Source organism: Halichoerus grypus, chromosome 13 (genome assembly GCF_964656455.1).
Source record: "Halichoerus grypus chromosome 13, mHalGry1.hap1.1, whole genome shotgun sequence".
In the NCBI taxonomy this organism is placed as follows: domain Eukaryota; kingdom Metazoa; phylum Chordata; class Mammalia; order Carnivora; family Phocidae; genus Halichoerus; species Halichoerus grypus.
Window position 1 is genome coordinate 10552895 of NC_135724.1, and position 144179 is coordinate 10697073.

A 144179-nucleotide genomic window follows, 5' to 3' on the forward strand; every position below is an offset into this window, starting at 1 on the left:
ATTAAAATAATTACATGGAAGAAACACATAAGAGCAGTTGAGGTAAAATAAATATTAATTTATATCCTCCCTGTCTATAAGCTCATATCATTTAGTGTTAGTATATAAATACAGGCAAATCTCAAGTGCCAGGCTTCTAGTAATTTAATCCAAGATTAAATGGTTGGGCAAAATCTCCTGCAAATAACAACTATTAATTCTAAAATTAGAATAAGTATATAGAAAATCGAATAAGAGATGTGAATCCAAAAATAAGTGACTATAAAATATAAAAGTATAATATAGCATTAAATGTTCATATTGAAAAAGAATGAAGGTCTAAAATTAATGGTGTAAGTGACCTATTTATGAAACCTCTCAAGGGGCTCCTGGGTTTCTGAGTCAGTTAAACTTCCAACTCCTGATTTCAGCTCAGGTCATGATCTCAGGGTTGTGAGATTGAGACCTGCCTCAGGCTCCCCACTGGGCATGAAGCCTGCTTAAGATTCCCTCTCTCCTTCCTCTCTCTCCCACTCAAATAAAAAAAAAAAAGAAAGAAAGAAAAATAACATTAAATAATCTATTTTGGTTTGTTTGTTTGTACCTACTTAGAGCACAGTGCATCATACATAGTAACACTCAATAAACATTCTTTCAATGAATAAATTTTGTCTATTCAGTTTCACTCATAAATATAAGACAGTGTGATAGAGTAGCAACTATCATTTCTGGCATCAGATATACAGAAGTTTGAAATCTGGTTGCAAATCATTCTAACTGCATGGCATTCTCTGAGTTTTAATTTCCTCGTGCCTTATATGAGGATAAAAAGAAGAACAGCCAGCATATATCATGATGCCTGACAGTTCCATGTCACCTGAAAGTGTCATAGCATCCTTTAACCTACTGCTGCTGGAAGAGGATGCTCTGAGATTTACCATTCATTTCATACAACACCATCTGTTGATTTTACCACAGAAAATCGGACAAGAGATATGAGTCCAAAGATAAGTGACTATAGGATCTGTGATGATGTACATAGAATACTTTATCCCCATAAAAATTTTAGAATTCAAATATTATGTTTTCTTCAGTAAAGAGAGATTGTGTTACAGTAAGGACGACATAGACTTTGTTATAAAAAATCTCTGACTTTCCAAGACCTGGCTCATGGTTTCTCAAATGTAAAGAAGGGCCTACAACTACCTAGCAGAAATGTTGTAAGAATTAAGTAAGATTATATATGTATTTCTACCACAGTACAACTATCCCAAATGTACTAAAAATGGAATAACTGGAGCTTTCCATTTCTTTTGCAAAATGGAACACTCTGAACCTGACACAACACCCTCTAGTTCATGAGCATATTTTTGCTCTTAACCACACAAAGGGCCAGCTACATTTATTTGCAAAACTATTTGTTCTGGGGTTTCTTATTATCAAAAATATAGATCTACAAGGGGCGCCTGGGTGGCTCAGTTGGTTAAGCGACTGCCTTCGGCTCAGGTCATGATCCTGGAGTCCCAGGATCGAGTCCCACATCAGGCTCCCTGCTCAGCAGGGAGTCTGCTTCTCCCTCTGACCCTCCCCCTTCTCATGTGCTCTCTCTCTCCTCTCATCATCTCTCTCAAATAAATAAATAAAATCTTAAAAAAAAAAATATATAGATTTACAAAATATAACAAATGAAATATGTCTGAAAAGTACAAGCCATTATTTTTTCTATTAAATCTAAGAAAATTTTGCAGAAATGTTTATTAAAAGCAAAGTGTTAAAATGCTGTTGAGGGTATGAATGAAAGCACTTTAAAATAGATATTTAAAAAATTAAAACCAAATAGGAAAAATTTCTGTCCATACAAAAACCTGTACAAGTATGTTTATAGCAGCTATATTCACAATTGCCAAAACTTGAAAACAACCCAGAGGTCCCTTAGAAGGTGAAAGGATAAATTGGGGTGCATCCAGACAATGGAATATTATTTAAGGATAAAATGAAATGAGCTATCAAACCATGAAAAGACATAGAAGAATCTTAAATCCATATTCGTAAGTAAAAGAAGCCAATTGAAAAGGCTTCATACCATATGATTCCAACTATATGACATTCGAGAAAAGGGAAAAATATGGAGACATAAAAAGATCAGTGGTTGGGGCGCCTGGGTGGCTCAGTCGTTAAGTGTCTGCCTTCGGCTCGGGTCGTGATCCCAGGGTCCTGGGATCGAGCCCCGCATCGGGCTCCCTGCTCGGCGGGAGGCCTGCTTCTCCCTCTCCCACTCCCCCTGCTTGTGTTCCCCTCTCTCACTGTGTCTCTCTCTGTCAAATAAATAAATAAAATCTTAAAAAAAAAAAAAAAAAAAAAAAAAGATCAGTGGTTGCCAGGGGTCAAGAGGGAGGGAGGGATGAAAAGGAGACTATAGCGGATTTGGGGGGCACTGAAACTACTCCATATGATACTGTAATGGTGGATACATGTCAATGTGTATTTGTCCAAACCCACAGAATGTACAACACCAAGAGTGAAACCTAATATAAACTATGGACTCTGGATGATTATGATGTGTCCGTGTAATTTCATTGATTATAACACATGTACCACTCTGGCGGGTGATGAATAATGGGAAAGACTGTGCATGTGTGGGGGTCAGAGGAATATGGAAACTCTCTCTACTTTATGTTCAATTTTGCTTTGAACCAAAAACAGCTCTAAAAAAATAAGTCTACTGTAAAAAGGATTTTGCACCTATATGCCTCCACATTTTCTTTAAATTCTCTCTTCATTCTTAAGATACAAACTGGAAAACAGATACATGATGAGTGTGTTTTATGGAAAAATATGCAGAGACCCATTCTGAGGATAATATCTCAAAGAAAATGCCTTGACACCCTACACTGCAATATATATATATATACACACATACATACATATACATATATTTTAACTATATAGAATATAGTTAAGGTATTAAAAAATACTGTTTTATTTCACTGTATTAATTCATTAACTCAGTGACAGACAAGATAATATAGAATAAGGTGATTTCTTCTGTATAGATTTTTATATATTTATGTGTGTTTATACATACATTTATTTATTGATGAAGTATATATAATTTAATTTTCAAGTAAACTACAGTATAAATATTTGAAGTCAATGTATCACATGAATATAAAGCAGGAGTTGGTAAACTTTTCCTGTAAATGACTACATAGTAAATATTTTAGGTTTTGTAGGTCAAGAGTCTCTGTTGCAAATACTCAACTCTGCCATTATAGAATGAAAGAAGCCACAGACAGTTTGAACAATTTGTAAACAAATGGGAATGGCTCTGTTCCAATAAAATGATTTTTGTGTTTGTTTTAATGAAAACAGAAGGCTGGGTAGACTTGGCACATGGGCTTCTTAGTTTTCAGATTCTGATGTGAAGAAAGTTTGTTGTTTAATTAATATTAAAACATTATTAATTTCCAATGAGTATGTTACATTAATTAATTATTTAAAGATTTATTTATTTAGAGAGAGAGAGCAGGGACAGTGGACGCTTATGCAAGGGCAAGCAGGCGAAGGGGCAGAGGGAAAGGGAGAGAGAATCCTCAAGCAGATTCCCGCAGATCCAGAGCCTGCGCTGGATCCCAGGACCCTGAGATCATGACCTGAGCCAAAATCAAGAGTTGGCCACTTAACCAACTGAGCTAACCATGCACCTCTAATTTAAATATATATCATTTAAGCAGGATTTTTATTTTCATAGATATATGCAAAATCTTTCATAAAATGCAGAAATGTCTTAGAGATACTATTATATTTCAGGGAACTTAAGCAATACAACGACATCTAGTTGTACAGTAAAACCCAGTCTGCAAACAAGCTGTTATGTTCTAAAATTCTCCATGATCAGCTCTTGACAAAATAACACATATTTCACATTTCATCACATATTCTGTGAAGGTTGACGTTCCTATTTTCCCATGTGATTCTGTCGGGTTTTCATTTTGGTTTACTCCTGTTGGATGCTTTAAAAATTATTTGTGCTTTTCATTTTCAGGAAATGGTTTGGTCAGAGTCTTATTTGTCTTTGTATAGCTATAACCTTAACACAATGTCTTGCAAAAGTAAAGATGATAGATGATTGTCTAATAGAGAGATCTAGAGCTAGGGGTCAAGGGTGATGATTCTACATTTCTGGGCTTATACTTCTGATTTCCAGTATTTTAAGTTGTTTATGTATTGCCAATTAAATATGTTTTTTATGGAATGGGAACTTTCATTATTTATGTATTTATTAATTTCCTCTATGATGCAGTTTATGTTATAGTTTAATCAAACAAAATTATTCCAGAGCTCCAAAACAAGGTCTGCTCCCAGAAGAAAACAGTAACAAAACAGAAAATAAAAGAAGGAAATATGGTTATTTATGAACAGATAAATTTTAATTATATCAAACTAAGGACTGCTGCAACTATACTTTAAAGGATAAATCTTTTAAGACAACATGTTACCATATTCAATAAAACGTTTCTTTACCAGGATCCAAGTTTTACTGAGCTTGACAAAAAAGAATCTGTTATTGTTTGAAGTATATGGATTAGCTAGTGTTTTTTCTTATTGTTGTTTTAATCATTATTTTAGTTTCTCCTATTTATCATTGTGATATATGTGCACTTATCAAACAAGAAAGACAATACAGCAAATTAGACTATTAGAAAAGAATAACATCTATAAATCATACATAGCAGAAATTATTATTTTTATTTTCAACTTTTTACACACATATCTATAGTGAATACCGTTGGTTGCCAACTACTCCAACCTGATTTGGGGAAATTAATCTGTTTCTCTACCAGGTAGTTCTTACTCCCAAGTGCAGGAGTGACTTAATGGTTCTCAGCATTTCTCTTTGGCATACTTTGTTCAGATAAAATGGGGACAAATAATTATTTTAGTCAATAAGACAAAAGCAAAACATCTTATGGGCTCTTGGGAAAATATTATTTACTCTTAAGCACAAAAAGAGAGCAAATGAACCTGGATAACTAATAGTGTGAAGCCATCAGATCAACTAATCCTTAGTCTACTTTATCTTTCTATGTATGTGTCACATGTCTTTACTATGTAAGCCTTTTTTGGACATTTTCAAATTTTTCTATCTTCACGTATCATGAGTTTTTTTTCCAAAACCGTTCATGAATAAAATTTTAATTTGAGAAGTAGTATGCTCCAAGATTGTGGTGATGAAGACATAGACCTTATATGCTATCATCCTGGCCACAGCTGATTGGACTAAGCCTACATATCTAATTGGAGGTGCCTGAGTAGGTTATGTTGTGAAGTAAGTAGATCTGAAGTTTCTGATTAAAGGTTGATCTTCTAGGGACAAGTCAGAACCTGAATAACATGTGGTTTTCATCTTCTGTCCACTGTTAGATCTGAACTTCATTAGCTGGTCCAGTCTTCAGTTAGTCAATAGGTTTACATTCCTTAATTATTTGGTTTAAAAAAAATCAGAAAAAGGGGCACCTGGGTGGCTCAGTCATTAAGCGTCTGCCTTCGGCTCAGCTCATGATCCCAGGGTCCTGGGATGGAGACCCGCATCGGGCTCCCTGCTCGGCGGGAGGCCTGCTTCTCCCTCTCCCACTCCCCCTGCTTGTGTTCCCCCCTCTCGCTGTGTCTCTCTCTGTCAAATAAATAAGTAAAATCTTTAAAAAGAATTTTAAAAAATCAGAAAAAAATAAATAGGAAGGAAGGGAGGGAGGAAAAAAGAAAAGAAAAGAAAGAAATCAGTGGCTCTTTAGAGTACTGATGAATTATAATATTTTAATTCAAATCTTTATTTAGATTAACTCAATACAGTCCTGGCCAACAGCATCTGGAACACCAGGCTCTGTTGCTAAGCCTGCTGGCAGAAGACAACTGTAGAATCTACCCAGATTGCCTGGAAAAGCTGACAATTGTTAACCAGAATGTTTCTCTATCTATGAAACCACATGAGTGTCTCAGGAATTATCCACCTTCCCTCATGCTTATTCTGTGGTGTGGAGACCACCAGTAATCCCAACGTAATGGCTTAGACACTCATCTGGGTAGCGGTGTACTTAATTCTGAGACTCTCCATTCCTATACAGTCATGTTCCATTCACTATTCACAATTTCTTGCTCTTCCAAAAATGGGAAAGATTTCATGTACTTTTCCTTCTGATATGAGGAAAATGCAGTTCTAGTAATCCCTGAGTTTATGTGATGACTAGTTCCATCAGTCCAGGCCAGTCTACATTTTTGGTTGTGGCATAGATACAAAGACTGCTCGATTCCAGCCAATCTGATGTTAATCCCTTCTTACCCTCCAGGGAGGACAAACATTTCTTAAGTAATTTAAAGAACTTTGTGTTTAATCCTCTCTCTGCCCCTCCTCTCAGCTCATGCTCACGCTCTCTCTCTCTCTCTCTCTCTCAAAAAATAAATTAAAAAAAAAGAAAAGAAAGTACTTTGTGTCTATATTAAAATCAAATCTAGTTGTTCACTTTGCATAGGTGTTTTATAACATATCTTCCATTTAATGAAATCGCAAATTTCTATTAATGGTATTCTACTTGAAATATATTAGTTCCAAACCCTACATTCTTTAGAAAATTTAATCCTGTCTCAATGTAACTTTTGCATTTGTGATCATCCTTTTTCTGATACAATAATCAGCATAGCAAATGCTGACCCGCACCTGTGCCCTTATGCCATAACACAAGCTCTGGAACATGGTGTTGAACATTTACATGCAGGTTGAAAAAGCACAGTTGCAACCCAAAGTGGAACTTTGTGGTTGTGGTATCGAGACAGGAGACAATATCCCGTAAAAAGTTAGATTCTTACGTACACACTAGAACACGGATGAAACTAGAGGACATTATGCAAATGATATGTCATTCACAGAAGGATAAATACTGCATGATCCCACTTATATGAAGTATCTAAAGTCGTCAAACCCATAGAAGCAGAGAGTAGAATGATGGTTGTTGACAAGGCTTGGGCAGGGAGATATGGGGAATCGCTCAATGGGTATAAAGTCTCAACTATGCAAGCTAAATAATTCTAGAGATCGGCTGTACAACATTCTGCCTATCATTTACAATACTGTGTTACGTACTTTAAAATTGAAGAGGGCAGATCTCATATTAAGTGTTAACACAATTTTTAAAAAATGCTTAAAAAAATTTATTTTTGGTTTTGACTCATGTTACAGAGGTATCTAACATTTATTTAGCAAATGGCAACTAATAAAGTTTGTTCTTTATGAATTTAAATATGAAGTAAGCATAAACTAGACATCACATAATCAATTTAGTTATCACTGGCATTACTTGTAATCTCTTTCCTACTATCCTTCCCTTGTTATGGTAAAAAGCAACGAACATGCATACGGTCCCAAAACTGTATCTTTCTGAAATTCGTGGTTGTCTCCTCACAATAATTGCATATGTAAACCTTAAAAATACTAAGTTTTTTAGACATCAATCATAATTTAATTTTAACTAAAAACAGCTTTAGTAATCAGCATATAGCTTAATATTATGTACCTCATAATAAATAACAATAACTATAACAGAATCTAATTATAAATTTAATAAAATAAGTGTATTTAGGTAATAGATAAACCAAGGAGAAGAAAAGGATTTTGATTTAGACATTGCCCTCTCTTTCTGTATTTTACTTGATTCCTGAGCAGAAAAACTGAATTAAGAAGCAGCCAGGAGGCATAGACGCAGAGTGGAAAAGCTCTTCTCTTTTTAGTAACTTTTGTGCCTGTTTTAAATTGATCATTTGTTTCATCAGCTAATCCCCAAGTAGAGGGCATGTCCTTTCCATTTGTAGGATTCTCTTACAGAAGTTGAATTCCCTCCTTATCACCTCAGGCCAGTAAGTATTTTCCTTTTGCTTGTTGTTAGGAAAAAGGAAAAAAAAAATGGCTCATACCACTTGCTGGAGCTGTCTGCATTTTAATCCAAGCCTATGAACGGACATCAGAGTGCCCTTATGATATTTTGCACAAAAGGCTCAGTGTTCATGGCTGTACTCAGAGAACCCAAAATAGCATTCTGCGAGCAGTGACATACGGGTGGTGTTGTACTAAGTGCACAAGCGTCTCCAGCTCAGAGCAGTGTAGCCCATGTCCAGTCTGAGGAGAAGCCCGTGAAGAAAAGTAAGAACCATCTCTCCTCCCTTCCTCATGTGTTTGTCATGAATTTTGAATTTCAATTTTTGCAGAACTCCTAGAACTTGAAGATAACACAGGTAAGGATGTGATAATTAGGCATATTTGAATTATATAAATTGTCTCTTAATGAATATAGGGCCAAAAAGGACTTGAAAAGTGCTTTGCTAGTTTGTGTTTCATAAGGGAAAAAAAAATTTCTAAAAATTTTAAAATCACAATGTGTATATTGGACTTTCTCTAAAACAAATATTTTTAAGAACAATTGGCCATCTCTACAGTTCGGACTGAGAAAAATAAAAGTTGCTCATTCCAGAACATTGAAAACGTTAAATTTCTTGGGAGGAATGTATCCCTACTGTTTCTTTTTCTTCCTCTAGGATTTTGTTTTTTAATTTATCATGTATTTATCTCTGTACTATTGGATGCTATGAACAATAAAGTCACCTTAAAGAAACAAGAAAAATATAAAGTAAATATTTTAATATAATTAATTATTTACTTCTTAGGAAATGATATTCAATATGGAGCTTTCCACGTATCTGAATAAAATTCAATGTTTCTTTGAAGGACAGTCGATTCTCAAAGTTGACCTATAGTTATTTTATTTTCTTCCTCTTTGTCAGTTGTTTTGGCTATCGAACTTTTTGTTGACATTAGAAAAGCCTTAAAGCAAAAAAACTTAAGTAATTAAGACTATGATAATAATAATAATGAAAGTAAACAATTGGACAAATTATCAATACAGATACCTACATATTCAAACATGCACATATTAATTTGCAATAAATTATATCCATCACATGTAATAAAAAAGCTAATTCATCAAATATGAAAGACACACAAAAATATGAAAGACATAAAAGTGTAAATTACAAAAATGCAAATTGTGAAAGGTATTGAATATTGTTTCAGTTTTAATTTAATTACAAGTATTTTTAATAGGGTTACTAATTTTAAAAAAAATATTTCAATGTAAGTTTGCCAACGGGATTTAGTAAATCTGTAACTAGCATATAAAAAACACATGAAGAGGTAGCAACAAAAATATCTAAATAGAATGGCAAATGTTTTCTATATATAAATTTACATTTTAGCTCAAGGAATTCATTTTTTGAACTAATATATCTATAGAGAAGACATTATTTATGTAAAATATTTACAAATTTAGTGGTATATATTTATATTTTGGATACATTTGCAATATCAAGTAATGTAATAAAATAATATACATTTATATAATATCCTTTATTCCAAATTCTAAATACTTCAGATGTTTAAGTAGCACACATATGCAAATATATATACTTATAATTTTTAGTTTGGAAATATTTAAATTTTTATATAATGTGGACATTTCTGTACACCAAATTTTGTAACCAATAAACGTATTCCCAAAAAGGAATAAACATTATAAAATTTAAAAAGTTTAAAATTATTCAATTTTTACAAATAACCAGTTTATAAAATCTAGACGTCATCTCTAAATGACTTATTCCTTTATTCTTTATTTGTGTTTTCTGCTTTACCAAGGCTTTTTAACAATGACTGAAATGTTTCACATCATTATGTAAATTATATCTTCATTTTCCATTCGCAATTTTAGTAATTCTTTACTTGTGCCCTAATAAAATATTGAAATATTTATACTTTTATGCTTAAACCCACTCTCTCTCTACCTCTCTCTCTCTCATACACACACACACACACACAACACACATAAACACATACATACACACAAACTGTAGAAGTCTTAAATGATATTTTATCTATTCATATATTTTGTTTTGTTTTGTTTTCCCCCTTAGAAACTTTCCAATGTACTTATCCCTGGGAACTTTTTAAAAAAATTAATTAAATTATCATAAATTAAGATGCTTTAAAATGATTTGCATAAATGTTTCCCAAGCATTCTTAAGAAATCTGACCCATCTTTCAGGAATTTGTCCTAATAGAGATACATATAATTTGATAAATGTTAATCTATAACTAAATATAAACTGATATTGAATTTTTTGACACTCATGCTCTTAACATGCACCCTTTAAATATTGTTATATTCAAAGTTTTACAGAGTAGTATTTAACATGTTACTGAGTAGTAATAGAATAGAAATAAATGTATCACATGATTTAAAAGGATATATTGGTCTTTTCATATACCTTTTTTTAGACTGAGATTTATTGCTACTGACCTAATGTTTGAGAACCATGATAATAAATATGAGAAAATGGAACTTTTATATTTTGTTGTCATGACAATTCCCTCTAATATTTATGATCTTCCAATACCTGTTTCTTTACTTTGGCATAACAGATTGAGGATGAAAAATAAACAAACATGAAACTTAATAACCCGACATGAATCCTTTCTTTCTAGCATTGTTTTTGACATCTCCCAGATTTGAGAAATGAGTTACTTTTGCCAAAAGTAACCAGAAAGACGACCAGAAAGATGTTTGACACTTTTTAAAAACCCATACTGTTAGAGTTTTCAACTTTCATCACCACTCACTAGAAAGAATCCACCTAAAATGCTCTAAAACCTGCCTTTTTACAACTTACAACAAATCAATTTCTTTTGGAAATGATGCATGCCCTCTTGAAAATTCTGATATGATTCAGTAAGAGCATTTGTGTCTCACTTTAAAAACCACTTTAGAATTAGTAAAACAGAAATGTTTTTGTCAGAAATTCATTGCATTAATTACTCAATAAAAGACATTCAGAATCATCAAAGAATGTTTTAAAATTAAAGCAAAACATATAATTGAGACTTTGCTTTGACATAGCAAGTCAAGTTAGAAATGTTAGTATCGGACAGTGACTTATCAACATACAGGATCAGTACATCTACATTTTATAAGAACTTACATGATAAATGAACTTGTAAATTTGTAGGGTAGTATATTAAAGTGGGAATAATTTTGGCACATCAATTATGGCTCAAAATAACCCAGGTAATTTTCTCTAAGTGCAAAATTTAGAAATGTTATTTCTGTAGAAATGAGCAAATTATACATGCATAAATCATAGAAAAGGAAAATGCCACCATTTTTTCTGTCTCTAAATTGGATTATAGCTAAATTGTTTCCAGGAGTTTGCCACCTATTTTATTTTTTTAATCTCTAGTGGAGACTCTAGTGAAGGTTCTATGACATTTTTTTTGCTAAAGAGATAATACTATGAAAATCAGAGAAACATAAAATGTAACTAGAACATTAAAAAGATAAAGAGAAAAGGGTATAGATGCATCTTTCTATAAACTTTTTAATGGTATTGTTGTTTGTTATTAAGGAAATACTTCATGACAATGCTTGAAATTGCTTTTGAACTAGTAAAGCAAAATATAACCATTTCCTATAATATTGGATGAAAAATAAAGGGGCCATAACATTACTTTTCAGATGGATATAATTCTCCTCCTTCTCCTCCTTCATAATAAGGCTTTTGTCTTTGTGTCCATATAAGACATTGGTTTTTCTTTAGTTATTTTCGCTCTTTTATCCAGTGTCTGTAAAACATACCAATTCTAAAGGCGTATCAGGATTTGACTCCAAATTATTGGTCAATAATAAATGGACATATGTGACAATGGAATATTACTCAGCCATCAAACACAATGAAATCCTGCTATTTAAGATGACGTGGGTGGAGCTAGAGTATATTATGCTAAATGAAGCAAGTCAGTCAGAGAAAGACAAATACCATATGATTTCTCTCACATGTGGCATTTAAGAAACAAAAGAGATGAATGTAGAGGAAGGGGAAAAAGAAAAAGAAAAAGAGAGGGAGGCAAGCCATAAGAGACCCTTCAGTAATAGAGAACAAACAGTGTTGATGGAGGGAGGTGGGCCTGGGATGGGATAAATGGGTGATGGGTATTAAGCAGGGCACTTGTGATGAGCACTGGGTGTTATATGTAAGTGATGAATCACTAAATTCTACTCCTACTCCTGAAACAAACAAACAAACAAAATTAGGGCCAAATTTTTGACCCAGTAAACCTCTTTCCTGAGACTTTATCATACTTAAATAATCTAAAAGTAGATGAAGAAGAGTATCTAGAACAAAAGGATGATAAATGATTGAGTAAAATAATATGCTCTATATCACAATAAAATAATATATAGCCATTAAAAATGACTATCATAAAGACTATTAAAAATGGGTATATGTATTTGCATGCACACACATATGTGTGTGTCTGTATTTGTCTATGGACAGATTTCAAAATATATGTACATATATATATATTCGTTTGATAATTTCAAGACTACATAAATTATTTGTTAAAATTCTATGCCATTTTATTATTTTCTGTCCCTTCTATTTTTTTTAATTTTTTAAAGTTTCTATTTTAATTCCACTTAGTTAACATACAGTGTTATATTAGTTTCAGGTGTATAATACAGTAATTTAACACTTCCATACATCATCCTGTGCTCATCACAACTGCACTCCTTAATCCCCATCACCTATTTAACCCATCTCCACACCCACCTCCCCTTTGGTAACCATCAGTTTGTTCTCTATAGTTAAGAATTTGTTAAAAAAAAAAAAAGAAAAGAATTTGTTTCTTGGTTTGCCTCTTTTTTTCCCCTTTGCTGGTTTGTTTTGTTTCTTAACAAAACCACATATGAGTGAAATCAAATGTTATTTGTCTGTTTCTGACTTATTCTGCTTAGCATAATATTCTCTAGCTCCATCCACATCATTGCAAATGGCAAAATTTCATTCTTTTTTTAAAGCTCAGTAATATTTCAGTGTGCATGTGTGTGTATCACATCTTCTTTATCCATCCAGTAAATGGACATGGGCTATTTCCATAGTTTGGTTATTGTAGATAATCTGCTATAAACATTGGGATGCATATATACCTTTGAATTGGTGTTTTTGTATTCTTTGGGTAAATATCTAGTAGGGCAATTGATGGATTGTAAGGTTGTTCTATTTTTCATTTTTTGAGGAACCTCCACTGTTCTCCAGAGTGGCTGTACCAGTTTGCATTCCCACAACAGTGCAAGAGGGTTCCCCTTACTCCACATCTTTGCCAACACCTGTTGTTTCTTGTGTTGTATGCCATTTTATATAATGGATGACATATATAAAGTTACTTATATGAAATTTATATTTAAACTATTTTAAATATATGAAGCAATGTTATTCAGTGTATGTGTGTATTAAACCAATGTTTAAAACACACAGCTCTTAAATCATAAGTATAATTTTTATGAGATTATGTGACATTGTATTCTAATTGAGCACTTGCATTGTAGGGAAAACAGGAACAAGCAATACACTTTTAACACTGTATGTATGTAAGTTAAGTGTCCAAATTTTAGTAAATTATTAGCTGCTTTCTACATATTAAGAAACAAAATGATTTTAGGCTTGCTGGATTAAAAAAAATAACATGAGGGATTATTTAACATAAGAACATCATCTCTTCACAGAACATATTAACTCTTCTACACATTGATAAATGGAGTGGCTCATAGTCCACATAATGTAAGTTCTAAGGGGAAAAAAAGACATCTTTTCAGTCAATAATCAACTCATTCATTCATCAGATTATACTGATTGCTTTTACATTTAAGCACTGAAAGGAAACATGTTTGTCTTCTCTGGCATCAATTACAAAGGAATCAAAAACTTAAAGAATCTATCTCATCTTGCTTTTTAAATCCATTTGTACCTCGAATTAATTATACTCATGATGGTTTTCCTTCCTGAAATTTATATATATTTTTAACCCATCCCATCTCTTGGAGGTACACTTTTACTATTTTCTAGATTTACAAATGTATCTCTTTTAATTTTTCCTATATAAGTTTTATTTAGAATTAAAGTGATTTACTCAACTCTCTTATTTTGGGAATTTTAGAGTAGGAGTTTATTTACTCTGTAATCATGCCATTCATGTTAAAGGGATTTAAAAAAATCTCCCTTGTGAGATGTTTCCAATATTATGTTTACTAAAGTACATTACTTGATCATTCTTTGTACATAGCTCATAGAATACAATCATAAAATGATATCCCTAAAATGTAAAATAGTTGTTTTTAAACACTCTGCTAAACTAGTGCATCTGGTTTCAAATTTTGTCTTCAAAATATATTTTCATGGTCACATACTCTAAACAAATTCAACAGGATGAACTTTAAAAAAATGTGGGCTAGTCACTAAGTTATTTTAACTTATATTCAGAAAACAAAAACATAAAACAAATGATATAGAATTTTTGATTTATATGTTTTATGTAAAGAAACTAAGAAAGCATTGAGTTTTTTATTACACAATTTGAAACTAAAATCATTCTTTTTTCACAGAGGTGTTTGTGCAAAAATATTTTGTACCAAAATAATTACATATTCTCATTTATTTTTTTAAAACCTATCCTTTGAGACACACATTCCGTATTAGGATCCAAAATTTATTATAACTTTACTCTAAAATTTTTGTGGATGACTATTGAAAGATTAAATTAAACTCCTTATCAATTCATTTTTTTCAGTTTTGAAATTGATTTGAGTATCATTTTAACGCATGGAATAATCTGAGAGATTAAAATTTCGAATCTCCTGAATTTATTTTTTAACTCTCAAGTCATAGGGAAGTGGTAAGAAAATGATTATAATTATATTATTGTTCTTTACTTATATATAATTATAGTTATTATTAGTATTATTCATAATAAACAGAATTTACAGAGTGGTTACTTTGGTGCTTGGTTTATTTTTTTCTTTGCAACATCTTTGCCTGTTATTGCCCATTTAATTGTCCTACAAACAATCTCAAAAACTGCATTTTCTATCTTAAGACATTCTTCCTTAAATCCAAACTCCCAGTGAAGAGATCTCTGCTTTTCCTCTATTAGCATCGACTTTGAATGACTCATCTACTCTTGGAATTCATCAGTTCTAGACTAATCACTCTTCAATCCACTCTTTTCTGCTTCAATCACTCCTAAAACTTCTCTTTAGCTATTCACCAAGATGTACCATTTTTTGTTTGTTTTCCTTTTAATTGACAAATGGTATAGGAAATCAAATCTGGGCACTAAGGGTGCGTGTTAATTTTGGTGATAGGTGAATTACTGATGATATTGGTGTGGCCTCTTTTGGTGGCAAGTTAAGAAAGATATCGATTTCATGTTCATTTGTTAACATTGATTTTTCTAATTAAATACAATTCACTATGGAACTTTACTTTCCTGAGACCATGAGTGTTGTCAACTACTAAATCTTTCTACTATACAACTTTAATTGTCATAATCCTGTGTAATCTCTTTAAACATTTGAGTATATATGTCAAAAATTAACTAGCTTCAACAATTAGTTTTATATTTTTATGCAATAAATAATACATTGGTAAACAGTGTTTTGGACCAAATTTTCTGAATTCTGATTTGTTTCTTTAGTATAGACTTTCAGACATGAGTTCAGTAGATAAAATGGTGTGAAATCTTTAATGCTCCTGAAACATATTTTCTAATTTAAAAATATCATTTCAATTTATTTTGCTGGTATGAGAAACAGTTCATGACAAGAAGTCATGGATTAAAAACTTGGAGATTATAGGAAATAAGCGTATATATTTGAGAGACTTAAGAGGTAGACCTGACCATAAATGAAGCTTGAATATGTATGGAAGGTAAAGTAAACATTGAAGGGGGATTCCTTATTCAAGTGCCAGTTTTTGAGTGGGTACTGGTTTCATTCAGTAAGAGAAAGAACAATGAAAAGGAATGAGGAATAAAAGATAATGGTTTCTATGTGGGACATGGACTTTGAAATGCCTCTTGGAAAGTAGGTCTATAGATAAAAAAAGAGATAAATATGGACTGCTGAGAATCCTTTGTGATGCTTTGGTATATAGACATTAATTGAAGCCATAAAATCTGCAGATATTACCACACATATAGAATGAGCAAAGCATTTCTGAAGAATGGCACTCTAGTATTTAAGGAAGAGAACAATAAAATGAAATAGAGATTTTGAGGTGAAAGAGGAACTTGAAAGTATGTAGAGCTTTGCAAGCCAAAAAGAGAGAATTTTTAAAAAGGGAATTGCAATTATGATGAAGGCAACAATACGCTATGCCACTGTAAAGTTAATTTCAAAAAAGAAAAAAAAGAATTTATTGAATTTTGTTAAAGAAATAAAGGGTATCCCTCTTGACCTGGATGGATTGGTTGCATTGTAGTATTGGGGGGAAAAGCCAGATTGCATTTTTCTGTAGATTGGATGAGAAAAATGTGGAGAAAGTGAATGGACATTTAATCCATTTCTCTGAGATTTATTTATTTTTTTATGTTGTGCCTTTCAAATTAATCCCCTAATAATCTTTTTTTATCCTATTTTCTATACCCATGCCTTGTTTTCCTACTTTCTTAAAGATTTTTCTTCATTTTTATCTTTCAAAATTTCTTCCTACAAACACCTTTAAAAAATAGCCAGGAATTACAATTCCTATTCTCTAAGTACTCTTGTTAAAAGCTTGCTATACTTCTTTCATTGAGGAAGTATCTTCTTTTATTTATTTAAGGAGCTTTTGGTCTTCTTCCTTTCTTCTGTTGTTGTTGTTCTCTGCCACTCCTGGCATTTGTTTTTGCTTCTTTTAAGTTATATTTTTATGCTTTGTATTTGTTTTGGACTTTTTGTTTCAACTGGCATCTTTCCCCAAGAGGAACCTCATGTATATATAAGAATAAGGAAAATAAAAATTGTTTGGGAAATCTTTTTGTATAAGTGGTGAATGGAGACTGAATACTGTCAGAATTCATTAGATATTTTTCTAGCAATGACAAAGGTGATTGATTTAGAGATCCTGAAATATTACAGTTTTTCTCTTGAGGATATATATTTCCCTATTAAAGAAAATTGATAGGTAGACAGGTAGGTAGAGAAAGAGAGAGAGAGAGAGAGAGAGAGAGAGAGGGAGACTTCAACTTACAAGTTGATAAAAACCAATTTTTCTATATTTAGATGTGACAATGGACCTATACATTAATGATTTTATCCTTCTGATATCTCTGAAGTATCTTAGGTCCTGTGACTACTTATATACATTTCTACTCCTGTCTCCTACTAGATCCTGACATTTCATATAATAGAAACTGTACACATTAGCCTTGGGTGTTTTAACCTGAAATCATTTGTAATCTTTAAGAAATATTTCCCATTCCCAATTGCCTTGAGTTGGAAAGAGCTCTTTTCTGAATGATTTAAACAGTATGCATATTGACAGTTACTTCTTTTATTTTTATTCTTGTAGCAACGGGGACTTACTAGTGATTCTCTTCTGTACTTTAGGAAGAGATTAATTAGAATTTTCCAAAGAAATCTGGGATTAGAAATATTTAAAGAAATTCCATGTCTTTATGATATAATGATAACTACCTTTATTGAATATTTGATATGCTTCAGGTCCAGCTTGTTATTTTTATGTGACTTATCATAGCATACCTAGAAGTTAGGTATATTATCTCATTTTGCAGTTGGAGAAAATCTGAGAGTGTTTAAGTACTTTGACTAGTGTGTTGCAGCTATAATATTATAGAGGCACAAATCTTTACATTTTATACAGATTCTTCTTAATGGGCAGCATTAATTTAATATTAATATTAAATGAAGATTTAACTCAGTAATATAATTACGAAAAAGAACCAGATAGAAATTATACAGTTCATTTGACTTAATTCCTATTCTCAATCTATATTACTTATAAGAACCATCTACTGTAGGTATAATGTGGCAACCAGAAAGTTACTATTGCATGATCAGGACATAAAGTAAAAGTCTATCTGACAACCCATGCAAACTGTTCTCTTAAAGATAGATAAAAGCAGGTTAAGGTGAGAGATACAGACTTGAAATATTCAAAATGACCATGTTGTGCTCCTCCATGTTGCAGAGCATTCTCCAGATAAGTGACTCCCTTGTAGTCTCCTGTAGGTAACACAGACTGTGCCCAAGACCATCAGCTGAGCTGTGGCAAAATATGAAAAATTATATTTTTATTGATGTTTTACCTCATACTCTTGTATTTCAATTTTGAGTATGTTTTTATGAAATATCTTTGTCGACCTCTGAGAGTCGGGGACCTGGGGCGGCGAAGGAACTGAGAAAAAGAGACGACAGTATAGCGAGGCACAGGGGACACCGAGCAAACAGCCCGAGGTGCCGAGGTTTATTTTCCATACTCTTATATACCTTCCACAGCCATATAGATCTATAATGATTTACAGCAGGGGCGTAGTAAGGCACATTCCTCCATGTATACAGGATTAGTCAAGCACATAAGAATCTTTACAACAGACTAAAGGAACAAAGAGGGGAGTGCCCAGTGTGCTGTTTACAGTTGGCTTCCTATCTACAAAACATCTTCTCCTGTGTACTTTAGAAGTGACCACACACGTCCCAAGGGCATTTCACTCTGATCCTTTTGGGTTATTTTTAACCCTGCAATCTCGAGTTTTCTCAGAGATCTTGGAGTCTGAGCGAACATGCACCAGTGGTCATTGTGGCATTCTGTTTCCTACATATCTTTATGGTGGTAAAAGTTGTAGAAGTAAATGATTAGTATATAAATACATATTACAATATTGGAGTTCACCCTAAGCATTTTTTTCATAGGAGAATAAATATGAAAATTTGGAAACCACTGCTCTGGTAATAAACCCTGGCCAGTATCTAACCATATATTTCTTTCCCAAAATGGCATCCATATTCTGGAAAATGGTTCCTGCAAGGTTAAGGGTACCAGCTCTGGAGGAAGTAATCTGCTTGGATTGAATTCCAGCCTGACAAATTATTACACAGCTAATGTAACTTCTGTGTGCTCACTGTCTACATTTATGAAATATCAATAATAATGGAGCATATACCATAGAACTGTTTTAAGATAAATCAGTTAAAGAATGGCATACTCTTTGTATAGTAATAATCATGAAGTAAGCTCCCAATATATGTTACACATAATGGTTGTGGTGGTGGTGTTATCCTTGGACTATTTGCCTTAGAATCACCTTGGAGCTTGTTAAAATCACCTAAATGGTGAATCAAAATCTGTGGAGTATGGAATCTACATTTTACTTAGCTTTTCAGTTAATTCTTTTTTTTAATTTTATTTTCTTATGTTAATCACCATATGTTACATCATTAGTTTTTGATGTAGGGTTCCATGATTCATTGTTTGCGTATAACACCCAGTGCTCCATTCAATACGTCCCCTCTTTAATACCCATCACCAGGCTAACCCATCCCCCCATCCCCCTCCCATCTAGAACCCTCAGTTTGTTTCTCAGAGTCCATAGTCTCTCATGGTTCGTCTCCCCTTCCAATTCTCCCCCTTCATTTTTCCCTTCCTACTATCTTCTTCTATTTTTTAACATATAATGTATTATTTGTTTCAGTGGTACAGGTCTGTGATTCAACAGTCCGACACAATTCACAGCGCTCACCATAGCACATACCCTCCCAAATGTCTATCACCCAGCCACTCCATCCCTCCCACCCCCCACCACTCCAGCAACAATCAGTATGTTTCCTGAGATTAAGATTCCTCATATTGGTGAGATCATATGATACATGTCTTTCTCTGATTGACTTATTTCGCTCAGCATAATACCCTCTAGTTCCATCCATGTTGTTGCAAATGGCAAGATTTCATTCCTTTTGATGGCTGCATAATATTCCATTGTATATATATACCACATCTTCTTTATCCATTCATCTGTCGATGGACATCTTGGCTCTTTCCATAGTTTGGCTATTGTGGACATTGCTGCTATAAACATCGGGGTGCACGTACCCCTTTGGATCACTACATTTGTATCTTTGGGGTAAATACCCAGTAGTGCAATTGCTGGGTCATATGGTAGCTCTATTTTCAACTTTTTGAAGGACCTCCGTACTGTTTTCCAGAGTGGCTGCACCAGCTTGCATTCCCACCAACAGTGTAGGAGGGTTCCCCTTTCTCTGCAAACCCTCCAACATCTGTCATTTCCTGACTTGTTAAATTTAGCCATTCTGACTGGTGTGAGGCGGTATCTCATTGAGGTTTTGATTTGGGTTTCCCTGATACTGAGCGATGCTGAGCACTTTTTCATGTGTCTGCTGGCCATTTGGATGTCTTCTTTGGAAATGTCTGTTCATGTCTTCTGCCCATTTCTTGATTGGATCATTTGTTCTTTGGGTGTTGAGTTTGATAAGTTCTTTGTAGATTTTGGATACTAGCCCTTTATCTGATATGTCATTTACAAATATCTTCTCCCATTCTGTTGGTTGTCTTTTGGTTTTGTTGACTGTTTCTTTGGCTATGCAAAAGCTTTTTATCTTGATGAAGTCCCAATAGTTCATTTTTGCCCTTGCTTCCCTTGCCTTTGGTGATGTTTCTTGGAAGAAGTTGATGCCGGTGGAGGTCGAAGATGTTGCTGCCTGTGCTCTCCTTTAGGATTTTGATGGACTCCTGTCTCACATTTAGGTCTTTCAACCATTTTGAGTCTATTTTTGTGTGTGGTGTAAGGAAGTGGTCCAGTTTCATTCTTCTGCTTGTGGTTGTCCAGTTTTCCCAACACCATTTGTTGAAGAGACTGTCTTTTTTCCATTGGACATTCTTTCCTGCTCTGTCGAAGATTAGTTGACCATAGAGTTGAGGGTCCATTTCTCGGCTCTCTAGTCTGTTTCATTGATCTATGTGTCTGTTTTTGTGCCAGTACCATACTGTCTTGATGATGACAGCTTTGTAATAGAGCTTGAAGTCCGGAATTGTGATGCCGCCAGCTTTGCTTTTCTTTTTCAACGTTCCTCTGGCTATCCGGGGTCTTTTCTGGTCCCATACAAATTTTAGGATTATTTGTTCCATTTCTTTGAAAAAATTTGATGGTATTTTGATAGGGATTGCATTGAATGTGTAGATTGCTCTGGGTAGCATTGACATCTTCACAATATTTGTTCTTCCAATCCATGAGCATGGAACGTTTTCCATTTCTTTGTGTCTTCCTCAATTTCTTTCATGAGTATTTTATAGTTTTCTGAGTACAGATCTTTGCCCCTTTGGTTAGATTTATTCCTATGTATCTGATGGTTTTGGGTGCAATTGTAAATGGGATCAACTCAATTTCTCTTTCTTCTGTTTTGGTGGTGGTATATAGAAATTCCACTGATTTCTGGGCATTGATTTTATATCCTGCCACTTTACTGAATTCCTGTGTGAATTCTAGCAGTTTTGGGTGGAGTCTTTTGGGTTTTCCACATAAAGTATCATATCATCTGCAAAGAGTGAGAGTTTGACTTCTTCTTTGCCGATTAGGATGCCTTTTATTTCTTTTTTTGTCTGATTGCTGTGGCTAAGACTTCTGGTACTATGTGAATAGCAGTGGTGATAGTGGACATCCCTGCCATGTTCCTGACCTTAGGGGGAAAGATCTCAGTTTTTCCCCATTGAGAATGATATTCGCTGTGGGTTTTTCATAGATGGCTTTTATGATATTGAGGTATGTACCCTCTATCCATATACTCTGAAGAGTTTTGATCAAGAAAAGATGCTGTACTTTGTCAAATGCTTTTTCTGCATCTATTGAGAGGATCATATGGTTCTTGTTCTTTCTTTTATTAATGTATTGTATCACATTGATTGATTTGCAGATGTTGAACCACCTTGCAGCCCAAGAATAAATCCCACTTGGTCGTGGTGAACAATCCTTTTAATATACTGTTGGATCCTATTGGCTAGTATTTTGGTGAGAATTTTTGCATCCATGTTCATCAGGGATATTGGTCTGTAATTCTCCTTTTTGATGGGGTCTTTGTCTGGTTTTGGGATCAAGGTAATGGTGGCCTCATAAAACGAGTTTGGAAGTTTTCCTTCCATTTCTATTTTTTGGAACAGTTTCAGAAGAATAGGGATTAATTCTTCTTGAAATGTTTGGTAGAATTCCCCTGGGAAGCCATCTGGCCCTGGGCTCTTGTTGTTGGGAGATTTTTGATGACTGCTTCAATTTCCTTAGTGGTTATAGGTCTGTTCAAGTTTTCTATTTCTTCCTGGTTCAGTTTTGGTAGTTTATACATCTCTAGGAATGCATCCATTTCTTCCAGATTATCTAATTTGCTGGCATATAGTTGCTCATAATATGTTCTTATAATTGTTTGTATTTCTTTGGTGTTGGTTGCGATCTCTCCTCTTTCATTCATGATTTTATTTATTTGGGTCGTTTCTCTTTTCTTTTTGATAAGTCTGGCCAGGGGTTTATCAATCTTGTTAATTCAAAGAACCACCTCCTAGTTTCGTTGATTTGTTCTACTGTTCTTTTGCTTTCTATTTTATTGATTTCTGCCATGATCTTTATTATTTCTCTTCTCCTGCTGGGTTTAGGCTTTATTTGCTGTTCTTTCTCCAGCTCCTTTAGGTGTAGGGTTAGGTTGTGTATTTGAGACTGTTCTTGTTTCTTGAGAAAGGCTTGTATTGCTATATACTTTCCTCTTAGGACTACCTTTGCTGCATTGCAAAGATTTTGAACAGTTGTGTTTTCATTTTCATTGGTTTCCATGAATTTTTTTAATTCTCCTTTAATTTCCTGTTTGACCCATTCATTCTTTAGTAGGATGCTCTTTAGCCTCCATGTATTTGAGTTCTTTCCAACTTTCCTCTTGTGATTGAGTTCTAGTTTCAAAGCATTGTGGTCTGAAAAGATGCAGGGAATGATCCCAAACTTTTGGTACCGGTTGAGACCTGATTTCTGACCTAGGATGTGATCTATTCTGGAGAATGTTCCATGGGCACCAGAGAAGAACATGTATTCTGTTGCTTTTGGATGGAATTTTCTGAATATATCTGTGAAGTACATTTAGTCCAGTGTGTCACTTAAAGTCTTTATTTCTTTGTTGATCTTTTGCTTAGATGATCTGTCCATTCCAGTGAGGGGGCTGTTAAATTTCCCCACTATTATTGTATTGTTGTCGCTATGTTTCTTTGCTTTTGTTATTGATTGGCTTATATAATTGGCTGCTCCCATGTTAAGAGCATAGATATTTACAATTGTTAGATCTTCTTGTTGGATAGACCCTTTGAGTATGATATAGTGTCCTTCCTCATCTCTTATTATAGTCTTTGTTTTAAAATCTAATTTGTCTGATATAAGGATTGCCCCCCCAGCTTTCTTTTGGTGTCCATTAGCATGGTAAATGGTTTTCCACCCCCTAACTTTCAATCTGGAGGTGTCTTTGGGTCTAAAATGAGTCTCTTGAAGACAGCATATTGATGGGTCTTGTTTTTTTTATCCAATCTGATAGCCTGTGTCTTTTGATTGGGGCATTTAGCCCATTTACATTCAGGGTAACTATTGAAAGATGTGAATTTAGTGCCATTGTATTGCCTGTAAGGTGACTGTTACTGTATATTGTCTGTGTTCCTTTCTGGTCTATGTTACTTTTAGGTTCTCTCTTTGCTTAGAGGACCCCTTTCAATATTTCTTGTAGGGCTGGTTTTGTGTTTGCAAATTCCTTTAGTTTTTGTTTGTCCTGGAAGCTTTTTATCTCTCCGTCTATTTTTATGACAGCCTAGCTGGATATAGTATTCTTGGCTGCATATTTGTCTCCTTTAGTGCTCTGAATATATCATGCCAGTCCTTTCTGGCCTGCCAGGTCTCTGTGGATAGGCCTGTTGCCAGTCTAATGTTTCTACCATTGTAGGTTACACATCTCTTGTCCCGAGCTGCTTTCAGGATTTTCTCTTTGTCTCTGAGACTCTTAAGTTTTACTATTAGATGTCGGGGTGTTGACCTATTTTTGATTTTGAGAGGGGTTCTCTGTGCCTCCTAGATTTTGATGCCTGTTTCCTTCCCCAAATTAGGGAAGTTCTCTGCTATAATTTGCTCCAATATACCTTCTGCCTCTCTCTCTCTCTTTCTTCTTCTGGGATCCCAATTTTTCTAATATTGTTTTGTCTTATGGTATCACTTAGCTCTCGAATTCTGCCCTCATGATCCAGTAGTTGTTCATCTCTCTTTTTCTCAGCTTCTTTATTTTCCATCATTTGGTCTTCCATATCACTAATTCTCTCTTCTGCCTCATTTATCCTAGCAGTTAGAGCCTCCATTTTTTATTGCACCTCATTAATAGCCTTTTTGATTTTGACTTGGTTAGATTTTAGTTCTTTTATTTCTCCAGAAAGGGTTTCTCTAATATCTTCCATGCTTTTTTCAAGCCCAGCTAGAATCTTTAAAATCATCATTCTGAACTCTAGTTCTGACATCTTACTAATGTCCATATTGATTGGTCCCTGGCAGTCGATACTGCGTCTTGTTCTTTTTTTTGAGGTGATTTTTTCCATCTTCTCATTTTGTCCAGAGGAGAATAGATGAATGAGAGAACAAAATGCTAACAGGGTAACAACGACCCCAGAAAAATATACACTAAACAAATCAGAAGAGACCTGAAACCGGTGAAAAAGAAATGGAAAGAAAGAAAAAAAAAAAAAAAAGGAATATGATCAAATATGATCAAATATGATCAGGCTGGTGAATAGATCAGTGCCACACACTAGATTTTGGGTGTATTTTGGTCTGTTAGGAGAAAGTGCCTCCCAAAATTTTATTTATTTATTTATTTTTTAAAGATTGTATTTATTTATTTGATAGAGAGAGCGAGAGAGCACAAGCAGGGGGAACAGTAGAGGGAGAGGGAGAAGCAGGCTCCCTGCCAAGCAGAGAGCCCGATGTGGGGCTCGATCCCAGGACCCTGGGATCATGACCTGAGGCGAAGGCAGACGCCTAACCATCTGAGCCACCCAGGCGCCCTCCAAAATTTTAAAGAAAGAAAAACTTATATATGTACAAAAATAAGGGTAAATACAATGAAGGGATGGAATATGACTGTAATGATGAAAATTATATAAGATTTTATAAAAGGAATTGATAAGAAGTTGGTTGAAAAAAGAAAGAAGAGGATTTAAAAAAAGGGGGGGGAGAGAATGTGATCAGACAGGAGACTAGAACAAAGCCATATACTAGAGATTTAGGGTATATTTTGGTCTGTTAGAAGAAACTGTACCCCAAAATTTCAAAGAGATAACAACTTATATATATACCAAAAATAAGGTTAACTACTATGAAGGGATAGAATATGACTCTAAAAATGAAAAATAAAAAGGATTTTTAAAAAAGGGATTGATAAGATATTTGTTGAGTAAGGTTAAAAGAAAAATTCAAAAAAAAAGAAAAAATGAAAAAAAAGAAAATTAAAAAAATAACTTTGAAAGACTAAAGAATCAGGGGGAAAAAGCCATGGATTCTATGTGCAGTATTCCCCTAGCGCTGGCGTTCTGCCGCTCTCATTGATCGGTAAACTTGGTCTTGGCTGGCTGTTCTTGCTGATCTTCTGGGGGAGGGGCCTGTTGCCGTGGTTCCCAAATGTCTTTGCCAGAGGTGGAATTGCCCTATCCTTGCCGGGTCCAGGCTAAGTAATCTGCTTGGGTTTGCTCTCCGGAGCTTTTGTTCCCTGCAAGCTTTTTGTACAGCTTTGCAGGAGAAGAGTGAAAATGGCAGCCTCCCAGTCTCGCCACAGAGGAGCCAAGAACTCGGGGCCCCACTCCTTAGTGAGCCCCAGAGAAAAGCAGTCAATCACTCCCGTCTTCCTGGTCTCCGGTGCACTCCGTGCTCACCCGGCTTGTGACCCTGCGTTTCTATCTCTGGCACCCGACCCCGTATGCAGTTTCCAAACCCAGCAGATCCCTGCGGTGGCTCCCACGCCGCTCCTCCCTGGGGAGGAAGTGGAGTCTCCCTGGATCTGCTGCTTGTTGGGTCCCTGCTGGAGGAGCAATGGCCCAAATGTACCCCGGATCACGGTTTATGGCAACCCCGAGCTGAGAGCCTGCACCTCAGCTCCGTCTCTGCAGCCAGCTTCCCCACTCCAATACCTGGGAGCTCTGCCACACTCAGGCAGCCTCGGTCTTTCTGTGACCCCGAGGGTCCTGAGACCACACTGTCCCGCGAGGGTTCCACCCCCCCCCCCCCCGCTTAGCCACTGGAGCGACGTCCCTCAGCGGAGCAGACTTCTAAAAGTCTCGATTTTGTGCTCCGCAGCTCTATCACTTGCCAGTAGTGGCTGATGGAGGCCCCCTCCCCCACCGTCTATCCTCCCAAATATCGCCTCGGATTCACTTCTCCGCACGTCCTACCTTCCAGAAAGTAGTTGCTTTTCTGTTCAGAGAGTTGTTGCTATTCTTTTCTTCACTCTCCTGTTGAGTTTGTAGGTGTTCAGAATGGTTTCATCCCTATCTAGCTGAATTCCTGGGACCAGATGAAATTTAGGTCTCCTACTCCTCTGCCATCTTGCCGGCAGTGCCCTTTTCAGTTAATTCTAATTTGAATAAGGTGAGTAAGTCATTTCCTAGAAATTAAGGGACTGAATCACCCAAGTTATTGTTTACTTTACACTTAGGTAAAGAACAAGGGATTCTCGGGTCACCTGGGTGGCTCAGTTGGTTAAGCGACTGCCTTCAGCTCAGGTCATGATCCTGGAGTCCCAGGATCAAGTCCCGCATCAGGCTCCCTGCTCAGCAGGGAGTCTGCTCCTCCCTCTCATGCTCTCTATCTCTCATTCTTTCTATCTCAAATAAATAAATAAAATCTTTAAAAAAAAAAAAAACAAGGGATTCTCTTCATGCATAATAAAAATTTTAAAGTAGAAAAGTATAACCACCTCCAGCATAAAATAATAGTTTTGTCATGTTTGCTCATGTTTTAAAATAATAATTATTACTACAATTGTCAAATAAAGTGTTTTTGCATAGCAGCTGAAATGCTTTAATATTTTAACCAGTTCATATGAATCGAGTACTATGTGATTCTGTGATACTATGTTATAAATGTTTTAAATTTTGCATTGATTCTACACACACACACACACACACACACACAATAGACTGTATGACTTTAAATTTTTTTCCATTCACTAAGATTTAGGTCTTTAAAAAGTCATGTTTATATTATGCCTTTTCAATACAAAATTATATTTTCCACACCATTTAGCAGTGGTGCTTACTAAGTATTGCTTTAGATGGTAGAATACATTTATAGCTATTATAGTTATAAAGAATATGTACTGAAAGCAATTGATAATTGGAGAAAGGAACATTTAGATGATATATTTGACTAGATAGTATGTAGCTACTAATACAATATCAGCAAAAAAAAATGTCAAATAGAGTGCAACTGTCTTTATTTACTGTAGTAAGCAGTAGCTAAAAAGATTTTCAACAAGTGAAAAACAAAACAATATATGCATAATGGAAATTGAAGACCAAATAAATAATTTTGTAATAAGTTTTTGGGACAGTAGAATGCATTGTTGCTAAGAAGAAAAATATTTTTCCTTTTCTTGTTTCTATGGTGATATATAAATTCAATTTATCAGATATCACTTATGTGATGAGAATAATTAACTGATAGGGTTTCATATTTATCCAAACAATGTTTTTGGGGAAAACGCTTCACTTTGCTATGATTGTGGAAATTCTCACTCTTTACCTACATGGTAACTGGTGATTTTGTCAAACTGCCATGATTTATTTCCTGGATCAAGAAATCTCCAAAAGTGGGGTGCCTGGGTGGCTCAGTCAGTGAAGCATCTGACTCTTGATTTTGGCTGAGCTCATGATCTCAGAGTTGTGGGATTGAGCTCCATGTCAGGCTCCATGCTTAGTGGGGAGTCTCCTTGAGATTCTCTCTCCCTCTCCCTCTTCCTTTGCCCCTCCCCCCACTAACACTTTCTCTAAGATAAATAAATAAATCTTTTTTAAAAAAAGAAAGAGAAAGAAATCTCCAAAAGTGTACCTTATTCATCATCCTTTGAAGTTTTTGCTTTCCTAAATTTGTTGTATATTTTTAGGATTGAAAGTCATTACTTATTGGTTCTATACTATCTGAAAGCTATGAATTCATTCGGATTAAACTGATAATAAAGGAAATTTGTGATATATATTATATTTTCTAATTGGTGGATCAGTGGCATATCTACATGAATTATAATTTAGTCATCAAGCTGTATAGAATTCATACACACACACACAGCATGAGCCCTGAAATAAATGAAGTGTTCTTTCTACTTGTTTATTTTTTTAAATTTTATTTATTTATTTAAGAGAGAGCATGAGCAGTGGGGTAGAGGGAGAAGCAGGCTTCCCACTGAGCAGGGAGCCGGACATGGGGCTTGATCACAACCTGAGCCGAAGGCAGACACCCAACAGACTGAGCCACCCAGGTGCCCCTTTCTATTTGTTTAGACACAATTTTTGTTTGTGTGTATAATGCAACTTTGATTACTTCCAGTCATAAAAATTAAAAATGAATCAGATTCAACTAATTATAAAGATAAAATTTACTTAGGATCAATTAAAACCAAATCTACTCTCATAAAACATGATACAGTGATCCAAATCACGATAATTCCTCAACTCAATTTATATAGATCTAATATCCTAATGCCAAAAAAGATAGTGTAGGAATGATTTGTTATTTGGTGTTGTGAAATAAGAGAGCCCTTGGCTATCGCCCACTGCATCCCATGTGCACTTGACTTTTCAAAGTTTCCTCTATGGCACTCAACTCAAACGTGTGGTTATAGGCTCTGGATTTGAAATAGGGAGTAGAAATTTACAGGACTGGACATACAAGTGTCCACCCATAATAATTCAATTCATTTTTCCTGAACTAAATAAGTTGAATTGAATCTATCAGGTAATTATTAGGAGGTTAGGATTTAACCATTGGGTTAGTGGGTAAGAGAAGGAAGAAATATAATTATTAGTACTATTGGAGATTTAGGTATATCTATGTTTTAATATTCGGAATATCAACATTAAAAAAGGTTAATATTTGAAATCACAAGGAAAAATTAAACTCAGTATGAAAGATTTTAAGTATTTGCTTTAAAATTCATGAGGGGGCTGCCTAGGTGGCCCAGGTCAATTAAGTGTCCAACTCTTGATTTCAATTCAGGTCATGATCTCAGGGTTATGAGATGAAGCCCTTTGTGAGCCCTGTGCTCAACCGGGAGTCGGCTTCTCTCTCTCTCTTTCTCTTTCCCTCTGCCACTCTCCCCTGCTCATGCTCTCTCTCTCTCTCTAAAATAAATAAATAAAATCTTAAAAAATAAATAAATAAATAATTAGTGAGCAAATGGCCGAATAATTAATTCAGTACCTAAAACTGTGGATCAAATATCCTAGAAAAATCAAGACTGGGTTGACAGCGAAACCAAAGCTTGACATATACACAGGAAGGAATAGCTGAATTATACAGGTTATGGAGATTTTTACCCTATTTAACTAGCCTTAATATCTTAACTTGGAAATGGCTTAACTTGGACTGTTTTCTGGAATAATGTTTTTGAAATTAATATGCAAATGTACTTGTCCCTGGGCACATCATATTTCTCCCCAACTCTGACCCTATTCAACTTCTTGTATTCTTTCAGGTTAGGTATTTTTATCTCTTTTATTACTGTGACAAGACTTTATTCCAGTTAATATCTATAGCTGGCCTTTGTGACTCCTTTTTTTCATTAGTTTATATAGGCTCACTTTGATCTTTTTCTCTTTTTAAATGGACGTTAATAATTAGTTTTTCACAGAATTACAAAGAAAATTAACAAGAGAAAACATGAAGTACATATTATGGTTCCAGGAATATAGTTGGGAGTTTTATTAGGGTGCTAGGCTATGTAGCCAAGTAACTACCCACTTGTCAGTAACCTCATACCACAAATATTTAATGAGAGTCATGAGGGTACAATATTGAGTTCCATACAATTGCCAGTGCTCTAAGCTTGATTGAGCTTCTACTGTCTCATAGCTAGAATATCTGATTGCCAAAAGAAGGGAGGGATAAAGACAAGGCCTTTCACTGCTCCATTTCTGAAGTGAAAGCCATCAATTACTTATGAATGGTTAGGAAACTAATCACATAACCCTGCAAAATTGTAGGAATGATATTGATAAACAATAGTATGTCTCCCACAGGGATTAAAAGATGTTATTTTTGTTACTCTCTGATGTCTCCTCCCTGCCATTTCAGTTTACTAATCATCCAGAGGTTAGGGATGGATTATGAAATCCTGAAGAATTAAAGGCAAGCTTTTCTTAGAGCAATGGGATGAAAGGGAAGATATCATGATAACAATGACAATTCTGGGTGTGGAATCACCGAGTGCTCACTTAGAACCTTCGCCTGTAAGTTTTGCAGGTAGCTACCTCAGTATTTCTAAACCTACCTTTGACATTCCGTACACAATCTCTCTTGAAATCCTGTTGGCCATTATGTTTTGTTAGTGCTTTTTCTGTGTTATTTATTGATCCTCTTACTTGTACTACCTCACATTAGTCTGAGTGCTGGGATACATCGGCACCTTGAAGTGAGTGATAGTCATGGGCCCAAGGCAGTAGACCCAGAGAAGCAAAATTTCAATGTCTGGAATTGCAGATGTTTTTAAGCACTGATTATAAGATTCAAAATACTTAATTAAAGGCTAAAATAATATTAAGTGATTAAAATAAAACTGACTGAAGTAAAAAAAAATATATATCTATAAAATTAAATATAAAGGCAGACATGAAGTTGGGAATTAATATAACCGACAATAGAGATATCCCAAGATATTTCAGCTGAAACAGTTCAACAACCTAACATTTCCCAGCATTAATATACTTGCTTTTGTGTTTAAGTAGACAAGGTTTTAAATAGGTTTACACAAATATACAGTACCTTTTTTTTGGAATGAATATTGAGGCAGTGTCTGTAATATTAAAAAATTAGACTTAGAGGTGTAGTCTATAACCTGTCACCAACCACCCATGCTGCTGCTCTAACAGTCATTATAAAGGGACTTGATAAAAGAGGAGTGTTAATACACATTTCAAAGCCTCCATTTTTTTCTTTCTATAAATATATAACTCCTTGAATTAAGAGAGAAAAGAATCTCTAAATACTTACCCTGTAATAATTTAACCAATCACAGCCCCAAGAACTGCATTTTACTCTGTTTCACACTGAAGTTTTATAAAATTTGCTTGCTTCACACATTTGGATCTTGATATCAAAAGTTAGACATGCTTATTTAAATGGAGAACAAACTGAGGGTTACTGGAGGGGAGGTGGGTGGGGCACGGACTAGATGGGGGTGGGTATTAAGGAGGGCACTTGTGATGAACACTGGGTGTTACTGTTAAGTGATGAATGATGAATCTCCAAATTCTACTTCTGAAACCAATACTACACTATATGTTAACTAACTAGAATTTAAACAAAAGCTTAAGAAAATAAATTGACAAAGAGAAATGTTTTATCTTATTTTTAAGTAGCATTTTAGAAACCATGATTTTGAGAGTTTTCTTTTTTCCCCTAAGCTTTAGAACTTCCTGACCATTGCAAATTATTAGTCTTTTGATATATCATTTTGACCAAGCCACTCACAGTTTTCTAAAGATGGAGACATTATAATAATTGCCATCTGTTTTTCTCTATGAGAAGCTGACTTAGTTGAGCTTAGTTTTAGCTTTCCACAAGTCTTCCAGAATACATTATATTTTTATAAGTTTTCACAGATGGAATAGTTATCTTTATGTAACCAAGAAGAGGTCATAGAAAAGACAATTCATAATTATATTCAGTTACAAACTGTATAAGTGCATAGATTATAATATTTTTCATCCCTTCAGTCATAATTAGTCTTCTTTGAAACCATAATCATTCTGAGTCACACTGGGATCATTTTCAGCCTATATGTGTCCATGCAATATCACATATTATTTCAAGCATGACAATATTTATTTGTCATAGTCACATAGCCATGCTTAGAAAAAAAAGATGACATTCAAATCATTTGAAAATACATGTAGAACACATGCATTAGGGGCCATATATCCTACACTTTTTGCAGTAGTCATTCATAAAGTCTTTTTAATATGTGTGTGTTGTTTGAAGAAATAACAGTAGCTGAATATTTCAAAGTTTAGAAATAAATCATTAGATTTTTCCCATGCACTTATAGGTAGCTATTTTTGTGTAGTTAAAAACACTTAAACAACACTTAATGTTTCTCAGACAATATCTAGGCATATTAACTCATTTAATTAAGATAACTCCATGGGATAGGCACTAGTGTTAAACTCATTTTGCAAATGAGATGAGTAGGTACCCAGAGGTTAAACCTTTGTCAAGTAATATAGCAGTGGGTGGCAAGGCTGGTATAGTCATTCAGTTCTTCCTTGACCCCGCACTCTACCAAGCTGCCTGTGAAACAAATTTGTGAGACAAATTTGGGAACAAATTCTCAACAAATTTGGGAGAACAATGCCAGAGGCAGTCAGGAGTGATCTCTTGATCTTCACTATAGTACTAAATAAACTTTTCTATTGTAAAATAGTTTAATAATTTATTATATAGTCATGTGTAGACATGTATTAAATATTAACACATGTAACACACATGAGGAAAATTTTAATTCATTTATAATATCTTGATGCAGCACAATTTCTATCTGCATTTGAGGGCATAGTCTTTCAGGCCTTCTTTTCTGCACTTGTCAACATATTTTTTTCCTAAATTAATGGAATCATTTTCTTTGTATGTATTTCTTTCACCTAACAAAGTGTTACAGCCATATTTCTATATCATTAAGTGACTTTAGAGCACCACACTTAATGGCCAAATAACATTATGTTAATATGAATTTTGAAATTTATTTTTATTCACTTGTTTCTTTGTTGACTATGAGACCAATTTTTGGTATCTCTCCAAATGAATAGATTTAAAGTATTCAGGGAATTCCCGGTGTTTTTAAATTATGCAGTAAAACTAAAAGCATGGATAAATATATGTGGGTTTACCTCCAGGAATAATGAAGTGATATTAGGATACTTCTTTAGATATTAGAAATAAAGTATTGCTTTCTTTTTCTTTTTTTTTGTTTTTTGTGGGGTTTTTTTTGCTTTATTTTTCTATGTTATATATTTTCACAAGAACATTAAGAAAAAGAGAATTTGCTAAAGAAAATATTTTACAGGTTTGACTGCAATCACACAAGAAAAATAAGTGTAAGAAATACTGTGCTGACATGCAATGTCCAAATTAAAATCGTTACTAACATGGCAAAGATATAATGAAGTCCTATACAGATTAATTGCATTGGCAACATATAATGAAGGATACAGTCCAAAAAGCGTTTTAGGTGAATCTTCAGTACAGAGGCATGTAGTGATTTCGTTTAGAAATAATGAGAAATCACGTTCTGGTAACTTGTGGAGGGTGGAAAAAAGTGGGATACCAGATTTTTTAAAGTGGTATTTTGCCAGTGGGTATTTCATCAACTGGAATCTGTCTCTTCTTGTTGGGGAATATTTTCATACTCAGGCTCAATATTGTCAATGCTTAGCACTGAATACAGTGCTCATTAATCCACAGTCCTCTGCACCACTGAGAACAGAGTCCACGATAGCCAGTCCAGGGATGAAATGGCACTTGTCCCCATCTTAGGACATCACACAAGTAGTGAATAGGGAAGGACCTGCCAAAGTGGGCTTGAGAAGCTCTTGTACGGGCCCTCTGACTTTATACTGCTTTAGCTGTAGCACAAGGCTTTTAATTCTGCCAGTAAATATGTAAAATATATGTTTAACGAGAGTTTATAAATGGGACAAAGAAATATGTTTTACATTCTACGTCTAGAGAAAGAGTTGGCACATGGTTTATTACAAATTTTGGTCCAGAAATATCGTTTCTTCTCGCTTATGTATGCAAGCTATATCCACACACATTTCTTTCTATATTTCCTATTAGTGGTTCTGAGAAAGCCATTTAGAAGCCTTTATGTATGGTGTCACTCTATGAAGCTGCCAAGTTTCACTTGATTTTTAAAAAGATCACAAATAGGATTAAGTTTCTATATTTATCCCATCCACATTTTCCTAGCTTCAACTTTTCCTCCACACAGACACCAAATCCATCATTCTGACTTATTCTTCCCTGTTTTGACCTCAAGAATCTTTAGAACAGGGAGAAAGAGGTGTTCTAAAAGGAGATAATAGAAAACATTTTATTATGTCTAGTTTCAAGACTGGTCCAGACGTTCAAATGCAATTTCCATATATTTAGTTAATTTAAATAAGGTGAACTATCAGTGACAGATGCCATGCACTTTTTTAGACATCTACATGTTTTCTTTCTTCAGTAAAGCACAGTGAATACTCCATGCCCTTAAGATTAGATTTCCGGGGCACCTGGGTGGCTCAGTCATTAAGCGTCTGCCTTTGGCTCAGGTCATGATCCCAGGGTCCTGGGATTGAGCCCTGCATTGGGCTCCCTGCTCCGCGGGAGGCCTGCTTCCCTCTCCCCTCCCCCTGCTTGTGTTCCCTCTCTTGCTGTGTCTCTCTCTGTCAAATAAATAAATAAAATCTTTAAAAAAAAAAAAAGATTAGATTTCCAATCTTACTTCCACTGGTAAATAACTATTTGCTACTGGACAGGTCACTTAAAATGTCTTAATAGAAATTTCTTCATATGTAAATGTAATGCTTTAGAGAAAATACAATTTTTAATACTAAAATTATATGATCCTATTTGAACACAATATTTTATATTTTATAATACTGTTATTCAAATATTAATATTATTTTGTAATTTTGTGTTAACAGCAATGTCACTTAATTTGTATACATTATATATTTTGAAATATATATTTTCACGATAGGTAATGAAATATAGTTCACTCTACATTTTATTTAATATTTATAAATATGCCTAGTTACTGGCAATGAGATTAAATCTAAACAACATGAGACACAGTATTAGCATTTTTTTCCATATTGAAATCTTATGCAGGTTTTCATCCGTACATTCACCTGACTGGAAAATATCAGCAGAATTGGAGATATAGGGCGGAAATACCACTGCTTGTTTTTCTAGGGCCCATTTCAGACATACTAATTGATAGCATTTTTCCTTATTAGCCCAGACGGTGCCTGAATATTTCTCAGCCTGGCACTGCACACAGCTTGTCAACACTCTTCAATCAGAAGTGGACCATTACTTGAAACATTTTCCCTTCCCTTAAACGTATGACCATTATAGACAATTTGGCATCTAGAAGAGTATAAACAAAGCCATAATATTTCATAATTCAGACATACCTATTGCTACCATTTCATTCTTGTATTTTTATATTAAGAGGTTCAAATAAAAGGGTACTCCTATCTGTTTTGTTATGATTTAGGATTGTAAAATAACAATAGTTTAACTTTTAGTTTTAAATTTAACTGTAAAATATTTCAATCATGTACTATATCTGAAAAAAAAAATCTAACATATGGTAGAAAAATCACCCAGATTTAATGAGCGTTATTATTTGACATATTTACTTGAGATTGTTGAGAGGGAGAAAAAAGAGACATATTTCTAAACCTCAATCTTTAAACCAATTTCTCTTCCTACTAACATGGTAATTACAATAATAAATTTTGTGTATCATTTTTCTTTTCCTAGACTTACTTTACAGAACTTATGTATGACAACAGTCTCATACAGCATCATCTTATAATTTTGAAACACTTTATAATTGGTATCATATAGTTCCCTGATCTGAACTTTTTCTATACATATTTTTCAAATTAACCCAATTTATATTTGCCTCACAGTGGACAAATTTGAAAGTTTCTCTAGATATAAAGCAGTAAAAAAGAATAGCTGTTAGTTTATAGATTCAACTAATTTTTAAATATAGTAGATTTGGCCAAACTATTCCTCAAAATAATTGTCCAAATTTTCAATTTCATCAGCATTGTATAAGGGTTTTGTTTGGTTTTTTTGTGAGTTCTCATGAATAGCTGATATTAAATTATTTAATGATTTTTGTCCACCATATTGATTTTAAAAATACAGAGTAAATTGTATTTTTGTTGTTTTAATTTATAAGTTTTAAACCCAAATGAAGAATAAAATAATAGCTATGCAAATGCTCATGACCTAATTTCAAGAATTAATTATCAAGGCTTTGCCTCAATGGTTTTACCTGAGCTCCTACTGTTTCTGAAATGTTTTTAAAAAAATTCTAGACATCATCTTATTTCCAACACCAACATGTTTCAGTATACATGATCAAAAAAATGTTTTTATATAACCACAAAGAAACTTCTATAACTAACAAAATCCACAATGTTTTTTATCATCTCAAGATATTGAATTATCATATTGGATTTTCACAAATTCATAAAAAATGTAAATATAAAAATAGGTTTGTACAAATTAAGTTCTAGACAATGTCCTTATTTTACACTTGTTCTTTTGTGTTTTAAGTATCTTTTAATCTAAAACAGTATCTTCCCTAAAATCCCTCACTTTTTTCCCTAGATGAATGAAAATATAATCTAAAATTGACACAAATACATTTACCCAACATTATAATTACACTTCACACCACTGTTAGTGATAGTTTTCCGTATTTAAGTTTCAAATATTCAACATAAGAATGAAATTCATCTTTAATTCTCACCTCAGTTGAAGTTCTTCATGGCCTTCATTAAGTAAATATATAACAAAGAAAACATCTACTTGAAGGAACTCAGAGGTACCACAGTATCCCCTTTATAACAACGTGCTTTCTTAATTAGGTGTTTTTTAACGACTCTTTCTAACAAGAGTCAAAGACCTAAAATACCTCTTGGCGGTTGTTCAAAAATTTGTGGAGATTCAAAGTGAGATCATGTAGAAAGCTCCTAACAGAAACAGGGACTCTGGCTTTTCTGTTGATTATGTAGTATTCAGCTACATTGTAGACCTGACAAAATTATTTTTCTTCATGAGTCCCAGATAAACAAATCCAATTTGGTTATATGGAGTGCTGTTTCAGTGTGGTAAATGCAGAGCTATTCAATTTCCTATAAGGGTGAGAATTACTAGTCATTTCAAAGAGAGTTGGTATGATCAGTATCAGTTAAATGGAAAGTTTTACATGTAAAATTCAGTAGTTGAAGTTTCTCTTTTTCTATTTTAGTAATAGAAGATATCTTTTATCTCCGTCTTGTATATTATAAACAGCCATTTTTACCCAGGCACTATATTTTTTGTTATTTATTTTCTAAAAATAGCATCATCTCTTTGTTAAGATGAAAAACATTTATTTTCATCTTTCATAATATAAAATGGTAAATATCTTGCATATTAACAAAATAGCTTTCTGTTCACAGAGTGTTTTATAACATCAATATAACTGATAATTAAATCCCCCAGGTTTCAAACTGAATTGTCATTTTGTCTATTTAATACGAGATAAGATACTATAACTTGGGAAATTGGATTAGGAAACTTATTGCTATTTAGAAAAAGGAGAAAGATCACATTTTTTTCCCCTGGCTTGACTGTTGAGTTTTACCAAGATAGAATGGAAGATGTAAGCAGGTTAAATTAAAGAAAAAATCTATCTCAGTGTCAGCTATCAATCAAGGAGATTGCCAGACCAACTTTTCAACCTTCAGGCAGATTTATGGCTACAGATTAAAATGGACAGTGCTTGAGCAGAAGTTTCTAATTATACCATTCAAATTATTGCTGAGCTACAAAATATAACTAGCTTAATTGGAAGATAAATTAAATGTATATTGTTGTTCCATTTTTATGAATGCAAAAGTTGTACCCTTACGTTAGCAATTATGTGAGAAAATGTTATTTTTAAATGTAAAATTTTGTTTTGTTTCTTGTTCTTTAGGAATATGAAAGATACCTAAGACTTAAAAAGATTATAAAGGAACATACAGTTTTTGTTTGCAACTACTCTTTCCTCTGAAGAATACCAGTTGGAATCAAAAGAGCAGAATGAATTGTTGCTTATTGCTACCTTTCATGTTGGGAATTCCTCTCATATGGCCTTGCTTTACAGCAACAGAAATCTCTACAACAGACGAAGTTAAGCACCCAGTGGGTTCTCATTTCAGAGTGAAGCGTGGTTGGATGTGGAACCAGTTTTTTGTACCAGAGGAAATGAATAAGACTAATTATCACATTGGCCAGGTACTGATTTTATGAAAGTGTTACAGGAAATAACATTATGTAAATCTAAATGGATGGGTTGAGGAAGTTTTAAGGCATTTGATGAATTCTACATTTTCTCAGTGGAACCCTTAGAAAGCTTCAGACATCAGCCTAATTAATTGTTTCAGATTTTCAAGCACCTAAAATATTTGCAAAACTTGAGGAAGAAGAAAAGCTCTGAATTTCAAATTTCACTTTTTTCTCCCATATGAAAATACTGCCCTCATTTATCAACATCTGGAAATTTGATGGTGTTATTTTTGGTAATGGATCAAAGCAACCACACTGAGAATAATAACGTTTACCAACAGTATTTAGCCTGATTTTCTATTATGCTCAGTAGGTGTTGATTTACCCATCATTAATTTTTCATGAAGCAGATTAATACCAAACCCTTTTACAGCTAAGTAGCTTCAAGAGCCTACACACTTCATTTGATTATGAAGGATAAAGAATGATTATTTTTACTTTCTTATAAGAATATATATATATATTTTTTAAATTTCCTTAATGAGATAGAACATTCCTTATTTATGTTTTTGGTTTTTATTACTATTCAATTTTCTTTAAACAGAGGTAATTACAATACCATGTCCTTTTCTGTAAGGATCTTTCTCTAGACGAATGAACTGAAATAAGTTTAACCACCAATTAACTGGCACTAAAATTTAATTGGGCCCAAAGGGTGAAGCACTCAAAATTCATTAACTCCCTTTTCCTAGCTCTTTCAGGAGAGCTGCAGTGTTAGCGTGATGTCCAGATTCCAAAGGAGTTCATCTATCCCATCCAGCAAATGTATATGTGTATATTCAACCAAAGGTTCAGATTAGGATCTTAGGCAAACAGATTTCAAACATTTGTGTATGTATGTGTGCCTGCTTTGAATCACATTTCACATCTTTTTATTCTCTAAGATGACTGCAGGTAAATCAGAGGCAGGATGGCACAAATGAGATCCATAGTTAAGTGTCTGCTAGTTGACTGAGTCTCTGTAGCCACATTTACAGTGAACTCCACAGAGCCCTATAAGCTCTCCCATCAATGAGCGGGGTGACAGACTAACAGAGGCTGGTGACTTTTAGTGAATAAGGCTCTACAGGGAAGTGCATCAGTACAATCAGAGCAGAGACTACCTCCCTGGCTGACTGTCACATTTTCTGGTTTTTGTTTTTGTGCTCCAGGCACATCTCCTGTTGCCTCCTTTCACATTGTGATAGGTTTTCCCTATTTTTTTCATTCTGTAAAAATACTTATGAAAATAATCTAACAGATGTTTCCCCTGAAACAATGTGATTAGTCTTAAATAACATACAGGTAACTGGTTTAAGAGAGAGTAAGAATGAATATTTAGGTGTTGTAGTTAAAGAGCTGGTAAAACTAAAATGTAGTTGATGTGTCCAGATCACTTTCTTTTTGAACTGTTTATTAACAGAGATTAAATTTGGAAAACACAATTAAGTAAAAAATTAAAGGCATATTGATTTGCTGAATCAATAGTAACTGACTAATTGAAAAAATATTTTTGAATAGAAATACAGAAAATATAATAATACAGATTTCATAAAATTACAATGTTTTTAACTTATACATTTTGTGACATTAAGAGGCTGATGTTTAAAAAAATAAGTAAATATATATATATATATATATATATATATATATTTTTTTTTTTTTTTTTTTTACTTAAATCTGAGTCCTTAAAAAGATCAAGCTCACTGATTCATGAAAATTATACTGTGTATATATACTTGGAATACATTTATTCATTACTAAATTTGATTTATCATCATTCTGATATTGAATCACATTTTCAAACTGTATCAAAATGATATTTGAAAAACATAGCCATACCTTACTTTCATTTGATATACTTATTGGAAAGGACATTTGTTTCCCTACATTTCTTATTAGTAAGTCATGGAAACTTCCTTTTTATCTTATGAGTAATGAAGAGCTATCAAATTAAAAGAGCTATAACACTTTTTTATCTCTTTATTATTATTCCCAATCTGTTTCTTTCAATGAATAGCAGTGTTATTCAACACATTATTAAAATTATTAAAATTAATTGCTTTAGATATCTTCAGATATTCTACCCAATCACAGAGAAATGTATTAATTAGTCATTTTACCTTGAACTATCAGAACAGTTATGAATTTGTTTAAGATTGTATTTCTTTGGTTAGCTTTGTAAATTTTCGGAGAAGCTCTTACTTTGAAGAAGGACATATTCATAAATGATGACTCAAGAAAACTATGGATTCACAATATTTAGGGGATTATGGCATACTTCTTCTTTATATGTAAAAATAATTTAGATATGAAAAACCAACCAACCAATGTTACCTATATCATAATAACCCTTGTTTTTATATATAAAATTCACAATTCTATTAACACTATGAATGAACAAATTTGCTTTTGAAAAATAAAAATAATGAGGGCACAAGAAGAAAAGATGTATTTGAGAATTGAGTTGAATATGTTAGAAAGAGTTAGATCTAATTTGGCAAAACTCAGAGCAGTAGAGTCTCTGGGGTCAGACAGACCTGTTGTCTAAATCTATACAAACCTATACAAAAACCATGACTCTTGTGAAAGTTTTAATAATTTTCAGTCTCTCTTTCTCGGTATAAATGATTATATCAATAATATATATTTCACGATGTTATGAGGATTAATTGGGAAATCATATACAAAGCAACTTGTAGATTTTATGGCATGTTACAAATGCCAACAAGGATAGCTGAGGCTCTCATTATCTTCTCAACATGCTCCCTTATTTTCCTGGTAATATTTTCATGTTTCCTATGTGTTTTTAGCCTAGGGATAGAACATCACTGTTTAGATTTATCTAGAATATTATCTTCCTATCTGTCTTTAGATCCCAATCTAATACAAATATTTGAGATTATGGTTTTAGTGACCAAGAATGTAATCATAGAGTAAACATGAACCAACTTTGTTGTGCATAATTTATGAAAGGTACTTTGTTTTTCAATTATTATAGTTTCTAATTAGAATAATCCATTTAGAGTAATAAAATTTATATAGTGATTTACATTGAAATTTCAGAATCCTCTGCCTGATGATAGAATTTAATCTTAAAATTAATATTTCACCTGATTTAATATACTATGGGAATTACATGGAGTTATTAACTTGGGGAAAAATTAACAGACATGAAAATAAAATTGTTAAAATTGATTTGTCCATTTAAACATGTCTGGAAACTAAATTATCCCTCTTTGCACTTTCAGCTAAGATCTGATTTAGACAATGGAAACAACTCTTTCCAGTACAAGCTTTTGGGAGCTGGAGCTGGAAGTATTTTTGTCATTGATGAGAGAACAGGTGACATATATGCCGTCCAGAAGCTTGATAGAGAGGAACGGTCCCTCTACACTCTAAGAGCCCAGGTAATAGACAGCACTACTGGAAGGGCTGTGGAACCTGAGTCTGAGTTTGTCATCAGAGTTTCGGATATCAATGACAATGAACCAAAATTCCTAGATGAACCTTATGAGGCCATTGTACCAGAGATGTCTCCAGAAGGTATTGCATATTAATTTACATCAAAGATATATTAACAATGACAACAGATTTAAAATTTTGAGCATATGTTTTGGAAGTGAATTATTTAAAGTTCAACACTTGTACTTCCTTCTACAAACATGTTAACTAAAATATTTAAAAAATTAGACTATCATTTAAATTTTGTAAACAATGGTACCATATATAAATACATTATTTGTCTTGTTAAAATATCTCGGTCTTCAAGGCAAGAAACAGGGGTTAAACACGTATGTTTTAGGGATGCCTGGGTGGCTCAGTCAGTTAAGCATCTGCCTTCAGCTCAGGTCATGATCCCGGGGTCCTGGGATTGATTCCCTCATTGGGCTCCCTACTCAGCACCGGAGCCTGCTTCTCTCTCTCCCTCTGCCTGCCGCTCCCCCTGCTCGTGCTCTCTCCCTCTCTCCTTCTCTCTCTCTCTCTGATAAATAAATAAATAAATAAATCTTTAAAAAAATTTATGTTTTAGTGATTTATAAAATTCTTCAGCTTATTCACTTACTAGTTTCCCCATTATAAAAACGCATTTTCCAGAACAAGATATAATTTTGTATCTTAAAAAAGCACATAAGGTCATCCTGAAAAATATGCATGTTTAAGTAGTAGAAGCCAATTTATAAGACACAATTACTCTATGCATCAAAATCATAGACCATAAAGACTAAAAACAAAACAAAGTGGTTGAAAAGCTCTGTGCAACTGTATTTATTTTCAAAGTTCCTTTCCATTCCAATGCTATTTTTATAAATATTTTAAATGTAATGCATCTAGAAGCAAGTGCTTTCCATAAGATATAAGAACTGAATGCATTGAAAATCAGAAATGTCTTTCTAATAGAGAGAAAATTATGGTGTGGCTATGCAAAATTTGTTCACTCTTTGAGTCAGAAAGTTTTGATAGCACAATATGTAGTAAAATTAAGTTCATAAAATTTACTTAAGTGTGATAAATTCTATTCCATAATGGTCATTTTAAATTATGCTAACATACTTTAAAATTGCTTTACCTAAACATTTATTAGCCACCAAATCTAAAATTGTATATTCTATTGTATTTTTTCCTGATTCTTGTTTTTTAACATTCCAGGAAACAATTTAAAAACTTCTTTCTACATGTGTTCAGAACATAGGTCTTTACAGCATAAACAAATTTAGCTGTGAATATGTATCAGGACCAATTATCATTAGATGTAAATGACACATTGATATTTTTTCTATTTGGTAGGTAGGCAATGAAACTTTCTTCTTCCCACTCCATACTTCTCCTCCTCATTCACTTCCTCCTCCCACTCCTCCTTCTCTTTCTTAAATAGCATACATTATGGACCTAACATTTACTAGAAGAATTTTTGAAATGTCATTTTGGAGGTAATTGCTAGTATGAAACTTATATTTTAGTTATAACACACAAACAGTAGCTATTTTAAATAAGGTGGTATTTGATGCTCTATGTATGAATGTATTAATTATGGGTGAGGTATGATGATGATTAACTGACTGGAGGAAGGGACATTTTAGGAGATGATATTTGAAGTTGATTACAGAGAATCCAGTCATGTCATGTTCTAAGAAAATATTCCCATATAGTATGATGAAGATTGTATCTATTAATTATTAATATGGGAGTTATTGTCATATAGCAAGCATGTAGGCATGGCAGTGTTTGAGATACCCTTGGCAGAGAATGTAGGTAGAGAAGAGAAAAGCATACAGGGTGAGTTGACTGTTAAGCAAAAGGGGGTTGACTGGTAAATTAGAATGATTGAGATTGGCCAGTGATGTAGGAAAAAGAGAAAGACATGAGCAGAGATGTTGCAAAGGAAGAGGTCCTCCAACTGTATGGAATGCTGCTGTGAGGTGGAATAAAATCAAGAAAGTGTAGTGACTTTTGATTTGGCAAGTCAAAGGCTCCTAGTGATTTTGGTACAAGGAATTCAGTTGAATTTATGCAGCTGCAATATTTTGGAGATTATTCTATTGCATGGATGGATGGAGAAGAGGAGGTTATGGTGAATTTAGCCAACTTTAAAAGATTTTATACTACAGGGAGAAAATAGAGATGTGGGGTACTAGGTAGAGAGAGATAAAGGTAATGAGGATTTTTTACTTGTTATCATTAATCATTTATTAAGATGGGAAATTTAAAAGCACAGTTATATACTATAGGCAATGATCCAAAAGAAGACTATTTTTGAAGAAAATAAGGGGGCTGTAACTGCTGGAAAACTATTCTTGAGAAGGGAAAGACCCATGGAATCTAGAGCAATAGTAAAGGAGACAGATTCAGGTAGGTTAACACTTTGATTGATAATAAACCAGTTAATACCTCATACCTCCATTAGGTATGAGACAAAGGCAATAACTGAGAGCAAAGGGGTGGATTTTTAGATAGAGAAGAGGAGGTACTCTTTTTTTTTTTTTTTTTTTTTTTTTTTTTTTTTTTTTTTTTAAATATTTTATTCATTTATTTGACAGAGAGAGACACAGTGAGAGAGGGAACACAAGCAGGGGGAGTGGGAGAGGGAGAAGCAGGCTTCCCACTGAGCAGGGAGCCTGATGCGGGGCTCGAACCCAGGACCCCGGGATCATGACCTGAGCCGAAGGCAGACGCTTAACGACTGAGCCACCCAGGCGCCCCAAGGAGGTACTCTTTTATGTAGAGTTGGAGAGGTGACCCACAAGGGGATTGCAGTATGTGCAATACAGTCTTTGCATCATGGCATCAAGTGTAGCCACAGACTGTGGTTGATTCAACAGACATCACAAAACATTGGTTTGTTCTGTATTTGGCTAGCACAGATCTCTTTGCTTTGCAATTCAAGGTTCATGTATATATTAACCTAGTTAATCTGTGTAATTCAGTACATCTTGTGGGATTGCCAGTCCGGGTTCAGGTCTTGTATGGAATCATACTAAAATCAATGAGCACTTTTTATTCCTTTCTGGCGGAGGAAGTGGCCAACAAAACAATAGTCAGCTGTTATCAGAAATGTTACCTTATATGGAGATAGAGGAATATCCCCATTATTCTGTCAACTAGGTGTAGATGGTTTCTCTCTGAAGCATTCCTTTAATTATTAACTTTTTTTGAAGAAATCAATTAATATTATATGTGATTTTTCTGTTTTCCTCAATCTCAATATTTAAATAATGAATAATATGAATTATTTTACCTGAATATATACTTACTTCTTCATGTTCTTTTCATATCATTGCCATTTTATAGGTTCTTGAGTGTTTATCTTGCTTCCACATATACTACCCACATATCTTATCCTTTATAAAGCAACAAATGCAAACATTTTATTCTTTGTTGTCTTAAATATTGTGTGTTGTATTGTAGTCAACTACCAATTATTATATTTGAATCTGTACTTTGAATGTAGAATTTGAAAGAGTACTGAAAGTATCTCCATTTAAGGATGTCATCAGAAGAGAAAACCAAGAAAACTACAAACTTCTTGTTGCTTATTAAACACATATTTATTTACAAGTAACAGTGACCTTTTACTGATTGCATTTATGTTTAAAATGCAATTACTTCCAAAACTAGAACTACCAAATAGAATTGAGATAAAACACTGTTTTTCCACTTGTTGGTCTGTAATTACAAAATTATGATCTCTCTTCCACACAAAAATATAAGGTCTAATAGGCTAGGAGTCACGCAGTACCTGAAGTTTGTGATGATTGAGTAAAAGAATGAGTGCATGGATGGGTGAAAAGCTACATAAGTGATTAGATGAGGTTTAGGAGATGAACAGAGGATATTGGTGGATATAAAATCCAGGGAGGCTCTGTGGGTGTGAGTTGAGGCACACAATGACCTAAAGTGCTGCAGGTCTCTGAATAATGATTCTTAAATTGTAAAATTTCCCAGTGCAGAATTTCTAGAAACATTTAAATTTCTAGAAACATACAACCTACTGAGACTGAATCATGAAGAAACAGAAAATCAGAGCAGACAGATTACTAGTGAGATTGAATCAGTAACTAAAAACATCCCAACAAACAAAAGTCCAGGACCAGTTGGCTTCACTAGTAAGTTCTACCAAACATTTAAAAGAAGGATTAATACCAATCCTTCTCAAACTCTTCCAAATATTTGAAGAGGATGGAACACTCCCAAAGTTAATTTTACAAGGCTGGTATTACCCTGATACCAAAACCAGATAAGGACACCACAAGAAAACTACAGGTCAGTATCTCCTGTGAACACAGATGCAAAAATTGTCAACAAAATTTTAGCAAGCCCAATTCAACAGCACATTAAAAAGATCATATACCATGATCAGGTGGGATTTAGCTCCAGGATGCAAGGATGGTTCAACAAAAGCAAATCAAACATGATATACCACTTTAATCAAATAAAGTATAAAGATCATATAACCCTCTCAGTAAATGCAGAAAAAAATATTTGACAAAATTCAATATCTTTCAGAATGAAATTTCTCAACAAGTCAGCAATCCCACATCTGGATATATAAGAAAGGAAATGAAATCACTATCTTGAAGAGATCTGCACTTCCATGTGCATTGGAGCATTATTTACAATAGACAAGACATGGAAACAACTTAAATGTTCATCATGGATAAATAGATAAATAAAATACACACACACACACACACACACTGGCATATTATTCAACCATAAAAAAGCATGAAATATTGTCATTGATGACAATATAGGGGATGGACCTTGAGGGCATTAAGCTAAGTAAGATAAGTAAGACAGAGAAAGACAAATACTGTAAAATTTCAGTTATATATGGGCTCTAAAAAAGTTAAACTCATAGAAACAGAGTAAAATGGTGGTTGCCTGGACTGGGAGGAGGGAAAATGTTGAAATGTTGGTCAAAGGGAACAAAATTTTAGTTAGAAGATGATTAAGGTCTGGGGATATAATATTTGGTGTGGTATTTTTAACATTACTGTATTACATATTGGAAAGTTACTAAGACAGTAGATCTTAACTGTTCTCACCACAAGAAGGTAAAATTTTAATTATTTGAGGTGATGGAGGTGTTAACTAACTTTATTATGGTAATCATTTCTCAATATATTTTTGTATATCAACCATCACGTTGTATACCTTAAACTTACACAACGCTGTATATCAATAGTATCTCAATAAAGCTTGAAGAAAAAGAAATTGACTTTATAGTATTTACCATCAAAATAACGTCACCCATTATAAAAAAGAGATTGAATTCAATTTATGTTAAATACATGCAAATTTAGATCACTTTTTGAATTCATAAATTTAATAAGCATCAATACTTAAGAGATTTCTCTGAAATATAAAAATCCTTATTTCTTAAAATATGTCAAATTTGAAAATTATATTCTATGAAACTTATGTCTTTGGACATGTGACTTGAATGTGACTGAGTTTGGGATGGATTACTCTTTGTATTTTCTCTGAACATATTGTTTGCTTTCTTAAACACAGTCTATTTATTTGACTTAAATTCTCTCACATTATGAAAAGTAGTGTCAAAAATACAACACAAGAATAATAAGAATGACCTAATTTTCAGGTGATGGTAGACAGAAAAAAAAATGTTTGAAGAATATTTTGCACATTTAAGGTGACAAGTGGGAAAATATCATCTGTTTCTTGAGTTTTGCTTGGAGGTTCTAGGTTGTAAAATAATTGTATCTCATATATAAAAACAGGAGAGATGGGCCAATCAGTCCCTGTAAATAAATAATGATCCTGATACTAATAAAATAAATAAATGCCCAGTGTGAAAGAATGAGCAGATCCACAGATTAAAAACTTATTTCATGAATTTGATTTCAGAAAATTATAATTTTACTAAATTATCTAATATTTTATATCTGTTTTAATGTCACAAAAATCACAGACACAGAGTGTAGGTCAAATAATATTTTTTAATGTGGGTTTCTTTAAACTTGAACATTACACAGTTCAACATCCTCTCAATAAATTTGCTTCAGCGTAGTCAAAATATACTTGTACTAAAACTGCATATAAAAATATCTAGCCTATTCCACAGTTTATATCTTCATTCTAAGAAAAGCCTGTTTAATAATTTTACCACTGAACTTAACACAGAAAAAGTTACATACTAAAATAAATGAGTCATTTTGAAATCCACAGTTCAGATCTTGGCATTCCAACATAAATTAAACTAAGACACACTGTTTATTTAGTATTCTATAATGAATGGAAACTTTACATACAAAATGTCCTTGTCACAGGTTGCTGACTTCTCTCTTGCCTTCAGGATATCTAAATTAGTCTGCATATCAAAATCTATCACTCTTTTACATTTTTATGGATGCCTCCCATAATCACTAGAAAGAAGATAAAGCATTCGGTGTGAAATATGAGATATGAGATATCATTTAATAAGGTTTTGTTACTAATAATAAACTTAACACTTAGGTGAGAATCATTCAGTCCTCTGTAATACTTCTGGTTAATACTAAAATCCATATAAATCAATATTGATGGAATTACACTATTCTTACATTAGGTTTTACTCTTGATGGAAGAATATGTCTAATATGTTGGGAAATCATATTCATGCTGTCAATAATGCTTTTGAGCTTTAAAAATTTCATGTAGTTTGGTAAGTTTTAGCACTTATTAACAATGCCACAGAAAGTATAGTTTATATGTAATGCAATAAATATTTTCTTATATTAATATACCATTATCTTACTATGATTTTATAGATTGTGTCATAACAAATGAAGTATATCAGCAAACTGCAGTTCCCAGTTCCCATAGTTTGGACTACTAAACTATGATTTTCCTCTCCAGAATTTGGTACAAGTTTACATCCTGTGTTACCTACATAATAATAAGTTTTCACCGTATAGTATTGCTGACAAAATGGGTGAAGTCAAATATTGTCTTAAACATTTCATAAAGTCCTTTTACAAAAAATAGCTTTAAAAAGAATCTAGCTAGAAAGACAAAACTGATTTTAAATTTCCATTTATGTAAGTCTCAGCAGTAATATAGGCAAGCAATATCAACCATCAGTGTCATAATAGAACCCAGAATTATTATATTAAATATTACATTTGTATGTTTATTATTGGAACAAGTAAACTGAGAAATTCCTCTTATTAAAACATGATTCTAAGGGACTCCTGACTGGCTTAGTCGGTAGAGCATGCAGCTCTTGATCTCCAGGTTGTGAGTTTGAGCCCCAAGTTGGGTGTAGACATTACTTAAAAATAAAATCTTTAAAAAACAAAACATGATTCTGAGAGAATAATTTTTTGTAGATAAATTTTTGTTCATTAAATAGGATAGATACAAATTGATTTAAGAGGATTTTTAGACTGCAAAAGTCTAATCATATGGTCTCTTTTCATTTCCACACAATACAGCTATCTCTGATCAAGCTATAATGACTCAATTCAGAGATGCATGCTGACTTTTGGACCCTTCAGTCACCAAAAGGCAGTCTAGAAGTTGATGCCCTATTTTGGGTGTGTGCCCTAGCAACTGACTTTTTAGTAGATACAGCAGATAAAAAGAGTGGCCACTTCAGGTAGGATGGCTTATTGCTAAGGATGCTAGATTGCCCTTAAAAGATAGTGACTTGGTTAATACAGTAACAGCATGTCATCTGTGTTCTAAGCACTGCCCAAGGCAACTGCCAAAGGAGTCTGTGGCCACCCAATGGAGTTTCCAGTTGTTGACAGGTTGGCAAATTGATGATATTGGCCCCCTCCCTCTGAGTGAAAATTTTAAACGTGCCTGGTTTTGTGTGGAAACATGCTTTCCCTTGTCATTGTGTGAGCCAGGCTGCCACTATTAGGGGATTAGAGAAACTGAGCGATGTGTATGGATAGATTGTGATCAAGGGTCACATTTCAAAGATCATAATATGCAAGACCAGACAGAAGAACATGATTTTGAATGGAGGTTCCATCTCCTGGGTAATGCACAAGAAGCAGGGTTGGGTAAAAAGAAAAAAATGAAATATAAAGCAGCAGATTAAATTCCTAACAAGTAAAACCTCCTTGGCCAAGTGGACTAAAGTACTGTCCCAGGCTTTCATAGATTTGAATGATCAACCAGTAGAGAGTGTTGCCCACATGCCAGACTGGGGACCCCTGCTGGGGTACCAGTCCCCTAAAGGTGTGGAAGCCAGGGGAAACTGCCATTGCCCCAGTTCTGCACTTCAAATTAACATGCTACGCTTCTGAGAACACTGAGCCCCAACACGCCTGGGAAAAGAGTTATTTACCGAAATTTGCAATGAGATGTCCCACCAGGATGGGTGAGTTACTTCGCACCTCTGGGTGAATGGAAACTATTTGCTCCTCACTGGGATCCCATTGTCCTGCTTCAACTGGACTTGTTGAAACAGAATAAGCCTGAAATAGAACACTGTGCATTAAAAGAAAGAAGAAGGTTTGGGTCCTGGTCTGGAATGTCCCACCCCCAGCTCATCTCCTTACACCTGATAGTGCTGCCTCCCCTCAGCTAACATGTGGTATGCACAGCCAGGTCAACTTCCTAAAGCTTCCACCCTCCCTCTCCCCAAGGCCAGGTGGGCATATTGTTTCCTGCTAGTTTAATCATTTGGCTGCCTTGCTTGTTCCCTCCATTGGCCTTGAGGACGTTATGACACATAGAAGCCCTTGCTAAATTCACCCAGCAAGACTTGAATGATAGCAAGCAAAGTCTGCCCTTAATTGGGCACTGAAATGTCTCTGATGATAAAAGCTGCCCTCTAAAGTAAAACAGCCTTGGACACTTAAAGCCTCACAAGGAGGCGCCTTTGCCATTATTCAAACAAATGTTATGTGTTCATACCTCATGACTCTGTTAGTGTGTCATCTTTATTAAATCACATGAAGATACAAGTGATCTGACCCCCAGCTTAGGGGACTTAGTAAATGAGTGGTTCAGATCATGGGATTCTTGGTGGAAACAGTTGTCACTGATTGGGAAGTTATTGTCTTCATCTGTATTTTTCTTGTATGTGTCAGTATTACCTGCCTTCAGGGCAGCCAGATAGCTACCAGATGAGCCACCTCCGTGCTAGTGAAGCCCCTTACTGACGGCTCAGGCCACATTATGGAAGAGAGGAGCATATAAGATTGTAAGAACAGGTCACGAGGTTGTGGAACGTTGGGGGTGGTCATTGAGAGGATGTGACTGCCAGTCGAACTGCGTGCTGGGCCTGGGAAATTGGAGACTCCTCAGCCCCTCCCCTGTCCTTGGAATGTAGGTTCCACTAGCCTGGTTCCTCTCCCAGCAGCTACCGCAAGCACCCAGACTTGACATAGAGATGTGGTGTTGAGACTATCTGGATGGTATATATGACAGAAGATACGTAAGGCCTCTGTAACTTTCAAGACTTGGTTGGCAGATCCAGAAAACTACTGGTCTTACAGCCACCCAAAACAAGCCTCATAAATAAGTTCTCCTGCTCAATACAACTACCACCTACCAATCTAGAGTGGTCTGCCTCTTCCTTTGGTTTCCTCCTGTCCTCCTTGTGAGGGGCCAGTTTCAGGTTATAGCCAGGAAGATTGGGAAGATTTTATGAACTAATAGTGATCAGATCTCCAGTTTTACCCAGGACAGCCCTGCTTAATCCTATTTTTGGGGGGCATTTTGTCCGGAAAGCATTTGGTCCTGATTTTTTATTTTTTTAAATATTATTAGTAGGTGCATTATAGTAAGCCAGAGTGAATTTGGAGGACATCTACTTTGTACTTGCGGCTCTTCCATGGGGTGTGAGAAGTAGTGTATGAGACATATGGGCATTGAATAAAATGTCTCCTTTTAAGACATGATTAAATCTGAAAGAGGGCTAGTGATAACCCAGGGCACTGTTCAGAAAAACAAAATTAAGCTAAGAAACTGATTAAATAATGCAAATACATGTGAAAAATATCTATCTGGTGATGTATTTAATGTTAAAATAATCTATATAAAGCATTTTTCATTAATGTACATATATATTATTTGTCCTTTAGAAGTAACTTTATTACTAGCATAATATAAAGAAACTTTAATTTTTGATCCACCAATGTAGTTAAACCAACTTTATCAGTTTTAGTGAGAGCACAATAAAATGTTGATGAAATGAATGAAGAGGCTAAGCAGGTTGGTTCATAGGTGAGGCATGTACCATGCTTCATACACTGATTGTGTAATGCACCATTAAGGATAATATTCTACTGAATGCCATTTCAATAGAGTAAGAGCAACCAATCCAGGATGGGAAAAAGGAACAAATGAGTATGTCTAATAAACAAAAACAGGGGTTTGGGCATTGAGACAATTATCAGGTTATCAATCACCCAATCCTGATTAAGAAGTGTTGGCATTTGTCTTTTTGCTCTGATGTTATACAAAAAATTTCCTATTTTTATCAAAGTTTCATTATTCTGTTATATTTGTGTTATATACCTTTCACATCTATATCTACAATTTATTTTAAACTGATTTTTGTGAATGGTGTCAAGCACGTGCCAAATTCTAGATCAAAAGAGAGATAACCAATGGACAGATGTGTAGATGGATGGAGATATCCAGTTGACCCTGCAGCATTTACTGAAATGATTCTCCAATTCTCAACTATGCCACCATTGCATGAATGAGTTCCCCACATACGTATGATTTCGGTTCTGAATCTCTAGTCAGTTTTATCATCTTTTGTTGCTCCAGGGACTAACACTATATTGTCTTTATTGCTGTGGTTGTGTCCTAAGCCTTGATGTCTGTTAGTGCAAGTCCTCCAGATGTTGTTCATCAAAATCGTCTTGGCCATGCTTGGTTCTTTGCATTTCCATACATATTTCATAATCATCTTTTTAATTTATCCAGTAATACAACTTGCTAGGATTTTGATTAGGATAGCATTTACACTGTGGATCTATTTGTTGATATTTCTATGTAGTCATCAAATTCATAAACCCAGTATTTTTGTTCCTTTTTGATCATTAATTTCTCTTTAGTTTCTTTGTAGAGATCTTTAAAAATTTTTGTTTATATATTCCTGGATATTTTTATTTGTTATATATGTTATGCATTTAGTTGAAATATTTTATAAATATATATTTCTGGTATACATAAAAATGGAGTTTTGTTTATTTTTTATTCCTGTGACCTTTCTAATTTAGTAATTTAATATTCTCCTGTAAACTTTTTTTTTAGGTATATTCTGCTTGATTTTCTAACAAAAATACTGTTGCCTTTGAATAATTATTGTAATTTAAAAAAATGTTTCCAGTATCTATCTATCTATCTATCATCTATCCATCCATCCATCCATCATATATGGATTTTTGTCCGTCATCAACATCATCTTTAACCATTCATTTTGGTATACATGGCATCGCCTCATTGCATTGTCTAGGAGGTTCAATACAATGCTTTAAAACATAGCAATGATAATAAACTTCTTGCTTTTTAACTACTTCAGAAGGAAAAGTTCTAACTCTTCACAATTAAATATGATTGCTGTCAAAGTTTAAAAATGCCCTTTATCAAATTTAGAAAACTGCCTTTTTCCCTAATTTTCTGAGGTTTTATTGAAAATAGAAATGGAATATTTTCCGATGTGTTTTATATATCTAATGAGAATTTTTGCTTTACATTTTTCTTTTTTAAGCCATTAGTGCCACAAATTATATTGGTTCATTTTCTAATGTTAAAACATCATTGAATTTTAGTCATCAAAAATTCAAAATGACTTCTCCTATGAAAATAAACATTTAAAAATAGTTCCACAAGTATGCTTGAGACGGGCCTGCATAAATTATGTTCTTATGTAGAATAATGCCCACAATATTTTAGAATCAGCTTCAATTTATAGTGATGGGCAGGTATTGTTAGGGAATGGGATGACCAGGAGGTTGGAGCCACAGTTCCCATAAAACTGTTCAAAGTGATTCTTACAGTAAACAAAGATCATGTCATAAAAACAGTGATTATGTAAGCCTAGAAAGGCTACTGTACTTGAAAAGAACATCCCCGTGCTATTCATTTTTTTATTATTATGTTATGTTAATCACCATACATCATTAGTTTTTGATGTAGTGTTCCATGATTCATTGTTTGCGTATAACACCCAGTGCTCCATTCAATACGTGCTCTCTTTAATACCCATCACCAGGCTAACCCATCGCCCCCCCCCTCTAGAACCCTCAGTTTGTTTCTCAGAGTCCATAGTCTCTCATGGTTCTTCTCCCCCTCCTATTTCCCCCCCTTCATTTTCCCCTTCCCCGTGCTAATCATTTTTATTCAAATGTGAATAGTACCGCTCTGAGTTTACTGACAAATAAAGGAAGAGTTACATATGTTTGTATAACAATGAGTAGCAATTAAACATTTATTTGTTTCAACCATGAAGTGTCCCTTTACTTATATTTAACTGGTAATAGGAGAAGGGGGGAAGGGGACTGTGAACAGTTACTGATTTTTTTCATTGAAGGACACATTATTGGTCTTATAGTGATTTTTTGTTTCAATTTTGTGTATAATATATAGCTAATTCCTAACTGCGAGTGAATGTACAGATAGATTCTTTTACAAATGACAAGGAAAACATAAATGGAAAACATAAAAAAAAATCATATCAAAGGTTTTTGTATTTCTCGGCTACTCTGATGTTTATTTATTATTACAGTTTATGTTACTTGACTATATCTTGAAGATTTCTGTAGTATTTAAATTACTGGCTAGAAAAATATATAGGCTTATGTCTTTTGATTTTTTTTAGAAAAACCGTTTAGAAAATATCTAAGAGGGTTTAAAGTTGCTTAAGTTGTATTTAATGAATTGTGATGTCAATAAAAAAAAGCAGGAAACAGATAAAGTAAATAAAAGAAAGTTATATAATTAGAGTGATATAAGACTTAAACATTGCTAAGTTCTGTCTGAATTTTACAACCAATAATTTATAAATCATAAGAATTAAACTATATGTAATGATTTTTTTGAAATTCTGTTGCATATTTTTATCATCTTAATTTATTTTATATACTTTGATGGTAACTTAAAATAGGATAGACATGTATATGCACGGTCTCACACATATACACACACAAACAAATATAAGGAGTAAATCACTAGTAGTTAATGAATGTTCATTATCAAGCACTGGGTGCCATTGAACATTGTAGAATTATCTCAATTCCATAGATTTGGTACTGTTGATTTAAAACAGCTATAAATCTTATAAGAGAGAATAATAAATATTTCCCCAGAAATTTAACTTCCTAATAAATTCACATTAGAAAGTTATTGTGAATATTTATAATATTTATAATATTGTTTTTATCCACTTAATTTCTAAGAGTTTGTTTGGATTTTCCACACACTCGGAGAAATTATTTTATGTGATTCATTAATATATTACGTTTTCCATTTAGTAGAGAGCAAGGGAGTGATACATTAGAACATTGAAGAGGTATGTTCTGCTTAGAAGTAAATGAAGCATCAATTTAAAATGTGCTTGAAAAAAAATGGGGAAAAAAACCCTAACTTTGTAACTTGTTTTTCTATAAACGAAGTACGGGGTGATCTGTGAGTCAGTGCATTTTCATGATCTTCCTGGTACTCATTTGTATAGTCTAAAGTCTTAATAGTCAACAACTAACCATAAGATGATTTTGACTATTGCTCCTGAAGCTAGACTAAACAGGTAGTCTAGTTCTGGAATCTAGGGATGGGACACTCCTAGAAAGAAATTAAATGGACACATAGAGAGGAAATGTAGAAAAAGTAAATGGAGGTGTGCACATAGGGTAGTTAAAAGAACAATTCTTGCCCAATACAAACTGAATTGATGGTCCCTAAGAATCCTTTTCTTGGAATAACTGTTTACAATTACTACAGAAATGCCTTTTATTATTTGCTGATTATTTATTGATTTATTTATTATTTTATTGAGATATATTCGACATATACATTGTGTAAGTTTAAGGTCTACTATATATTGATTTGATACATTTATATATTGCAATATATAGTTACCACCTTGGATTAGCTAGCATCTTCATCACATCATATAATTATCTTTTGTGTGTGTGGAGGGGGAAGACCATTAAGATCAAGTCTCTTAGCAACTTTGAAATATACAATATAATATTGTTGACTATAATTACCATGCTGTGCATTAGCTCTCCAGAACTTACTCATTTTCTAACTGCAGTTTTCTAGGCTTTGATCAACATTTACTCAATTAACCCACCCTAAATCCCTGTTAACCAGCAGTTTACCCTGTTTCTATGAGCTCAACTTTTCTAGATTCCACATATAAGTGATATCTTGTGATAAGCGAAATCACATAAGCTATTTGATTCTGTGTTGTTCATGTTGCCATCTTATTGACACAGAACATAATATTTCAATAAATGCAGATTTCCAACAAGACCCATAATGCTATTCTATATTTACATAAAGATGATTAAAAAGCTCAATATTTTTAAAGAAATATGTTTGATTTAAGAATGGAGTTTAAGGGGTGCCTGGGTGGCTCAGTCGTTAAGCGTCTGCCTTCGGCTCAGGTCATGATTCCAGGTCCTGGGATCGAGCCCCGCATTGGGCTCCCTGCTCCGCGGGAAACCTGCTTCTCCCTCTCCCACTCCCCCTGCTTGTGTTCCCTCTCTCACTGTGTCTCTCTCTCTGTCAAATAAATAAATAAAATCTTTAAAAAAAAAAAAAAAAGAATGGAGTTTAAATGTACAAATACTTACATTGTGTTTTATTGATTGTTACTGAATTTCAATGAGAACACTATCAATATCTGGTAGATTTTGCTTTGTACTTTAAAAAAAAAGAATTCTTCAAAGTAAGTAAGTATTTTATAGAAGGGAATTAAACAGGGAAGATAATTATGCACTTCCTCAACTTGATACTAACTCAAGCACATTTCAATAATTTTTATTAATATTTTATCAACATTCTGTGACTTTTTTGAGTTACAGGTCACAATATGATTTTTAAAGTAAACTGCTTCCAATTCCCTTTTCATTCTTCCACTAATAATACACCTTTGAAAGATCCTGAATGGATCTGGTAATGGATCGTTTAAGAGTTATAGTTCATTGTGGCACAGATCTACATGTTTAAAATTCTACATTGCATATAGGAATTAGGGCTATGTTGCATGAGGCTATATTCTCTTTTTTATACAGAATGATACTAGTTTTATAATTCTGAATAAGGAGGGCTCGTCTTTCATTGTATATCATCATCTTGCTTGCTAAAGAAATAATGCTGTATAGAACTGAATGCATTGTTCAATAATACCACATTGTTCAATAATACCACAGTCTTAATTTCTTGTTACTATTTATATTTTCTTCAGGAACATTAGTCATCCAAGTGACAGCAAATGATGCCGATGATCCTTCAAGTGGCAATAATGCTCGTCTCCTCTACAGTTTACTACAAGGCCAACCATATTTCTCCATTGAGCCAACAACAGGTATTTCTGAATGAAATAAAGTGCAATTCAACAGGATTCGAAGTAGGCAAATGTCAGAGCAAAAATCTTCTGCTTATAAACATGTCGTACTGTAGACCTGATGTTTCAATAAATAAATTGGTTGTACTTTTAAACATTTAATTCTTTTTAGGCTTTTAGCTGATTTTTCTAACTTTCAGAAATTGAATTTTCCAAATCTATACCACAAATCATTTGTGTGTAAGGTATAAAACATATGTAAAGATTACAACAGATCAATAGGAAAAAGAAAACCCAATTTAAAAATACGCTGAAAGACATTTAAAACAATTGACTAAAATTTGATATACAAAAAGCCTGCAAGCATATTAAAAATGATTAACCTCAGTAGTCATCATGAAAATGCAAACTAAAACCACATGAGATACACCTTCATACCCAATTCTCTCCAGAGTCAAACATAGGGAGATACTTGCAGTGTCCGTTTAATACATTCACTGTTTTCTATAGTGATTCATATAAAAGATTATACTTGTAAAACACTTTAGTCCACAATTAAAATGCTGTCACAATATGGTCCAATTTATCCTTTTTTGTTTTTACAGGTCTCACAATTTTTTAATGTACACTTTTCCCCAGACATATTTGAGGACTGGCCATTCTCTTTCTTTGTGTTAGTGTTCCCAAAATCTTTAGGCCAGCATCCCCTTGTCCTATGCACCACCTGAAATTTTTCCTAGTTTTCTTTTTTTTCAGTGATAATTACTTTTTCCCTAAATAATTTTATAGAAAGTTGATATTTATTACATTTATTATGGTCCATCATGAATTTGAAAATCTGAGTATATATTTATCTCTATTGGTAGATTATGAATAACTTGGTCAAAAACAAACCTTTTTTCACAAATTATGACTTGAAATAGACTTTAACATCACAGGTGCACAATATTTTTTCCATAAATTTGTTGTTGTAATTTATACATTTATTCATAATTAACTTCCTTCAAATTTAAGGGAAAAGTTAATTGTAACACACTAATACTATGTCAGAGAAGACAGCAGAAATTAATTTGAGGTAAAAATAAGATATCCCTGTTTTCTACCTGCAGATTTTATTAACATAGTTATTTTATTAAGGGTCTACTAGTGTTCTTAGTATTTGGTGACTATTCTAAACTCCAGGCAGAGTTGGTGTTTATTATTATTATTATTTTTTCTTCAAGGCAGTGTCTAGCACGTTGTAGTGGTTTAAAATGTGGCAAAAGAATGATTATATGATTGAATTCTTAAGAAATTAACTAGGAGGATACCGTGGTAATAATGAAATAATAATTGAAGTTTTATTACATTTTTAAAGGAGTCATAAGAATATCTTCTAAAATGGATAGAGAACTGCAAGATGAGTATTGGGTAATTATTCAAGCCAAAGATATGATTGGTCTGCCCGGGGCACTCTCTGGAACAACAAGTGTATTAATTAAACTTTCTGATGTGAACGACAATAAACCTATATTTAAGGAACGTAAGTAGAAAAAATCTTGAATTTTCATTATAACATTAATTGTACGTATGTCAAATATAAGCAGGTGTTAGCGTTTACATCTAAAGCACTGCAACAGCACTAGAATTATATAAAATAATTTTTAATTATTCTGCGTGATAATTTTTATTAGTGTGAAAAGTCAAATACAAATGAAAGAGTAATGTGTTTTCTTTTAATTGCTTCTGTAATAATTTCCACAAACTTCATGTCTTAAACAAATTATTACCTTAATGAAATCTGTTACAGGTGCCACCAGATTAAGTTCAAGGTGTCTGCAGGGCTGTGTTCCCTTCCCAAGGATCCAGGGGAGAACCCATTTCTTTGGATTTGGTTGTTGGCAAAATTCAGTTCTTTATGTTTGTAGGACTAAGGTCTCTGTTTCCTTGATGGCTGTCAGCTGAAGGACACTATTAGCTCCTTAAGGTGTCTTTCTGATTCTTGGATATAACTCAAGCACCTGAAACATAGCAAAAGGGGTCAGATCCTACACACACTGTCATCTCTCTGACCCACACTTTTGCCTCTTCTTCACTTTTAAGGACTGATGTGATTAGACCAGGCCCGCTTGGATGAACCAAGACAATCTCCGCCTCTCAAGATCAGCTAATTAGCAATATGAATTCCACCTGCAACCTTAATTCCCATTTGCCACTTTGTGTAATATGTTCATAGGTTCTGGGGGATTAGAACACATATATTTTGGGAGATTCATTTTTCTACCTACCACAGTAATGATTTGAAATGATAATATTTTATTTTTTAATTTTAATTTTATTTTTATCCAATATATTAAAACTAAAAACAGAAATAAACACAATTCACCTATTTCTGTATTCACCTATGATTTATATATATAAAAAAATATATATATAATATTTCACATATAAGAGAGATCATATGGTCTTTGTCTTTTTTGACTTATTTCACTTAGCCTAATGCCCTTGAGGTCTATCCATGTTCTTGCAAATGACAAGATTTCATTCTTTTTTATGGCCAAGTAATATTTGTGTGTGTGTGTGTGTATCATAACTTCTTTATCCATTCATCCACTGATGGACAGTCAGGTTGTTTCCGTATTTTGGCTATTGTGAATAATAATGCAATGAACATGGGAGTGCAGATATCTTTTCTAATAGGTGTTTTCATTTTCTTCGGATGGATACCCAGAAGTGCAATTGCTGGATCCTAAGGTAGTTCTACATTTAATTTTTCAAAAAACCACCATACTGCTCTCCATAGTGGCTGCCCCAATTTACATTCTCACTAACAGTGCACAAGGGTTCCCTTTTCTACACGTCCTCACCAACACTTGTTATTTCTGGTATTTGAGTAATAGCCATTCCAACAGGTGTGAGGTAATATTTCATTGTGGTTTTGATTCTCATTTCCCTGATGATTAATGATGCAGAGCATTGTCTCATGTACCTGTTAGCCGTCTATGTGCCTTCTTTGGAAAAATGTCTATTCAGATCTTCTGCCCATTATTATTATTATTTGATACTGAGTTCTATGAGTTCCTATATATTTTGGCTATTAGTCCCTTATCAGATATATGATTAGCAAATATTTCCTCCCATTCAGTAAGTTGCCTTTTCATTCTTTTGATAGTTTCCTTTGCTGTGCAGAAGCTTTTTAGTTTGATATGGTCCACTCATTTTTTCTTTTGTTGCTTTTGTTTTTGGTGTCAGATTAAAAAAAAAAAAATCACCAACATCTAGGTCAAGGAGCTAACTGCCTGTGTTTTCTTCTAAGAATTTTATGGTTTCAGGTCTTAGTTCAAGTCTTTAATCCATTTTGAGTTAATTTTTGTATATGGTTAAGACAATGGCTCTGTTGCATTCTTTTGCATTTGGTTGTCCAATTTTTTCAACACCATTTATTAAAGAAACTGACATTTTGGGGCACCTGGGTGGCTCAGTCGTTAAGCCTCTGCCTTCAGCTCAGGTCATGATCCCAGGGTCCTGGGATCGAGCCCCGCATTGGGCTCCCTGCTCAGCGGGAAGCCTGCTTCTCCCTCTCCCACTCCTCCTGCTTGTATTCCCTCTCTCAGTGTGTCTCTCTCTGTCAAATAAATAAATAAAATCTTTATAAAAAAAAGAAACTGACATTTTCCTATTGCATATTTTTGGCTCCTTTATCATAAATTAACTGGCCATATATGTGTGGGTATCTTTTACTTTTGTAGCATGAATAGGCCCCAACTGCTCTGATAATTTGAGTTGTAAATACAAGTTAAATCACTTGGTGTGCTTCAGAAGGAATTTCTTGTGAAAGTCTTAGGAGAAATTATTTTTTTTCTTAGGATTCCCCTCCCCCCTCAGAGGATTCTGTCTTAGCTACAGAAATACATTTACAAGCAATTTTAGAAATCATGAGCAATTATCATGATAGGAGGAATATATAAGCATGTATCAAAGAGAAAAGTAGATCTCTCTCTCTCTGTTTCACACACACACACACACACACACACACCCCTAAATGATGCAGACGGGATTCAGTTCAGCTAATTTGTGGCAGGCCCAGAGTTATCAGATCTTCTGACTTTTCAAGAAATATTAGAAATCTGGATGTTTATTTCTGTGCTATTGTCAAATTTTAAATTTTTCAGGTTAATGTGGCCATTTTTTAAAAAATAAAAATGGTATATATTTAAGGTATACAACATGATGTTTTGATATCATATACATAGCAGAATCATCACTACAGTCAAACTAACTAACATATCCATCTCCTCACATGGTTACCTTGTGTGGGGGTGTGTGTGTGGTGAGAGCACCTGAGATGTTCTCTCAGTAAATTCCCATTATACAATATAGTATTATTAACTATAGTCACTAAGCTGTACACGGGATTTTTAAACTTATTCATCCTACATCATTGCAGCTTGTACAATTTAAGCCACATGTCCTCATTTCTTTATGAGTCAATGAAACAGCTCCTCTTTGGATGGAATTTAGGCAACAAGGCAGCAGTTTGTGACCTTCATCTTCATGTTATAAAATGTATTATCTCTACAAAGTGTGTCTCCTAACGACAAGAAGGTGATGTGTAATTAAATCTGAAATACCCAGGACTTCATAAAATGACTGCCAGATACTAAATGTAGAAAAGTAGCAGGTGAATATATTGAATAAATCTAGTCTATGTTTTATTCAGATGAAGGTGAATAATAAGTTGAGGACTCACGAAGGCAGTAACCCCAAGGAATGTTTGTTGAGACAAGAATGTCCTTGAAGCTCTGCTGCCATCCTTATTTCTTTTCATTTTTCTCAACTTCAACATTGTTTTATATATATATATATATATATATACATATATATACACACATATATATATACTTCAGTGTACATATATAATTATATAACAATGTGTGCATATAATATATAACTATATGTCTATGAACATTAATAAACAATCTATAATTATAAATAACAATGTATATATATGTATACATTGATAAATATCTGAGTAAGTTAGAATATTTAAAATACTTTCTAAAATTCTTATAGCTACCCAGACCCCTCATGTAAGATGATAGCATTACTACTTTCAAATTTGAGTGTGGGTGAACATGATTCTAGCACCATAAAGTTACCTCACTCTTTAAAATAGTCTTCTCTATTTCCATCCCACACCATAATTATGTGAAAATATGTGTATTGACTATTCTTCCAGAACAGAAGCATGCTGACCTCCTTACTCTTGTTCAAACTGCTTTCCCTTATTGTAATCCCATTATCCTCCTCTCATTTTAAATATTTAATACATATCTCCTCTGATATGTACAACCTCCCCTCACCTCTCAATCAAGGGTATCCACACTGCCTGTTAATGACTATTAACATTCAAAACATGTGGTTGTTGTTTTCATCTTAAAAACAGAATAAAATAAATACATTATTGACTCCACTTCCATATCTAGCTAACCATGCTTCATTTTCTTTTCTTTTAGAGAAAAGAATTTTTAAAGTGTTGTCAAACTCATCAACCTATTTACTGTCTTTTAAACTCTTTGGAGCCCACTCCAGTTCAGTTTCATCCACGCTACTTGACCAAACTGATCTGGTCAATTCTATCAATCTATGTGCAACTAAATCTCAGTCCTAATATAGTATGAGTCTCAGTCCTAATATAGTGTGATTTTTCAGCAGGATTTGACAGGATTACTCCATTCTCATGTACTTTATTGTCTATCTCACTGGTCACTTTTTAATAGTCTTCCTTTGTCTTCACCTCTATATACTGTAAACTTTGGTGTATTTCTGCTATCAAGCCTTAGGACCTCATTTCTCTTCCTTTTGCATTCACTCCTTGATGTTCTCATCTGGCCACAAGACTTTAAATGCCACCTCTACGCTGACAACTCCCAGATATATACCCCCAGTATGAGCCTCTCCAATGAACCCCACATGTGGATATCCAACTGTCTACTCAATATCTTCATTTATATGTTATATACATTTAAACTTGACATATATTTCAGTTCTTGATCATGCCTGCCTCCTCCTCCAAACCTCTTCTTTTTGCAGCTTTTCCCATTTCAAAGACTACCAAATCCAGTCTTCACATTGCTCAGGGCAAAATCTCACCCATTCAATTCAAATTCAGTTCAATTCAAACAATTCAACTTGGATTACACTGGGTCAAATCTAGGTCAATTCTAATTTCTAACTCAGACTGAATCGATGATCAATTCTGCACAATTCCTGCTAGTCCCTGATTTTCAGTATTCTGTGAGTACACACACACACACACACACACATACACACACACACACACACACACAATCTCTCCTGATAATAGAAACTTACTTTGTTTAAAGATTTTGAAGTCAGCTTCCCCTCTGTTCTTTCTCTCATATCCAAAATTTAGTCCTCTGCAGATACTGTTGGCTCTACCTTTTAAAAATATCCATAATCTGAACATTTCTCACCAATTTTATTTGCAACCTTGGATCATGCTACCCTCTTAATTTGTCTCCATTACTGCCATAGGCTCCCATCTAGTCTCTCTGCTTTTGTTCTCCTCTGATCGACTTCCAACACAACTTCAGTGATCTTGTTGTAATGCAGGTCAGATCATATCACTTAAATGTCTTACCATGTCATTCAGAGAAAAAGTCACAGGCCTTAATATAACCTCCATTGTCCTAAATAATTTGCCATCATCCAGTCCTGTTCCATTACCTCTAGGAGATCATGTACTAGCATTATACTCCTTGTTCATGGACAAACCAACACCAGGCAATTGACCTACTCTCTGTCGCTGGAAAACTTCAGCCACTAGTTTTGTGGCCTTTTGGCTTGCTCTTCCCACTTCCTGAAATTCTGTTTTCTCAAGTATACATTTTCCCACAATGAAAAAACAAAACAAAACAAAAAAAACCACTTTGCAGCAGAGTTAAGCTGTTACTTCCTGAAAATAGTAAAAATATTGGCAACTTTTAAGTAACATTTCTCCCATGTTAAAAAGGAGAGGACATCTCACAAGGCAATCTGTGAAGTGACTTGCCATATTCTATCAGTAATCTCTTTAAGGAAAAATTTTATTATGTGCTCCTTTTCTAAATTCTACAAAGTTTCACTTTTTCTTTTAAAGATTTAATTTATCTGAGAGAGAGAGAGAGAGACCATGAACGTGGGGAAGGGCAGAGGCAGAGGGAGAAGCAGGCTCCTCGCTGAGCAGGGAGCCGGACATGGAACTCTAGGTGGGGCTCAATCCCAGTACCCTAAGATCAGGACCTGAGCCGAATTCAAATGCTTAACTAAATGAGCCATCCAGGCCCCCAAGTTTCATTCTTTAGAATATTGATATATATGATTATTTCCTACATTTTAACATAAACCACAAATAACAATTTACAAATAGCTAACTCTTTATCAGTTTTATGCAAGTTACTTCTGAAAAATAAAGGAAACAAAGCTTGATTATTTTTACTTACATCTATGTATTTCAAATATAACTGCCATTGTTTTCACGTGAACAAAACAATGGGGTCATCTGAGAAGCTCATGGTTTTCCTACTTCATCCACTCACTAACTCCTGTGGATCCACTTTTTTTTTTTTTTCCCCCTCATTTCCACTATGGCCAACGCACTCAGGCTCAGAATCTAAAAATCAAACTATTACCCTTAGAGCTCACTTGTTTGCTTTATTCTCTCCCATCTCTAATCCACACTTACATTTACGAGTAACTTTAGATATCAGAGAATGCTTGAGTGAAATTGAAAACTATTTTTATCAAGTTTAATTGGGATGGTTGAATGATATAATAAAAAAATCCAAAAATATCAACAAAGTATACATATGAATAGAAATTTGGGAATTATATGTACTGGTGCTAAGACTCCCTAAGTTATATTTGAGAGACATTAATAGATGCTCAACTAGGATATTAGGGAAATACAAAATACAGATCACAAAAATAAAGAAGAAGAGATAGATAGATAGATGATAGATAGATAGATGATAGATAGATAGATAGATAGATAGATAGATACTGATTTAGAAAAAGTAACTGGTAGAAAGTGAGAGTATGGGTTTTCCCATAGTCCACAAAAATAGGGTGCTAAAATTGGAAATTTCTTATGTTTATTATTTGTGTGAAATATCTTGAATTTTGTTTTTAAAGGTTTATACCGCTTGACTGTTTCTGAATCTGCACCCGCTGGGACTTCAATAGGAAAAATCATGGCATATGATAATGATATTGGAGAGAATGCAGAAATGGATTACAGCATTGAAGATGATTCACAAACATTTGACATAATTACTCATAATGAGACACAAGAAGGAATAGTTATATTAAAAAAGGTAGATATATTTTCAATATTTACTTTGCAGAAGAATACAAAATCAAATCAGAAATACATATAATTATTTTGTGTAGCCAGTTAGTTATTGCTTCATTAAGTAATTGAAATGAGAACCTGTGATTTATGATTTAGGGAGCAAAGGAACTTAGAGATGAGACAGAGTTATTACAAAGTCTCAAATTATTGTAGAACAGTTTTTTATTTTATTATGCTTTTAAAGATTTTTAGAGGACAAACGTTTTGGAAAGATATTAAATAAAAAAATTAATTCTCAATTCCATAGGATATTTATGCTCAAACAAGTGTAATTTTAATCCTAAAAATATATAGTTACTATTCTAAAACATTTTATAACAGACATAAATAACAAAACACAGGGATTTTCAATGCAGCTGCTTAATGATAATATTAGAGGGATCAAACCAAGTACATAAGAAGCGAAATCTGACTAAAAAGCAACTGAGACTTAATAACCCAACCTTTTTTCTAAACAGTGCCTTGGGTTACTGAAGCCATTTCTTCTTCTGTACACTGTATTTCTTTGTAGAAAGTGGATTTTGAGCACCAGAACCAATATCGTATTAGAGCAAATGTTAAAAACCGCCATGTTGATGAGAAGCTCATGGAATACCATGTTGAAGCTTCCACCACTCTCATTCGGGTCCAGGTGGAAGATGAAGATGAACCTCCTGTGTTCCTCCTCCCATATTACCTATTTGAAATCTTTGAAGAAAGCCCTCATGGATCATTTGTAGGCATGGTCTCCGCCATAGATCCAGATCAGAGGAAATCTCCTATCAGGTATGTTTGGGAGGCCAGCTTCGTATTAATAAATGAGTGAATACAAATTAGGCTGAAAATAAAATTTCATAGAAATGTAATAAAGATAAATCTGTATTCCTCTATATGGTACTTATTAAGTTTGCAACAATTTAAACCAGTTAAAACAGGGAGCTCACTATTGATAAAGTTGTAGTGAAATAAGCAATTGCAGTTGTAAAAGAAATAGGCAATCACCAACCAAAATTCAATGAAATCAACTCTACTCATTTGGGGTAAGTAGTGAGGGAAAAGAAACAGTTGATTATGACAAGTCAGAAACAAAGCTGACCAAAATGCGCTCCATTTAAATACTGCTTAATATTCAAAAATTGAGAAAGCTTTCCCAAGATACCACTTAAAGTAGTAAAAATGAAATAAATTCAGTCGGTTAGAAATAGTTTCTGTATTGCAATTAAACAATGCTTATCATCCATTAATCTAGTCTGTTATTTTCAGATACTATATTTTCATTTTTTTTCAGTATTTGACTGTAGACCTGGATAGGCATAAAAACCTGCTATGTTTCCTTCCACCACCTTCCCTTACTCACCTGTTCTCCACACTGCACAGTTCTGAGAATTTTACAAACTTCCATGTGTTTATTAAGATGCTGGCTACTCGGGCGCCTGGGTGGCTCAGTCGTTAAGCGTCTGCCTTCGGCTCAGGTCATGATCCCAGGGTCCTGGGCTCGAGCCCCACATCGGGCTCCCTGCTCAGCGGGAAGTCTGCTTCTCCCTCTCCCACTCCCCCTGCTTGTGTTCCCTCTCTCGCTGTGTCTCTCTCTGTCAAATAAATAAATAAAAATCTTTAAAAAAAAAAAAGATGCTGGCTACTGCTTTGCACTTCGTAGGGGCTATGATACAAAGAAGCTTCTTTAAATTTTTGAGACAGAGGAATGATCCCACTTTTCCAGTGTAATTCCTAATCATAAAACACTGACTTCTAATATGTAGATATAGTTCTTATTTAGTAATAGTACTTTTAGTAATTAATGTAAGCATATGTGTGGTATTATATATATATTTATAATTATATTTATATATATAAAATTATAATTTTATATATATATGTATATATATAAAATTATAATTATAACCCAGTAAATGAATTCTTTAGATTTTTTAAATTGGTATATCTATTCACCTATGTATTGTTCTTCTGAGAATACTAAAGAATACATAATTCAAAAAAAATGCTTTAAGGATTAAGATGTTCATTATATTATTATTTATAATAATAAAGTGTTGGAAACAATTTAAATATCTAATCATAGTGTAATTAAGACAATAGATGATAAATGCTTGACAATGATGCTTATGAACATAGCTAAAAACATGGCATGATTTGAAAATAATACAGAATCACTAGAGTTGTATATTTACTACCAGTAAAAATATTACCTATCTTTGAGTCAAATAAGTGAACCACACCCAAATATTAACAGGGGTTATGTGTTTTCTAGTATCACTATTGGTGGTTACTTTATTTTCTACCAAGAATATTTTCCCTAATATTTTTTACCTTATACTGAAATTAATTCCTTAAAATTTTTTGTTAGTACCTAACAAAAGAATACTTTTTTAAATGTCTTTTATGGTCAGAGTCTCTGTGGCGCAATCGGTTAGCGCGTTCGGCTGTTAAAATGTCTTTTATGGACATTGTTTCATTTAGAGGTGCCTTTTAAATAAGACTGCTTTTCATGTTTGTTAGGATGAAAATAGCCCCTTCAACACATTTCAGTAGGTACGCCCCCTTCATTTTTTTGTTTGTTTGTTTGGAGCAAAAGATCCAAAACATATTTGAAATCAAATGCTAAATGATTTTAATTTGAGTTTTAATGTGATATATCTTCCTTAATACTCACTACATGGCAAGAAATATGGAAACCAAAGGAAATTAAAGGGTATTCTATTTTACTCTCAGGGGTATTCTCTGCTTGCGGGAAAGAAATTAGCACATAGTAAACAAATTACATTATATACAATTCAAATAACTCGTATTATTTAGTTTTTCCTTCCATGTAAGAATTACCTGGTATTTCTCTGAAGTATGGAGATTCCCAGTCTGTTTCAGTAAGTCTTGGGTGAGATAAACTGGCTTAACAAATTGTTCTTGCCATTGTTGTCATTGTTAAGTGCAGAAAAGCATGAGAAAATATGCCTTGAAATGAATTATAAGTTTTGTGGTAAATGTTTAAGAAAAATGAGGTGCAGGTATGAAGAAAGAATGCAATAATTAGACCTGAAATTGATCAGTCTTCAGCAAGACAGCCAAGGGGGGGCGGGAAGAATGGACAAAAATTAACATTACCAAAAATGAAAAAAGTGAACACAACTTTTGATCCCATACATTAAACAATATTATAGGGAAATGCTATGAATGACTCGAAGCCCATGAATTCAGACCAATTCCTTGAAATTCCTTCAAGGAACCTACCAACATTCACATAAAAAGACAAATAATCTGAGTAGTCATGTGTGTGAGAAACGGGAAGAGCTTTGTGGGTATTCGGGAATGTCAGGAGTGTTCTCCTGTGGAAGAGGCTGTCTTTAAACATCTTTCATCTGTATTCTAACGGAAGCCCTTAAAAATCCTTGAAACACCCAGTGGATCTGCAGCCTACTTGGAAGAGTCCAGCTTTTGTATATGGGGGTTGGGTCTTATGTGTCTCAGTTGCTTTGTCTGTAAAGTGGGAATAGTACTTTTGTAGAGGCATGTGAGGATTAAGAACCAGAGGCACAGGCGTCTGGAGGAGCATGCATGGAAGAACCATTTGTTTATCATTCAGGCAAGAGCTGTTGGCAATGGGAAAACAGTGCACAGTAACATGGTATTCATTCAGCATTTTTGTAGGAATGAAGAGTTCCATAAAAAGGAATTCCAAAATGAACCAAACATCAAAACTTCACATTTTAAGCTTTTTAGCTCAAGCTCTTTCTCAAATGTATAGCACACATCTTTCCTAGTTACTGATGACACAAGGTCATGATTTTTAAAAACTTTTATTTGAAAATTATGTCAAACATTTGATTGGTTTTATTTGGAATGGCTTATTATAGAAACAGGATATTCTAGATGTTTAATACAAAATATTAACTGTTAAACTACTCTTGCTCTTTGTCAACAACTCTCTTAGTAGGAAATGTGACCATTTGTGGATATGTCAGTAAACTGCTTATAAAGTTTTAAAATGGGGTAGAGTTAAAACCAAATTCCTCTGAAGCTTAATTCTCTGTAATTTCTATTTTAATTCTCCCCTGAACACCAGTCTACAAATCAGTGTGATATTTTTAGAGACCTGTCAATTCAAGATTAAAATATTCTCATCTCCTGCCACATAATTATAGCAAACCTCATTGATGTCTCATCAAAGTCTTCAGGAATATACGTGCAATGAGAAGTCATCATTGAACCCAAGTTATTACTCTTCTTTAATTTTTATTATTAATCATTTGCAAGCAGATAAGACATGCTGAGTACTTCAAAGGCTCCTTTCATTGTGGGGTTTGAGATCATTTTTCAGGCTTTTGCATGAGGGAATTTTATTATCTGGCTTCTTTCCATGCACATTCTAACAGCATATTCTATCTACTATCATTACTTTTGGGGGATCTATATACACACACACACACACACATCTCATTTTTATTAAATATTATCCAAGCGTTTTCTTTAAACGAACAAACCCAAACATTTCTCATATGTCCGCACAGGTAATTATAATATAATGTACACATTTAGCAAGCATCTATATGGTGTAGGAAAGAGACTTAGCAGTTTAGGGTGAGGATGTGCTTTGTGTTGTTTCAAAGGTAAAAAAAAGGTTAACAAGCAGTAATTTTTACCGCTATTTATTTATACTTCTCTTAATTTTGCAAATGACATTTTACCATTTCTTTTTAGCTAAATCATTCACTTATTAAAATTTTCTTTTGGGATTGAGAATGAATTACATGTGTTTAGATTTAGCATACATCAATTTAAATCTGAGACCATTTTAGTGTAATTTTTTTCTTTTTAACCCTCACTAGTTGAATCTTAAATATATGCATGCACCTTTCTAAAAATTGTTCAGCATTACATTTGCTTATATTGAGCATGCATTTAATTTGTCTAATTGCCTCAAAAAGGTTTTATGGGTCACAGTTACACAGACAAAATAATAAAATTAAGGAATACTTTTTTTTTTTTTTTTTTTGGTGCAGGTATTCTATGACCAGAAGCAAAGTGTTCAGTATTGATGACAACGGCACAATCATCACAACTAACCCTCTTGATCGAGAGATTAGTGCTTGGTACAACCTAAGTATTATAGCCACAGAGAAATGTAAGTACTCATTTAGGATCACACATTGATAAAGCATATATTTAAACCATTCAATAATCTCCAAATGTAGGGACAGAAGCTAGCTTAAAATTTGTTGGAATTGGAGTTAAATTATATATATGTCAACTCATATATGTGTATTTTATTTTATTATTTTAGATTACCAATGTCTGTTCATTCCTATTATAGTTTATTTATATACTTACCACAAAATACTTTAAGATTTTTTATTATGACAAACTGAATATAAATTTTGAAAGATTTTTTAACTGAGATATATTTAATATATATTTTCTATGGGTTCTCTTTTAAGTTATGAGTTTAATGAAAAAAGAGTCTTATATACATTATCCCCCCCCAAAAATTGACCCTTAAAAAAATACATATAGGTGGAAAGAAGTTATAATACTTATTTCATAGGAATCTTTCCCTTAGAGAAAATTTTTTAATTTAGAGAAATGTTTAATTAATGTTATACATTCTTTTACTACTATCCAAGGAGTAGTAAACCTAATGAGTGAGAATTAAAATTTTAAATTTAAAGTAATTTAAAATTGACTAGTAATATCATACCCTTTAACCATAATCAGTTTAGACTGACTGTATTAGTTCACGAGGGGACTATTCTAGAAATAAAACACAGAATGCCTGTGCCTTGTTCTATTTCTGGAACAAAATGTTAGCTATACTCTTGGACATTAGGGACAGGGTAACACTTCAACACAGCCTTTTAAAACTTTAAGCATTTAAAAATAATCATATTTCAATGAAGCTATGGGAAAGAATATGAAGGGTTCAAACAACAAACATTCACTGGTGCATTACAAACAGTCAGACATTTTCAAATTAAGCATACAGTGGAAGCTGTGCTAATAGTCACATCTTCAGTAATCAGTGGGGACCAGTTATTGTTGTTGTGTGTTTTTATTTTTGTTTTTTTATTTTTTGGTTTTTGGTTTTTGTTTCCAGAGATAAGCAGACGAGGGGCGCCTGGGTGGCTCAGTCGTTAAGCGTCTGCCTTCGGCTCAGAGATAAGCAAATGATTCCATTTTCAGGGTGTAAAAAGTAGATAAAATCATCCTAATTTACTACTTGGATAGTGTCTTCAAAATTATCAATTAATTTGGTATTAAGTCAACCATATTAACTAATTTAAGCTCAAAGGAATAGATATAACACAATATAAAAGATTATCAAGATCATCCCCTTTATTTAATTGATAAGTTTATTGTAGTTGGGTAAATAATTAAATTTGTGAATATGAAATGTTCTAGAATGCATCCTTTATAACTGATTCTGCGTAAATTTTAATAATCTCGTTTACTTTTCTGGCTTTTTTTTTTAAACCTTTAAACATATATCTTATTCCTTACATATTGAGCAGTGGCTGGGGATATGGTGGAGTGGAAAGCATCTCTTGCACATTTTTTTTGTCATGCATTGAATAGCTCTATGGAAACACTACAGGAGGACTGAGTCTGGGTTTTGAATTTTCCATTTAACTTAACAACAAAGACTGAGGTGCAAATGTCTCCTGCAACAGAAGAAATGCCAAGGCTCTTGGTGTCAGAAAACACAAAGATGCTTATTCTAAAAGCAGGAAGCTTTTATCCATCGGGTTTTCTGAGAACAAATTATTTATAATATCACTATTTACAAAACTGTTGAGAAAAGGCATTCGAATCAGTTCAAGGGAAGGTTGGGTATCTTTGAAAAATGTATTTCTCTATAAAATGGTTTTTTAGCTATTACAAGAGCATGTTTTAATAAATGTATATAAACTGTAAGCTTATTTTATATACAAGGTGGAATTTTTGTAAGAATATATCATTTACTTTTTGTTAAATTAGGCTGCAATATGAGTTATTAGAAAGCAGAATCTTGAAAATGTATTATGTGTATTCTGAGACAAAAAACATTCTAATATTTTATGAATGAATAGAAAAAAAGGATGAATGAGTGATTGGTATGAAAAGTTTGTAAGATAAGCCAATTATACCTGAATCCCATTAATTCCATAATTACTTTTATCAAAAAGTTGTCATGAAGATCTTTAAAGAGACATTGTTAGAAGTATTTTTGTGTTGACCCCACCCTTTTTTAAGACAGTGGAAGTAAATTGTAGCATCACAAAATGAAATAAAAACAGTCACACAAATCTCTGGGTTGCAAGATAGCTACTGTCCCAAAAAATTATTAATTCAACATATGTATGTATATTTGCATATATACTACAAAGTATATTATTTAATCAGTTTAATTATCTCACTACATACTGTGTTCAGAGGTGATACCCAAAGATTCGGTGACCAGCACAACAGAAATAATCAGATGAGACTTGAGATCTTTCTAAACTATTGCTCCTTACCAGTTGATCTATAGATTTCACCTTATTAAGGAAAACAGTGGCTCCAAATGTTCTCTGTAACGTATTTATATATGTGAGTGGGTGTGGGAGCATATAGTATTCAGGCGATAGAACTGCGATAGAACTGTTTCAATTTGTAGTTTACAATGTTACTTATTACATAGGTTTGCACTAAAGACCATAGATATTATAATGGTGTATATATGGAGGAAAATAAAGATACAACAACGACAATAAAAACTGGATACCGTTTGTGATTCACAGGGGAAAAAAATTCTAGCTTTGTCACTTCTTGTATTTTTAGATATTTGTTTATAAAATACATATTTTGCAAGGTGTTTTGAGTATTGGTGACTTTTCAGGAATGACATGTTATTAAATAGATTTCTTTTATTGCATATAAATATGTGTATGATTATAAAAGTATATATATGCCTATATACTTTGTGTAAAATTCTACAGTTAGTAGCATTTTTATAGCTCTTAATACAGATTTGAAGCAAACGTTATTTCTGTTTCAGAGAAGATGAATTTGACACTTATGCAGTTTATTTGCCCAGCTCCTAAATGATGAAGCCAGGGACTGATCACAATTGTATCTGATTCCAAAGCCTGTCTTAATCCTATGCCACACTGTTTCTTACTGAGAATGTGAGAAATGATACTTGCTTTTGGTGTTTTCTGGTTTAAATATATGCACAATAATCTTAACGAAGTTTCATTTTTCTATTTTTCTCTTTAAAAATAAAGTTTAATTACAAAGGTATTTCAATTAGTGACTCAAACATAATGTTTAAATCAGTTCATGTTGTGTGACCTCCTCAGAGCCAAACAACTGATAATGTCTATAAGTATATTAGCTAAATTCTCCTCTGATACATGTTCTGACTCTGCTCTGAGGTGTGCTCATCGCATTCTGTTGCTATTGTTTGTCCATGTTCATTTGTTGATGAAATCATGTGTGGCTGGTGACGTTATAGTCATTGAAGGGGAGTTTAGGAGATGATTACCTTCTTGAATAGATTTTGAAGAACAGTGTCCTATTGTGCAAAAGTATGTTAATAGCATGTTTTTTTGGGGGGGGGGAGCTGCCTGGGTGGCTCAGTCGGTTAGGCATCTGGCTTGTGATTTTGGCTCAGGTCATGATCTCATAGGTCATGTGATCAAGCCCTGACTGGGACTCACACTCAGTGGGGAGTCAGCTTGAAGTTTCTCTCCCTCTGTCTCTCCCCCCCACACACACACATATGTGCATGAATGTGCATGTGCACGCACGTGCTCTCTCTCTCTCTCTCTGTAATAAATAAAAATCTTTAAAAAAGACATTTTTTTTTTTTTTTTAAAGATTTTATTTATTTTTTTGACAGAGAGAGACATAGCGAGAGACGGAACACAAGCAGGGGGAGTGGGAGAGGGAGAAGCAGGCTTCCCGCAGAGCAGGGAACCCGATGTGGGACTCGATCCCAGGACCCTGGGATCATGACCTGAGCCGAAGGCAGACGCTTAACGACTGAGCCACCCAGGCGCCCTAAAAAAGACATTTTTTAAAATAAATTTTCTCTTGAAACATTAAAGCCAGAATATATTTATATTGTAATAATTGTTTTATATTTGAAGATAGCAAAATAAAACACATGTAAACATTTAAAAACAATAAATTAGGGTCACCTGGGTGGCATAGTCAGTTGAGCATCTGGCTCCAGGTTTTGGCTCAGGTCAAGATCTCGGGATCCTGGGATCGAGCCCCACAGGCTCCACACTCAGCAGGGAAGTCAGCTTGAGAATTCTCTCCCTCCCCCTGCTCATGCATGCTCTCTCCTTCTCCTTCTGAAATAAATAATAAATCTTAAAAAAATAAAAATAAAAACAACAAATTAGTGGACTTGAGAACATTTTAATTCTTTTGAGGAAAAACAAGTAAATAAGGTTTCAAAGTGAATTCAAGGGACAAAATAGAATAAAACAAGAGGTTTAATAGATGTGTAATTTTAGATACAGAATTTCATAAAATGTGATTAGATCAACATTGAAGTTGGTCACTTGATGCAAAAAATATCAATTTAGTAAATTTTTAAACTTAAAATTTTGTGGATTATAGAGTATTATAATAAAACAAATAATTTATAGGGATGCCTGGGTGGCTCAGTTGGTGAAACATCTGACTCTTGATTTCTGCTCAGGTAATGATCTCAGGGTCCTGGGATCCAGCCCAGCATGGGGCTCCTCATTCAACAGGGAGTCTGCTGGAGATTCTCTCTCTCTCACTCCCTCTGCCACCCGTCCCCCCCGGCCCATGCTCACATGTGCTCACCCTCATTCTCTCTCAAATAAATAAATAAATCTTTAAAATAATAACAATAATAATAATAATTTATAAATAAAAAGATTAAAAATGCAGTCAAGGAAAACAAACTTGTAAATGCCTGTGAAAGGCAAACTGAAAATAAACTGAATATATTTATTTTACACAGAATTTAATACTTAGAAGTTAATCACTGTTTCAGAAATAAGTGATTAGAAATGTTATCAAGTACAGGAATTATACAGTTCATGCTGTTCTGCTCCTGGCATTTTAAATCAGTTTTCTTAGAATTAAAAATAGTACTTTTAGATAAAAGAGGTGATATTCCCACTATTATTTTTATTATAAAGCTGAAAAGTTACAGTATGGGGAATGAAATTCCAAAATAAAATATAATTAGATAAACATTTTCAGAAAGCCGCAAAGTTAGTGTATATTTAACTCATCGTTGGGAAGATTTTTTGAATTTTTTGTTTCAGTTTAAGAAAAATTGGTTAGAAGAAACTTTTTTAACACCAAGTAATCAATTTTCATGTACTTTCTCTCTCTGGGATTTTTTTTTTTTAAATACTCGTTATATATTTTGGAATTGACAGGTTGATTAACGTACATCCATCACAGTGAATGGCAACATAAATGCCATGCCAGGAGTTCTGTAATTACCATTATCTTTCTTTTTTTTTTTTTTTTTTTAAGGATTCACTTTTTTCTTTAATTTTATTTTATTATGTTATGTTAATCATCATACATTACATCATTAGTTTTTGATGTAGTGTTCCGTGATTCATTGTTTACATATAACACCCAGTTCTCCATTCAATACACGCCCTCTTTAATACCCATCACCATGGGATTTTTTCTTGTTCCACATCATTAACTCATTTTAGAACAATTTTGGAGAAAATATTTGTATGTGCCAATTTCTTATTAATGTGGTATCAATACCAAAAATAATTGCTTGAGGGGTGCCTGGGTGGCTCACTTGGTTAAGTGTCTGATTCTTGGATTCAGCTCAGGTCATGATCTCAGGGTCCTGCGATCGAGCCCCAAGTTGGACTCTGCACTGCAGGGAGTCTGCTTGAGATTCTCTCCCTCTGCTCTCTCTCTCTTTCTCTCTCTCTCTAAAATAAATAAATAAATCTTTAAAAAAAATTTTTGACCATACAAGTTCAATAGTAATATGAACAAACAACCTGAATGGTGGAAAACTGAGAATCACAAAATTGTTACAAACACTTGCTGCACAAGGTGAATAACTTGAAACTTTTGTGTAACAGTTATGCTGATTATAGGAAAGAGATGTTCCATTTTAACATTTGTTTCCCCAGGAAATGAAGTTCATTGTATTCAGTCTCTTTCCTGGAAACTTTCCCAAATTAAGCACCAAGCTATTTATCAGCATGCCAGCTAAGTGAATAAAACTACTAACTACTTTTAAATGAAGCTGTGAAAACATATGTATGTTTTGTACAGTCATAACAATTTTAATTTAAACTTAAATTTAAACAGATTTTCCAGGAAAAATATAAAAACTTTAAATGAATTTCTTACTATTTTTTAAAGTATTTGTGTGTGAAATACTTTCTCCGTTTTAAATCCTTAAGCAAAAAGTTGTTCTGTGGGTATATATTATATGTTTCAGCCATAAAAAATATAAGCCTTAATTTTTGAATAATTCTATCTTGAAATCTCTAGAAATAGCTATATCTTAATGTATTATTTATCTATTTTTATCCTAAGCATAACACAATAGAGAAGAGTCTCAAGATGATAATTCTTACGATAGGTCTTAAGATGATAAATACTAAAGGCCAGATTTTTTGGTATGTAATAAACCTTGCAAATTATAATTCTTAATCAGTTGGAAATTAAAATTTCTGTCATAATTGCAACTGCTATTTATTGGAAAAACAATGAGAAAAAGGCTCCTCCCACCCCAGAAAAACAACTCCATAATAGTGGAATAGAGAGAAAACAGTTTTATAATTGAAAAGCATTCAAACAGAATTTGATGTGCATTACAGGAATCTGTTGAGATTTCCAAGTCAGAAAGAAATTTCACCCTATTATAAAATCAAGCATCATGTTCTCAAGATAACCAAGTGCTAGCCTCCAAATAGGGAGACTTAACACCATGTGTCACACATAGTACACTCTGTTTTTGCTAACTGACTTTATCCAAAGGAAAACTAAATTTCTCAGATTTTTATGACAAGAAGTAGTTTTGAATTTTGGTCAAAGCCTTTGCTGAAACAAGGCTCCTATCCTCCAACAGAAACTGGGAGAAAGGAGTGTCATTTTCCTTGATAATTATATTTCAAAGAGTTGGCTCCCAGTACTTGAGAAAGACAAGCCTGGGTTGTGAAGTTGACATTTATTCAGTTTTTAAAAGGTTTATATACATTAAAAAAAATAGAACTTAAATTACAAGTTTCCTAAAGTAAATGCTTTAAGAAGAGGAAAGAGGAAAAATCTTTTCCCTTATTTTCAACAGAGATAATTAAGCCTTTTTTTTTAATGTATTTGCCCATACAAATTACAATTGCAAATATAATTCTTTTGCAATAACATAAGAACAGGATATTATAAAGACATTAAAACAACAAAGAAACCTTCCTCTCCTCACTCTTTAATTGTATGTACCTTCCCACACCATTTTTTGAATTAAAAAAAAAAAACATTTAAAATAATGATATGCAAATACACAATATATTATGGGGCAACTTGCTTTTTTTATCATTTCGCAAAATGCCGTGTGTATCACTGCTGATTAATAGATAAATAAAACAATAATATTTAATATTTATTGCTTATGTATACCCTAAGTAATCTTATAAATGCTTTATATGTTTTAATTAATTTAATCTTTATAACAGCTCTTATAAGGTTAGTTACTAGTATCTTTTCCATTTTGCAGAGGCAACTGAAACGGTAGTTAAGCATTTTTGTCAAATTGAGGATCAAGATTAAAATCTATTTTTAAAGCTCACCGTATTCATATGTTTATTACATTAGCTCATTCATTTTTAATAAGCACACACAATTTCATAGTGTGGTTGTAATTTATTTCTCAGTTCCCTTTTGATATGCATTTGGGTTATTTTCAGTTATTTGAGATGAAAAAAAATTCTAGAATAAGTAAATTGGACACATACTCTCTGCATATACTAGTGCCTTGAACCGTAGCATAGGTTTCCCAAAGGAATTACTGGGTCAAAGATATGTCTAGCTTATCTCTTACCATCTACTACCAGATTAGGTTCCAGAAAAGGTTTACATCCCTGCTATTTCTCAGTACTCCACCATCACTGTCTCTGTTTTTCATATTTAACACAGAACCCACAGACTAAGTCATCATTATCTGCACTTCTGGTGAGCCAGAGTGTGTGTGAATATTCTGATAGAGCAGCATGTTTCAGATGTGGGCAGTTTTGCCTCCTAATACCTTTGACAATGTCTGAAGCCAATTTTGATGGTCACAACTAGTGTGGGGAATGCTATTGGCATTTAGTTACTGGAAGTTAGGGATGCTGCTAAGCATCCTACAATGCACGGGAGAGCCTTCTGAAACAAAAAGAATTATCTAGTCCAAAATATCAATAGTGACGAGGTTGAAAAACTGGCATTGATCATTTGAATTTTCTCATCCATGAATTTCAGGTTTGTGATTATTTCCCCAAATTGTTTTTTTTATATCAACTGTCAGAATTTGTAAATTAGAGCTATTAAAATTTCATCTTCTGATGCAAACATTTTTCCAGATCACTGGTATCTTCTTGTTGTTGTGGCTTTTTTTACTTGTTTTATTTGGGGGGGTGTGGAGGGCAGCATTTAAAATGTATTTAACCATATCTTCCCATTTCTTCATAGTTTCTGTATTTCTTGGCTAACAAGAAAATCCTCCCAACTAAAATGTATACGTAAAACTTTACCTAGATTTGTTTATTTTATTTTAAAATTTATTTAGATCCTTAATCTCTGTCTGTTTTTATTTTTAAAAATTGTACCGAACAATGTCATTATTAAGAGCACTTATTGCTGGCTTCTTAAACTGCCCTTTCTACTTCAGCTATAACCTTAGACCAGCCATTTATCTGTAATTTGTGGAACTAAATTCTCAATGTTTTTATCAGCAAAGTTAGGGAGGATAATAATTCATTATTAAATGAATTAAATGCATTAATATACATATATCCAACAGTTGCTGGATTTTAGGAAGGTATCCCCGAACCTGACCATCTTTTTCATTACTTTTCCTCATCAGCTCTATCTGTAGTCTATAGCAAGGTAAAAGCACTTGATAAGTATTGGCTGAGTTGAATGTGTTGAGAACATTTTTTCCTAAGCTGTACTCTTGATAAATATATGATTGATATAGAGATTCTATACTCAGGTAGCTTTTATTCAAGGAAAATAGAAATATGCCACCCAGTCTCTAATGCAATTTTCATGACCTTTTAATTGTCCCCCCTAAAGACAGCATTAACATTCTTTATTTTCATTCTGTTTATTCAATTTGCAGACAATGTGCAACAGATTTCTGCAGTTCCTGTGTATGTGCAAGTTCTTAATGTTAATGATCATGCTCCCGAGTTCTCTGAATACTATGACACATATGTTTGTGAAAATGCAGGCTCTGGTCAGGTAAGGACCTGCAATAAATTGCTAACGTCTAAACATTGCCATATATTATATATAATAACTTTTGCTACCATTCCTCTCATTTTGAAATGATAAAAATAAGCTTCTTTTAACTATATCAATTACTGCTTTTATGTTGTGAGTTCTGTATAATTTAAATTTCTTTTTAAAAAAATAAAATGTAAGCTTCAAGCTTTCCACTTTCAAATTCCTCAAATGTTTGAAACATCTGCTAACACTGGGTATTCATAGTAAATCTTTTATACTTTGCCAATACAATAAAGAAAAGTTCTTTTTTTGGCAATTCAATAGAATAAGTAATCACATTTCAGTTAATTTTTATTTTTTCATTCATCATGGCACAAGGAAACATAATATATAAACATAAACATGAAGAGAATGAGCTGGAATTTTTTCTATAGCTTATAACTACTGTATCAGACATATCAACATAAAAGAAACCTTATGTCAAATGAATTACTAGATATGTAAAGAATAGAGAGCAGACTTATTTTGAAACACATCACCATTACTTCACAATTAATTTTTCCCTTTCTTCCTTCATTCCTTCCCTCCCTCCCTCCTTTTCTTTCCTTCCTTCCTTCTTTCTTTTCTCTTCCTTCCTTCCTTCCTTCCTTTCTTTCTTTCTTTCTTTCTTTCTTTCTTTCTTTCTTTCTTCCTTTCTTCCTTTCTTTCTTTCTTCATTTATTTTTACTTCACAATTTATTTCATACATTTTCTCTTGTGGAGCTCACTTTTTTCTTCTGGAAAATGTAAAGCTTAAAGTAGATTGTTCTTTGTTTTCAGTTCCAGTACATTAAAATTTTTCTTAGGTATCATTTGAAATCGTAGAAGCTTATTAAATGTCATGAAACATTTTTAAAGATATATAAACTAGTTTTCAGAATACTGAATGTGTGTTATGTATGTGTGTATATATGTATATATAGGAATATATATATATATTTACTATGAAATCAATTATTCTCAATAGAAGTGAATTTATCAATGAAGCTAGTTGAAGACAATTTGGATTTTACAAAAATGGAACTTTTAGTTTTCTACCAATAAATAATAGTAGCCAACATTTTGCGTTATTTTCAAAGACTTACTATGGTAAGAAATAGGCATATCTTAAGAATGAAGTATACCTGAATCGTTATAGGATATTCAACTGTAACATAATGGGAATGATTAATAGCTCTTAAAATGTCTTGTGAAATTTATTTGGCCGTATTTATTTTAGAATACATTGTATTCCAGAAATAATTCTGAAATATTGCCTATAAGCATTTCCTAAGTTTAAAATAATAATAAAATTATAATAAATATACAAATTAATTTAAACTTAAGTGACTTAATTTGAATTGGTTAGGACCCAGGATTTTTGATAAAGTAAAAGGTTAATATAAAACTTTCAGAGAATCTCCACCATGTGGAACTGCCCCCTAGATCTAAAACCAGATTAATTTAGAAACCTATGGACAGACAATATGGTATAAAGGAATCACAAAAACAGGATGCAAATGACCTGCTACCCACAACTCCTATAGAAACTGGCTTTAAACATTTCTTTGAACTTGGAATTATAAATAGATGATATACTTAGAAATTTAACATATCTGATGTTCTCAAACTTTTCAAACACATCTGTCTATCTGATACATCAACAAATATAATAAGCTTAAAATTAAAATAATTTTGGAAATAATTTATCTCACAATTTTCTAAATCTACATATTACATTACATATTTAAGATGACTTGTATTTTATAATTATTATAATTATATATAATATATATTATTATAATTATATAAACTATATGATTATAGTTATTAGAATTATATATGTCAAATTTAAATATTTTATACACTTTGCATAAACATGGATGTATTCCGAGTGCCCCCCCCACCGGATTAGACAACCTACTTCCAAATTTAAAAAAATAGGCTTAATTTACTCTACACTTATTTTTATCAATGTCCTGGGTGGTAAGTCCACTTACCCAATAAAGTTGCATGTTCAATGTGTTCTTATCTGGGCTGAGATGGGCAGAAGATTTGGGAACCAGCACGTTTATATAAGAGACTTGAGACCAGCGCCCTGGCCCTATGTGGTAAACACGTCTAAGGACGCTGCTACCTCACTCTGTTGATTACATTGGAGCTTTTATTCTAACTCCTCAAGTTATTTATAACAACTCTAATTAATCATGTTTATAATAACCTTTTTCAACTTTTGCATCATGTGAAAAGATGGAAATCTACATTTCTAGTAGGAACTAGCTCCCTCCACTATTGATTGCTTTAGAGTCCACTCAGATCTTTACTGACTCAGTGGATCATTCATTCTTTTTTTTTTTTTTTTTAAAGATTTTATTTTATTTATTTGAGAGAGAGAGAGAGTGAGAGAGAGAGAGCGCAAGAGGGGGTAGGGTTAGAGGGAGAAGCAGACTCCCCGCCGAGCAGGGAGCCCGATGTGGGACTCGATCCCGGGACTCCGGGATCATGACCCGAGCCGAAGGCAGTCGCTTAACCAACTGAGCCACCCAGGCGCCCCGTGGATCATTCATTCTTTTCACAGATTCTGGCTCATAGGCAAGAACTCAGAGGTCAGTGCATTTGTAATATTGTGGAATACTCCCTTTTTTGAGAAGGAGAATTTTTGTCCTACTTTCTGCTCACTGACAGTGACACCATGATCACAGGAGGCTTTGGGCATTAGGCAGAGATGAATTCACAGCAAAGGGCAGAGCAGATGACATTTCCTACAGCAGTTTTCTGACTTCATTGCTCAAAAACTTCAATGGATTTTCCAATACCAGCACAGAAAAGTACAAAACTCACGGCCTGGTATTTATCACTCTCTTTGATTTGGTCACAATTGTATATATCTTGCTTTTTAATATATATATATACATATATATATATATATATATGTATATATATATACACACACACACACATACACACACACACATATATATATACACATACATCCACACACATTGTATACATACACACACATATATATATTATTTCCTGTTCACACTCTGAATTGCTTGTCTTTCAAAATATAAATTAGTTTCTATAATTTGTTCATATCAACCCTTCTTCCTGAAATGCGTCTGTCGATTCCTATTGGAATTTTAACTACACTGCAAAACTGAACTCACATGCCACAAAATCAAACTGTTTTAAACAAATATATATTCACAAAGTCCCAGGCATGATTCTAGCAACATTATAAACATTAAACCAATTCTCAAAAATTCTCAAAAAAAATTGTGAGGGAAATATATCATGTGCCTCATTTTCCAGGTGAATAAACTGAGGCCCAGGGAAGTTGTTATTTCCTAAGTAAAGACAGAGAGATATTTTATCCCAAGTGCTGGCATCAGAAGCCATGCATGTTACCATTATATTTTGTTGCCTCTCTGTCCGTAGTTTGAATAGATCTTATATGTTTTTGAAATGAGTCATTTCTAGTTTCATGTGTTTTCTAGATTCCAAGATAGTTGTGAACAATGAATGGGTTTATTTTTATATTCTTGACAACATGCACTGTGGTTCCCAATAATAACTAGTTGAATAAATGAACAGAGTATGAAGACAGTAGTTCTTGAAGAGTATTTTTTGTATAATTCTCTAGAGATATACATTTGAAATTATTAGCCTTGTAGGTGATATTTAAAATGTTGCAGTGTGATGAGATCCCTTAAAAAGAGAGCATGGATGGAGACAAGAATCAGTCTAAAGACTGAGACCCAGATACTCCAGTATTAGTGTTTGGGGGTCAAAAAACAGTAGGAAATAAAATTTGCAAGGAGCAAACCAGGAGAGTATGGTAACATAGAAACTAAAAAAAAAAAAAAAAAAAAAAAGTATTCCAAGGAGGAGGGGGTTATTTTCTGTTTTATTTGCTGCTTACAGGTCAGGTAAAAATAAAAAAGAAAAGATTCTCTTGAATTTAGCAATAAAGATTTTAAACTTACTCGAATATTTGTAGGTAATATTTGTAGTATATGTAATGTCACCCAGGAAGAAAATAAAAAGTGAGACTATGAAAGAACATAGGACAGAACCTTTGGGAATAGCATTATTTAAGGATTCGGTAAAGAAAGAGAAGCCTGCAGAGTAGATTGAGTAGGTGGGACCAGTACTGTAGGAGAGAAAGAAGAGTTTTGATGTGGACATACATGAATGCAACAGTTCTTGAGGAGGACGTGTCAATAGACTGAATTCCCACTATTCCAGGAAAGAAAAAAAAAAAATCATCCTCACGGTTTACCATATGGTCAAATTTAGTCTTTAAAAATATGTAATTTTGTAAGTCATTCACAGCTATATAAATAAAATGACAGTGCAAAACAACTTGACTAAAATGTGGCAAAGAGAAATTGTACTGGACACTTGTTAGGAATGGCAAGGAAGATGTTATTCAGATTATTGCAATAAAGGTCAAGACCATTGCGATAGGGGAGACAAGTGAACTTAACTCTGCTGAAACAAAGTTCAGGAGAGGTTTTAAATGCTGGGCTGAGCTAGTGAAAAAGTACTGGAGGACACGTGTGGGGAAGGGGAGGTTGGTGTGATTAGGCCAGCTGTGTAACTGGCTCTTAGAGAAGTTAGGGTCCTACCCTCCCATAGACACTGCCTGATAGGGGTCCTATCTTGCTTGATGTCTACATGTCAAAAGGATGGTGTTCAGGCTTTTGAGAAAGACCATTCTGCCTCACAAAATTGAAAGAGTTTGGGAGATTTATCTACATTACAAAAGGGCAAAGAAAGAATTTGCCATGAGAAAATGTCTCTTGTAATTGGTCAGGGAAAATGGAGGTCAGGAGCTTCTAGTCAAGAAGAAACCTGTCTAAAATTGAGTCAGGCTAAGGGGAATGCTATGGTCCTCTTTGTCAAATGTTAACAAAATGTAAACCTGCCAAATACGTACTTGTCAGTATGTAACACTTCGAGAAGTTTAAAATATCCTTTACAGCTCATATTTTTGTTGAAGAAAGAATGGCTGTCTTCTTTGCTCGATGATTGCAAAGCATTTAATCTTTAGATTTATAAACAGCAAATAATAATCAATCTAGTTAAAAAGAAAAATCCTATTGCATTCCCTTCCTTCCGGTGACATTTAGATACATTCTGCCTTCAGCAGTTTTCCATTTGCAAGATAAATCAAGTAGATTTTGGTGCAAAACATTTATAAAAGATGAAAAAATACTGTCACATTTATTTTTAGCAAAACAGAACAGCCCAGATTCTTATCGCAAAATATCGTGTGATGAAGTCCTTCCTGTTGAGTGACTAAAAGGATGATTACTATATTTTTCCTTTATCCTTAAAATCATATTGTTCATTTGCTGATTCTTGATTTTGAGAATATTCATCTGTCTTATCTTCATCTGAAGACTCTATCTCAAACCTTTTTTTACATGATCAGTTTCACCATCATCTTGAGTCTATAGTGCTGGTTTCTGCTTTTGGTTTTCATCTTCTATTCACACACTACTGTGAAATTACTTCCTCTGTCATTTTTTTCCCTCTAGCATTATGAATGTAAAATGAAAAATCTTGAATTTTCAACTGTTTTTAAAGAAAAAATAAAATCAAACTAAAAAGATAGTGTATCAGTTTTTTGATATCTTTTTGAACGATGATGTAATACTTTAAGCAACACATTTAAAAAGAGGAAGAGGAGAATGATGCAATGGGGAAGATTTATTTCATTATTATATCATCCTTCTAGGCCATTCATCTTACAAGTTTCATGTAAGTCTTTTAAAAGGACATTAGGAGATGTTTATGAGTAATGATGAAATGATTTGTAAGATGATGAAATAGCACAATGCTCAAGGCATAGAAAGGATCATATCACTAAGTTCCTAGAATGTATCCTAGATTTATAGAATGTGCCCATTCAGTAATTGAAAGAAAGATTAGTTTACTTATTTAATAATAAGTTAATATTTCCTTATCAGGAATACTTCGAAGAATAAAAAAAATGAAATAACAATCTTTAAAAATAGGTAGAGCTGCTCAAAAAGAAACTCAAATATTAATTTTGATGCAACAAAATTTAAAGACATATTGAGAGTTGAACTTTGCTGAGGAAGAAAGATATCTATTGGATGTAGTGGCACGGAGTTTTTGTGCGACTTGCTCAGAGTTTACAAACAAAGCTCTATGGGAAATCTATGACATGCTATACTTTTTATAATTTTACAGATGTGTATATTATGCCTCAAAAAGTTTAGGTAACTCTTTCAACATCATATAGCTTATGAGTGAGCGAGGATTATAATTTGTATCTATCTCCAAGATGATGCTTATTTTAACTATGCCCTGATAATTATAAAGACTAGCCATCCTTAGATTATTTGCACAATACAAAAACAAATAGAAAAAGTTTTCTTTTTAATTTTTGTACTAATAAATTAATTACACCTACAATTTTAAGGGCAAAAATAAAAATGAAATCAATACAACTGAATTTCACCTCCTTTCTGGGAGATGAATAGCTCAAACTCAGAATAAATCACACTGGTTAGTGCTATTTCATAATCAGTGTCCTTTAAGGAGGAAGGCCACAAATCATCAAATAAGTCAAGGGACTCATAGATGTCACTATCAAATTTAGAAGTTTGTCCAAGGTCTATAAGTATCTGAAAAAAATGATATACCACTTGGCTACCTATAATGTTCCTCCATTCCAATCCAAGGGGAATCCAAAAATTCCCACTCACATTGCTACAGATGCTGTGGTTTATGAATTGAAATCAGTGTACAGATTATTTGAGTGCTGCCAAGATATTCAACATTACCATAGATATTTTCTTCCTGACACATGGTGGGTGATGCCTTATTTAGTGGGTGAGTGTTGGGGTTACCATAGCTCCTGGATTGTCATTGTTTGTACCATGTTTCCTCAGATGTTACATGTGGAATCAGATTGAGTTGGGCTGTAATTTCTGGTTTGAAATTTACTTGATAGGCTTCCTTCAAGTACAGTTGAAACCAAGCACCTAATATCAATATATACCTCCCAGAGTGACATTAAAAACTTTCAGAAGTACTCTTAATCTCTTACTCATTCCTAAAACTTAGATAGTAATGTGTGAACATTATAGCCTAATAGAATAAGCTCTCAAAAAATATTTGCTTTAAAAGATAATAAAGCATATCTTGTGTAACTGAAATGGTTTTTATGCAGACAACATAATTATTTTTAATTTAATGGTGCCTATAGCAAAATATTAAGAGCATTCTGTTTAGACATTCAGAGGAAATGCATTTTACTCTATTTAAAAATAAGGAATAAATAGTCTATGAATAAAATAAGAAAGCGGCTACACCATCAAAACACAAATGGGGAAATATACATGTCACATAGTATGAATTCTTGACTAAACCAAGAAAAGATGCAGAAACAGCATATACTTCTCCAGATAAACAGGAAATTTGGGTATGTAAGCAGAGAGGAAAGAATCTCTTCTCTGGACTGAAGAATGAGAAGTAAATGCAATGTAGAGAAATGAGGAACCTTCGATGATGCACCTCCTGGCCTGAGATACCCCCAAATAAATTGCTAAAATGAAAAAATAATTTAGAAAATGTTGGAGTAGGGAATATAAAACTTCATAATAGCAAAACCTGAGGGAGCCTTTGTGCCAAGGAAGGTGGAATTTGGTGTGAATTTGTTTATATTAAACATCCCAAAGTGAAGGTCCTTCTTTCTTCTCCTACATTCTCTCCTTCCCCACAACACTCTACTCTCTGATAGGCCTCTCTGATGCTCAATAGGCCTCTCTGATGCTCAAAAAACATGGCACCATATAGTTTAAGGCATGCATACATGTGCTTATCCACACGTACATATACATACACAAATAGAAACAAAAGAAAAAAATGTAAGCGATCTACATCACAAAGAGAATTATAAATGGAAAGAATGGTAAGAAAAATAGATCTTCAGACATTCGTATCAGTGTCTGTGTACTTTAGACATGACCTATTAGTCTTTGATTGCTTTCATCGTTTCTGGTACAGCAATATGTTCTAGGCTTTGCCACTTATTAATTTACTGCTTTCTGGCTTCACATTCATCCTTCAGTACCTCCTTAAAAAGTACCTGTTCAGTGATACTTTGATAATGGATTGGCCCCTTTAGAGCATTTCTCTTATTGTGAATACAGTGTTGAGCCTTGTCAAAGGAAGGCATGGAATGAACATTGAAGAAGGAAAAGGTCTTCTTTTCCTGGTCCTGTGTGTAGCGTGTTTATTTTTGCCTTTCTCATGCTGCAGAGTTGGTCAGTGTGAAGATGTATGTGGTGCTTTATCCAGCCACAGGTGTAGCCCCAAATGTCCCAAAGGTACATTCCCTCAGCAACCATACAGCTCCATCCCAGTGCTGGTGGGGTCTTGCAGCCTTCCCAGTGTGGATGCTGTGAGCGTCAGGCCTTGTACCTCCAGTGGCCCCCCAACTCAGTCTGCACTTCTGTCCACCCACATACTTGCACCCTGGAGGATTGTTCTCCTTGGCTGGAGAATGTGGACTAGCTCTGACCCAGGCAACCCAGTGAACTCCTTTGTCCTGAAAACAAGATGCTGCAACCACACATTCTCCAAGGAGATCTAAAGCTTGACTTGGGGAGAGGGCCTCCCTTCCGCATTTGTGTCTTTGGATAATTTCACTGAACTTCCGAGTACTCTTTGGAGTTCTCACTACATCTTTATAGTTACTCTCCTATTATAGCTTATTAATTCTTAATATTAATATTCTGCCTTTTATTTTTTATTTTTTATTTTTTTAAAGATTTTATTTATTTATTTGACAGAGACAGAGACAGCGAGAGCAGGAACACAAGCAGGGGGAGTGGGAGAGGGAGAAGCAGGCTTCCCGCGGAGCAGGGAGCCCAATGTGGGGCTCGATCCCAGGACTCTGGGATCATGACCCGAGCTGAAGGCAGACGCTTAATGACTGAGCCACCCAGGCGCCCCAATATTCTGCCTTTTAAATAACTGTGTGCTTCCTGTCCCTCAATTAGACCCAGACTGATACATAAGCTCATCTTCTATATTTTCTGCCTCAGATTTGGAAGCAGTCATTTTCCTAACATTTTGTGATATTTTAGTGGAATATTGCAGAAAATACAGATGGAATGGTCAGTAAATAAAATTGGGATACCAATCCCAGAAAACCAAGAAAAATCCTGCTTTCTCTTTCTCTCTTGCTCTCATTTTATACCTCTCCTGTTCTCTCTTTTATTTTCAATAATGTGGAAGACCACTCTAAGGGTAACTCCAACACAGTTTGTTATTTCTTGTTTATTTTCTTCAGTTATTTATAATTAATGTACATTAGAGAAACATGGATATGATATTTTTTCAGAAGGTTTTCTTTAATTAGAAATACAAGTATTCAAAGGTAAATAATTCTCCCTCAAATTGCAAATGATAATCCCACTCATCGTTAACTAGTTGGGCTACTTCTGTCATGTGTGTTGCATGTGCGCATCAATACACATACATATGTGTACAACTATGCAAAGTTATGGCAAATAATGCGTTTTTAAACCGAATATTTTAAATTTCTAATAGAGACATAAATCCTAGGAGTACTACAGAACTCTCTAACCTTAAATATGATTGAATTAATATGGACAATATTTAAAAGTAACAATACCAAAAAGAGAAAAAAAAAAAACTATCCTAAACATTAGAAGCTGTCATAGTAGACAGAATGCAAAAGCAAATTGTACAAAAAACACAATGCTTGTAAGTAGTGTCAAATTTAGTAAATCTTTTCAGTTGCATACAAATCAAAACTACAATGAGATACCACCTCACACCTGTCAGAATGACTAAAACTAACAACACAGGAAACAACAGGTGTTGGTGAGGATGTGGAGAAAGGGGAACCCTCTTACACTATAGGTGGGAATGCAAACTACTGCAGCCACTGTAGAAAATAGTATGGAGGTTCCTCAAAAAAGTTAAAAATAGAGCTATCCTACAGCCCAGCAATTGCACTACTAGGTATTTACCCAAAGGATACAAAAACACTGATTCAAAGGGGGCACATGTACCCTGATGTTTATAGCAGCATGATTAACAATAGCCAAAATATGGAAGAACCCAAATGTTCATCAACTGATGAATGAATAAAGAAGGTGTGGTAGGGGCACCTGGGTGGCTCAGTCAGTTAAGCTTCCAACTCTTGATTTTGGCTCAGGTCATGATCTCAGTGTCGTGAGATCCAATCCTGTATTAGGCTCTGTGCGGGATGTGGAGCCTGCTTGAGACTCTCTCTCCCTCTTCCCTTCCTCCCTCCCTCCCTCTCAAAAAAAGAAAGTTGTGGTATATAATGGAATATTAGCCATCAAAAAGAATGATATCTTGCCATTTGTAATGACATGGATGGAGACAGAATGTATTATGCTAAGCAATACAAGTCAGAGAAAGACAAGCACCCACCATATGATTTCACTCATATCTGGAATTTAAGAAATAAAACAGATGAACATAGGGGAAGGGAGAAAAAAGAGAGGGAAGTAAACCATAAGAGACTTAACTATAGAGAACCAACTGAGGATGGAAGGAGGGAGGGGGCAGGGGATCAACTAAAAGAGTGATAGGTATTAAGGAGGGCACTTGTTGGGATGAGCACTGGGTGTTAAAAGTAAGTGATGAATCACTAAATTCTACTCCTGAAACCAATATTACACTATATGTTAAATAACTAGAATTTAAATAAAAACTTGAAACAAAAAAAAAAATCTTTTCAATTACAAATAGCTATATTCATATACTCTATACCTTTTTGGCTTTATCGGTAAATTTTAATTAAAAATAAAGACAAAAGATAGATGGGGAAATAGCTACTGCAAAAACCTGAAGAAGTCATTCTGTTATTAACATACAGTAGTACTTGCTGTTTGATGAGAAATCATCTTGTTTAACAGCTGGTTCCTTGGTATTAATGTAGTAAGTGATCTTTCAGAAATAGTATGAGAGAGCTTGTCAATGAAGAAGTATTTAAGTGCTTTGTATCCATTACAGATGACATCTTAATTATTTCTTAATGTGAATGTTTTCTGTAGTATATGTTTATCCTATTGAGTTTACCCAAATCATTTTCTATAATATGCTTTCCTACAAATTAGCATAATTTTTATTTTTTATCAAGAAACCACATTCTATTAGTCTTTTAAAATATAATATTTACTACTAATATTCTTATGGAGTGGGCATTTTTAATAAATTGATTTATAGAAAACATCTTTAATAAATTATTTATGGGTATGTAACAAAGTGGGGCACCTGGGTGGCTCAGTCATTAAGTGTCTGCCTTCGGCTCAGGTCATGATCCCAGGGTCCTGGTCTCAAGCCCCACATCAGGCTCCCTGCTCAGTGGGAAGCCTGCTTCTCCCTCTCCCCGCCCTCTGCTTGTGTTCCCTCTCTCGCTGTGTCTCTCTCTGTCAAATAAATAAATAAAATCTTTAAATTAAAAAAAAGAAATACTAACAAAGTAAATGTGTCAAAATGAGTATAAAATAAAATGTGAGCATGTAGAATATCTTAATTTAGGAATAACAACCAAAGTAAAGGGTGCTTGGGGATGCCAATTACCTAATAAAGCACCTTAAACTGAATGAAAAGAAAAGCAGTCTTTGAAATTGACTCCTAGATTATTAGAACAACCAGATTAATGAGTCTTGAAGTCACACAATTTGAGGCAATTAGTTTCGGAACAATCGATGTTATTCTCTAAAAGCAACATTCTCCCTCATTACCTTCATTTTAGCATCAAGATTATCAGATTTTCAAAATTCGTATTTGCAAATAATTAGGGCAAGACACTTCGAATTGTGAAACTTGTTTTTTAAAGCTTGTGATGTGACTATGTGTGTGAGACTTTATAAGATTGTCCATGAGCTATGCTGGTTTACTTTTTATAATATAAATCTATGAATAAATGGGGAGGCCAAAAGTGTAGCATTTTAAAACAATTTAAAATTTTCCAAATGCATTTCAATAAAGATCTGTATGTCTTAAAACAATGTCCTATTATATACCATATTTTTTATTGGTTTAGATAGAATTTTGCTTGTTTCTTCCCAAAATGATAATTTCTTTTCTTTTTTTTCAAAATAGTAATTTCTTAATGACAAATTTATTTGGGGATATTGGGCACTGCTTGAATGCATTAGAATATTAGAAATCTATGGGGTGCCAGGGTGGCTCAGTTGGTTAAGTGTCTGCCTTCGGCTCAGGTCTGATCCCTGGGTCCTAGGATATAGCCCTGCATCAGGCTCTCTGCTCAGTGGGGAGGCCTGCTTTTCCCTCTCCCTCTGCCTGCAGCTCTGCCTACTTGTGCTCTCTCTCTCTCTCTGTCAAATAAATAAAATCTTAAAAAAAACAAAACAAAACAAAAAAACCCTCCCAGCAGTTTCCTATTGGGATGCCTGGGTGGCTCAGTTTGTTAAGCGTCTGCCTTCCTCTCAGGTCATGATCCTATGCTCATGGGATCGAGTCCCGCATCAGATTTCTTGCTCTGAGGGGAACCTCCTTCTCCCTCTGCGTGCTGCTCCCCCTGCTTGTGCTCTCTCTCTCTCTCTGACAAATAAACAAAACCTAAAAAAATAGAATACTAGAAAGCTAAACAATAAGTCATTTTTTTCCAGCTAATTATCATTCTTGGCCCCAAAGTGACCAGAGTCAAGGAAAGATAGGTATTTATTAACTCAGTCTACTCTCTCTCTCTCTTTTTTTTTGAGTGATGTTATCAACTAAACTTCTAATTTAGTCTCAAGCAATACAAAGCACACAGCTTTCCAGTGGTAACTGAATGTATCTGTGTGAATGTGATGAATTTACGTCTTTACCATTTGAGAAAAATTGACAGAATAGGAAAATAATTTTTGTCCCCTTTATTATTCTTCAAATGTTCTCCTTGTTTTTTTATATGTGTATTTTGTCCCAGTTTTTAGAGACACAAGGGGTTCTTTAGAGAGGATTGCAACAAACATTTGTTTTCTGGTATTAATTTGGGGGCATTGTATGGGTTAATTGGTATTCTTTATTATTGTCAAAAAATCACATATGTAGAAAACCATGAGTTTTAATTCAAATATAGTTCCCCTCATTTAGGAATGAAACATCAAAAACAACAATAAACAGCAATAACAGAAAAATTGGTATAGTTACAAGAGAATTTTACTATCACCCACACTTCCCAAATTAGATGATGATCTAACTACACTGAATACCAATCTCCTCATTTGAAAAAGAAAGATTTTTTTGCCCTATCTTATAAGGATTTAATAAAGAGGGGCTCCTGGGTGGCTCAGTCATTAAGCGTCTGCCTTCGGCTCAAGTCATGATCCCAGGGTCCTGGGATCGAGTCCTGTGTCGGGCTCCCTGCTCAGTCAGGAGCCTGCTTCTCCATCTCCCACTCCCCCTGCTTGTGTTCCCTCTCTCTCTGTCTCTCTCTCTGTGTCAAATGAATAAATAAAATCTTAAAAAAAAAAAAGGATTTAGTAAAGATAAAATTCTATTAACTGAGAAAATGGGTAGAATTGGCCTTTGTTGAAAGTTAATTTTGTTACTGTTAAAATTAACAGTTAAGAGTAATCTTACAAATTCTTAACATGGGGCTCATTCCCTTCTAAAGAGATTCTAAATGAGCTACAAGGTGTGTATGTACTTGACGTTGTGCAGAAACAAAACTCTCAATGCAGATAAGGGTGGAAACAGATTAATATTTTTTATCCCATGCTTAAAGGAATCCATTACTTATAAAATAAAAATTAAAAAGTTACAAACTTCAATATAAACATTAATTCAGGTTGGTTTTGTTTTCTTATTGGGAGTTTAGATTTTGTCAGATTATTGATTTATTTTTGATTGGTTTGAAACAGATTAAGTTGTTGCTTCTTAAATTTCTGGAGCAATACTCAATAAATTGCATTTGCCACTATTTTTTCTTAAAGTAATTAAGTACTTCTTTCTTTGTCAACCAGATTATTTAATTTCAAAGCTGTTATTTGTAGTATAAGAAAAATGGTACCTTTGAGTATATAAATCAAAACAAAAGAAATAATAATTAGATCAATAGTAGTAAAAAACCTCATTTTATAATAAAATATTTGTGTGTTCTAATAAATTTGAAAATCTGAATGACATGAAGAGTACTGCAGAGCAAATGCAAAGATACGTATAAATTATCTAGTCTTTTCAGCAAATTTTGCTGGAGCAATTGGATATTCATAGGGAAGAAATAGAAAACGCCACCTAAAGCTCATACCTTATACAAAAGTTATTTCAAAATATATCATAGACTTATACATAAACTTAAAACTGTAAAACTTTTAGAAGTAAATGCAGGAGAAAAACCTATTCTCTGTGACTAGACAGAGTTCTTAGATATATCATGAAAGGCCCAATCCATAACAAAAAGAAGGTATTAATTTGACTTTATAAAAATTTAAAAATGTGTAAATCCCTGTTAAAAGGATGAAGGAAATGACCTACAGGGTGGAAGAAAATATTTGAAAACCAAAGATTACTCAAAGGATTTGCATCTGGAATTTACAAAGAACTCTTAAAACTCAACAGTAACACAATAAATAATCCAATTATAAAATGGGCAAAAGACATGACGAGACATTTCACTGAGAGGTTATACAGAAAACAAAAAGGCACATGAAAAGATGTTGAACATCATTAGTTATTTGGACAATGCAGTTTAAAATTACAATGAGCTATTACTACACACCTATCAGAATGGTTAGAATAACACCACCCATAGACATCATCAAATGCTGGGAGGAGAGGAGGTGGAAATAAAAAATGAATAATAATTTGACAGTTTATTATAAAACTAAATATATACTTATTGTACAACCTAATAATCATCGTTTGGGCAGGGTGTTGCACACATGTCAGAGAAATACTTACGTCCACATAAAAATATTCATGGCAACTTTATTCATAATAGCCAAAAACAAAATAATCCACATGTCAGTCACCAGAGGAATGATTAAACAAAGTGTTGATACATCCATAAAATGGAATACCACCTGGCCATAAAAGGAACAGATTATTTATACATGCATAGCACAATGAATCTCAAAGGCATTATGTTTCGTGAAAACAGCAACACCCTAAACCTGACATGCTCTATGATTCCATTTATAGTAAATCCTCTAAAAGTCAAAACCGTAAGAGACGGAGAAGGAATTAGTGGTTGCCAAGGAACAAGGGAAGGAGTGGGGACTAAGTGTGGCAAGAAAGAGTAGTATGAAGGAGTTCATACATGTGACAAAACTCTTCTGTATTCTGATTGGATGTAAAGACACTAGTCTTTACATGAGATCAAACTGTTTGAGTTACACACACACACACACACACACACACACACACGTGGATGTAAGAACAAGTGAAAACTGAATAAATTACATTATCTATTTAACAGTATTTTATACCCATTTCCATTTCCGCGAATTGATATTGTAGTACAGTTATGTCAGATGTAACCATTGGCTTAGCTGAAAGAAGTATTTAAAATGCTCTTTACACTGTTTTTGAAATTTTCTGAGAATCTACAGTTATTTCAAAATAAAAGTTCAAAATCATTTGCTGGAATAAAAGATAATAAAATGCAAAAGAAATGGCATAAGAAAAATAAGAATAGAGATTCAAAGAAAAATCACTAATATTATTGAGAATATTTTAGGCCAAGAAATTAAAATTATTACTGACTACTAATCCCCATGCTATATAAACTTTCCCAAAGCATTCGAAACAAAGGGGGGGGGCTCCTCAAATTACTTTAAGTGGCTTTACTCATAGAAAAGTAATAAAATTAAACACCTGCAAACATAAACACAAAAAGATTATTAAGAATATGGCTGTAAGCATTATATGTAAATTATAATTAAAAACAATTTATGAAGGTACTAAATGGTGATGCACAGAACGGAAAGAAAATTGTCTTTAAGGAGAAAAACAAAACAGTATTTTAAAATCTATTAATATTTTCCATTATGTCAATATCTCAAAGGAACAAAAAGATACACATAAACTTTTCATTTGGTGATGCTAAGAAGCCCTTTGACAAAATTAAAACTTAAATTCAGGGTAACAAATGAACCAAGATAAAATGCAGCCATAATAAATATAGTAAGAATAAAATGATAATACTAGCACTCAAATCAATAGTCAAAATCTCGCTTACTACTGAAACACGTGTGGTAGCCTACTTTAAAACAATGATGAGGAAGAAATCTCTGCTTTCACACTACCACTTCATAGTCTTCTGAAGCTCAGGTCCATACAGTGATATGTAAAATACACACAAAAAAGTTACTGATAAGAAGGATATTTAGTCGAGAAAACGAGATCTAGTGCCGAGCTGCCAAATAAATATGATGGAATTTTAAATTTTCTTGGAGTCACATTTAAAAATATAAAAAATGGAGAGTTGGTGTTCAACAGGTATAAAGTTCCAATTATGCAAGATGAGTAAGTCTAGCAATCTGCTACAACACACAGTGCCTAGAGTTAACAATGTGGCATTGTGCACTTAAAAACTTGTTAAGAGGGTAGATCTCATGTTAAATGTTCTTAAGTTTAAAAATTTTAAAAAAGAAGGAGAATTAATTTAATGCATATCTACACAATATATACAAAATACTATCATTTTCACATGTAATAAATTGAAAATCAGTAAGGAAATATTTTATGTTTTCTCATACTGTTAATATCAATCTTTTTTTTTAAAAAAAGATTATTTATGTGAGAGAGAGAGAGAGAGCACAAGTAGTGGGGGAGGCAGAGGGAGGGTAACTTTAAGCAGACCTTCCCCCTAAGCTCGGAGCCTCAGGTGGGGCTCCACGTGGGGATCAATCTCGTGACCTCAGCGGAAACCAAGAGTCCAGCACTTAACCAACTGAGCCACCCAGACGCCCCACTGTGAAGGTCATTCTTGATCTTATTTCCCACAGGCTTAATTGCTGGGCAGGATGACAAATTAAAAAGTGTCTATCTGCTTTGGATAGGTAATACATTCATCATAGAAAATCAAAATGCCAGAATAATTGCACTCCATTCTGGAGAAAATCAGGCACTTCCTTAATGATCTACATGGATAAACAGAATTTTTGTTTTTGTTCTTAGTGTGTAAATGCCCAGGGTGGGGAGGAGAGGAGGGAGAAAGTGCTCAGTGGTTTGCAGAATGAATATAATGAATGAGCTGACATCAGGGCAATTTGCCTTTCCTGTTTGGTGGAAATAGTTCTAATTTTTCAAATTAATGATTCCCATTATCTTAACTGATACCAAATATCTTTTCCAGAAGTAAAGTATAATATCAGCGATTTTTAGATTTTTTCATAACAATATTCTAATGTAAAGACATTTACATTGTCTCCATGTAAAAATTTTCTGTTGCCTAAACTTCCATGGTCCTGCGTTATAATCTGGATTTCTTCTCACCTCGTTTCTCTCTTGTGTCCTGTACTTTTAATTTTTTTTTCAAAATTATTCTCTTTGCTTTCAGTCACACCTATGTCTTAATTAAAGTTCATATTCAAATGACTTCTGGATCTTTATGCCAGTTTTTTCTCCTGTATTTCAAGTTGTATGCCCAATTAACTAGAGATTTTTATCTATATACCCTAAGGTTACACCAAATTGTCTTCCAAACCTGCCCCGTTTTTTTGTTTTTTTTTCAACATCCCTTGCAAAATTACTGCAACTCACCAAGTTGTGCAGGAAGGATGTGTGGACATAATCTTTAATTCATTCTACTCTTGTATTCTTCATATCCAATTAATCATTAATTCTCTTGGTTCCATCCCCTAAGTACCCCTGTAATAGGTCAATTTTACTCTATCCTCACTCTTGAGACCCTACCAGGGACTCAACACATCTTCTGGAGTGAACCATGAACAGTTCTGCTGAAGGACGCTCCTATAAAATCAAACTTCTCATTATCCAGTCTCACGGCCCTCACACAGGGATACACCCACAGTTGTTGCTCATTAGTTATTTTTATCAGTTAAGTCTGAAGGCATGTAGACAATTTCCATGGCCGTCCATTTTTAGTAGTGGGACAGTAGTCTGAAGAATATATTGTGTGTCATCTTAGAAATGGTGAAATGTTACTTTGATGATAACAACTTTCCCTGTGGGAAATTTGGAGCCCGGGAAACGATATCTTCACCTGAGAGCATGTTGTTACCATCTTTATGTAAACACTTCAGCAACTTCCATATAATTTCTCATTAAAAAGAACTTACATTCTGTAACTGTGATTGTTGTTGTCTTTATAGATCACTTCAGGAGGTTTTGAGTACAAACTGCTCCCCTGGATTGTGGCAACAGCTTGTTCACTAGGTTCCCTATTTCCACATTCACACTAAGGATGTCTTCAGAATGAACATTCTAAAATGCAGATTTTTCCCAATCATTTGGATTATGGGATCCTAAATAAAAAATAAAATCATGTTTTTTCCAATTTAGAACTTGTGAGTGGACCTCAGTATAAAGTACAAACTCTGTAATATGCCCTTCTAGAACATTCATGATATCACCACTGCTCACCTCTGAAGTATAATCTAATTTTTGTTTAGATGCCAGGTCCTCTGACCCCCAAATATTGGGTGTTTTAGTCTGCACTTTTCTTCTCCACTTTAGGTATTATATCCCTCTACTCCACTAGAATGTCAACAGTGGTGACGGAGACATTTCGTCCTGGCCCCTGTTTCACCCCCAGGGCTTGAGATGGCTTGGGGTGCTCCAAATACCAAAGAAATATTTGCTGAATATTTCTAATACCTTTGGGGTATTAGTCAGATAATTTTATAATTTATTTTTTTCATTTATATATGTTGATTTTATATGAATTTTATAAGATTTGTTTTAAAAATTAATTTAACAAAAGAAATGAAATATATACTGAGATAAAACTTTAAGAAAGTAAAATTTTTAACTGAATATAAGTAGATATTTGTAAGTAAATGGCAAAATATTACATATCTATGACACTTAAATACATATAATTTGGTTAAAAGAGTCCTTTTTGGAAACAGAGTATCTCTGCTTCTGTCCAGACCATGATATTAAAATATCATGAGCTTCTTAACATTTTTCTCCTAATAACGTGCTAAACAAAGAAAGAAAACAGAGACTATAGACTAAATTTTCTTGTTAGCTCTACTTTGATTATTGTATTAATTAATACTTTGACCTTTTGACCAGATATTCAACAGCCTTTTTTAATCCTTTATTTTATCTAAACAAGTCTAATTTTGTATCATTTCTTCAGTGGAGTGGTACAAAAAGTGACAGTCTTCAAATTTGTTGACAATATTTCTTGACAATGGGAAAAATAATTCACATCTGTAGCTTGATGCAAAGTACAAATACCTAGAATAACTACATAAGCAAGCAATTTAGGTGAAATTTTAAAAATCCTTCCATATATTCATTTATTGCAATTCTCACTTTTTGTTTAACGTGTTTCTATTGAAAGAAATTGTTTGTTAAACACATTCAGAGGAATTGATAACTTATATCAATTAATACTCAATACCTGTACACTGATTTATAGTTCATATTTCAATTTATAGTTTGTAATCTTATTCAAAAATGTATTCCTCAACTAATACTGGAGGTAGATTTCATTGATATGTACTGTTCAGGTAAAGAAACAGACTCAGAATGTATTACCTGTTTGCTCCAAAACATCTCCAAAGGCAAGGGAAGCAAGGGCAAAAATGAACTACTGGGACCTCATCAAGATAAAAAGCTTTTGCACAGCAAAAGAAACAGTCAACAAAACCAAAAGACAACCGACAGAATGGGAGAAGATATTTGCAAATGACATAACACATAAAGGGCTAGTATCCAAAATCTATAAAGAACTTCTTAAACTCAACACCCAAAGAACAAATGATGCAATCAAGAAATGGGCAGAAGACATGAACAGACATTTTTCCAAAGAAGACATCCAAATGGCCAACAGACACATGAAAAAGTGCTCAACATCGCTCAGCATCAGGGAAATCCAAATCAAAAACTCAATGAGATATTACCTCACACCAGTCAGAATGGCTAAAATTAACAAGTCAGGAAAGGACAGATGTTGGTGGTGAGGCGGAGAAAGGGGAACCCTCCTACGCTGTTGGTGGGAATGCAAGCTGGTGCAGCCACTCTGGAAAACAGTATGGAGGTTCCTCAAAAAGTTGAAAATAGAGCTGCCATACGACCCAGCAATTGCACTACTGGGTATTTACCCCAAAAAAACAAATGAAGGGATCCGAAGGGGTACGTGCACACCAATGTTTATAGCAGCAATGTCCACAATAGCCAAACTGTGGAAAGAGCCAAGATGTCCATCGACAGATGAATGGATGAAGAAGATGTGGTATATATATACAATGGAATATTACACAGCCATCAAAAGGAATGAAATCTTGCCATTTGCAACGATGTGGATGGAACTGGAGGGTGTTATGCTGAGGGAAATAAGTCAATCAGAGAAAGACATGTATCATATGACCTCACTGATGTGAGGAATTTTTAATCTCAGGAAACAAACTGAGGGTTGCTGGAGTGGTGGGGGGTGAGAAGGATGGGGTGGCTGGATGATAGACATTGGGGAGGGTATGTGCTATGGTGAGTGCTGTGAATTGTGCAAGACTGTTGAATCACAGATCTGTACCTCTGAAACAAATAATACATTATATGTTAAAAAAAAAAAAGAAGAAGATAGCAGGAGGGGAAGAATGAAGAGGGGGAAATCGGAGGGGGAGATGAACCATGAGAGACAATAGACTCTGAAAAACAAACTGAGGGTTCTAGAGGGGAGTGGGGTGGGAGAATGGGTTAGCCTGGTGATGGGTATTAAAGAGGGCATGTTCTGCATGGAGCACTGGGTGATTACGCAAACAATGAATCATGGAATACTACATCAAAAACTAATGATGTAATGTATGGTGATTAATATAACATAAAAAAAACCTAATGATGTGATATATGGTGATTAACATAACATAATAATAAAAAAATTAAAAAAAATAAAAAAATAAATCCATCTATTATATTAGAATTAAAAAAAAAAATGTATTACCTGTTTGCTCCAAATCCACATATGATACTTGCTTCTTTGCCTAGCTATCAAAGAAATTGCATGTTTTTTTAAAGATTTTTTTATTATTATTTATTTGAGAGAGAGAGATGGAGCATGAGATGGGGGGAGAGTCAGAGGGAGAAGCAGGCTCCCCGCTGAGCAGGGAGCCCGATGCGGGACTGGATCCCCGGACTCCAGGATCATGACCTGAGCCAAAGTCAGCCACTTAACTGACTGATCCACCCAGGTGCCCCAAATTGCATGTTTAATAAAGGTCAGACCTATATTTTGTGTGAAAATGAATGTTGTAGTGATTTTTTTAATCAACATAATAATCTAAGAATGACATTTTAGTAAGCTGGCCCATGTGTGCCCCTTTTTTTTAGAAAAGAAGTCAGTGCAAAGTAATTGATGGACACGAAATGATTATCTTTTTTCCCATGATTATCTTTAAAGTCAAATACTGTTTGTAGTTCCATAAAATGATTAAGTTGAAACTTATGAAACTGCCAATGTTTAACTCTCTTTGACTTAAAAAAATGAAAATTTCATGTATTTCTATGTTATAACATATGATCTCTCTGCATTCTTGGTTTTCACATGGTATTCTTTTATCTGGATCACACTTTTCCCATTAATTCATATTTTTTGCTCAAGTATTAGCTCATTTGCTCAGTTCCACTTTGGAAAATCATTTCTTTTTCCTAAATATTATACTCAGATTATTTTCTTCTTTTTTTCCCCAACCATTATTTTTGGTCTATATCCCTTCTATGACAATTATATTATTTATTTCTCTGTATGTCTGTCTTTTACGAGACTTGGTTTTGTTTGCTTCTTGCATACCACATCCATTACAGTATATTTTTGTATGCAAACTTTATGAACAAGAACAGGTCTAGGGCTTGAACAATGTGCCTGGGAGGAATAGAAAGTGGTTGCCAGGGGCTTGAGGGTAGGCGATATGGGGAAAGGTTGGTAAAAGAATATAACTTTCAGTTATACGATGAATAAAGTCTAAGGATCTAATGTATAACATGGTGACTATAGCTAATACTCTTTGTATAAATTTGCTAAGAAAGTAGAACTTTTAAAAATGGTAAATATGCAAGGTGATAGATATGGTGATTAATTACATGGAGAGAATCTTTTCACAGTGTATATGTGTTTCAAATCATTATGATGTACATTTTAAACATTTATCAATTTTATTTTTCTCAATAAATCTGAAGAAAATATGCTCTGGGGGCCACACGTACTACTCATTTCATACTGGTAGCATCAGCTTGCATTCAAATTCTGACCCAGCCATTTTACTTACCCAAGATACTTAGGTGACTTGAACCTTAATCTAAGTAAATATAAAATGGGGACAATAATGGGATTTATTGCACAGGATAATTGTGAAGATTGGCTATGATAATACATAGAAGTGGTTATTTTTAGATTTTCTAGGCTGTCACCATATATTTCCATTATAGATTTTAAAGTGTCATAAATGGAAAATCACATGTATTGGTTCAGAAAAAAACTGGACAAAATTCTACTGAGGACAAAGGGGAATTTAAAAATTTGAGCTCTCAGAATTTGTCATATTATAACCATCCATGTTTGTCTACTTTGTCTACTCTTTGCTTTTGATTTGCCTTTGCTCCTCTCATCAATGTGTATGACAGTGATGGGCCCCAGGCAAGTAGATGTAAGGAAATAGTTTAGAAATCTAATCAATGCAACAAGATTTTTTCTTAGAATTTTATTTGAAGATTAAAACAAAAACATTTCCATTGTCATGTGAAAGGGAAAAAATGAGCATTCCTAGTCAAGAGTTTTGTGTTCATTAATGTTGGCTCTTTTCTAGAAATTTGTTCTCAAGAATAGTGTACACATTCAGGGTTAATTCAAAAGAATTAATTGTACCTGCTATGTAACTGGTTCTATTATGTCAGTGGCTTCCTATTTTTGCAAAGTGGTGAAACCCATAAAGCATATGGAAGTTCAATTTATAAAGCAAGTGTAAGTGGAAGGATGTACGTTAAAAAGGGGCCAGGGTATTGAAACCTATGCATATTCAGTTTACCTGTACATATGTAGAGAGTAATTTAATTAATAAAATTATTTAAAAATATATACAAAGTCAAAATCTCACCAGTGTTCTTAAGCCTCCATACACAAAAGGAAAACATTTTCAACCTTTAGTCTGATGCATGTATTTAATACAGAAAGTCAGGTAGTGAGATAAATTATTCCTTGTCTAAAAATCAAGACTGCATGTGTCAATACGGTAAGCATGAGTTTTTACAATTTGTTATCAACCTTAATTAAACAAATATATATGTAATGAGATTACACACAGTATTCAGGATACCATCTTGTCTATGCAAATCCCAACAATTCCACGTTTTCATGAAGAAAACACCTTATAAACATGTACTGACTGTATGACAAGCACTTTGAAAAGCTATGACATATAGTTCTTAAAATCATTCCTAAAACTTAAGTATTAGTATCTCCATTTTTTTAAGAATAAAATCTAGTGGGACACCTGGGTGGCTCAATCAGTTAAGCAACTGCCTTCAGCTCCGGTCTTGATCCTGGGGTCCTGGGTTGGAGTCCTGCATTGGGCTCCCTGCTCAGTGGGGAGCCTGCTTCTCCCTCTCCACTCCGCCTGCTTGTGCTCGCACTCTCTCTCTGTCAAATAAATAAATAAAATGTTAAAAAAAAAAAAAAAACTAGTAATTGGCAACACCAGGATTCAAAATATCAGAGTTTCAAGTCCCCCCACCCTTCACTCTGGCTATTATGGTAATCCAAAATAAAAGCATTACCCTAATACAATGTAAATTTATTATTGTAGGCATGGATTGAATGAAAATGTTTTATTAGATTATTTAATTAACACTATATGAATATGATTTGACTAGGAATGTGTTATAAAGAAAAATAAATCGATGGGGGTGCCTGGGTGGCTCAGTCATTAAGCGTCTGCCTTCGGCTCAGGTTATGATCCCGGGGTCCTGGGATCGAGCCCCACATCGGGCTCCCTGCTCAGCGAGAAGCCTGCTTCTCCCTCTCCCACTCCCCCTGCTTGTGTTCTCTCTCTTGCTGTGTCTCTCTCTGTCAAATAAATAAAACCTTTAAAAAAAAAAAGATAAATCGATGTAGAGAAATAACGTACAAATTACACTGGTTTTATAAGACTTCATGTGGAGAGATATCTATTCTTTGAAGTATAACATTATAAAATTTGGGTCTGTCATCTGGCAACTAAAGATATTCTTGTTTGACACATTGTTAAAAGCACTTTAATTCTAGAAAATTCAAAACAATAACTTCTGTAATCAATTTACTTTAATTTCCAGAATTAATCACAATCTCACTATATGATCTTGACAGCATATCTCCTTTTTGACAATAATGAACCACTTGACTGAAACATTCATGTCTTGAAAGAAAAGAATTAAATGTGAACTGATGTGTTCATAACTGTATTACTTCACTTTTTTATGATCTGAAATAGGAATTTATTTGATGTGGAACACTTTTGTTATAATCTTTATGGGTCAAAGGAAATCATGTACATTGCCCCTAAGCTCTAAATGCATTATTTCTGCAAATCAATTTGAAAACTCATTAGTTTAGCTAATACTTCAGTAAGACAATAAGTTTACCACAGCTATGCTCCCAAATGAGCAGAGAATATATAACTTCAACAAATCCTAATGGCTGCTATTCAGATAAGGAAGGGAGAAGGAAAAAAGGAAGAAAGGGGGAAATCAGGCCTAGAGGATGGGAGGAAATTTTGATTTATAGCAGCAGTATTTTGAGAATTTCTAACGAACTTAACTGATAGAAATCATTTCAGCCCCCAACAAGAATTGATTATGTAATATCAAAACACTTTTGAAAGGGGCAAATAAACTTATTTTTAACCTGAGAAAATATTTTAACATTCTCCCCAAATTGAGTTACCCTTGCAATATATACAAAAATTTTGGTAAAGCAATTTTGATAAAAGCTAATACTAATAATGATAATAATCTTGATAACATTAATTATATTCCTGAATCAAAAACCAAGCAACTTGTTTCTATTTTCCCTAGGTGATTCAGACCATCAGTGCAGTGGATAGAGATGAATCCATAGAAGATCACCATTTTTACTTTAATCTACCTGTGGACGACACAAAGAACTCAAGTTTCATAATCATAGATAATGAAGGTAATGCCATTCACTCATGATGGCTTTTGATCCTTTCTTTGAGAAGTGTGCTTGATTTTAAGGGGATTTATAATGTTGCTTTTTATAGGGTTCTTGCAATATGATAATGTTGAGAAATAGAACAGAGTGGCAGTGAAAATGGTAAACAAAACCCGAAGTCAAGTTCTGAAAATACTAGCCCCATTTCTCAGTGGGTTTCTTTAAATGAGAAACACTTTATCAAGTCACCAGTGGCTACAAGACCTTGCAAAACCTGAATGACCCTGCAAATATAATGGCTGTGCAGACACAGCTGTTCCTTTCATGTCCTTGTAAAACTCAAACTTCAATCTATGGGAAAGAAAATGATATATACTTACAGTCATGTTAGCTGGATTGATTCACAGATATTTGGAGTCATTAATTAGAAGCTATAAATATATAAAATTGGTTTAAGATTATTCTCTTTCCTTCAAAATGAAATGATTATATCAATCTAAGGACACAGTGTGCCAAAGGATTTTGTCTGCAGAGACAGAATATCTTCTCCTTCCATACAGAAGTGGATTGACTTTGCATAAAACCACTCTGTTCTTTTTTCTTTCACGTCAGTAAAAGATTTTCTTGTCATAATATGAATCTATTTTAATTTTACTTTATATCTTAAAGATAAGAAGCACCATAGGATTTATTACTCAAGTATCCATAGCCAAACACCTGCAGATGTCCTTCCTTACACCTGATTTTAGGCTTTGATCTATGGAAGATCTTTTGTGGGAGCATAAATGCAGGCATGTTCTCTCCCTTTTCTCCTTGTCAAATTTCTCCGTGAAGGAAACTCAACTAAACTTAGGATAAAAATGCAAATATCAATAGAAGAAATAAATTAGAGCTTAGATTTGTTTATATTAGTATAAGTCACTGGGGTAAAATAAGTATATTAAAACAAAGAAAATAATTAATTTGGTTTAATGTTTGTGATTAAGAATAATCTGATAAAATATGAATTGAAAAATGTAAACTCTCTTACCTTTTCAATCTGCCTAGTAAATAAAATCACAAGTTTTATAGGTTCCAAAGCATGATGGAGAATTCATCTTAAACGATGATTTGGGATAAGTGGTTAGCAGGCACACATTTTCAAACACTTCATTTATTTGCATTTTACTGTTCGTGTATTCTAAGTTTTGATTACTACAGAAAATATTTTGGGGGATGGCAATAAAAAAAAGAGGGGGAAAATATAGGACTCAGACACAAGAAATTGCACCAAAAAAGGTTACTTGGAATATTTTGGGATTCAGGGGAAAACAACTTCAAAAGTGTCAAAGCATATATTGTTCATCTTTGTTAATTTTTTAAATGTTCTGTCTAGAAGAGTGATCAGTGCTACTGAGGTTTAACTGTTAATCTGAATTTTAAATAGAAAATGGGTTAATAATGTCAAAGTAAAATGAAACATCCCAATAGAATTTTTCCTACCAAATGAAACTAATCCTTCTGTCTCATTAATAAATGCATGATTTGAGACCACTTGCTCTGATATTGGTCTATGACTTTGAAAATCTTGTGTATTTATAGTATTTGTGAAAAGAATGAGTTTCTATTAGAAAAAGCACTGTCATGAGTAAAGAACCCAAATGAAACTCATACTGTCATCATAAATTTAATAGCAGCCTCTATAAAATATTGACATCTGTTTGAAAAGCTGTTTTCTATGTTCCACAGTTAACGTTTTCTATCTTTATCAAAGACATTTTGGAACGGATTCATGTAATTCATCTAATTATGTAATTAGGGTTAAGGCAACGCCAAATCAATAATGACTTTCTGAGTGGATCTTTTGACTTTTTATCAGAAATTTCTTCTTTATTATTTAAACTTACATGATATAGCTATACTATTGCTCTAGTACATGTAACTGGTATGCATTTCTTTTATATTATTGAAAAATTATGCACATGGGTTTTTGTTTTAGATAACACAGCTGTAATTTTGACCAATAGAACTGGTTTTAGCGTTCAGGAAGAGCCTGTCTTCTACATGTCTGTCCTAATTGCTGACAATGGAATCCCGTCACTTACAAGTACAAACACCCTTACCATACACATCTGTGACTGTGATGACTCAGGCAGTACACACACCTGCAGGAATAAGGACCTTACACTTGCCTTGGGATTCAGAACAGAAGTCATACTTGCTATTTTGATAAGCATCATGATAATATTTGGTAAGTAGTGCTGAACTGAACCCATCTTCATTTCCTGGAAATAATGTGATAAATATAAAAAATAGTTAATTCTATTATCACAGCATGGTATGGGCGTGTGTGTGTGTGTGTGTGTGTGTGTGTGTGTGTGTGTTTAATTGCTCTTCTGAATATGTTGCAATTCTTAAACCAGTGGAGTAAATGAAAAATAAGAGTGACCCTGCGGGGCTGGATCTCACAACTCCGAGATCATGACCTGAGCAGACATCAGGAGTCGGCCACTTAACCAACTCAGCCACCCAGGTGCCCCAAACTCCGTTTTTTTTGTTTGTTTGATTGTTTGTTTGTCTGTTGTTGTTGTTTTTAGAAGCAGATGTTATATTCACTTTACAGATGAGGCAAATGAACCCCAAAATGTTTTAGTCAGGCTTCCAAGACTACAAATAATTCATTTTGTGTAACCTTTTCTCTTTCTTTAACATACCAGTATATATAATCTAAACCCTCTCTTGCTTCCCTTATAACTTCATGTCAAAAGTCAACACCACTTTATTGAGTGTTGAGAACAATTATATCAGCCACGGGCTCTATAATCCCAACCTCACTGCTCAAAATGGCCTCTATGTTTCAGGGATTGCTTTGCCCTCACTCTTCTATTATTTCTCAAAGCTTCAAAAAATCATGCATTCCTCTTTACCATCCAAATTACCATTCTTTCCTACCCAGCCTCAGCTTTTAAGATAATTTTTAATGGTCTTTGATCCTAAAACCGAATATAGAGCTACATAGCTGGGTATCAGAATCAAGTGTAGTAAAAACAGTGTAGTGTTTGAAGGGTGACAAGTACTGATTTACTCATAGGGACAGACCTAAACCAAGTCCAAAAACCCCATGAGTAAACCAAGGACAGCCTCACAGTCAGGGCATGAGTAAGATTTAGATGGTGGGAAGTATGGGTCAACCAATAGTCAGTAGTTTTCTTTGAAAGTGTCATGAATACTCTCTCCAATTCATAGATTGAAAAAATTATTTATTAGCTCCCTTTCTCTATCAACCACATATCTTAGCTGAGCTTCACAGTACCTGGATTCAAACTCAATGACCTTATTTCAAGAACACTATTCCAATTTTTTAAAAGGTAAGATTTATATAAAGTATTGCCTAATGTATTTCTCTTTATGATAATATTAATAACATCACTTCATGTTTGTTTCAATTCCTATAGGTGAAATTCTGAATAGTTTAAAGGCTATGAAAGGGTTGGCTATTCTTGATACACACACACACACACACACACACACGCACGCACAATTTTCTCTAAAAATAGAAAAAAAGGTGCTTTGAAATTACTCTGTTTTTATGTGATATTAAAATTATCTTATGTAATAAATATTGATTGTGGGCGTACCAGTGTTATGATTTTTAAAAATCATAGTTTGGGCTTTCTGAAATTAATGTGGTATCACTGAGCACAGGTTCTAAACCAACTATCTGGTGGCATATACTTTGTAGTCAATGAATATTAACGTAGAAAATAATTATGCCACAGAATTAGTCTCAGTGGGGAATTTCAAACTGCTCTGTTGTGCTTAACTTCTCCTAACGTGGATTATTGGTTGCTAAAATTGACAAATGCATATAGACTGAAAAATGTTCCCTTATGCTATTTTTCTTTTTCTGTTTTCAATATATAAAAAATACAATTTTAAATTGATTATCATCACAAAACAGTTCACTCTTATTTTTATGATGTTTTTCTGCTCTAAATCATCAGCCAGAAATACTGTTATACTGCCTTATGTCATTCTGCATGACCCTTTAGTAAATTTTCAACAGCAAATACTGTAGTTGAGTTTTGGGGATTCAAAAGTTACCCGAGGATATTCCACTGGGCAGGGAATGATGTCACCAAGCCCTGCATTGTTCAAGGGTCAGCTGTTTGTTTTCTTTTGTCTTATAATCATAAAATCTAAACTCATGTCTTGAGCTTTTAACAAAAGCAAGGATTGTAAAGTTTATTATAAATAATATGTAATATTGATGAATATAAACTTATATTAACATATATTAACATATTATACTTATTATACTATGTTAATTAATGTTCTCGTACGCTTTCTTTGCCAGGGTTTGTTTTTTTGATCTTAGGACTGAAACAGCGAAGAAAGCAGACTCTCTTTCCGGAGAAAGGTGAAGACTTCCGAGAGAATATATTCAGATATGACGATGAAGGGGGAGGAGAAGAAGATACAGAGGCTTTTGATATCGCGGAGCTGAGGAGTAGCACCATCATGCGGGGACGCCAGACACGGAAAACCGCTGCGGCAGAGATCGGGAGCCTGCCCCGGCAGTCCTTGCAGGTCGGCCCGGATAGCGCCATCTTCCGGAAATTCATTCTAGAAAAGCTCGAAGAAGCTAATACTGATCCTTGCGCGCCTCCTTTTGACTCCCTCCAGACCTACGCTTTTGAGGGAACAGGGTCATTAGCTGGATCTCTGAGCTCCTTAGGATCAGCAGTCTCTGACCAGGATGAAAATTATGATTACCTTAACGAGTTGGGACCTCGCTTTAAAAGATTAGCGTGCATGTTTGGTTCTGCTATGCCGTCAAATAATTAGAGCTTTTTTTATTTTTAAAATTTTAAAAATGCTAATATGTGTTTGGGCAAATTGGTAGTCTCTTAGTTAAGAGTGGTTTACTCCAGTTCTCGGTGTAGGGGAGAAAAGTTGTAGCGTCTTCGGATTTCCTGGGAGTAAATACCCCTTGGTTATTTCAAGCTACCCACATGTTGTCCCCGAATACAGATGTGGAGTGATGCTAACCACCAGCTCTCTGCAGGCCAGCTCTGGCATGTAACTGAAATATTCCTCTAGCATTTTTTTTCACTACAATCCAATACAAAGTCTCAAAATTTTTGAATGTTTAATGTGAGAAAGGCCCTGAACTAGATCACCTTAATATTATTTCATTTATCCTTTTTTATTTTTTTTTAATCTTACCAAGTGAGAGTAAAGTGTTTATGTGTTTTAAGTTCCTGATGCGACATGGAGATAACACCTAGTAGAATCTGGGTGATTATATAAAATTTTCAAAAACTGTTTATTTTTTATGAATAAGCAAGTTTCTGACTGAGATTCTATGATTCACAATAGTTTGATATTTTAAAATCATTGTCAAGACCATACTTGAAAACTGATTTCAAATTTAGACAGATTCTTGGTCTATGTTAATTAATCAAAGATACAGTATAGATTTGTATTGTCTTTGATATTACAGATTTGTATAAAAAAGGAAGTATGAAAATATGTCTGGGAGATTTTTATGTCATTTTTATATGTAACCAAAACACATCTTTATCATGTCACAATGCAATAACAAAATACATGTCAAGGTTTACTCAACATTAAATTTAAACTTTATGATAATTGTGGAAAGCGTGAAAAATTTTAAGTAAATTTTTATTGCCACTAAAAATGATAGCAATAAATGAAAGAAGTATTTGATTCAAAGTTGAATTAATATTCATCCAAAATATTTTGATCACCCTTACTGATTCTTACCATGCATAGAATAAAACATTATAAAATTCTCAGCATTTCCTTTTTATTAAGAACTTAAACCAGAACTGATTCTTCAGTGTCATTTTTTTATTATGGGATATAAAATTAGGTGCAATAGTTACTTTTATTGTAACATTATGAAGGAAGTATGCTAAGCTGCTGGACATGATAAAATCCATGGTAACATCCAGATAACAAGCTTTATGATAACATCAGATAATAAGATAATAAAACCCTTTAATTTTAATCAGCATTTTAAGAACAATCCTTATTATTCTATCCAAATCAAGATGGAATTCAAAATTCATAGGTTGAACAGAAAGAAAATGGTGAATACAGTGTCCTCAAAATTGTCTTATATGTTCATTTCTTATTAGCAGCATGTGAAAATGAGCTGAACCAAATTGACCATATATATTTAGGTAAAATATTTTGAATAATTTTTAGCTAAAGATAGTGGATTTGAATAGCTACAGTATTGTTTTCCTCTGTACTTGGAAACATAAACACCACACCATGTAATAGAAGCAAGGTTTTCCATCAATATCAATTCAGATACCATTATGTCAGCAACATAGGTATCATCACCTTACAAAAGCCCAAGACTGGAAATACAACAATTTAGGAGGATATTAAAAGTAGATGAGAAGTCATAAGCCATAGAAAATCTTTATGCATTCATATCATCATTTACTTAGGGAAGAGTGTGAATACTAAACAAAACAAAATGTTAAAAGAGAAAAACTTGCTAGTAAAATAGAAATGTATGAGTTGAGAGAACATTTCTATTTCTATCATATTGACATAAAAATTGAAAGAGTATAATTGGGGATATTTTCAGGAATTATTCCATAAAGGATTATTCCCCGTATTTAAACGATAGCATTACATAATCTTGGTTGAAGAACTGGAAAGTACGATAAACAACAGGTAAATCAATCCATGGAAGATAGATGAGAAAAACAGAAATAGGGTTTTCTGAGGATCCAGTAGGTTCTGTCATGGGACAGAACAACTTACCAATTTGGATGAACACTTTAAAAAATGACCATCTGCTCAACGGGGTTTCATGTTTGAGCCCTGTGGCACTAAGCAGATGTGTTAAAATGAATTCTGGCTTAGTTGGTGATGGGATTGTTAATTATAGGTACATAGGAAAAGAACATACATGGTTGCATATCTATTTGCTAGTCTAAAAAGTGTCCTTTTAAACTATATCAAAAAATACTATCTGATTCTTGTACAGAAGTTGCAATTTCCTAGAAATTATACTCGGTCACATTTCAATCACACCTGACCTTTTTGTAGTCACCTGGGTGTGGCAAGAACACAGCTGTATCCTAAGCTAAAGACATGGCATTAAGATCTCATTTTTGTAAATTTTCATAAAGGCTAAATCAATGCAGATATTTATGAAAATAGCACAGCTTCACATTAATACCTGCAGTGCTTAAATATTACCCTTCGTTAACTCACAGGTTTATGTGTAAGTCTGGAATTACTAATGGTTGAAACAAGAAAATATTTAAGGTCCTTTATAGGGATCAGAAACTGCCAGGGACCCTAGGTGTTCACTACCTACCTGGGCTCGCGCCTACCAGTTCTGAGTATGAATTAGTGCACTTTTGTTTAAATAACTTTGTGAACTCTGTTGGTTGAACTGTCTGCTCTTGGCAGAGCTGAGTTTGTCATCTGTAAAATAAGGCCCAGCCCCCCTATTTCACATGATTGTTGTGACGAAGAAGCAGTACCTGACCCAGTAAAGAACCGCATCATTACGAGGGTTGATGCGATGCGGCTGGAACACGCAGACCCCTTTTCCTTCTAGTACTGAGCGCTCTCCACAGCTTCACAGCTTGTGATCTGAATCAACTTTCTGACCCGGCACAGAAGGCGCAGAAGGCCAGGGGTTCTTCTCTCCGGGCTCATTTCTGCATTCTTAACTCTCCCATTCTCACATTCTAGGCCTGAGACAGTCTGTCCCCAAACATTTCTCTTTTCCTTCCATTCCCTCACTTCATTCAGGTCTGTGATCAACTGTGAGTTCCTCAGAAAGGCCTAACCTGACCCTAGTCTTCCACCGTGGCCCTTGCTCTGCCTTGCTTTTCTTCAAATCACTTAGCCACCTGGTATTACAATATATACGTACTTTTTTTTACTTGTTATGTCTTTATCACTTATTAGAATGTAAACCCTAATGGGCAAGGAATTGTCTGTCTTGTTCATTTGTTCTTGTCTAAAATTGTTTGTAGCACATAGTAAGTGGACCAATAAATATTCCTTAATGTAACAATGAATTCCAATCTATTTTACTTGGTCATGTATAGAAGCCACATTGGGTTTTGTTAAATAATAATATGGAATTAATATATTTTTCAAAATAGGTCACCACTGGGCAGTTCTTGGATACACTAAGATTTTTCAAAATGTTTCTAGTCATTATATGAGTTTGGCATTTTAACTTGTGTGGACATATTGGTATTATCCCCAGGGGCAAAAAAAAAAGTAATGCCTTTAAACTGTTCAGTCAAAACAGGTCCTGCGATAAATGCTGTAGAAATTCTCATATGAATAACTTCCCATGAAGTGTGATGAATATGAAAATATGTGCAATGCGTGAGAATTCTGCTTCCTGGTTACAATACAAAACTTGGTAACAAATGTATTGTTAGACTTACAAGGCCACTGGAAACCTACAAGGTAGCTTCATGTTCTTTTATATGACATAAAAGACATTAGATATCAAATACACTAAAGGCTAGGAGACAAATTAGAGAAATAAATGGAGGAAAGGAATATGTGGCTTTTTATATTTCCAGTTATGTCTGCCTGTCTGTCTATCTATCATCTTTGTATCTATGCATCTATCAATCACCTATCTATTGAGATAAATTGTGATTTCCTGGAGGAATTGAGACTAGCACTTCGATCATAAAGCAGCTCCTTAGTACCCATTAGAGAGCTCTGAGGCTGGAAGGCTGACCAACTGGTCTGAAATGGCAGACAGAGAGAGGGCAGGGGCTGGACAAAATGCAGTTCCTAGCTGTTGACAAGGCAAAGCTGCATGAATTTCCCATAGGTTAAGGAGATTGTAGCTGTAGAAATTTTGCACAGAGGGAAGGTGCTGAGAGGGAGCTAAAACCAGTCATCCAAAGCATATGTCACACAAGCTAAGGAAAAATAAGGGCCTCAAGTCCTTAAAATGTCTCCAAATACCCCATGCATTAGCGCATGATAGAGTGCCGGCGTTCTATGCCTGGCATCGCAGGGGAGTCTAGCTGTGGGATTATGGAAGCACCAGCCATGTTTATTGTGCCCCTTACTTCTGTCTCCGGACATCAGAGGTCCAGAAGCAGCAGAGTAAGTGGGAGAGGGTGAGCGAGAGAACCTTACATCGGACATAGGAAAAAATAATTTTAAAAGTGTTTTTGACACTGACCAGAAGCTGTGCAAACTGTCTGGGATTTAGCCAAGGTGGGCATCAGAAAGATCAATGCAAATGTATGTAAAAACTGAATAGTATAAACATTTTCATGATGTTTCTTTCAAGTTCCAGCTAATCAATAACCTGTATACATCAACATATCAAATCAATTTGGAATTTCATATATTTTAAATAATTCAAAAATCAATTCTTATCTAAATCAGAAGCAAAATACAAAAAAGTAAACATAATTTATAGTGTCCTTAAAAATTTGTGAGCATATGAAAATAGTTTACAGAACTATTTCATGTCATTCTTTTGTGCTTATTCATTTTAATATTTAAAACGTGATATGTTCTATTGAGTTCTGCAGTGCTAAGTGATTTATCTCAGCTACAAATAAGGCTGCACATGTAAAATAACTCATATCCATGATCACATAGTGGTCCAAATCTGTAGAATGTTTTGTCTAGAAAAGGGAGTGGAGCTGATGTATGTATTCACATGTTTCCATAATATCTCATTTACATGCTAGTGAGAATAAGTGGTCTATGAAGTACATTTTTAATTATTTGCCAGTTGCTAACATTTCTTTGTTATGTAAACTTTGATGAATTATTTAAAATGTTCTCTCTTGGTACCTTAATTTGTACAGTAAGGATATTAAAAATAGATAATCAGACTTTCATAGGAATTAATAAAAATAATACATATAACGAATGAATTATGCCTCATGTAGAGAATGTATGACATTTTATCTGTTATTGTTAACGTAACAATTATTGTGACATTATTAAGTTTATCTTTAGAAATGCTCATAGACCAAGCTCATTACTCTACAATTAATGTGGACAAGAAGAAAATGAATTAATGCAGGACAATAATTAGCTTGCTTTTACTTACTGCCTCCCCACCTTGACCCTTCCTGGGTAATGTTCCATTATTACCAAAGGAAAAAATTAATTGCTCAAGTTATGCATTATGTATGAGATGTTCTGATTGAAAGTCACTCCCCTATGACATTTATTTGGGGGAAAAACTCTGCTGAGTAATAACCACAGATCATGGCAACTTTATGTAGGTATGGGTATTTTAGGGAAAAAAAACTGTCAAAAAAGAAAGGGGTTTGCTCAATTAGTCACTAATGCACAAATGAAATTATTTCTATGTTATATTAGATTTACATGGAAGAAATAAAACAAACATGCTAACAGCTCCATAAGAAAGCTTTCAAACCTGTTGTTAATAACATCTGATGCCCAAAGTTCTAGTTTTATATTAGGAATTTAAAATTAAATTACAAAACAGATTGTTCTCATCACCTCTGACAATACAAAATGAAAATCTGCACCCTTGGCTTTTACCTACGTTGTCCTATCCTCTCTCTTTTTAAAAAACAATAATTAAGAATACATTGCCATATGTTCTCTGCTGAGTAAATTTTTATCCTCTTGTCTTTTTTATCCAATCTTAGGGCTCAGGCAAGTTCTAGGCAATTGTCCAGCTTATACCAACACCTCAGTTTTCAGATACTTCTTTCTTATTCCAGATGACCTCTACATTATTCTGGAAGCTTCCTCTGCAGCACTAATTACCTAATTTTAACTCTATTAAAACTTAACACATATCTGCACTTGACATTCAGTTTACATAGAGAGAATTTCACCCGATTGTTTGAAAATGGTTTAAGTTTGACTAAATGTATAAATTAAATTAGAAGTGGATAAATCACATAGTGTATTTATCCATAGCAATTTATCATTATCACACATTGTTTAATAATAACACAGTTTTTAAGAGCAAAAATTTCTTTTTTATAAAATAGTGTCTACAGTCATGGTACTTTATTTTTGTATAAATACCTGAAAGTGAAATCTTACCAAGGCACAGGCTAAGAAAAATTGTGAACTATAAAAATTCTAAGTATTTTTCCCAGCTGGTTCACTCATTCTTAATAAGTAAATTAACAAACATCGAAGATTTTATCCACTGATAGTATCTAGGGAGCATCTCTAAGTGGAGTGCTATGTAATAAACCCTGAATAGAATCTCAGCAAAGGAAATATCAGGGTCTTAGCCTGAAAAATATCGGCAAGGAACACTTGGAATTGAATGGAGCGGATGTGACCAGAATGACTGAGTACTGCTAAAGTGAGACTTGGTGCTGAGCCCAGCTCCCTCCGCGCTTCACAAGGAATATCTGCCTCTTAGCCGTCTTCCCATAGTTATGCTACTGGCCAAAAAGAGGAAAATATTAATGATGGGAGGATTTGTATTCTTTCAAATGTTCCTGAATATAGCAAACAAAGCAGTTCCCCCAAATCTCTCTCACTCTTTTTGTTTTAAGCACCTGTGTTTCTAGGTCCTATTCTCAGTGGTTTTCTTTTTTTTCTTTTCTTTTCTTTTTTTAATGTGTTATCTCATTTAATCATCTATTGTGTGAGGGAGGCACTGGTGTTATTCTCAGGATACTAACAAGGAAATTGAGACAAAGAGACAAAGAGACACAAGGCAAATTGAGACAAAGAGACACAAATTACTTCAGTAATTTGCCTGAAGTCATATATGTAATAAGTAGTAATAATGCACACCTAGGCAAGCTAGTTCTAGATTCCAGGCTTTTATCCATTACACCATGCTGTCTGTCCATTTACCGCAGCTCCTTAGGTTATTAACCTCAGGGCTTTTTAATATGACATATTTTTCTGTCTCCATAGTAACAATCCTCCCATTGAATACCTCCCAGGGTATTCAAACAAATAGTTGTGTGCAATTTTTATATCATAATTAGCAAATAAATGATGAGCACAAGAAAGATAGAAGATTAAGGCAAGAAAATATATATTTTTTTAAACCCCACTAAGTTCACATTGGAGAACTCACAGCAATTGCCATTTGTTTGCATTGCTTTCATTACATCCTCCTGCGTCTTCCTTGGATCTTCCTTCTATTTGGCATTTTCTGTATCATATACCACTTACACTAAAATATGCTTGATTTTTTTGTCTTTTTTTCCATCATTTAATCATCAACTAGAGACAGGGATTCGCTGTTTTTGAGCAATGATTTTTGAGATTCGTGGAGACAGAACAGAGCACTGAGACTCACAGGGCTGGTGAATGATTTGAATGCGGAGGCAGCAGAAAGTAAGCTTACATTAATATCAGACCTGGTTCCCTGATTTATCTTTCAACAGTGATCTGTGTTCTAGGAACGAAAGCAAGATAATAAGCCCGACATGTTCCTTTAACTTTTCCCTTCTGATATCAGACTGCATGGTCTCTATCTTATCAAGGGGTGTAGTATTCCTTGATTAAAGGAGACAGCACTGGCCAACAGATGACCCCAAATACCAGGATAATAGGCACGATCACTAGTGTACCTGTATCGATTCTTCTAGCACGTGTCCACTTCACTCAGGATAAAAACAAAGTGGAGGTTCCCTTTGGTTCCCAGCAATTACTGGTATCAAGTGAACACATTGGGAAGCACATTAATCACCGATTTTTTGCACATCTGAACTGTAACTGAGTTATTTTTGACCTTCCAACAAATATATTTGAATGTGGTATTGATTTTTAAGGTCGCCGACACAGAACAGTACAAGTCGATTTAATAATATGCATTTTTAACTTGAAATTCCTTATTTAAGAGTGTCTTCTGCTCAAATTAGGGTCAAATCAGGCAAATCTTTAAAATCATAAACCCAGCAAGGATGCAAACAAGAAAGAGAAAATAAATCAGGAGCCGTAGATCCAGACCCATTTTAAAAGGGCGACTATGCTTACGAGATGGCTTTCCATGCTCTTTCTACTTTTCTTGGTGGGAAGCAAGTACTCTGAAATCCTTTCTCTGTAATATTTTTAGAGAAAATATTAGAACATGGGGGCTGATTTGTAACATGGAATCACTAATGTATTCCTTACCAGGCAATTAAAATGGCTTGTTCCTACTACTAAACTGAGGTTTGACTCTTATCTGGCAAAAGCAAGGTTCACAAGTCATAAGCAAGATCTGCTCCAGCAGTAGGTGCATTCTACCCATTTTGATTTAGATGGAAGACTGCCCTTCTGTATTTTGTGCCAAGGCAAACATTACCATTATCAACTCAGAGGTAGGGAATATAATTGAATATGTATAAGGAAGTAGCACCAACCGACACAGAATCGTATAACTTTATATTACATTAAAATCCTAAATTTCTTATGGATTCTAATTTTGTTTTCCTATTGGTTTGCAACATTAATAAACATTAATAGATTTATTGAACTATATAGCAATAACTAGAACTGAAGTCATAGTTTAGACTTTTATAAGTGAATCATCCTAGAGTATTTAACATTCCAGATTGCAGAAGGTTTCTGCCCTTGTAAATCATTTGCTACTTTATAATGTGTTCTCTTTTCTAATTAAATTGATTGCACAAAGCTGGTAGAACCTTGGGATTTGAACTCAAAGAGCATTATGGAGGCAGAGCTATTCATTTCTGAGCTGGTTCTTGTTTTGTCACATACCAAACTATTCTAAAAGCCAGATGCTATTTTCTATGGCATGTCTGCTACTCCCTAAGGTAGATTTCAGCCCCCAATTTTCCCTTCCCTAATCACTTCCATTTATTTTTATACTGTATATAACATTAAGTAAATCAGAGTATTCCATTATGACCTCTAATTGCTTTTCTGAAGGGTAGGCTTCTTAAATGTATTAAATATGTTAAACATGGCAACAGTCCCACTGAGAGACATAGGGATCTCAACAACATCATCACCTTTATAAAGCAATTGAAGATGCTTCTCTTTTTCCAGGCAGTTCTTTAATTCAAGTAGAAGTGATCTGAGATGTGGCTTTTATAATTAGCCTTTGCCTTAAGACATTGCCCCCGAAGAGAAAAGATCAGAATAATAATGAAATTTTAAATAACATACCTACACTGCTTTGCATTAATAATAGAAGAGCCAAGGGATATTGGTTGGAATACTCAAGTATTTAGTAGATATCTTTTGGGGAAATATAGTGTATGGTTAGCATTGTTAATCTTTTCAAAAGTTAAATCTCAGACAGTTAAACAACTGTTAAACTACTTGTAAGTCAGTATGTCCCTAAAGTGTCCCTCAACTACTAAAAATATCAAGAGGTGAAAATGCAAATTTTAGAAGATATTTTGCTTCCTAAGCAATTACTTTCATCAAATGATCCACTTTAAAAATACCATTAAATATCTTTAAAATGTGACCTCTATATGATTGATCCCTATACTGTTTCATTTTTAGGATGATTTGGTTCTAAAATACTAAGTGACACACACACACACACACACACACACACACACACACACTTACCCTAAGTACCACACCAAGCTGTGCAATGTAAAATACTGTTACAAATATATAATAGGCTGCAGAAGTCACACCCTAAGATAGTGACAATCTATTCTGCTATATTCTCATCCTAGGCTCTTTCTAATGACACGAAGCCATCTCACTTATTCAACTTCCATTTTTAAGCCCAAACAGCAAATATTTATTGAGTACCCACTACATGGCAAGCATTTTAGCAGATGTTGAGAAAATCAGGGAGAATAACACATGGTCTCCCAACACCAAAAACACAAGAGACGTGCCCAGCAGTACATTTATCACAATCCAGATGCTATTGGAGGTAAATATAAAGTGGCCTTGGAACATGGTGGAGGGAACCACTCACTGGCTCATTATGGCAGTAGAGAATATGGCAGAGAAAAGTAGTGAGGATACACTTTGCTTCACAAGAAGGTGATATTCGAGCCATGGTTTGAAGAAGATTGATAAGGATATAGTCATTCACACGATCTTTGCAGATAACATACCATACCCCTGACACACGTACCTCCCATACAGTGGAATTTCTTTGGATGTTAGAACTTGCTTGTGACACCTTGCTACGTTTGTAGGTACACAAGAGTTACCTCAAAGCTAGGCTTCCACCAAAGACACAAGTAGTGAATACCAGTCATGTTGCAAAGGCAAACACTTAGGTAGGGAGCTTAATCCCGCTGTGGAAAGAGAGCACTGTATTGCACAACTCAAGGGCTGCCATTCATTTGTCATTCCATGTTGTATAGTGTTTGATTTATGAGACAACGCTGGCCACAAATGGCTTCCTCCCAAGAAAATTTTGAATATATTTTATTTTTTAAAAACAATTTTAGGGGCACCTGGGTGGCTCAGATGGTTAAGCGTCTGCCTTCAGCTCAGGTCATGATCCCAGAGTCCTGGGATCGAGCCCCACATTGGGCTCCTGGCTCAGCGGGAAGCCTGCTTCTCCCTCTCCCTCTCTCCCTGCTCATGCTCTCTCTCTCTCTGTGTCTCAAATGAATAAATAAAAAAAAAAATCTTAAAAAAAAAAAACAATTTTAGATTTACTGAAAAGTTGTGATGACAATATAGTCTTCCCATAAAACACTTGTCCAGTTCCCCCAGTATTAACATTTTCCATTAGTGCAACATGGTTATTCTAATTAATGAACCAGTAATGATACATCATTATTAAAACTCATAATTTATTCAAATTTCCATAGACTTTACCTAATGTCTCTCTTGTTCCAGCATCCTATCCAGGGTACCTGCCACATTACTTTGTTTTCACGCTCCTTAGTCTCCTCTTAGCTGTGATAGTTTCTCAGGCTTTCATTGGTTGAGATGACCTTGACTGTTTTGAGTAGCTCTGGTTGGGTATTTTGTAGAATGTCCCTCTGTTAGATTTTGACTAGTGCTTTCCTAATGATCAGACTGGGGTTATGGGTTTTGAGGAGGAATATCATTGAGGTAAACTATCATTTTCATTATATGGTAACTCAAGGGTACATACTATCAGCGTGGTTTATTTCTGCTGATGTTGACCTTGATTACCTGCTTGAGGTAGTGTTTGCCAATTTTCTCGACTCTAAAGTTAATCTTTTTTCTCCCTTTCCATACTATACTTTTTGGAAGGAAGTACCTATGTGGATCCCATACCTAGGACATGGAAAATTATGCTTCCTCTCACTGAAGATCATTTTTTTATGGACTATGTGTCTATTCTCCCAACTTATTTACTTATTTATTCACTCATTTATATCAGTATGTACTTATGGATACTTTTGTTCTATTTTAGGTTATAATACAGTATTACTTTATTTTGTTGCTCAAATTGTTCCAGCTTTGGTCATTGGGAGTTCTTACATTTGGCTTTTGTGTCCTTATGACATACGTGTGTGTGTGTGTGTGTGTGTGTGTAGTGCTCCTCACTTTTCAGCACTATCACATGCTCTAGGCTTATCATGTATATTCCCTGCTCCACTCCCAGAAGAAGCCATTTCTCCAAAGAGCCACACGGTAAATGTTATTGGAGAATGATGTTAGATACCAAGTTTGGGCAATAGGTGTTGTTATTGCTACGGGGATATTATTTCTTTCCTATTAGGCCTTTTCAGCTGATAGAGCAAGGAAATTTTTGTGTGTTTTTACTGTTACTTGCATATACACATACCTTAATCATATCATAAATATTTCCACACATTACCACCTGCATCTGCATTAAGCAAAATATGAGTTTATGCTCATGGTTCCAACACTAATCCACTAGCTCATGGATCATCCTAGCCTTCTACACTTGATTATTATATCTAAACTGTGCTCCAACAATAAGCAAACTAGCTTCTCATATCTGCTATTTATTTAGTTAATTATTCAAGTCTATCTACAAGATTGTGAGCCAGTTTCCCCTTTGAGACAAAACTTTATCCCCTAGATTACAGGGCTTATGTACAATGTCTTTTACCTTTAGTTTTACAGACTCTAGTTATTTCCAAAGTTACTTAGGTCAGCACCTCCCCCCCATCTTTCAGTGAGGTTGTTTCATAGATTTATGTAGTTATATAGTACAGTTATATTGTTTTGTCACATTCTGCATTCCATTCTGAGATTCCCTCAATCTCCTAAATATTTTTATTTACATATATTCAAGTTAATTCTGTGCTATAAGCTCAAATGGTTTTGACAAATTGTAGTGTTATATAACCTCAATCACATTATCATACAGAATAGTTTCTTTGTCCTAAAAATGTCCCTGTGCTTTTCCTATTTAACTCTTCTTTCCTCCCCCCACCAAAATCTGGTAGTTATTGGTCGTTTACTTTCTTTATAGTTTTGCCTTCTCAAGAATATCTTATAATTTGAATCATACAACAGGTAGCCCTTTAGACTGGCTTCTTTCGCACAGCAATGTGCTTTTAAGGCACCCTCAGATCTTTTTGTGGTTTGATAACTCATTTATTCTATTGCTGCCTCGTATTGCATTAGATGGATGTACCATAGTTGGCTTATCTATTCATCTATAGCAGGACATCTTGGTTGCCCTCCTTTTTGGCAACATGAATAAAGCTCATGTAAACATTCCTATACAGGTTTTTGCATGGACATAAATGTTCAAATCACTTGTGTAAAAACCTAGGAGCGTGATTCCTTGATCATATGGTAAGGCTATGTTAAGTTTACTGAAAAGATACCAAACTGTGCTCCCAAATATCTATACCATTTGAATCCCCATCAACAGTGAATGAAAGTCCCTGTTGCTCCACACCTTCATGAGCATTTTGTATCAGGAACTTTTTGGATTTTAGCCATTCAAATAAGTTTGCTGTTGTATCTCATTTTAATTTGCATTTCCCTCATTACAAATTATGATGAGCATCTATTCATATTCTTATTTGCCAACTGTATATCTCCTTTGGTGAAGTGACTGCTCAGATCATTTACCCATATTATAATTAGGTTGTTGGTTTTGTTGAGTTTTAAGTCTTTCTTCTATATTTTGGATAAAATATAGAAAAAAAAAAGAGTTCTTTCTGTATTTTAGATAACATATATTTTCCAGATATGTTTTTCAAACATTTTATCTCAGTATGTGTCTTGTCTTTTTATTTTCTTAACAGTATCTTTTGCAGAGTAGAAGATTTTATTTTAATGAAGTATATTTTATCAATTTTTTTCATGGATCATGCTTTTGATGTTGCATCGAAAAAACTCAGCCAAGGTCGCATAGATTTTCTGCAAAGTTCTCCTCCAAGATATTTATAGTTTTGTGTTCCGTATTTATATCTATGATCCATTTTGGAGTGAATTTTGGGAAAGTCATGATGTCTTTGTCTAGGTTTATTTTTTCTCATGTGTACATCAATTGTTCTAAAACCATTTGCTAAGAAGACTATCCTTTCTGCAATGAATTCCCTTCACTCTTTTTTCTTTTTTTTTTAAGATTTTATTTATTTATTTGACAGAGAGAGACACAGCGAGAGAGGGAACACAAGCAGGGGGAGTGGGAGAGGGAGAAGCAGGCTTCCCGCCGAGCAGGGAAGCCGATGTGGGGCTCGATCCCAGGATCCCGGGATCATGACCCGAGCCGAAGGCAGACGCTTAACGACTGAGCCACCCAGGTGTCCCACTCTTTTTTCAAACATCAATTGAGTATATGTGTATTTCTTTCCCCTGGGCTCTTTATTTGGTTCCATTGATCTATGACAATACCATGCTGTCTTAATTACTATAGCTTTAAAGCAAGCCTTGAAATTGGTAGTGTGAATTCTCCAACTTAGTTATTTTTCTTCAGTATGTATTGGCTATTCTAGAGCTTTTTCTTTTCATGTAAAGCTTAGAATCAGTTTGTCCACATCTACAAAATAGCTTACTTGTGTTTGTACTGGGATGGCACCCATCTATAAATCAAGTTGGGAAGAATTGCCTTTTAAACAACATTGTGCCTTCTATTCCATGAACAAGGAATATCTATTTATTTAGATCTTTGATTTCTTCCATCAGAAGAAATTTTGTAGATTTCCTCATATTTTTATAAGATTTACATTTAAGGATATCTTTGTGCTAATATAAATGGTAATGCACTTTAGTTTCAAATTCTAAGTGTTTAGTACAAGTGTATAGGACAGAAATTGACTTTTCTTGTCTTTTTTTATTTTTTCATTATGATTTTTTTTTGTTAACCATGTATCCTGCAACCTTGCCATGCTCACTCATTAGTTCCAGATTTGTTTGTTTGTTTTTTAATTGCTTGGGATTTTCTACATAGACAATCATGTCATCAGCAAGCAAACATATTTTTACTTCTTCTTTTCCAAACTATACTTTTGGTTTTCTTTTTCATTTTTTCTTTATTTGTCTAATTGCAGTAGATAGGAATTCCAATATGATGTTGAATAGAAGTGGTGAGAGGGAACACCCTTCCCTTTCCCCAACTTGCGTAAAAGAGTCTAGTTTCTCACATTACATATGATGTTAGCTGTAAGTTTTTTCTAGATGTAACAAATTTCTGCTCTATTCTTAGTTTGCTGAGTTTTTTTCTTTAAGTCATGAATAGGTGTTGGATTTTGCTATTTTTAAGCAATAATTCGTACGATCATTTGATTTTTCTTCTTTAACTTTGTTGATATTGTGGGTTGTATTTATTGATTTTCAAGTATTGAGCCAGGTTTGCATTTCTAGAATGAGTAAACCCACATGGTCATGGTGTATAATTCTTTTTTATACATTGTTTTTGCTAATGCTTGCTTTACACATTGGTTTGCTGATATTATGTTTAAGGAATTTTGTATTCATGTTCATGAGACACATTGGCTGGTAGCTTTCTTTTCTTGCAGTGTTTCAATTTGATTTTGGTATTGGGGTAATATTTGCCTCAGAGAATGAGCATAGAATGAGTTAAGAAGAGTTCATTTTAGGGTGCCTGGGTGGCCCAGTTAGTAGAACATGTGACTCTTGTTCTTGGGGTTGTGAGTTTGAGCCCCGCATTGGATTCAGAGATTACTTAAAAAAAAAGACTTCTGTTTTTGTTTTTTTTTTTAAGATTTTATTTATTCATTTGACACAGAGAGAGAGAACAAGCAAGGGGAGTGGCAGGCAGAGGGAGAAGGAGAAGCAGGCGCCCCGCTGAGCAGGGAGCCCGATGTGGGACTTGATCCCAGGACCCTGAGATCATGACCTAGCCAAAGGCAGATGCTTAACTGACTGAGCAACCCAGGAGACCAAAAAAGACTTCCTTTTGCTTCTACTTTTTTTTTTAGAAGAGATAGTAGAGAATTGGTATCATTTCTTTCTTAAATATTTGATAAAATTCACAAATGAAATAATCTGGGCTTGGTGTTTTCCTTTTGTAAGGTTATTAATTACTAATTCAATCTCTTTAATAGATAAAGAACTATACAGATTATTTTTTCTTGTGTGAGTTTGGTAGTTTGTGTTACAATGAATTGGTCTGTTTTATCTATTTTTTTTTTAAAGGTTATTTATTTATTTATTTGTCAGAAAAAGAGACAGTGAGAGAGGGAACACAAGCAGGGGGAGTGAGAGAGGGAGAAGCAGGCCTCCCGTGGAGCAGGGAGCCCCATGCGGGGCTTGATCCCAGGACCCTGGGATCAGGACCTGAGCCGAAGGCAGACGCTTAACGACTGAGCTACCCAGGCGCCCCTGTTTTATCTAATTTATCAGAATTGTGGGCAGAGTTTTTCACAGTGTTCACCTGTCATCCTTTTAATGTTCATGAATTAATACCTTTAATACCCCTTTTATTTCTAATGTTTATAATTTGTGTTTCCACTGTTTTTTTCCCCCTTGGTTGTCCTGCCTAGACTTGTATTAATTGTATTGATTTTTTTAAGAAATCACCTTTTGGTTTTACTGATTTTGTCAATTGCTTTTATGGTTTTTTCAATTCCATTAATCTTTTTTTACCTGATTTTATGAATTGTTCTCCTTTGCTTGTTTTTGTCTTAAATTGTTCTTTCTCTAGTTTCCTAAGATGGAAACTTAGATTATTGATTTTAGATCATGTTTTTTGTAACACTTTAATTTAAATTTAAATTTAATTAAAATTGTGATTTTATTTCACTTGTTTTAATTTTTAAAATTTTTTGAGATTTATTCTCAAAATAAATCTTGTCCCATATATTATTTAGAAGTGTGTTCTATAGCCTCAAAATATTTGAGGATTTTCCAGGTATCTTTCATATAAACTTCTCTTTTAATTCCATTTTGGTAAGAAAATATCCTTTGTAGGACTTCTATGCCTTAAAATTTGTCAAGGCGTTTTGATCACCAGGACTATTGTCTATCTTAATGAGTGTTCCATGGGAGTTTGAGAAGAATATGTATTCTGCTGTTTCATGGGCTATTCTATAAATGTCAATGTGATTGAATGGTGGTGCTGGTCAGGGCAACCGTATCATTTCTGATTTACTGCCCGCTTGAACTGCCAATTACTGAAAGAGGGTGTTGAAATCTCAAACTAAATAATGGACTTCTCTATTTATTCTCTAAGTTCTATAAGCTTTTTTTCCCTCATATGTTTGTGCTTTTTTGTTAGATGCACACACATTAAAAATTATGTTTTCATGGAGAATTGATTTCTTTATCAAACTATCTATAGATATAGAAATAAATATTTATCATTATCTATATATAGATATACAGATAAATGTACATATACATATATAGATATATATTACTATCTATCTATAGATATAGACATATCTATCTGCATCTCCCTCTTTACACCTGATGCTTCTCCCTGTTCTAAAATCCACTTCTTCTGAGATTTATATACTGATTAAAGAGTTTTTATTAATATTAACATGGTACATCATTCCCATGCCTTTAGGTTTACTTATTTGAGTCTTCATATTTAAACATATAGTGAGTTATTTTTATATCCACTCTTACAATCTGTTTTAATGATTATAGTTACACCATTCACATTTAAAGTGATTACTGATATATATGAATAATAGCTATCATGTTAATAGTTGTTTTCTATTTATTGATTCAAATTCGTCTACTGTCCTTTTTGTCGCCTTACATAGAGCGCATACTTTGTGATTATTTCATCTATAATCCACTTTCATTTACTGGAACTTTGGTGATGTGGTGATAAGGTATGAAGGAGGGCAAGCATTCTATAATGTTATGATTAAATTCTAGTGTATGATTAATCTCTCTTCTTGACACTGTGTCCCTGTTCTTTGACCTTCATAAGTATTTCTTAGGTCCTGTCTCCCCTCAGGTGAGAGAGAAATCTAGTGGGAGCTAGAGTGACATAAATGCCCTTGTCTGCAGGTGGGTATGGCTCTGGTAAGGTCTTCTCCCCTGGAGAGTACCCACGGAGCTGGGCTGTTCTATGAGCCCGTGGAGAACATTCTGGGGATACGTTTACATTTCCCACTGCCAGAAATACAAGAAGCCTTTCTTTCTTTCCGTCTATTCTTCCTTCTTTCCTCCCCTCTTCATTTCCTCTTCTGCTGCTTTGGCTCTTTACCATGAGAAACTGCTGGAATGTTAGAGAGGAAATCCATGAAAGAATGCAGCTCCCAGGACTTTTTCACTCTTCAGCAATTCTTCCATTTACCTAGTAAATCCTCCAGGCAAGCAGATCAAGCTGTGACTGACTGGATTCACCTGTCTACAGATTTCAGCGTGGCAGTCTGTCCGGCAATATTCTCAGCAATGTTGTCGGTTCTCTGTATTTAAGAGAAGTCAATGATTTTTAATTTGTTCCGTTTTTGTTGCTATTATTGTAAGAATAGGGGTGGCATCTTTCAAACTCGTTACACTTTGTTGCTTGTGCCAGAATTTTTTCCCCAAATTTTTAGTAAGGCAGAGGGGAAGCACAAAGTTGGCATCAGCTGAAAAGAAGAAGAAGAAGAAGGAAAAAATGGTGGTGCCCATCAGCCTCCCTCTTCGGAGCATATCCATAGGCCCTGACCTTCAAGCCAACGCTTTAAGGTTAGCAAATGAGTTTCTTTCATATAAATTCTGGGTGCTTTAAAAGAGGTTGCTTCTGGTTGGGCTCTGGGGCGTTTGGGCCCTTTAAGAGAGGTTTTTCAGTTCACAGCTATTTTGTGGGTCTTGTGGTTTTCAAAGCTAGATGTTTTGGGGGCTTATCTCTCAGGTGCAGATCATAAATGTCGGGGTGCTCAATGTGGGGTTTAAGCCATTCACTGTTCAGGGAGAAGCTCTGGGTTTTGAGCTCCTTCCTGATTATGAGTTTCTGCTTTTCAGTAGCGTTGTGTTATAATTTGAAATTGTCCGTGGCTCTTGTGGATCCCAGGCGCTGGTAGCAAATCTTTCCTTAAAGGACCAGATAGTAAATATAACAGGTTTGCTGTGGATCTGGTCTCTATTGCTGCTTTCCAACATTGGCCTTTGTAGTGTAAAGCAATCACAGACAAAACATAAATGAGTGGGTGTTGCTATGTTCTAAGAAAACATTATTTGTAAAATCAGTCAGCTGGCCCACGGGCCAGAGTTTTCCAAACTTTGCCCTCAGATAGTCTTTGGGAACCCAACAGGCTTACAGCTATATATTAAGACTTCAGTGCTTTATGCGGTGATTTCTTTTCAGTGTCCTAAGAGTTAAACAGTATGTGGAATTTGCCTGGATTATGATTGGAGAACAGGGTCTAGTATGGGTTCTATCATGTATGAACAGGTAATTTAAATTCTCTACTTCAGTTTATTCATGTGAAAAATCAAATATAGTCCTATCTATCAGAGAGAGGAGGACAGAATCAAGAAAAACAAATTAGATTGTCATAACTTTTCTGTGCCTATTACAGTCCTTTGTAGGAATTCATTAAACGCACCTGCTTTACATAGTTAGTTATTTTAAGAATAAGAAAATATATCTGAAAATATATTGTAAATGATAAGATACTGGATACTTGAGATTTATTATAATTATAACTAGCAAACATAATCTGTCTTTTATATCCAGGTGAATATTATCTAAGCTTGGAATTGGACATATTCAAGGGGATTGATGCACTACTCAATCCATTTATTGATCAGCAATTCCTTTTTATTGTTGGTTCTCTGGTATTTTCATCCCTTAATGGAGATGCTTCTGGCTTCATTGGTCAGCTTTGCTTTAGCTTGGCTTGGTTCAAAGAAGATTGTATGACTTTGAAATAACCTACATTTTCACATATAACTCCACATTTCATTGATAATTTCTCCCAATACAGCCATTCTTTTGAATGGACACTTTTGGTGGAGTGATTATCATATACAGTACTTCCCATAAGAAAGTGATCTTCTTTAAGTAGTGGCCATCCCTGTCATTTCTTTAAAGCAAAAACCTGTAGATCATTTTGTTCTTTTATAATTTAACAGTGAAATGAGTTTAATGCTTTACTAAAGAATTATGGAAACTTTTCTAAAACATGAATTTGTCAGGATAGAACTACAGTATATTTATGGGCAATTTTATTTTGAAACATAGTCCGGTGTGAATCAGCCTTCTTGATTTCATAATTAACACCAGTGGAGCATATTCCAAAATGGTTTTAAAGCTGTGTTTCCATCCACATTCACTTTTTGAGAAACTTGTAAATGCATAGAGAGTACATTTAGAAAAGGGATTAAATGCAAGTCACTTCATTTGCAAAGTCCCATAACGACGACACTTCACAGGACGTAGGAAGATATAGTGGTTACTTATCTTTTTATTTCTGGTTCACTTAGATTTTTTTATTTTTATATGTTACTCCTTTCTGAATCGATCCTAATTTATCACACCAAAAAGTTATCTCTTTAATAATCACAGGGCAGAGTACAGAGTTGAGTGCTTAATAGGTCATCAATGAAATCATAAATTAGGCTCCTAGGATAGGTATAAATTATCCTTATAAAATTCACTTATTTGAAAAGAAGAATGGTTAAAGCTGGGCTGAGAGAGATGATTGCTCTTTTTGGGTCATAGATGCTTCCTATTTCAGGTTAATAAGAATTAAATGAACTGCTGCAGCCCGAATGCTCTCATGCATTTATATTACATGGATTTACATCAATGTTATTTTTATATAGTCTTATGTTAAACATAAGAAAAACTGCAAAGCAGGTGAAAGATCTCCTGTGACTTCTTATAAACTAAAGTTTTGGATTTGACAAGTGTCAAAATAAGCATAAGTAGTAAACAGGCTAAAATCACAAGGCAAAGACAGTTTTTAACAGTATACAATTTATTCTTTCAAACTCTCAGCTTTATGGCATCTGATGATATAAAAAAAAATATCTTCTACTTTTTAATCAAAGTCCTTGACAAACATTTTGAAAGTTTAGAGTTCGATGGTAATCTATGAAAAGTCATTAGTTATCATACCTTAAGGCCTCAACTCGTGAACTCCAGTTAGATACTCTCCTTAACAGGTAAACATCTAAAAACAAAGGCACAGAGCCCATATCATTCAGAGGGATCCATAAGAATATCATAGAAACACTGTCAAGTTTGTGATTGTTTTTGTTGTTGATATCCAGATGACTATTTTCTGACTCTATGTCCTAATCTTTTTTTTTTTTTTTAAGATTTTATTTATTTATCTGAGAGAGAGAGAGCACATGAGAGGGGGGAGGGTCAGAGGGAGAAGCAGACCCCCCGCTGAGCAGGGAGCCAGTTGCGGGACTCGATCCCGGGACTCCAGGATCATGACCTGAGCCGAAGGCAGTTGCTTAACCAACTGAGCCACCCAGGCGCCCTCTATGTCCTAATCTTGTAGTTGTTAAATATAATTTACAGGACTAAGTGATGAGTCTATGGAAGTTTCATTTGTATCACTCTAGGTAAGTCAAAGAGAGAGAATGTAATTGAAGGAATTAAATGGATGATACTTACTGGAAGATGTGATTTTCAAAAGTCTGGGAGAACCTTTCCTAGTTTTCTTTTAGTTTTCAGAGAATCAAAAAGTTATCAAACTAGCAGGAAAATGATAATCATTGTAGATGTTTATAGTACCAGACAGGAAATTTGTAGGGGAAAAAAAAAAAAAGGCTGGAGGAGCTGCAGACCATTACTTCCTCAGAAGCCCATGAGTCTTCCCACCACGGCTGGAGTAAGTGCTTTTGTTTTCTCTTTTCATTTCCAGTTCTCACACAACTACTTCTTATCAGTAGAGTTAAAACAGAGATAACGCAGACTGGGGAGAAGTTCAACCAATTTCTGATATGCGACACAGTTTAGCCAGAGGCAGACAAAAAAAAAAAAAAAGAGAGAGAGAGAGAGAGAGAGAGAAAGGAAGGAAGGAAGGAAAGAAGAAAAGAAAGAAAGAAAGAGAAAAGAAAAGAAAAGAAAGAAACCACTCTTTTCTGCAGATGAGTATTTAATACAGGGAATGTCATTCTTAAAATTCCTTTAGAGTGCCAGAGAGGACAAGGCCTGGAAAAGCATTTCTGACTGTCAGTTTCAGTCCTACTTTTTAGAAAAATCAGTAACTTGCAGAAATGCAAGGAAACTTGTGACAATAATAGCAATTGCCTATAGCAGCATGCAGGGGAATTTTTAAGGGAACACCAGAAGAGCTTTGCAAATTATGCCTGCCAAAGCCCTGGCTTATGTCTGAGACCACTAGGGGAGAAATATGGATTTTAATTCTCTTTTGCCTTCCAAATTGGTTTTGCTTTTCTGCCTTTCAAAGTTTCTCATTGGCAAAACCTTAAACCAGAATTGTGCTGTCAGTGATTTCAGTCCTAATTCGGGGAGCGCCGGAAGATGATGAGGGTTATTGTTAGTTGTAATATATCATCTTCTCCATTTCTTACTCATCCACACATGGGCCATCATCAAGTTCTGTGAATTCCACTTCTTAAACAGATCTCAAGTGTATTCACTTATCTTCACGTTTATCATTATCATCCTGTTACCAGCCATTGTTCTGACCTAGAGTATTAGGACTATTCTTAACTAGTCTCTCCTTCTGATATAGACTTGTCTTCAAATTTGCTCATCTGGCAGAGTCATTGTCCTCAAATGCTTATTGCATTATGTTCCACCACTACTTAAACTATTCCATTTTTGCCTTTGCATTTCAAATATAAAAGCAAGCTCCTTAAAAAAGTGCCAGTAATAAGAACACTTGTTAAATATTTATTATGTGCAATATTTGATATATATGATATATTTTATAATCATATTTAGCTTTTAGAGCTATCATTTCAGCTGTAGAGTATGTGCTGCATTTTTGTAGGGGATGGACCTAGAGATGAGTTTGAGAATATCTTAGGGAATAGGTGACTGTATTCGTCACAGGAAGTCTTTCTGGTGGTGTTCAGAAAATGAGATACCTGAATTTTCTTTTTTTACATGGGAAATAATTATTCATTGTGACAGGCTTCAGGGTATGATCCTGAGAGTGGGTGGGTAAAGTGGAGAGGATGAATCATCTGTATTAAGATTTTAGACATCTATAGTGAAGGTAAGATTTGGGGAGAGGGAGAGATGCAATGAAAAATGGGGGAATGTGACCATAAAATTGGTAGGTAACAATGAAAAGAGTTGTGAAAGGTAAATAAGCCAAATTTCTATTCCACAAATGAACCTGATATAAGAGAAGGGTGAGAAAAAAAAAGGCAGGGGAGAGATCACATTACATACAGTCACTGTAGGGGACTCCCACAGAAGCACCATCCTTGGGCAGAAGTCAGATCTCAATGACATTCAGGAAAAGAGAGGGAAATATTTCTGAGCAGCTTGATAATAGTGTTGATTTTTCTATGAAACGTAGATTAAAAGGAGACTGTGGACTCTCTGGATGATTTAAATATACCACATATATTTGGTATCATGGATAACATGGATGTGAGCTTTAAAATAGTTGCAGAATAAATGCTGGATAAATAATAAATCAATAAACCTAGACTGCAGCAAGGTTATCCCCTTTAACCTAATAATTTAAATTTATTCCTTTTCATCTCAAAATTGTATGAAGTTATCTAAGTGATATTTGAATATTCTTTCTATATTTTATTAAGTACTGCCATTGTACACATAACTGAAAGCATTTGGAAGTGGCCTGACTTTGGAAACCTTCTAAAAGTGGTACCTGGTTTGTACAGTAGTAAGGTTGACTATTCATATTTAAATCGGGATTTCAATTTGAAGTTTGAAGTTTATCAAAAGCATGAAATGCAAATTAATGAAAATTTTGTGACTTATTTAGCAGGATGAGAGCATTCCTCATACCATAATATGTTATGGATAGTGAAATGATTTTCGTTAGTGAATAGTCGTTCATATTTGCGGTGAAATGGAAAAACACTTCATTTGAAACTTGATCTTTATAAATTTCTCACATTCAAAACTTTTATGCACATGAATCGCTATTTTAATCATATAAAATGTATTGCATAAAATTCAAAGTCAACAAGCATATTGCTTAATTTCCACAAGAGGCGTTCATGAGATGTAAATTGAAAGTACTTTCTAGGGCACCTGTGAAACCTCCTAGCCTGAGTGTGAACCCAGCTCAAATATTTCTGGCTTGAGTGAGTCTGAGCTTCTCTGTGTCCCTGTTGTCTCTATATAGGAGGAAACTAATAATAAATCTACAATCATTTAGTAACTTAATGTATGTAAAACAAAGAGTTCCTAGGGAAAAAAGAGTGTTTTATGAGCCTTAGTCATTTAATGTAGTCTTGAAAATGAGTTATGTTTAAATTCACCTATATTATTATTTTATTTGTGTACATTGTTTGATTATTGTACATAAGGGACTATACTCCCAAATTTATTCAGTAATGGAGCGTATTTCATAAACATGATTGGACTAAGTTGATTTAAACTAAATATTCATGGAGACTAACAGCTTGAAAGAACATTCAGTTTTAATCACCTATAATACTTACCAAAATATGTAAGCCCACATGAAAATTAATCAGAATCACTTCTCTAGTGAAAATAATATTAAAAGTGAGAGATGTACACATAAATAGGGGAAAGAAGAACTAAAAAAACATGGGGATGGAATCTGAGTATTTCTTTTTCAGACCTTACAGCTATTTCAGTTACATAGAATATTTAATATAAAACTTTCTTAGGTTTGTAGAAAAATTATAATAAAGACAGCAAACAATAAATATTAAAAGTTGTATTATTTATTTCATATAAAAATTTAATTGAGTTCTGCTCTGAAAATACTGTATAAATAAGTACACATTCTCTTCCTCTGAATGTGATAAATTTTGGTAGTGTTATTCAAGTATTTCTAATAAAAAACTAGTAAATAATTCATGGTCTAAACACTGCCAACTTGCAGTAATTGTCCTTTATTTTGAATTTATTTGCCAAGATGCTGAAAAGTTCGAAAAATTCTACCTCTGCCAAATACAAATTCAAGAAACAACAATATTAATGATTATCTTTCTTCTAATTGTGAAGAATAGAGCCAAAACATTGTCACCAGTACCAACATATGAAGTTTGGATTTGGGACTTTTCAGTAGCAAGGCAGTAATAGGACAAATGTCATCATGTTAAAACTTTGAAGGCCAACTGAGTTAACAAAACTCCATACCATTTGATTTGCTTAAAGGAACATTAAGTCAGGTAGGTGGGATGGGGGTAGATTTTTTGTATGTGATTGCTCTTCAGATATGTAGACACCATTGTCAACTATCATATGCAATTTTCTCTTCAGATCAAGTTTTCTTTTCTGCTAATTAAGTGGGTCCCATTCTCCAATCATTTCTCACACACGAGTGTTTGGATAGCCCTCTCTCTGTAAATGAACTATGATCCTCTTTCTCTACAGTGTATTTTAAAAAGCGAAACATATAAGACAGGTATAATCTCACGTGTGGAAGGAAAAATGACAATAGCTTCATTCTAATACAAAGATGAATGCAAACAAAAATCATTTTAGTTTTTTCGAGTCAGAGCTTATTGTCAATTATTTTGTTGAGCATTACAAATAAAAACACTACCTGTTATTCCTGGTAGCACACCTAAAACATGTCACATTTAGTTGTAGGACAATAATTGGAGGGAGTTAGAGTCATTTCTATTAATATTCTTAATATCCTTAAACATAATCCCATTCTTATTATTTTACTCAATATATTTTTAAATTCCTCCAGACATCTTGTCCTCTGTAAATTTTCAGTTTCTTCTTTTTGAGTATATGACACAGGAAATTTAAAATGTGGGCAGTCATCATAAAACTGTCTATGTTTGCAAATGGCATGATATTTTAGGTGGAAAATCCTATGAAATCTACAAAAAAGCTACTGAAACTAATCAGTTTTGTAAAGCTATAGAATACAAGATTAGTATACACAATCAGCTATATTCTATATATAGTCATGAAGAAACAGAAATTGTTACTAAAACAAAATAATTTATGATATTATAAAAAATCAAATACGTAGGAAAAATTCTAACAAGAGTAAACACTTGTACATGGAAAACGACAAATAGTGCTGAGAAATACTAAAGATGATCTATGTAATTTAAGGAGATGTGTCCTATTAATGGATCAAAAGATCAGTACTATTAAGGTGTCAAATATATAACAATTAAAATGAGATATATGTTGGTATCTTAGTCTGTTCAGGTTGCTATAACAAAATATCACAGATGGCATGGCTTACAAATAAAAACTTATTTCTATCAGCTCTAGGGGTTTGGGAAGTCCAAGGTCAAGGTGCCAGCCGATTCACTGCCTGGTCAGTGCCTCCTTCATAGATAGCTGTCTTACCACAACCTCACGTGGCAGAAGGGGCAAGCCAGCTCTCAGGGGTCTCTTAAGGGCTCTAATTCCAATCATGAGGGCTCCACCAATGATCTAATCACTTCCCAAAGACTCCACCTCTCAATACCATCACCTTGGGAGCTAGGATTTCAACACAGGGATTTTGTGAGGACACAAACCCTCAGTCCTTGGCATATGGCAATATATGCATATCATTTCTTCAGTCTTGCATCTGGGGATCAAATTGCCTTGCCATTAATTATGAATAAAATAATTTTTAATTTTTATATAATTTAGTGATGAAAAATATATGGCTACCAAAATTTTGAATAACAGAATTTGGAATTTTGGACTTTGAAGACAAGTTCATTGATCAAATGTTCTGTGCCTCCGTTGCCCGTTCTTGCTTGACATTTATTATTATTATTATCATCATCATTATTTTCTTTTTATTATTGTTTTGAATTTTTAAGTGTAAGAAGATTTGGTAAACCTTGAAAGGCTTGCTCTCATGCTATTATACAGTCCAAGAAGAGAATTTACTTTTAATTTGGCATGGCATATGTAATCTCTTTTTTTCTTCCTACTTTCCTTCCTTCATTTCTTCCTTCCTAATGTTGGATCCAACTTTCTCTCTCACTTTGAAAAAAAAATGCAAAAATGGCATTTCTTTCTCCTAAAGGAGTAACATGTTTTTTGTTTGTTTGTGGTTCATTCATATTGCTAAGGTCTTTAGAAAAAAAAAAAGCAGTACTGAGATGAGCTACATGCTGAATGCCCCTGAGTAGGTGGTAACATACCCCAAATAGAATGTCTTTTTCTCTGAAATGTTACAAGTAGAAATCATCATCTTAGAAATGGGAGTAACATTTGGAGAAACTGTTATCAATATTCCATTTTATGCTTATGGCTAAAAAATTACGACTAAAACTGAACATTTAAGTTCACTTAATATTGCCTTCAAATTGGAGTGTAGTTGAAATAACAGTGTTTTTAAAGAGATTGGTATGTTTTGTATATAAAGAAGGAAATCACTGAGAAATGATAAAGCAAATAGTTTCTTCATGTTTGCTGCTGTTGTTGTTTGTATTTTAACACAACATTAAGCCTGAGTGTACACAAGTAATACATATATCATTGTTTCATGAAAATAGTCTTTGGTGGTCTCTTTTTTTTTTTTTTTTTTTTATTTAGCACATTCTTGTCTATAATTTAGTCTCTGTCAAGGATTTTCTTCCAGGAGACAGTACCATGAATTAACAGAAACATGTCTCATTCTAAATTAAGAAATTAATCTTCTTTGAAATAAAAAAAAAATCTTGGGATTTGGGTTTAATATGTTAGTCTTTTTAAACACTAGATAAAATGGGGTAAATGAAACTGCACACATGTGGATCACAGTTGATTTGGGTTTGCCCCAATAGATATATTTCTAATTTTTAAAATCTGTGTAAGGGACCAAACTTTTCTCTATGTGTTTTGATATCCCTTTAATTCCAACAACACACAATGATGTAAATTAAAGAAATCCAGAGATTTCTCCTCTTTCTGTGCCATATTGCTTCATTCTCATACTCCTGACTTTATATTTGAGCTTTCTTCTCTTCTTCAGAATTAACTCATTCAGTATTTGTGTGTGTATGTGTGTGTTTAGGGGTGGTGAGTGTGTGTGAATCTGATAGTGTGTATAAGGAAAAATAGTCACAAAGTTTTACTTTTTTTCCAAGCTGGGTGACCTTTTTTCAATGACATGGAGGTCATGTTTGCTTTCAGTAGGAACAAAGAGGATCCCAATCTCTGCAAGTCATAGAACAGATACTTCAATATATTACTTTATGGGATAAGAACGTGAAATAATAGTGCTTTTTGGTACACTTAGTTTCTTTTACCCAGAATTCTGATGCTGATTTTGCTGATCCTTAGTTCATATTTATATTCTGTTTTCTCCCATATTATATTGCCTCCTTCAGAGCAACAAAAATCTTTTTGTTAATTGCAAAAAAAAAAAAAAAAATTACCAAATAATTACTAATACCAGTTCCTCAATACACCTATTTGATTGCATCCCATATGGTAAAAAAATGAAAAGCTAAAAGAAATGTTTATATATTAGTAAAAAATTGTATAGTTTTTAGTCATGGAGTTCATTATTTGTAAGCAAAGTTTTATGTTATTCAGCAGGGTAAATAGTTCCACGTCATAAAATTTACATTGACTTACACATCCTAACTCTCTCAGACAAAAACATTAATTACTGAAAAAACATATTTCACCTCTTGAAGATTCAACTTTTACACTTCCTCCCCAAAAAACAAGTTTTGGAAAAAGAACTTTAAAATATTAGTTTAAAACAAGGCAAGTGGGGCGCCTGGGTGGCTCAGTTGGTTAAGCGGCTGCCTTCGGCTCAGGTCATGATCCCGGGGTCCTGGGATTGAGCCCCACATCCAACTCCCTGCTCAGCGGAGAGCCTGCTTCTCCCTCTCCCTCTGCCTGCCACTCTGCCTACTTGTGCTCTATCTGTCAAATAAATAAATAAAATCTTTCTAAAAAAAATAAATAAATAAAACGAAGCAAATCAATTTTAATATATTTGAAACCTGCCAGTCAACTACACTTAGGTTTGTTTACTGAGTATATGTCTAGGGCACTTGGGCCAATGTGTCTTTGAACAGTTCGTGTACTGTGAAGAGAAAATGGACAATAATGAAAGTACCAGATGATTTAGTGCACCATAAATATTTTGGACTTTGTTCTGTTATTTTATTTTTCTGGCTTTGATGGTATACTTCAATTGAGGTAAAACTTACATTATCATTTTCATATGTGTGATTAATAGAATATGACTGCTGAAGCAAATAGTTTTGAAAGAAATGTCTTCTTCAAACACTGTAATATCACCCAGGTTGTATTTGAAATGTCACTTTCTAGCAGTATTCTGCTTTTCTGTCCACATTCATGATTGCCCTCTCTTTTTTTTCCTCTTCTAGTATTGAGCACCTCAAGGACATAGGCAATGCTATAAAAATGCTATTTTCAAAATCCTATGATCATTTCATATAAATCACTGGACTGAATATATGGATTACTTCCCTTGCCTCAGAAAATCCCCTTAATGGGGTGTCTGAGTGGCTCAGTCAGTTAAGCGTCCCACTCTTGGTTTCAACTCAGGTTATGATCTCAGGGTCGAGATCCAGCCCTGGGTTGAGCTCCACGCTCAGCATGCAGCCTGCTTGAGATTCTCTTCCTCTCCCTCCCTCTGTCCTTCCCACTTCTTCTCTCCGCTCTCTCTCTCTAAAATAAATAAGCCTTAAAAAAAAAAAACCCTTAAAATGACAGTAGTGGGGATTCTCCACAAAAAAACAGAATATAAATGAAGAAAACAATAAAATATCAAAAGTTGGGAGGGGTGCCTGGGTGGCTTAATCAATTGAACATCTGACTCTTGGTTTCAGGTCAGGTCATGATCTCAGGTCATAGGATCAAGCCCCCGTCAGACTCCACACTCAGCACAGATCTGCTTGGGATTCTCTCCTCTGCCCCTCCCCTGCTCACTCTCTCTCTAAAAATAAATAAATTTTTTAAAAATATCAAAAGTTGGGAGGCAATGTAATAGTGACAACTGACCTAGCGGATGCGAGAAAGTAGAACCCTAAATTCAGAGGGAAAGAAGTTCAAGATGCTACCTCACTGAAGGAGAAAACTCACAAAAGGCTTAGGAATTAGTAACCTCAGGTTTCCCTAAACTTGAGTTGAAATTGTGCAGAAAGGTAAGGCAAATATCCATGAAGGAAGAGTTCAGAGCCGCAGATCCCTTGTCCCATTCGGCACCCTAAAGTCAGTTCCCTGTACCCTGTCTGAGGACTAGCAGGTTTTTCTTACAGAACACAAAGAACAGTCTCCAGATGGAAGCTACCAGGGATAGTTGAGGGCGAAGTTACCATACTGCACAGAAGGCAGTGAGTGCATGTCTATCAGTTCAAATTCTGCAGGATAGGCCAACAGGCTGGAGACCCAGGGAGGAGTTGATGCTGCTATTCCAGTCTGAAGGCAGTTTCCTACTAGAATTCCCTCTTCCTCAGGACATCAGTCTTTATTGTACTAAGGTCTTCAACTGATCGATGAGGTCCACTCATGTTATGGGGGAAAACCTACTTCACTCAAAGTCTACTGATTTAAATGTTAATCTTATCTTATTAAAAAAAAAACAAAAACAAAAACTAGAACTATCTAGAATAATGTTCAGCCCCTGTCTGGGTACCATGGCCTGGCCAAATTGACACATAAAATTAACCATTCATATAGGGTAACATTTTCATTTTCAATGTTGTCATACCTCATTGGTTTCTTGGGAAATTGTTTAAGGCATTATTCTAAAAAGCAAATTTGTAAGGGCACCTGGGTGGCTCAGTCGTTTAGTGTCTGCCTTCGGCTCAGGTCATGATCCCAGGGTCCAGGGATCGAGTCCCACATCGGGCTCCCTGTTCCGTGGGAAGCCTGCTTCTCCCTCTCCCACTCGCCTTGCTTGTGTTCCTGCTCTTGCTATCCCTCTCTCGGTCAAATAAATAAAATCTTAAAAAAATAAAAATAAAAAGCAAATTTGTTAAAAATAAAGAGAGATGTAAATATTTAGAATGAGAGATAATTGTTTTAGGGTTCTAATAACTGTGTAGCCCCTTTGCTGCAGGTTGCTTGCAGATAGGTACATTGTGAAATTGATGAAATTTATATTCACCACTATAAATTTAATATATTTACTAATTGGCAGTAAAATAATAGGATTAAAGTTGATGAAAACTTCCTGGGTACAAATTAATTTAGAAAATTTGAAATAAATATTTAAAGTCTTCTTTTTTTCTTGGCATTTTGTAAATGGTATTTTGTGTAAAATTTTAATCACTATTATGTATAGCAAAGCCAAGTTTCACAAAAACAGAACAAAATAAACAATGTTAGTTTAGTTTATTTAAGTTACTTTAACATTGATTAATAGTAGGAAAATAAATCCCTAATAAATAAAAGGCAAAATGAAGAAAACATCAATACATCTTAGCCGTGACTTTCAGCAGTACTGAGTGTGAGAAAATACTATAACATTTTGTATTTATTTTTATAAATGAATCCATACCTCTAGGCGGTTTTGAATTTGTCAGTAATTATTTATGTTTCCTAAATGAAAGTGTTATATGTATTATGGTACAAATCATTTTAATAAAGAAATACATATTATGTATGTGAATATTTCTTGTTCCTGAATATTCCATTAAATATAATCATGAATTAATTATAACTTATAATGGGATTTGATAAAATACTAGGAACTCATAATCAAAAGTTAATTGCTTAAAAAAGTTTCCATTTTTTTCTGTAGTTTTTAGAATATTATTTTGATGCAGAATCTTCCACACCGTAATTTCTATCCATTAATTTTAACTCTTTCATCTGGGATTTTATTCTACACATCTAAGAGCTCTCACAAGAGTACCCTTTTGATTATTTAAAGACAGTTGTTGTGCCCAGCCCCCTTTTTTTTCTTCAACAGACAAAATTCACTTCTCATACATAAACTATTGTTTCCTTTACGATCCTGTTCGTACTCTTTGAGGCACATTCTATGTTAGCCTAACACTCACGTTGCAACTTAAAATTCCAACAATGAACTAATTCTCAATTCTATTCTGTCTCTCTTGTACTCTTGAGCAATGCAGGGACCAGAGGCACCAACCCCCTTGGAGTTTCAGATCCACACAAAAATTTTGACTCCCCCCAAACTTAACGACTAACAGTCTACTTTTGACTGGAAGGCTTACTGGTAACATTGTCTATCAATACACATTTTGTATGTTATATGTATTATATACCATGTTCTTACAATAAAGTAATCTAGAAAGAAGAAGATGTCATTCAGAAAATCATAAGAGAAAAGCATTTATGGTACTGTACTATATTGAAAAAAAAATCTGCATATGAGACCCATGCAATTCAAACCTGTGTTGGTCAAAGGTAACTCTAAGAATATACATGCACATAGGTATCTATTATATATACATATATTATGCTATAGTGTATATAGTATAAACTCTCTCTCTATTAAAAAAAAAATTATTCCCATGGTTGATATCCAGAAGCTGAAGCCCGGAGAGGATCTATAATGTGATCAAAATTCACATGCCTACTAAGTGGTAGACCTGGGGCTCAGAGAAAATTATGGTTTGACACATAACACTATTGATTCTTATCTAAGTTTTGCTCACTGGCCCTATCACTTATACTTTGAAATTGTGAGACATATGGTTTGCAAGACAATATGTTGTCCCACAGCCACCCTGACCACAGCCCAATGATGACATCAAATCTCTGCAGGCATGATTGAAGAAGCTGTGTGCACATGGCATGTACGCCAAAATGACTATAGTAAGTCCTTAATATTAATCATTGATGACTTGTCCAGAATGCTTGTGAGTGGACATTATGGGCTATGGAATAACAGGGAACAAGGATTTAAGTGTGCGTCAAGTAAAATTTGTTGATATAGGTAGGGGGACCCACCTTTCATTTAGGATTTCACTTCCTTTCTATAACACCAGTAATCAATCGTAATACACTCCTAGGATGATCCTAGAAGCTTGGAAATGTAATGGCTCACCTTAAATAAGAATAAAAATATAAGAACTCCCTTGGCAGAATGTGGAGAAAATGACCAAATAGCTCAGAATGTGGACATGCAAGAATGGATCTGTTGTGTAAGAGAACATACAAGATGACTTTGTTCCTTGAGAAAGCCAAATGGCCCTCTGTTCACTGAGCGTATAAGAATTTTGCTGGTGAGAGTGCCGAATCCTAGCCACTAGACCACCAGGGAAATAGAGCTACCATATGACCCAGCAATTGCACTACAGGGTATTTACCCCAAAGATACAAATGTAGGGATCCGAAGGGATACGTGCACCCCGATGTTTATAGCAGCAATGTCCACAATAGCCAAACTATGGAAAGAGCCAAGATGTCCATTGACAGATGAATGGATAAAGAACATGTGGTATATATATACAATGGAATATTATGCAGCCATCAAAAGGAATGAAATCTTGCCATTTGCAATGATGTGGATGGAACTAGAGGGTATTATGCTAAGCGAAATAAGTCAATCAGAGAAAGACATGTATCATATGATCTCACTGATATGAGGAATTCTTAATCTCAGGAAACAAACTGAGAGCTACTGGAGTGGTGGGGGGTGGGGGGATGGGGTGGCTGGGTGATAGACATTGGGGAGGGTATGTGCTATGGTGAGTACTGTGAATTGTGCAAGACTGTTGAATCACAGACTTGTACCTCTGAAACAAATAATACATTGTATGTTAAAAAAAAAAAAGAAGAAGAAGATAACAGGCGGGGAAAAATGAAGGGGGGAAATCGGAGGGGGAGATGAACCATGAGAGACTACAGACTCTGAGGAACAAACTGAGGGTTCTAGAGGGGAGGGGGGTGGGGGATGGTTTAGCCTGGTGATGGGTATTAAAGAGGGCACGTACTGAATGGAGCACTGGATATTATACACAAACAATGAATCATGGGACACTACATCAAAAACTAATGATGTAATGTATGGTGATTAACATAACATAATAAAAAAAAAAGGTGGATAGTCAAAAAAAAAAAAAAAAAGAATTTTGCGGGTGAAACGCATGCTGAGTTTGTTGTTTAGATCAGCTATGACTCATTTCTGTAAGCCATGGCTGATAGTAGGGATACCGTTGTGAACCTAGGCTTCCTATTTTCAATGGGGATGATAAAATTCTTAAATAGAGGCTGTCAAGTTGTATCATTTAAACTTTAGAAGCAAAGTGGATATAATTACTATAAAGATAGAATGGTTATCGGAGGTTAATAAATCATGATGTTCCAAGAGGTAAAATAGATGAAAACATTTTAAAGAATTAAAGATTTTGTTGAGAACCACTACATAATGTTTCACTTGCTTGAAAAGCTTCTATCTGTTTTGATTGCCCACTGAGGTGTAAGAGAGTTACTGCC

The 144179-nt window shown here is 34.2% G+C and overlaps 1 protein-coding gene across 2 annotated transcripts; it reads left to right on the forward strand.

The window, feature by feature from the left end:
- The first annotated feature begins 8082 nt into the window (after positions 1-8082).
- On the forward strand, positions 8083-113481 carry CDH19 (cadherin 19). 2 transcript variants are annotated; one of them, XM_078060186.1, is made up of 12 exons: positions 8083-8259; positions 37935-38236; positions 41518-41812; positions 57156-57275; positions 58612-58776; positions 65430-65611; positions 66161-66414; positions 70641-70762; positions 79955-80076; positions 105319-105436; positions 107394-107645; positions 109752-113481. In XM_078060186.1, exons 2-12 carry the CDS (start codon positions 38042-38044, stop codon positions 110240-110242), a joined length of 2316 nt encoding a protein of 771 aa, XP_077916312.1. In that variant the 5' UTR covers positions 8083-8259; positions 37935-38041; the 3' UTR covers positions 110243-113481. The 2 variants fall into 2 exon arrangements, with proteins under 2 accessions (XP_077916312.1, XP_077916313.1); XM_078060187.1 differs by having other exon boundaries at positions 8083-8167.
- The last annotated feature ends 30698 nt before the right edge of the window (positions 113482-144179 follow it).

What these genes read in the sequence shown, in the direction of transcription:
- CDH19 (XM_078060186.1), top strand. Translation starts at nt 38,042, where the DNA reads ATGAATTGTTGCTTATTGCTACCTTTCATGTTGGGAATTCCTCTCATA. An exon ending in GAATAGTTATATTAAAAAAG is followed by an intron (nt 65,612 to 66,160) that starts GTAGATATATTT and finishes ATTTCTTTGTAG; the next exon opens with AAAGTGGATTTTGAGCACCA. An exon ending in CAGAGGAAATCTCCTATCAG is followed by an intron (nt 66,415 to 70,640) that starts GTATGTTTGGGA and finishes TTTTTGGTGCAG; the next exon opens with GTATTCTATGACCAGAAGCA.